This window comes from Hyperoodon ampullatus, assembly GCF_949752795.1.
Source record: "Hyperoodon ampullatus genome assembly, chromosome: 11".
In the NCBI taxonomy this organism is placed as follows: domain Eukaryota; kingdom Metazoa; phylum Chordata; class Mammalia; order Artiodactyla; family Ziphiidae; genus Hyperoodon; species Hyperoodon ampullatus.
Window position 1 is genome coordinate 98,840,422 of NC_136924.1, and position 121,896 is coordinate 98,962,317.

The 121,896-nt window shown below is 51.6% G+C and overlaps 1 protein-coding gene across 1 annotated transcript; it reads left to right on the forward strand.

The window, feature by feature from the left end:
• Nucleotides 1-34,650: 34,650 nt before the first annotated feature.
• Nucleotides 34,651-104,956, forward strand: CRACR2A (calcium release activated channel regulator 2A; the record flags this gene model as incomplete). The annotated part of the gene is made up of 17 exons (XM_079714645.1): nucleotides 34,651-34,866; nucleotides 44,253-44,364; nucleotides 45,436-45,619; nucleotides 49,508-49,654; nucleotides 64,725-64,815; nucleotides 68,951-69,046; nucleotides 70,496-70,683; nucleotides 75,973-76,044; nucleotides 79,729-79,774; nucleotides 81,876-81,982; nucleotides 85,869-86,187; nucleotides 89,645-89,777; nucleotides 94,642-94,723; nucleotides 94,829-94,943; nucleotides 101,934-102,035; nucleotides 103,396-103,472; nucleotides 104,872-104,956. 17 exons carry the CDS (start codon nucleotides 34,651-34,653, stop codon nucleotides 104,954-104,956), a joined length of 2,172 nt encoding a protein of 723 aa, XP_079570771.1.
• Between the last annotated feature and the right edge of the window lie 16,940 nt (nucleotides 104,957-121,896).

The window sequence follows — 121,896 nt, forward strand, 5'->3', positions numbered from 1 at the left end:
GGAAGTGGGGCGGCACTTCCTCCCTGGCCCCGCTTGAGCTGTGGTCTGGCTGCGTGACTCAGCCAGCCTTGCTGACTCTGGCCGAGGTGTGTGTGTGCATGTGTGTGTACGTGGGTGCGTGCACGGGAAAGCCCTCTGACTACATACGTCTGTCCACATACACACAGTGGCCTTGCTGGGAGTCTGCCCTGGGTTTGGTATCTGAAGAGGATACCAAGGACCCCAGATGACTTAGTTCTGAGTGGCTCCAGACAGCAGGAAAGGCCCGGAGGGTGGGAGTCCCCGGAAGGGGGCGCGGATCAGAGTCCAGGAGAAGAGCCTAACTCATGAGGCAGTGAGTTCCCTGTCACTGGAAGAAACCAACATGTACCAGAGAATCTTTTTATCAAGGCTGTGGGCCTAGGAATATGAAACTTGCTAGGGCAGAGTACTCCGTATAGAATTGGAATTATTTTATCTTGAGGGCCCAGGGTTCGTGTCCTTTTTTGGCTGACATTACCATGCATGGCCATATTGGGTAGTGTTTGCCCATCAGAGCTGCTCTGTGCACAGTTTGGGGGATAAATAAGAGGCCTGTGTCTGCCCTCTGAGGTCCGCTCGCCTCTCAGTACTGACTGGAAGGGGTGATGAATGACGTGAGTCTAGGGTGAGTTTGCAGGAGGGGGTCGTCACCTCTGCAAGGAGTGGGTCAGGTGGCCCTCTGGAGGTGGCGCTTCGGCTGGGCCTTGAGGAGGAGGCTGGGTCAGGGCGTTTGGGGGCAGGGACGTCTCAGCAGAGTCGGGGAGGTGGCAATGTCTGGGGACCAGGGAAAACACAGTGGACAGTGTGGTGCAGAATGTTGGCTGGGACGAGGTCGGGGAAGGCCTGGTGCATCAGGCCAGGAACCTTGCACTTCTTATTCGGCCTGGGCATTTTTGGATGGGTTCTGAGAAGGGCAGTGAGGTCACTGGGGTTCCGAAGAACTTGTCATTTGGCAGCGATATTTGGGAAGCAAAGGATGCTGTGGGAGGAGAACCCGGGAAGGAGAGGAGGCTGAGCAGGGCTGCAGGGCATGCGGAGAAGGGCAGGGCCAGGGATGCTGCTAAAAGGGGCCAGGGTAGGAGGAGAAACCGTCTGTTATAGGCCAGCACCCGTGGTAGGGCATTTCCACCCAGGATCCCATTTAGTCCTCCCCACAACCTTACGAAGAGATTGTTACTACTGTCTCCACTCTGTAAAGGAGGAAACTGAGACTCAGAGAGGTCAACAACTTGTCCAAGGTCACACAGCACATGAGTGGTGGGGCAGGGACTGAACCAGAGAAAGCTGGAATAGATCCAATCTGGCAGCTACATAAATGTCAGAGGCCTGAGCAGAGGAAGAGACCATGGTGATGGAGACTGGGGTTCCAGGGCTGGACAGGGAAGCCCAGGTTTGGAGCAGGGTCGGGTTTGGTGGTGATTGGAGACGTGTGAGCCTGTGATGGTCCCAAGCACTGGGGTCGGGGCTGCAGTAGCTATGGCTCTGCAGCCCTGCCTCGAGGCTCTCTGTCATGGATTTGCTGAGCCCACAGGCAGCTGGGGGGTGGCCGGGCTGAGGGAGTTTGGTGGGGGATCCCCCAGGGATCTGGTAAGTCAGTCGCTGAGTTCACGCCCACACGGAACATGCGTGCGTGCTGTGCCCGTGCTCAGGGCCCTCAGGCATTTGCCATTACTCCTTGGGCGAGAATTCATTCAGGTTGTCACACTGTCCCAGGCCTTGGTTCCTTCCTGTGTTTCACCCATGAAAAGGGCTGGACAGACCCTGAAGATGTGTTTGCAGAATATTGTGGAATTCCACAAGTGCCTTTTCAGGATCCTAAGAACAGGGCCAGGCCTCTTACAGTGTCAGAGCATCTGGGTGACCTAGGGCCAACTGTGCTCAGTTTTACAGATGGGGAAACTGAGGCTTCAGAAATCACGGTCCTTCACCAGTGGTGAGTGAGTGGCAGAGAGGGTGCCGACCCCTGAGCTCCTGGCCCTCTCCACTGCCATGCGGGGGGCAGCCTCCAGCCTCTCCCTTTATAAAACCGCCCTGGGGAGTGGTTTTCACAGACAGACCCCCGCATCGGATGGACCCTTTCCAACTATTATTCTCTTTTTCCCCGTTAAACAATACACACTCACACCCATACACAAAATGGAAAATGATTTCCATTCACCCGTCTGGTGGTCAAGTCATGTTTGACGTCTCAGAGGGTTTCCATTTCTCTAAGGGAAATGTGGTGAGACCTACCTAGTCTAGTCAGTGAGCCAGAAAGCACCCCATCCCCGTGTGCAGAGCCAGAGGAGTCCCCACTACAGTCGGCATGTAAATAAGGTGGCACCCCTAGGGGAGCAGCGGAGAGAACAGGCGGGAGACCGGGAGACAAAGGGAAGAGAAAAGGAGGAAAGGCAAACTGAGCAAGTTTCCGGCACGGGGCAGAGCTACCTTTGGGGACACACCCTCTGGGGACCTGGTTGTCCGATCCTCAGACAGTGTGGAGCAGGGAGTTAACCAGGGGGACCTAAAAAAAGACGAGAGCTCCTCAGCCTGACCATCCATCCTGCAACCCGTTCACGTTCACGTTTGAGAGTGAAAGGCAGAGTGTTGGCAGTGATGCTGGGACAATGGGCAGAAGCTAGGCTGTCCTGGGCGAACTGTCGTCCTGATGACAGCACACGTCGAGCGCCAGACGTGGATCTGCTGTTTAAGCCTCACGAGGACCCAATGGCGTAGGCGCTGCTCTCATTCCCGCTTTATAGGAAGAGTACAGGAGGAACAGGGAGGCAGAGAGCCACGCCCAGGGTCACACAGCCAGTAACTGGCAGAGGCAGGGTTTGCAGCAGGCAGTTTGGCTGCCCCAGAGCCGGGGCCCACAGCTTCACACCTCACTGGCCCTGGAGGTTTGGACGCACCAACAGCTTTGGCACAGACAAGACTCCCTGTCCCTTTCCACGACTCAGCTCGTGACCTTTTGGTTCTTGTCATCCCTTCCCTGCTGTTCTCAAAGCCCGATTTAGCCTGACTTCATCTGTGGTTGAGCCCGAGGTGATGCGGGGGAAGTGCCCTGCAGGTCCTGTCCTCTGTGGCCCCTGCACCTGCTTCAGGCTGGTCTCTCCCTTCTTGCCTTGTAACCGCTCTGCCGTTCAGACAAGGTCACGGGGACGGACGGACTGGGTCAGACACGGGAAGACTCTCTTGAAGGCCAGTGTGGGGAGTGGGTTGTCTGCCTGAGGGGACTCTCAGGGGCCACCGTCTGGGGGACTAAGTGACATTCAGGGGCCTCTCCCAGCTTGAGGAATATGAGCTTTTCGTTTGCGACAGATTCTTCCGAGACGTTGCATTCCCTTTGTCAGTTTGTTTTGGCTCCCAGCCCTGGTTTCTCAGAACGTCAGCGCTACTTTCTCCCCTGCCCGTTTGTTGACACATCCTGGTCGGGCAGCAGAGCCTGACTCTGGTGACACTCCAGCGAGCAGACAGGTGTCCCAGGAGGCTCAGATTACAAGGGCCTCTGAACCCACTGAGCCTGTGCTGAAGGCTCTTTATTTGCATAGTAGAGCAGCCCTGTGGCTGGTTGGCTTGGCCCCGGTCCTCTGCTCCCGGTACCCCTGGGTCTGTGCAGCTCCCTGTCCTGCTGGGCCGAGAGGAAAGGCGAGAAGGGCAAGACATAGTGCACACGCTGTGGGTGTGCTGAGACCTGCCGCATCCAGGATCCAGCGGTGTGGACGCCCGCCTCCCAGACCTGCATTGCATCTCTGGCCAGGCAGCTTCCTGAACTCCCTTTTTAACTAAGGGGAATAGGAGGCTGGCTCCAATGGCTGAATTATCGGGGCAGACAAGAGGAAAATCTCCTATTACTGGGCGATTGGCTTATTTTCACTTTATTTACTTTAGAGATCGCTCCGCGTTGAGCTCCGGGATTTGGTGAATGGATGGAGCTTTGCCACATTGAAGCTGTGTAAACACAAACCCTTGCCCGCTGGTTTGGAAGGTTGCACTGGTGCTGAGGTGGGGGAAGGAGACCAGCTTCCCGCAGCGCTACCCTGATCCAACACAGAATGTCAGGAACCCCCTTCTCTCCTGTGCCTTGAGGCTGGATGCACAGAAATGCACCAAGCATGGCTAAGAGCTTGGCTCCAGTGGAGTCACTGGTCCTTACGACAGCCTTGCAAAATAAGTGACTATTATTATTATTCTCCTCATGTTATGGATGAGAAAACCAAGGCTGCGAGAGCTGGAGTAACTTGCTTGAGGTCATATGGCTCCTAAGAGGCTGAGCTGGGATTTGAACCCAGGCAACCTGGCCCCAGGGTCACGGGCTCAACCCAGCCTGCCCCTCGGGATGCTGAGCGCCGGGAACAGTTCTGACTCTAACCAGCCATGTGTCCTCGGGATTCACTTTTCTGGCCGGCAGGGGCTGGGTCACCACATCAGCTCTTGTTCTTGATTGTGATCAGTTCTGCTTTTCTGTCCCCTCTTTGTGTCTTGCTGTCGCCTGATCCTGCATCTGCTCAGGGCAAGGTACTTTATTTCTGGGGTGTGGTTGTCCTGCTACAAATGTGGCTACGTGTGTTTCCTAGTTCTCCAGCAGTCATTCTTTCTAGCATTTTTATCTTCTGCGCTGTGTCTCTCTGGCACATTTCTTTTGTTGGGGGGAGGGGTTCAGCAAGGCATTTAATTAATTAATTAATTAATTAACTTTTAATATTTTAATTCTATTGGAGTAAGTTGATGTACAATGTTGTGTTAGTTTCAGGTGTACAGCAAAGTGATTCAGTTATATGTATATATGTATATATTTATATATGTATATTCATTCTTTTTTAGATTCTTTTCTTGTATAGGTTATCACAGAACATTGAGTAGAGTTCCCTGTGCTATGCAGTAGGCTCTTATATATAGTAGTGTGTATATGTTAATCCCAAGCTCCTGATTTATCCCTCCCACCATGTTTCCCCTTTGGTAACCATGAGTTTGTTTTCGATATCTGTAATTCTGTTTCTGTTTTGTAAATAAGTTCATTTCTATCTTTATTTTTTAATTAGAATCCACATATGAGTGATATCATATGATATTTGTCTTTCTCTGTCTGACTTACTTCACATCGTATGATGATCTCTAGGTCCATCCATGTTGCTGCAAATGGCATTATCTCACCCTTTTTTATGGCTGAGTAGTATTCCATTGTATATACACACCACATCTTCTTTATCCATTCATCTGTCATTGGACATTTAGGTTGTTTCTATATCTTGGCTATTGTGAATAGTGCTGCTATGAATATCGGGGTACATGTATCTTTTCAGATTATAGTTTTCTCCAGATATATGCCTAGCTGTCTGGCACGTTTCTTGTTGCTTGTCATTACCCTCTCCATGAACTATACTAGCCCCTGCTGTGTTGTCCTATACTCAGGTTTTGGGGGTTCATCTTTGCTCTGGGCTCGGGGTTCTGGCTTCAGTAGGTGTGGTATAATTCTGGGGATGAAGGCAGATGGAGAAGCAGCAAGGCCCCCAACAGACTCCCACAGGGACCCCTGCAAATAAGAGAATGTATTGAGTGCCTGCCATGTGCCAGGCACTTTTTCTCATCTAGGACTTAGCATCCCCATTTTACAGATGAGAAAACCGAGGCTCAGAGAGGTAAATCGGTCATCTGAGTTCACACACCTAGTTCTGGTATAGACACCTCCCTCAGGGACACCCCACCATGCTGCTTCTCCCTGCGCCCCACGCTGGCTGCCTGCAAAGAGCTGCCCTGGTGAGTGGAGGGCTCTGCTTGATACCAGAGCTCTGTTAACACACCTGTAAGATCCCCTGACTCCACACCAGGTGAGCTGCCCCAGGCACAGCCCAGTCAGAAATACAGGGGTGGGGAGGGCCAGTTAAAAAGTCTGCTCTGGAACTTCTTTTTAAGGAATGCAATTTTAATACATTGAACCACGGCTCAAATCAGAAACAAAGACACAGAAAGGAACTGCTAAGGGAAATGAATGTTAATGAAAAAAAAAATGACTAGGCCTCCATTATGTAATCACACATTCCAAACTAAAAATATTTTTTTAAACGCACAAGCCCTATTTATTGGAATTAGAAATAGAATCAAAAGCTCTAATTTGTACTGAATAGTGATCGTGTTATTCCACACACACCACATCTGAATTTCCTGACAGTGGAGGGGCTAAATCAATGAGGTTTTATTAAATGTTAATGCACTCCCCCCCCAATAAAAACCCTCCAGAACAAAAGCAAAAGGGTTGAACACCTACTGTGTGCAGTGCATTGTACTGGGAGAAAGAACAAAGCCCACAGTACTTCTTCTGACAGCATAGGAGCCTCTTGCCGAGCGAGCGGGACAGACTGTATGTTCTCTAGAGGGACATGGACTTTGGAGCGGCTTAACTAGTTAGGCGAGAGCAGAGCGGGGCCTGCAGGGATGGTGGAATTCAGCAGATGGGGGTGGTGGGGTCCTGGAAGAGTGTTGCGTGGGGGCTCTTCAGTCCATCTTAGTAGACAGCGTCTGAGGACCAGTCTGCATGGAAATGAAACCGATGAATTTCTGCCCAGGCTGTAAGATGTGCCTTGACCCTCCCCGTATTTCTAAGGGTCACCTCCTCCTCTGGCTGGCCTCCACTGACTCAGTTTATCATCTAAAAGCGATGAGGACCCAGGATGCGGCCCTGGACCCTCTGAACCTTCCTGTTTCCTGTGGATAGAGGCTGTCGTATAGAATGAAGCACAGCTGGCCCTGCCTGGCACACGAGTGTCTGCTCTGGAGGGGGCATCTCTAGAATCTGCATGGGTGTGGGGGTGTGTTACATGGACCACGCTCCGTTAGGAAGGAGATGGTGATCGGAACCCCACAGAAGGTGCTGTGGGGCTGAGGGGGAAACAGGTAGGCCCACCCTCAGAGACTGACTCCCTTCGTACAAACGTATCCACCAGGAAAGCCAAACAAAACAGACGGCAAGGAGAAGCCTGGTGATACCCTTTTAACAAGAGGCCACTGTTGATTTCTTTCCTGTCTGCTGCCTTGTCAGCCCTGGTTGGTTATAGGGCCAAAGGCAGCTTTTCACAGTTGGCCCCGCCCGAGGTCTGGTCACAGTGGTTGATGGAGACCTCTGTGCCCCTGCCTGCCCGGGTCTGTGGTGTGTCCCTCACCGGGCAGCAGTGCCGTGCTCCGTCTGCAGCCGGCGGAGTCTCTGGGCTAGGCTGTCCAGAGTCACTTTAGAAAGAGATGCTGAGTTTCCCTGGTGGCGCAGTGGTTGAGAGTCCGCCTGCCGATGCAGGGGACACGGGTTCGTGCCCCGGTCCGGGAGGATCCCACATGCTGCGGAGTGGCTGGGCCCGTGAGCCATGGCCGCTGAGCCTGCGCGTCCGGAGCCTGTGCTCCGCAACGGGAGAGGCCACAACAGTGAGAGGCCCGCGTACCGCAAAAAAAAAAAAAAAAAAAAGAAAGAGATGCTGACTAGCTGACTAGCACAGAGATGGTCCTGGCTGACCATCTCGCTGTCACCCAGGGGACACGCGTACCCACCCCACTGCCGATGGCAGTGAGCTCTGCCTCCAGGCCAGCTGAGCATGTGTTTTCTTTCCTGGGACTAAGACACAAGCTGAACGACCAGCTCCCGTCCTCTGGCCCTGCCCCATCTGATGGGGTCCTGATGCGGCCCTGCTGGGATGCAGTTCTAGAACTCAGCGCCGGGGGGCCAGAGCCGGCAGATGGGTGAGCAGCTGTGCTTGGTGGCAGGTTCGCGTCGGGAGGAACTTCTCCGCGTGCCACTTGCGGGCCCCGGCCGCCTCACTGATGAAATAGCTGTCCTTCCCATCTCTTAGGCAGGTCATGACCGTGGGATGAAGCAGTGACAAGGTGAAAGTGCTTTGAAGTGGGGCTGCTTATATTTTTTGCAGCCCAGTGGTTTCCATCCATTCATCAAGTTGGGCTTAATTAACCATTTTCTTCGTAGGTCATCTAACGGGTCCACGTGGTGTCGGCTCAGGTCTGGGTGCCTTTTAATAGGGTGGCTGCACCGTCCAGTTAGGGGACTGAGGCTTAGCCGGTGACCTGTATTCCAGAACTCTCTGGCCCGCCGAAGCAAGACCCTCAGCTGGCAGTGGGAAGCGTCGGGCTGCCTGGGACCTCAGGGAGCCTGCACTCTGCTTCCATCCACAGCAGCCTGGAGACACCCACAAATCTAGAGAGAACCTGAAGGCTGGTCGTCTTCAAGAAACCGTCCACAGTGGGTCCTGCTGTTCAGAGCTCCTGCCCTCCCTTTGCAAATATTTGCCCTGGCGTGGGGAGAGTGGATGTAACCACGGATAAGAAAGGATGAAGGATGCTGGGAGTCAGGCAGTGCGGATGTGTGTGGTCAGACACCCGTGGGCTTAACTTGGTGTCGATACAGTCAGTTCTCATTCCCGGAGAGCCTCCCATGTACTCAGGAGCCCTAAGCTGTGAGATGGGGCTAATGTTACCATCCTTCACTTAGAAGTGAGGAACTGAGAAGCTAAGCAACTCACTCAAGGTCACATAGCCGGTCAGCATAGAATCAATCCAAGCACGGGCACTTGGACAGCAGAGCCCCCGCTGTTAAGAGGGTCAGTCATGTGACACTGGTGATGATCCTTCATTCGGATGGAGCTCTTTGCCGTGTACACAGCCGTCCACGCAATGCTTTTAAATCTTTACAGCAGTGAGGTGAGCATTAGGCTGGGTATTATAGACCTGACGGTGCATAGTAAATGAAATTGTGACTGAGGAAACAGTTGGGAAATTGTAAAATGCTCTACAGTTATGGAATAATTGTTGACTCCAACTTACAGGTGAGGAAAAGAAAGTCAGAGAGGTTAACTGGCTTGCCTGGGGACACATAGGTGACAAAGGGCAGAGTGGAGATGCCAGCCCGGGTCCTAGGACCTCCTAACTGGTGCTATTTGTTTCCTTGACATCATCAGGGAAGGACTGGCTCTGAGTTTATCTGTCTCTTCTCCACCCCCGTCTCCCCTCCCTGCCCGCCACCACCAAATTGGTGCCATATGAAAATTAGGCAGAGAATCTAAAGGAGACTAAGCTCGCTTTCCTTAGCTTGGCTTCCTTGTCCTAAATGAAAAGGAGAGTGAAGTTAGGGGTGGAGCTGGGGAGGGTATCTGTCAGCATGGGGGCGGGGCGGGGGCATCCTCTGTGTGCTGCTGCCTCCTACTTGGCGGAAGAGCCCTGGGAAGGGGTGGGCAGGACAGGCCATTTTGCCCCCGTGGATGGGCCAGCACGTATTTTATGATCTCATGAAACTGTGAACACAAATTTATTTTAAAATTGTGAGTTAAGCTGGAATCCAGGGTCTGTCCCCGGGGCTTGTGTGTTCACATGCAGTATTTATAAAACAAAGAAATCATAAATATTTTGTCTGAAAGATCTTAGGCTTGCTACTGAAAAGATGAAAAGAAAACCTCTAAAGCATCAGCTCTGCAGTGCAGCCTTTTACGACGTGGGAAAGTGCTAGAGTTCTATCTCACACTTGAAGCAGAGGGAGGGATTCCTTTTGCTAACAATGTCTTATTTACTTGCTTGTTTATTAATTTTTGAAAAGATAAGAAATGAACATTTATTTCACACCTTCTAAATGCAGAATCTATGTTCTGAGCATTTGTATGTGGTGGCTCATTTATTCCTCACAAAGACCTTGCTTATGTTTTTTTTTTTTTTTTTTTGCGGTACGCGGGCCTCTCACTGCTGTGGCCTCTCCTGTTGCGGAGCACAGGCTCCGGACACGCAGGCTCAGCGGCCATGGCTCACGCGCCCAGCCGCTCCGCGGCATGTGGGATCTTCCCGGACCGGGGCACAAACCCGCGTCCCCTGCATCGGCAGGCGGACTCCCAACCACTGCGCCACCAGGGATAGCCCAACTTACGTATTTTTAAAATGAGGCTATCAAGATTCTGAGAGATTAACTTGATTCAAACTTCCCAGATAGTAAGAAATGACAGCAAGATGCGAGATAAATATGTCTGACTTCCAATTGATGTTATTTCCTCAACAACAGACTGAGAAAATCTATTTTCATTTTCTTTGTTTTTCATTCCTTCTTTAATCTCAGATCTTCCATCTAGAATCCTTCCTCCCATCTGAAATACCGCTTTAACAAATGTCATTTAATGAGGGTCTGTGACAAACTAGAGTTTTATTTATTGGAGAATGTCTTCATTTCTCTTTTTCTTAAAGGACATATTCTTTAAGGCTAGAATTCTCAGATGACAGTTACTTTGGTTTAGCGTGTGGAAGGTATTCTACGTTGTAACCATTGAAAGGGAACGCTTTCTCTTTGGCTGCTTTTAAGAATATGTTAGCCTCTATCATGTCTCTTAAGCTCCCATATTTTTCTGAGTCTTTGTCTTTTGGGGCTGCATTTGGTTAATTTATTCTGACCTAGCTTCTAGTTCACGGCTTCTTTCTCAGGCTGTATCTACTATGCTATTAAGTCTGTCCACAGTTGGTGATTTCAGTTATTTAATTTTTATTTCTAAAAATTCTCTTGGGTCCATTTTTCTTCAAATCTTCTTGATTATTTCTCATGTGTTTTTTTTTTTGTTTTTGGTTGTTGTTCCCTGTTCATATTTACCAGCTCATCTTTAATTTCTTTAATTACATTATAGTCATAATTATAGTCAGAACCCGAATATCCCATTATCTGAAGACATGCCTGGCCAGTGAGTTCCTTCCTTTCTTGCCAGCTCATCAATGCTTTTAGAAATATTGTTTTTTATCATTTATACAAGATTTTCAGTGGGAGGTTCAGTCTAAGTACTTAGCCTGCCGTAATGTGGGAAATAGCAGTCCAGCATATTTATTTAGTATTGACAAAATTAGGAGAGGGAAAAGCAATCCAATGGAGGTCGGCCTTCTGGACCTAGAAGCCCACCCTGTACTGAAAGGCTTCTGTGAGTGCCCCAAACAGCTCATGAGATACCTCGGTGAGGAGCGGTCATGGCGTGGCTCACCCAGTGGAGACTTGTTCTGTTCAGCACCCACCCACCAAGGACGTGATGCCAGAAGGAGCACTGACCAAACAAGAGGAGGAGATTTTCAGGAGTCATTTTATCTCTGAGAGTTTCCAGGATGGATGTAGAGAGGACCACTGAGTCCAAGGCAGCCTCCACCTCTCCTCTGCCTTTGCCGCATCGAACCCCTCCATCCTCTTGATCCCGCTTCTAAATAGCCTAGCATCCATCCACCTGTACCTCCTCATCTGCCTCCGCCCTGGTCAGGACACATCAGCGTTTGTCTGGACTGTAATATTCCCCTAACGGGTCTCAGTGTATCCACTCCCCCTCCTCCCCCTCCTAAATTCATTCCCACAAGGAGCCCAAGTCACCTTTTAAAAATGCACGTCAGATCCTGTCTCTTGCAGCCTTTAGGTGTAGCTTCAGTGATTTCTCACGGCCGTGCGGATGGAGTCCCAGGTCAGCATTAAAGCCAGAGATCTCATCCCAGAGAACAAAGCTTAATCCTGCCACTTCCCTGATACCAGAGGAAGGTGGGCCTGCATCTCCCTTAGGGACCAGTAAAACATTTCCAGGGTCCCTCCCACGAAGCCCCTCTCCTGTCTCAGTGACCAGCAGGGGGTCAGGAGTCCACCCCCACCACCTTCCAGCAAGGGCCTGCACTTGCTTTGACTGGATGGGGCCCTGAGCTGAGCAGAAGGTCGCTTATTGCCCTGAGTGATGAACAAAATTGGAATCTTTTTGGAAAGGAGGAAGGGAAAAATGAGTGATGTTAGGCAGGCAGCCAGGGTCTGCTGCCAAACCTGACCCAGACCACAGCTGGCAGTTGATTTCAGAAGTCCCAGGAGGAAAATTAAGAGACTTTCAGGGCGCTCTCTATCCTGAGATCTATAATGAGTTACTTGAAGCCAAACTGAGGACACCTTCTGTCTGTGTGTTCTGCCGGCAGGTCCCGCCCTGACCACAGCTGCCCTTCAGGAGACTGGCCTGGAGCCACGGTCGGGCCACTGGGCTGCTTCTCAAGGGTGGGGCAGTGGCGACTTGCCACCTTGCCTCGTCAGCCCGGCCTGGGCCTCCACCTGGCACTCGGCACGGCCACGGAGAGAGCTCCAGGAGGACCCCGGAGACCGGGATCCAGAAGAAACCGCAGGAGAGACCAGTCAAGGTGAGCTGTCCCCACCCCTGCCCACCCCGGGTGTGTAGCTGGACACGAGGCTTCTTATGGTGAGAATCAGAGGTTCCTAGAGGCAGGTATGGTGCGAGCAGCAACCTGCAGGAAGGCTGGGCTGAGCGAGCAGAGGTTCTGAATGATGCCACAGGAAATAGTATCTCTCATCTTCTGTAGCCCCTCTTAAAAAGTGTTGGTCAGCTTACCCAAGTGGACTCCCAGACCATGTGGCCCTTGTGTTTTCTGCGTGCCGGGTTTGTGGAGGGCTGCAGGAAAGGCTCACTGTCCCTCCAGGGCCTGCCTCTCTGAACAGAAAAAGCAAGTGCGTGAGAAACCAACATGAGAGCCTTCGATCAAGGGTGGTAGATGAATGTCACGGGCAATAGTGGGCCTCCGCGGTGGGCGAGAAGTTTGAGTTCCAGGCCAGGCGCAGGGGTGACAGCTTCTAGAAGTTGTCTGCGAGCCTGACATTCTAGTTCCCCCAGTTCTTCAGCCAAAAGGAAATACAGTAGAAGATGGAGTCCAGATGGCAGCACAGTGGGGTTTAGTTACGGGTGACCTATGTAGCGTCCGCTGGGGGCTGAAGTCACGCTTATTTGGCCACCGTGATGTGTGTTGTTACGTCTTATGTGTCTGTCTTAAACCTTCAGATTGTCGACTTCTTGAGGGCAGTCACACAATACTCTACTTCTCTTATATTCTTCGCGAGGTCGCTACTCAGTAATTGCATACTGTTTGATTGTTCGCTGTATACCTATGCGATAAAACGTGATCAGTCAGGGCCTAGAATTCTCATTCATTGGGCAGAGTCGCCATCAGCATCTCCTGAGCGCCTCCTGGGGTGGGAGAATGTCAGATGGCTTTGCCACTAGAGCTGGCCTGAGTGTATTCATTCCTTAGGGCTGCCCTATGAGTGCAGCATGCTGGGTGATTTAAAACAACAGAAATGTGTTGTCTCACGGTTCTGGAGGATGGAAGTCCAAAGTCAAGGTGTCGGCAGGGCCCTCCTCCCTCTCCGACCTGCAGGGGAAACCCTTCCTGGCTTCCTCCTTGTTCTGGCTGTTGGTCGGCAATCTTTAGCGTTTCTCGGCTTGCAGCTGCATAATCCACGCTCTGCCAGCGTTGTCACGTGGTTTATCCCTGTGTGTCTCTGTCTTCACGTGACTGTCTTCTTCTGAGGACACCGGTCATATTGGGGTAGCTTCTGAGGTCTTGGGATTTAGGACTTCACTGTGCCTTTTCTTGGAGATCGTAGTTCAACCTGGAACACTAAGTGAGCTCTTTTCAGTGACAAGACCAGGACGTACACGGGGCCGGCGTGAATAGTTACTGTGTCCCTTCGTGCAGGTGGAAGGAACAGGGAGATGAATCAGTGGGCCGTGTCCTCTGTTCTCTTGGCATCCTCCAGGGAACGTGGCTGGGCCCAGTGGAACACACATGACGCTCTGGCCAGTGATGGGATGCCATGCTCCTATCACTGCACCTTTTTTTTTTTTTTTTTTTTTTTTTGCGGTACTCAGGCCTCTCACTGTTGTGGCCTCTCCCGTTGCGGAGCACAGGCTCCGGACGCACAGGCCCAGCGGCCATGGCTCACGGGCCCAGCCGCTCCACGGCATGTGGGCTCTTCCCGGACCGGGGCACGAACCCGCGTCCCCTGCATCGGCAGGCGGACTCTCAACCACTGCGCCACCAGGGAAGCCCTGCTGCACCTTTTTTATAGGACAAGTCAGGGAGAGGCCTCAACAGAAGGGAGCAAACAGACCATCTGGGCTCCGGTCAGCCTTCACTTGGGAGGAAGGTGGAGAAACCCAAGCTCAGAAGGGGGTGGAGAGTGGCACCCCCTTCTCCTGGGAGAACAGGAGCTCCTGGGCCCAACCAGCTCATTGCCAGGCAACCCAGAGGGTGTTCCAGATGCCAGATTTGAACAACCTGCTGGTCTTCAAACCCAACACAACTTGGACCCCTTGCTACCAACTTTCTGCCTCCCGGTCGGGACCCCTTAGTGCAGAGGTTGTAAAGCTGAGGCCAACAGGCCATGTGTAGCCTGTAGATGTGTGTTGTTCACACTGGCTGGTGTTCACATTGTTTTTATATTATTTTTGGAGTAAATGCTGTATTCACATAGCTCAAAAGTCAAATCATTATAGAAAGATACCCAGTGACCTCTTATACCAACCTCCACCTGCCCATCCTGCCCCCTCCCAGTAACCATTTTTATTTGTTTCTTATTGCAAAGAAGAAGCAGTACAAATATACATTCTCCCTCCATCCCATTCTTTCTTACATAATTATAGTATACATACTACACACGCTGTTTTACCTCGCTTTTTTCGCTTCATTGATCTTGGCGATCTTTCCCTATCAGTGAACCAGGAGCTTTCTCCTTCTTTTTCACAGGGGTGTAGTATTCCGTTATATGTATTGCTATGAACTTCCCTCTGAGAACTGCTGCATCCCATAGATGCAGCAGTTTCTTGTATGGTTGTGAGTGTTCTGTTGTATGGATGCACCGTCATTTATTCAACCAATCCCTGCTGATGGACACAAGCTGTTTATAGCTGTTTGGTGTTTATTACAAGTAACGTTGCAGTGAATAAAACTGTATTTCGTCCTGTACCTGAACATGTACAACATTTTAAAATTCGGAAATATCTTTGAATGACCAAAAGGGCTGGAAACACTGGGTTCTGATGAGTGTATGTTGACAGCCGGGTGGATCGAGTGGCAGCTAAGGGTCCCTAACTGGGGACCAGCCTGCCCACATCCAACGTTTTCTCCACCCCCTCTCTGGCTCTTCCACTAAGGCTAAGTGCTGACTCTCACTGAGCACGCGAGGATGCTGCTTTTCTCATAGTAGATTAAGAAGGAAGGGAAATTGCTGTCATCCTAATGTCTCTTCAAAATGGAAAATGAAAGTCAGGGAGGCTGTGTTTTTCCAGAAGCAAGGGAAGGGCAGACATCTACGTGGATGTGATTCTGCTTCATTTGCACCTGATGGGTCGGCCCCTGTGTGTTATCGCCTGAGCGCTTGAGCGCACCCCTGCCTTGCTAGGCCCCTGCCTTCTTCTCATCTCAGAGTAGGAGGGAAGGAACTCTGCTCGCTGGTTGCTTTTGCTCTGCTTGGAGAACTTCAGCTGCTCAGAGACCAGCAGTAAAAACGAACAAGAGAGTCAAGAGTACTGTTCGATGACATATATCATCTCACCAGAACCCCACGAGGACATGGTATTCCTACGCCTGTTTTATAGACAAGAAAACAGTAACGGAGTGAAGTCGCTTGGCCAAGGTTCCTAACTTGTACATGGCAGACCTAGGATCTGACCCAAGAATTTCAGGCTCTAGAACCTGTTGTTTTAGCCGATATATTATGCTGCCTCCAAAGTCTTAAAAAAGAGGTGTGGTTTACGGTTACACCTTTGTGACTGTTGTCAGTGGTGGCATGGTGAGGACGGTCACGACAAAGAGAACATCTCTGAAAATGGGTGAGATGGCGACGTGCCCCAGAGGAGGCACATAAAGAGGATGCCATTTTGTTCTCCTAACAAAGGTGATGGCTCATCCTTTGTGGTCTGTCACATTGTATAGAGAGGAATTGGCTTCATTGCCCCTGAGGGGCTTTTATACCCAAACATCTAGGGAGCGCCTTCTGCATGCCAGGCCCTGTGCCTGGCGTGAGAGATGAGACGAAAGAGCCACATCCTGGTCGGAGGGGCCGAGTGAAGACATGTGGACTGAAAGCTGCAGTGCCACCTGGTACACGGATGTGTCAGGCTGGGTCCTGAATTTCTTGACAAAAGAAACAAATTCACTGTGGAGTAAGGAGGTGGGTGGTTTCCTGTCTTGGGTCCACCGTTGCCTGATGAAGGAAGGAAGCGGGGCCCGGAAGCGGAGGCTGTGAGTTAAGGTGTTGAGCCATCTTTCTGCCCGCAGCCTGGGGGGAGGCTGATGGTCCTGCTCTCCGGAGGCCATGGGCTCCTTGAGATGGCCTCGGCTGGGGTCGAGAGGCGGCCGGAAGGAAGCCTCCTTTCCCCTCGCTGTCCCCCAGCTCAGCTTTTCTCGTTCCTGGTCATTTGTTGAGCAGCTGAGCTGGGCTTACCTCCCTGTGAGGCACTTACTCTCTTCCCCAGTGAAGGACCAGCCTGGCCAGCCTGGGGGCGGGGATGGGGCCGGGAGGGCACAGTTCACACCCCAGCAGAAGGATCTGCAGACTGGGGCTTCTTGTCACTGGGACACGCCTTTCTTGGTTTTTTATTGTCACTGTTTATCTTTCATCTCCCCCAAGTTTGCAGCATCTGTCATCTCTGTGGTTATCTTAGAACAACGGGGTGGGGGGTTGCTTTCTATTTATTCTTTCTTGAGTGTGACGCTAACCACAAGGGCCTACAGGCAGGGGGATGGGGAGGGAGCCAGTGCCTCTTCAAACCCTGTGGTCCTCCGTGCAGCTGGGGCTGGTGGTGAAACTGACAAGACCAAGGTGGTAGATGAGCCCCAGTGACCGTGAGGGCTGGGGGGATATGGCCTGTGCTTTTGTGGATGAGCAAAGGGAGCGAGTTGCTTTCTGGGTACAAAGGAGAATTTGGAGTCCGGAGGGAATACAGACAACAGGCATTTCTAGGGCCACAGCTGTGTGGGCTTCTCCGTGCTGGCAGCTGGGTGGACATTCAAGAGAAGAATCCTGTGTCCTTCTTGTCCTCAAGGAACTTAGTGACAAGGAGAGGAGATAAATAACAAGGATTTACTGTAGAGCCCGTGGAACTATATTCAATATCTTGTAATGGAAAAGAATCGAAGAAAAAAGAACATAGATACATACATATATATGTGTATATGTATAACTGAATCCCTTTGCTATATACCTGAAACTAACACAATATTGTAAATCAAGTATACTCCAATTAGAAAAAAAAAAGAGGAGCAAAATGTACAGCTGAGCTGCGCTCTTGGGCCTGTTTTCTCATTGGAGAAATGAATGAGGTTGAACTTGCTGAGGATTCCTAACGGGGTCGGTGGAGTAGTGCCTTGCTGTGTTTGTGAGTGGATCAATCACCTGGGGGTCTCCTTATAAAAGGAACATTCTGATGCGGTAGGTCTAGTCCAAGGCTGAAGATCCTGCATTTCCAACAGACTCCCAGGTGCTACTGCTGGTCCAAGGACCACAGTGCTTTGAGTGTTGAAGCCCCATAGGGCATTCTGGAAATCTGTGGGGTGGCTTTGAACTGCCATGTGACTAAGAGATGCCCTTGGCATTGACTGGGTGCGGGTTAGGGTACGGTTTAGGGTTAGGGTATGGGTTAGGGTATGGGTTAGGGTACAGGTTAGGGTATGGGTTAGGGTACGGGTTAGGGTACGGGTTAGGGTTGGGGTATGAGTTAGGGTACGGGTTAGGGTTAGGGTATGGGTTAGGGTATAGGTTAGGGTACGGGTTAGGGTATGGGTTAGGGTACGGGTTAGGGCTAGGGTATGGGTTAGGGTATAGGTTAGGGTACAGGTTAGGGTATGGCTTGGGGTATGGGTTAGGGTACGGGTTGGGGTATGGGTTAGGGTATGGGTTAGGGTGCAGGTTAGGGTACGGGTATGGGTACGGGTTAGGGTATGGGTTAGGGTTAGGGTTAGGGTTAGGGTTAGGGATACTCCTTGTGGTTCCACGTGCAAATCAACCCCATCAGTGAAGAATTGTCACCTGCCCTGGCAAACTCAATCCAACACAAAGAGAAATCAGTTAGTACCTTTGACATAGTAGTGTGAAACATTTTCAAAGAAGTTATGCCCAAAGCCCAGTGATTTAGGAGCTGGTTGTTTTGGGACAAGAAGCCTGAATGGAATAAAGGCAGAGTCCTGAGGTGATTGGATAATTTCCCCACTCCACGCGTTCTGTCTAGTTTAGAGCATTTCCAAACATACATTTAACTGAAAAGGGTTTCAGTGCAGTGTGGAGTTACTGCAAAGGCAAGGAAACCTTTGTAACAGGAGATTCGAGACTCCATCTAACAGGCATAGACTTAGGGCAGCACATATTGAATTAGCAGGTGCCTGAGGTGCCAGCATCTCAGGGAACTTCTGTATAGACGCTGTTTTAGAAATAGTTTATAGTCTACTGTATGTATATGTATAATCTAATCTATCTATCTGTATACATATATATAGGGAGTTCAGTGATAAGAAACCTCTTGCAAAATTTATATATGACAATGATTTTCTTTGGGGTTGCCTGTGAACTCTGATGTTCTCATTAGAGATCTACCAAACAACTTTTTCCAATCCATCTTCCTCTCCCCTCTCCCTAAAGGAAAAGGATAATGTTTCCAAGGCTTTTTTAATGCTAAAGACTGAATATTGGGATTGACATATATACACGAATATGTATAAGATGGATAACTAATAAGAACCTGCTGTATAAGAAAATAAATAAAATAAAATTCAAAAAAAAAGCCTGAATATGTGTGCCTACCCCCCTCCATGGGTGGAGTTTCCAGGTTATAGACTTGTTTTCCATGATACCTTGTTCCCTGTCTCAGCACGCTAAAGTATATTACATCATACTTGTATATAAGGCTTCGCTCATTCACAAGAATACTTTACTTCTTTGTTTTCTCTATTTCCACACTTGTAATTTAATTTCACAGTGAGGTGATTTCCTTCCTGTTATTAGATGCAGACAGGTAAACGGGTTTGTTGTTTCTCATCCTAACATGTTGTATTCTGCTGTCCTCTGCTCGTTTATTTCCTTGTGCTCCTTATGTGGGTGGTTTAGCCTAACCTTACCCCTCACGAGTAGGTATAAGCATTGTCTGCCTCATTCTGGGTTCCAGAGCAGTCACGCATGAGTACTTCCTTACTGAAGAAGTTATTATTTTGTTATAAATGGCATTCCCTTTTCTCCTTCAGATTACAATTAGAGCTCAATGATGCATATGGGTCAACTGATTTATCTAGGAGTTTTATTTCCGGCGGCGAAGGGGGAGTTTCCAAATATTTGTTATAAAAAGGGGGTGTTGATTGGAGAGGGCGGGGCACCACAGACAAAATGATCTCGGAGGTCTCTGACCTTTTTTGTGCAACATAGAAAAAGCAATAGATGACAGGCAGTGTGATTTGTGAGTAAACTGAAAATCATCCTATCAGGGAAAGTTGGTGTCACCCATGATGTCTGCTTGGATGAGAGGCTGTGAGTCCTCGAGCCTGGGAAACTCTAAGAAACCAAACAACAAAACCTTGTTCCCCTCCCCGACCCCGCTCCTCACACTTTGACCCCACTCAAGATCATGTGAAACTGAATCTCTCGAGTGAGGCCCAGGCATCTGGAGTCTAAAACTGTCCCCAGATGATTCTAATGTGCTGAGAGGTTCCTGTTGTCCCAACTACCAGAACCTATGAAGGTGAGCCTATCAGAAAAAGGTTTTTGCAGATGTCATTCAGCTACAGATCTCCGGGTGAGACCATCCTGATTATCCAGGTGGGCCCTAAATTCAATGACAGGTGTCCTTATAAGAGGCACGCAGAGTAGAGACCCAGAGAGGACAAGGCCATGTGAAGACAGAGGCAGAGCCTCTAGTGATGGAACCACAAGCCAAGGGACACCGGGAGGCGCCAGAAGCCAGAAGTAAGGAAAGGACTCTCCCTAGAGCTTTCAGAGGGAGCACGGCCCTGTGGACACCTTGATTTAGGACTTCTGGCTTCTAGAACTATGAGAGAATCCATTTCTGTTGTTTTAAGATACCTAGTTGTTTCTTTTTTTCTTTTTTAACATCTTTATTGGAGTATAATTGCTTTACAGTTGTTAGTTTCTGCTTTATAACAAAGTGAATCCGTTATACATATACATATACATATGTCCCCGTATCTCCTCCCTCTTGCATCTCCCTTCCACCCTCCCTATCCCACCCCTCTAGGTGGTCACAAAGCACCGATCTGATCTCCCTGTGCTATGCGGCTCCTTCCCACTAGCTATCTATTTTACATTTGGTAGTGTATATATGATACCCAGTTTTTTTTTTTTGTTGTTGTTGTTGTTTTTTGCGGTATGTGGGCCTCTCACTGTTGTGGCCTCTCCCGTTGCGGAGCACAGGCTCCGGACGCGCAGGCTCAGCGGCCATGGCTCACGGGCCCAGCCGCTCCGCAGCATGTGGGATCTTCCCAGACCGGGGCATGAACCCGTGTCCCCTGCATCGGCAGGCGGACTCTCAACCACTGCACCACCAGGGAAGCCCAGATACCCAGTTTTTGATCATTTGTTTCGGCAGCCCCAGCAAATGAATGCTCTGCCTATAGGGTGGATAAAATTTGGTGAGATGGGGACTTCCCTGGTGGCACAGTGGTTAAGAATCCTCCTGTCAATGCAGGGGACATGGGTTCAATCTCTGGTCCGGGAAGATCCCACATGCTGTGGAGCAACTAAGCCCGTGCGCCACAACTACTGAGCCCACACGGTACAACTACTGAAGCCCGCGTGCCTAGAGCCCATGCTCTGCAACAAGAGAAGCCACCGCAATGAGAAGCCCACACGCTGCAACGAAGACCCAACGCAGCCAAAATTAAAGTAAATTAAATAAATAAATTTTTTTAAAAAAGGACCATTTAAAAAAATTTTGGTGAGATGGAAGGAGTAAAGGAGTTTTTCAGAAATGGAAGCAAAATGAATGAAATTGAGAAGGCACGGCTAGAGGTAGAATAGAGGCAGAGTGGCTACCACAGAGGGCTGTTCCTAAGACGAGTGGGAACTCCTTCTGTACAGAGCCCCTCCAGAGCACCCCAGAAGTTGGCGATGCCTTTCCTCTCCGTCTCTCCTGGCATATTTCAGGGAATTGGCTTTGCCACACCTCCTTAGAGCACAAAAGGCCCAGGAACCCGGGAAGTGAGTTTGAACTTCCTTCCACAAGCATGGGGGCTACTGGGGGATGCTGAGGAGGGAACTATGTGGCGAAGTTTGGAGGCCTGCCTGCCTGGCCTGGCGTTGCACGTCTCAACACTGGGTCCCTTCTGCTCTCTGCCCCTCCCTGCATTGGGGGTGGGGGGGACATCTTTCCATGGCGGCTTCATGAGTTTGAGTGAAGCATTTGTTTCCCAGCCCGGGAGGTCTGGATGACTTCACCAACATCAGCGCGTGGATCTGCCGACGTCTTAGAAGCTGATTCCTTCTGCAGACCCCTAACTAGAGCTCCATCACTTCTGAGGAACCCCGGAGGGACCGTCCTCAGCCCACCACATTGGAATGAGGGCAGCCAGCTTCCAAGCGTGCACAATGCCAACTGTACTTTGTTAATAACCAGGCAGTGATCTTTCGGAGGCATCTCGTGGGCACTGCGTTGAAACCCAGACCCAAACCCTACTTTCTGCCAACACAAGCAAGGGAAGCGTTCTTTATGGAGCCTGGGAAACCAGAGTCCTCCCTGACTCTTCGGCCAGCCCAGCGGGAGCTGACGGGTGAGAGTGTTTGTACTGGAACTCACTAATCACGTGACTGGATCGCATGTGTGCATTTCCCAGGCATTGTTTTGAATAGCAGACTCAGAAAGGACCAGTAGCACGGGAGCAGAGAGGTCACCCTAAGAATTATTGCCTTGGGGGTGGAGAAGCGATTACATGCTGCCTGGCAGGAGCTGTCTAGGGACTACAGTGCCCTGAACTGCAGGTGGGTAAGAGGGCCTGGACGGGCTGCAGAGAGAAACAGGAACAAGGGGGCAGCCACCCATCAGCCACGTTGGAGATGTAACGTCACCCGGCGTCCCGGATATGAAGGAAGGACACAGGAACACCTTCTTTTCATTTCATGGGGATGAACGTCTTTACAGAAAGCAGGTCGGGCTTCCCTGGTGGCGCAGTGGTTGAGAGTCCGCCTGCCGATGCAGGGGACACGGGTTCGTGCCCCGGTCCGGGAGGATCCCACATGCCGCAGAGCGGCTGGGCCCGTGAGCCATGGCCGCTGAGCCTGCGCGTCCGGAGCCTGTGCTCCGCAACAGGAGAGGCCACAACAGTGAGAGGCCCGCATACCACAAAAAGAAAGAAAAAGAAAGCAGGTCACTTCCTCCATGGACACCCCCCTTTGACACTGTGAGGTCAGTGGCTTCTGTTTTAATGTCAAGGTCGAGGCTGCAGAATGCTGGGTGCAGGTCGGAAGGCAGCTGCTGACCTCAAGGTGCAGTGTTGGGGTTCCCTGGATAGGATGCTCTGGTAGAGGTCATTCTGGGCATCCTCCCGCTTCCAGGAACCCCTGCCCATTATAGGTTGTGAAAAAGAAGGGCATCTTCAAGTGAGCGTGATGCTGAAGCCAGGGACGGAGGACCACTGCTGCCGCTAAGCCTCCCCGGGTGCTGAGCTGCCCCCTCTCGAGCCTTCCTCTCACTCTGATCCTCAGAGAGGGCACCAGTGAAGATGTTTCCAGCCAAGCAGCAGAGTGTTCTGAACGCAGACATACAGCCTGTTTCAAAACCTCCACCTCCGATGTCGTCCTATTGGCAAGAAAACCAGAGGGATTTTCCCGGCGTGGGTGGAAGACACCCACCGATCTGACACTAACTGGCCCCCTGAACTGTGGGGAGAAACTGGACCCCAGGGAGTCATGCCTCCCGGAGAATCCTTGCTGTGATGGGACCTCTAGGGCTGGCTGCCTTCCCACAGGTGGGGACAACCCGGAGAAGGGCAGCCCCAAGACCAGCCACAGGTCCATTCAGTGGACAGACACGGGGTGCGGCCTCGCGCTCAGCACTCAGGACAGGACCGAGGATGCTGCTGGGAACAGGCCAAGCTGCCCTCGGGAGCTTAGGTCCAGCAGGAGAGGCAGAGGTCAACTGATGCTGCGTTGTTACGATGGGCATACATGCTAGAGAGGGGTCGAGGTCCCTGAGAACCTACAACAGTAAACCTAGTCCGAGGGTCTTAAAGGGCATCTGCCCCTTTAAGATCTGCCCTATTTACAAATGGACCCTCCCCATGACAGATGAGGAAACTGGCTCCCAGTTCTGTCTCCATCTCGGCCGGGGGGCAGTTCACGTCTGCTGTGGTCGGGGCCAGTTTGACGGACATTGTCGGGACAGTGTCGAGGTCCAGGAAGTCGTAAAGCCCTCGGTGGATGGGGGGGTGGCAGGGGTGCCCACAGCCTGGGCTGGCAAGGGGCTCTTTCCACGGGCCCTATTTCTGAGAGGCGGGAGCTCTTCCAAGGGATGGGTGAGTCCCTGTGGAGCTGTTTGTCCCTGAGTTGACATCAGAAATAACGAGCATGCTTGGGAAGCAGCCGTGGCAGGGTCCGTGCTCAGGTGTCGGCCCTGCCTTCAGGCTGCCCTCCAGCCTTTCCCTCCTCTGCCCTCCCCTCCCCACTCTGAGCCTCTGGGCCAGCCCAGGTCACCACAGCCCCTCGCTGCTCTAGTCTCCTTGTTTCTACGAGGTTTCTGTTTTCCGTCCTCCACGCTGTCTTCAAACTGTCCTGGTTCTCTTACCCTTGGCTGTATGACCTCAGGCAGGTGACTTGACCTTTCTGAGCCTCGTGTGTAAACGAGGGCGGTCGACATCATACACGGTTGTAAGTAGGATCAGTTAGGACAATGTCCTTGCACCCAGCACAGCGCCTGGCATGTATTAGCTGCCTTAAGTGCGTAAGTTTCTGCAACCCATGATAAGTCCTTATCACCGACGAAATAAAGAATGACCCCCTTAGCATTCAGCTCATCCAAGAAGCGTCTATGGACTCCTGTTCTGTGCTAGTCATTGTGCTAGTGCTATGGTTACAGGATGAGTGAGCCAGGATCCCTGACCTCCAGGAGCTAAAAATTTAGTGGGGGGATAGATTTGAATAGAACCAACTGTAACACAGTGTGATGAGTGATGTTTTAACAGAAAACACCAAGGGCGATAGGAGCACAGAATAATCAACTGAGTCCGTTTGGCCTGGCCTCCCAGGCTCCCAGGCCCCCAGTCCTACCTCTCTCGACGTGAATGCCCAGGCATAGTCTGTCAGACATCAGCACTCAGTCTTGGGAAAGAGCTTGTTCTGTTGGGAAGAAAGCAGGCACATTTTTAATGTTGATCAATTTTGCAGCAGTGTCTTTAATATATACCAGCCACCTTGAAATACATCTGATTAACCACCAGATCTCACGCTGAGCCTGTGTTTGGCTTTGATGTACTCATCTGCAAGGAAATATTGGAAAGTTAATCATCATAGGACTTAGCTCTTATAAAACGCCTTTTATCTTCAAAGTGGTTTACAACCACTAATTATGAGACGAATTAGTGTGAACAGCAACCGTGTCACAGAGACCCCCAAACCATTATCAAGGCCTTTAACGTGTCTTATAATATAGCAAGAGAAGTGTGAATGGTGCTGCTGAATATTAGTTGCCCAGACTTGGAAGAGTTATTTTATAGCGGTAGAGACAGCTGTTCCCTGTCTCCCTTGAGGCCAGACAAGGAAATTGGACCTAATTCAAGGAAAAAGGAGGCAGAACATAGCGGTTGCATAAGCCACAGCAGGCAGAGTGGTGAGTTGCCCTCTCAAAGGTGCTTCTGTACAGCTGCCCCTTTAAATGGGCTGGTGGGGCATGTGGCCTTCCTGGTGGCCTGTGGTGGGTGACATCACACCATGAGGTCCCCTCCCACTGGGCCATCAAAGGTAGATCATATGTCTTCATGTAGTGTTTTTTTGTCGTTGTGTTGCTTTTTTGTTTATGAGTTTCTTTTGTTAGAACTGTATCTGGGGTGGAGGAGGCCAGTTTGGGTTCCATAATGGGAAGAATGATAACAGTAGTTAACACTCGTAAGGTACTACCCTTGCCTTCATTGTACAGGTGAGGAAAGTGGGGCTCAGAGAGGTTGAGTAACCTGTTTGTGGCCACACAGCCAGGGGCTCGGGGGCTCTGGACTTGGACCTGATGTTCTAACCCACCACAGTAAGAGGCCTATCAGAGAAGGGGTGGGACTGTCCGAAGCCCTTTGAAGTAAAGAACAATCTGATACACAACAGGGAAAGACTCCTTTCCAGACTGGCCTGCCTCCTGTGCTTAATAGTTTAATCTTGAGCAGTGGTTGGTGAAGAAGCAGCATCTTTGTTCATCTGTCTCCCTGTCCTGGTCCCACCAGAGGGTCTTCCCAGGGCTGTGGGGTGTCGGAGGCCACAGGCATGAATGTCAGGCAGGCCACCTGTGAGACCCTGAATCTTGGGAAAAGCACATTTTCCCAGGTACTCAGATGGATTTAAAATGGGCCCCGAGCTGTAATTCTAGGGTGGGGAATACAGTTTAAAGAGGCATCTTCACCTGTGCAGACCATGCTGGGGATTCAGAGATCACCCTCTCGGGAGACCCTGGGCAGAAACATTAGCCTCACAATTTCTTTCGTGGTGAGAGCTGACGGTCGGTAGCTTGACAGTGGCCACGGTGGGAATATTGACACCACAGAAATAGGCAGAAGCTGCAAATCAGGGTTCTTCCCCACCCTCCCAGGGGGCCTGATGGTTAAATATTGCGGTGTCTTTTTTTCTAACACCATTTCTGACACCAAATGTGTGTCCTAGGATACAATTCAATTCTAACACTAACACAGACCCCACAGGGTAAAGGCTCAGTCCCACAAGACTGTCCCCATTCAGATGCCAGCTGCACATCCCAAGTTGTTACCCTGTTGTACTCCACCCCACAGACATGTAAGCCCTGTACTCAGCCAGCCTCAAAACCGAAAAAAGAGCCTGGAGGCGGCAACAGAGACATGAGTGGTTTATTGAATAGGGGATTTTACATGTCGGAAGCAAAAGCGCCCTGGAGTGACATCCCGCCATGCACGGCAGACGGCAGGCAGGACCTGGCAGCAGTGTTGACTCCCAGGGGAAGAGGGAGGTTACCAGTTATAGAGGGGATTGCCATAGGTTGGCCCATCAGTTGGTTACCAGGAAAACCAGCAGAGGACACACCCCTCACCACCCCTTTGATCCACTATCATAGTGGAGACGTTCTGATCTAAAGATGAGACCAGTCACTAGCTGGGGCTGGGGGCAAGTACTAGGCACTTATTGATTAGACTGTATGGTTAAGAGGGAAGGTCAGTCATGTGGGTAGGCGTGGGTGCAGCAGGGACTGGTCGAGCAGGGGATGTGCAGAGAGCAAGGGAGCAGCCACCTTGGGGGGCCTCATCATACACCCCCATACGTCTGACCGACTAGCTGTAAATTCTGAGTTTCCCACAACCGCTCCTCAGGTTCAAAAACTCTCTAGCACACAGAACTCAGGAAGGTGCCTTACTTATTATTACCAATTGTTATAAAGGATACAACTGGGGAACAGCCAGAAGGAAGAAAGCCCAAGGCAAGGGAAGGTAGGGTATGGCATGGGTGTGGCACCCCCTAGATCTTCCATGGGTTCACCAACCCGGAAGCTCCCCAAGCCCCATCCTTTGGGGCTTCTTTTTTTTTTTTTTTTGCGGTACGCGGGCCTCTCACTGCTGTGGCCTCTCCCACTGCGGAGCACAGGTTCCGGACGCGCAGGCTCAGCGGCCATGGCTCACGGGCCCAGCTGCTCCGCGGCATGTGGGATCTTCCCGGACCGGGGCACGAACCCGTGTCCCCTGCATCGGCAGGCGGACTCTCAACCACTGCGCCACCAGGGAAGCCCTGAGGCTTCTTATGTAGGCAGAATTGATTAAATCATTGGCCATGGGTGATTAACTCAAGCTCCGGCCTCTCTCTCCTTCCTGGAGGTTGGCGGTGGGGCTGAAAGTTCTAACCTACTGCGGACAAAAAATGTCACCATTTCAGTAAACAACAATGTTGAGACCATCAAGCTATCGGTCACTGAAGCCACCCCCAGCCGTGCACCCTGAGGTGATGCAGGATGGAGAAAAATAAGATACCGGCCCTACATATTTACGATGCATATGAAAGGAATAATTTCAATGAGCCCAGACCCTTGCATCTTCCCATACATAGAAAAGTCCTAAAATCATTAACTTGAGATGTCTGTTTTTTGTGATTAGCAGTAATCTTTTTTTTTTTTTTTTTGTGGTACGTGGGCATCTCACTGTTGTGGCCTCTCCCGTTGCGGAGCACAGGCTCCGGACGCACAGGCTCAGCGGCTATGGCTCATGGGCCCAGCCACTCCGCGGCATGTGGGATCTTCCCAGACCAGGGCACGAACCCGTGTCCCCTGCATCGGCAGGCGGACTCTCAACCACTGCGCCACCACGGAAACCCAGCAGTAATCTTTTGATCTTCGACTACAAGTTTTATTTTTTAGCAAAAACTCCTATGTATTCTGGCTCCTTCCTTACCTCTTGGGAACGGAGCGATCTGAGAGGCTGCCTTCCAGTGCTAGGGTCCTCAAGAGTGTCCTCAAACAAAACATAATTCTCAACTTTTAGGCTGTGCATTCTTTTCAGTCGCCACTTCTAATCACACGGTTGGTTCCTCTGGCCACCAGCTCCCATTCCTGAAACCGAGCCAGAGTCACTCCTTAGCATGAACTCAGGTGTAGTTGAAAAGGGGCTCATTGTAAATAACAAAAGACCCTTCTTTCGTTCAGGAAATTCTGAGGGTTTTAGGAGTTCTGCACCAGGAACTGGCACAAAGACCAGATAGATATTTTTCCTTGTACCACCAATACGTTCCCTTCTCAGCCCTCACTCTCAGTGGCCAGTTAGGAAGCCAGCACACACTTACTGAGCACCTGTTCTATGCAAAGTACCAGGCTGGGAATTTGTTCATTTAAATGATCAAATATCCATTTCACACTTACTAAGATTTCTTGATAGGGCTTCTGCTTTTGCAGAAGAAATAAGACATATCACGTGCACTTGAAAATCTAGCCGACTGGATCAAGCCGGGTGTTCTAATGCATGAAGCATGAAAGAGTAAGTACTCAGAGGGACAGAGGCCAAAGCAGTCCAGACCAGGGAGTCAGGGAAGACTTCTTGGAGGAGGCGGACTTAGAGCTGGGCCCTGAAGGCACATACAAGGCTGAGAGTTGATGCAGACTGTGGAGCGTTCTTACAGGGAGGGAGGGCGAACTGAAAACTTCCCTTCATTGAGTCCTAGAAAACAAACGCAGCCCCTGTATGCCTCTGGTTTTCTCACTTACTCTCAGGGGTGGTAAGTTCGAGTCCCAGCTCTTCCTGATGACCCTGGACGGGTCACGTAACCTCTCGGAGACTGAGATGTTCATTACTAAAAGAGGGAAAAGACAGCCAGTCCAGACAGCGTCACAGGATCGCTATGGAAATGGGATGATACAAGTGAAAGTTCTTTTTAAACTGTGAAATATAATTAGCATCATTATGAGTTTATATGTCTTTCATTATTTTATCACCTCCCAAGGAGTCATCTCACTATCAGAATTTCAAACGAAAAAGAATAATGCTGAAAATGCCCTAGAAATTACTGTAAGAGCTCACACTTACCAACCGCTTACTGTGTGCCAGGCATCGTTTCCAAGTGTTTTACCTGTTTTTATGTTGCCCGGTCCTCACAGGAAGTAGGTACTGTCACCTGCTTTTTTATAGATGGGGCAATTGAAGGTTAGGGCCTGTGTGGATGGCATGTGGGTGGCCCAGAGCCTCTCCTTCCCCCACGTCCTATGTACCAGATGCTTTTGGTGGCCTGCCCTCATCACAGTGGGAGGACTGACCATTTCCTTGTCCTGTGGCCGCTTCCAGCTGCTGGCCTCTGTCCCTTTGCCTGGGGGCTTTCTCCAAAGCCATCACCCGTGGCCCACTGGAGCGCTGGGGGTTAACACCCTCAGGGGCAGCCTCCCCATGACTCAGGGGTTGACCTACAAGTAGCCTGACCCTTTCCCCTGGGGTTGGACCCCTGAGACCTGTGATCTACCCTCGAGTTCCTGGGAGGCCCCAAGCCCCAGCAGCTGCTCGCCCGTTGTTGGCTGGAGAAGGTGCCTCTCGCAGGCTGCTTCCCTCCCCACTCCCTGGACAGTGTTTCCAAACAAGCCACTTTCACCCAAATCCCTGTCTCAGGGTCTTCTAAGACACCACCGATCAGAAGTTGAATTGTGTCCCTGAAAGGTACATTGAAGCCTTAACCCCAGGACCTCAGAATGTGACCTGATTTGGAAGTAGGGTGATTATGAATGTAATTAGTCAAGTTGAGATGAGGTCATTGAGCAGGCCCTTAATCAATAGGACTGGTGATAAGACAGGAAGAGCATGGGGGCAGACACGGGAGGGGAGAGGCCACGTGATGAAGAAGGCAGAGCTCACAGGAGAGATGCAGCCGAAAGCCAAGGACTCCAGGGTGGCCGCCACCTCCAGACGCTGGGAAGAGGCAAAGAAGGATCCTACCTGGAGTCTCAGGGCGCACAGCCTGCTCTGAGACATCTGGAGTTTGGGCTTCTAGCCCCAGAACTGTGAGAGAGTACGTTTCTGTTGTTTAAGCCACCCAGTGTTTGGTCCTCTGTTGTAGTGGCCCTAGGAAACTAACACACCTCCTGTCTGAGGACTTGATTCTTCCTTAACTTGCTCCCTCCCAGGGGTCCGGTAAGACCTGTGAGCATCTCACGTCCTTTGCTGGTGCAGCTCCCTTTCAGATCCTTTGCTCAGCGACCCTCCTGTGTCCTCACAGCTTGACACGACTGGCCCGTCTGCCTCTCTTTGACACGGCCAACGCGGAGTTAGTGGTGGACATGTGGGGCATTGCCACATATAGAATATTCCTCCATTGGAGCCTGGGTAATTAATGGGATTTGAATGGATCCTGAAGATGCTTTGGAGCTCTTGACTTCCTAACTGTCTGCTGCAGGAGAGTCAAGGGAGATCAGGGTGACTTTCAAGTCAGTCTCCGGTGTGGTGTGCCGCAAGGTATCAGCCATTCTCCAGCTCCGTGGAGCCCAGAGTGAGGGGGAAGGGAGCTTAGGGCCTTCCGAAGGGATATGGGCTTGGTCCGTGAACGTTCTGATTACAGCAGTTACTAAGCTGTGAATTACTTTGGAAATCTGGGAAATGTTCCTGGAAATATTTGAGGGCTGGATAATTTCCATCTGTGTATAAAAGCTTTCATGGAACCATTCTGGAGGGAGAATGGCAGTCTGCCGGCTCTGATAGAGACGGGCAGATAAAAATGGGCTCTTTTTTCCCTTTGTGATGGTGATGGCCTTTGCCCTTTGCCTCTGGAACGCATCACACCCTTTTCCCTTTTATGGGTGTACTGTCTGGTGGCCAAAAAAATCTTGGAGACAGAAAGCTGTGTCCAGCCGGGGCCCAGGGCATCACAGGGCTTCACCCAAGTGTGAGGCAGCCAAGCCCATCACAGAGCTTCCATTTTATTTTGAAATGAAAATAGAAGCACTTCTGTTGTTTTGTCTTCCCTTCTACTTGGAAACCCCACAGACGCTGTGGGAAGATCGCAGGTCAAAGCCAGAGGAGAAAGGAGGCGAACTCATAAAGGGAAATTGTCTGCAGGAGGGGCTCTGCCCTGCGCCCTTACTTTCCAAGTTCATTTAGCTCCCTACACTAAGGGACTGAGCATTTTCACAGGGCAATGACTTAATTTTCAGCCATTTCCGGCTTGCCAGAGTTGAAAGTAAGAGGAAGAAACTGGATCCTGGGAATAAACACAGTAGGCAGGCCTAGATTTGCAAGTCCCGGGGAATATGAGAAGGGTCTGGCTGACCTATTCTTTTTTTAAAAAAATAGATCTAGTCAACTATTGACATACAATAAACCACATGTATTTAAAATGTATAATTTGATGTTTTGATATATATTTGTATCTACGTGTATGTATGTTTGCGTATGTCTGTCTGTCTGTATGTATATGTATATCTCCATGAAACCATCACCACAATTAAGATTTCAAACATATCTACACCCCCAAAAGTTTGCTCTTGCCCATTTGTCATTCCTCCTTTTCACCCTTCCCTACCCTCCCTTATCTCTTTCCTGTCACTATAGGTGAGTCTTCATTTTTTATAATTTTATATAAGTAGAATCAAATAGGATGCACTCTTTTTGTCCAGCTTCTTTCACTCACATGATTATTTTGAGATTCATACAGTTTGTTGCTTGGATCAACTGTCCCTTCCTTTCAAAGCTGAATAGCATCCCTTTGTGTGTTTATACCACAATCTTACCAGTTCACCTGCTGATGAATATTTGGGCTGTTTTTGGCTACTACAAATAAAGCTTCTGTGAACCTTCATGGACAAGTCTTTGTATGGACGTATGCTTTTATTCTCTTGGGTAAGTAATATTGAGGAGTGTCATGGCTGGATCAGATGGTAGAAGTTTGTTTGACTTTTCTAGGAGACCACAAAGTGTTTTCCGAAGGGATTGTACGTTTGTGTACATTCCCACCAGCGACATGAGTGTTCCATCCTGTCACCCCACATCCTTGGCAAGACTTGGTCAATCTTTTTCTTTTCAGACATTCTAACAAGTGTGTAGTGGCATTTCATTTTGGTTTTAAATTTCATTTCCCTTATGACTAATAATGATGAACATTTTCATGTGGTTATTTGATATCCACATATCTTATTTTGTGAAGCGCCTGTTCAAATGTCTGTCCATTTAAAAACAACTGAGTTGTTGATTTTCTTTTAAAAATTTTAAAATAAATATAGTGTTGTTCGGGCTATCTATTTCTTCTTGAGTGAGCTTTGATATTTAGTGTGATATTTCAAGGAATTTGTCCATCTCATCTAAATTGTCAAATTTATTGGCATAAAGTAGTTCATAATATTCCCTTATTATCCTTTTAATGTCTGTAGAATTTGTAATGATGTCATCTTAAATTCCTTATACTATAATATGTATCTTCTCTCTTTATTGATCTTCTTAAAGGCCTAGCTTTTAGTTTTGTTGATTTTCTCCATTGTTTTTCTCTATGGTTTTCTATTTCATTGATTTCTGTTCTGATTGTTATTATTTCTTCTCCTTACTTTGGGTTTAATTTACTCTTCTTTTTCTAGTTTCTAGAGGTAGAAGATGAGGCCATTGGCCTGAGACCTTTCTTCCTTTCTAATATATTTGTTTAGGGCTATAAATTTTTTCCTGAGTACTGCTTTAGCAATATACTACAAAATTTGAAATATTGTACTTCTATTTTCATTTCATTCAAATTATTCTTAAATTCCATTTTCATTTCTCCTTTGAGCCATGGGTTTCTAGAAGTATGTTACATAGTTTCCACATTTGGAGATTTTCCAGAGGTCTTTCTGTTATTGGTTCTAACATAATTGCATTGTGATCAGAGTACATACTTTGTATGACTGAATCCTTTTAAATTTATTGGAACTTGTTTTGTGGACCAGAATATGGACTGTCTTGGTAAATGTTCCATGTGCACTTGAAAGTGTGTTCAGGTTTTGTTGGGTGGATTGTTCTATAAATGTCAAGTAGGTCAAAATAGTTGATAGTTTTATTCAAGTCTTCTGTATCCTTACTGATTTCTGTCTTCTTGTTTTATTAATTATTGATAGAGGGATAATGAAATCTGAATGCGATTGTGGATTTGTCTAGTTCTCCTTGAAGTTCTATCAGTTTTTGTTTTATGCATTTGCTTTTTGCACCTGTTGTTAGGTGCATATGTGTTTAGATTGTTTTATCCTATTGATGAATCGCCCCCTTTATCATTATGAAATGACTTTATCTCCATTAATATTCTTTGTTCTATAGAATCTATTTTGCCTGATATTAATATGCAGCTTTCCCTTGACTAGTGTGAACATGCTATATATTTTTCAGTCTTTTACTTTTAACCTATTTGTGTCTTTTTTTAAATAAAAATGTATTTATTTATTTATTTATTTATTTATTTACTTTGGCTGTGTTGGGTCTTCGTTGCTGCGCATGGGCTTTCTCTAGTTGCAGCGAGTGGGGGCTGCTCTTTGTTGTGGTTCACGGGCTTCTCATTTCAGTGGCTTCTCTTGTTGCGGAGCACGGGCTCTAGGTGCACAGGCTTGTGGCTCACGGGCTCTAGGGTACAGGCTCAATAGTTGTGGTGCACGGGCTTAGTTGTTCCGCAGCATGAGGGGTCTTCCCAGACCAGGGCTCGAACCCGTGTCCCCTGCATAAGCAAGCGGATTCCTAACCACTGCGCCATCAGGGAAGTCCCCTATTTGTGTCTTTATGCTAAGGTACATTTCTTTTAGGCAGCATATAGTTGGGTTTCCTCAATTTAGGGTGTCTGTCAGGCTCCACCTGGGTTTCCCCTTCCTGTGCCATGAACTGAAAACTCTTTAGGCAATAATGGGGCATATTTCATTTGTTTCCCATCTCTCAGGAACAAGGCTTAGACTAGAGGGAGGCAAGTGTGGGCCCTTTGGGAGCAAAATTTAAAAAGCTAGTCACTCTCAGATACACAGCTTCGAGAGTGGAATCCTCTCCTTGCACCTTAAGAAGACACTCTCAAGAGTGGGAGTACAGGGTTAGGACCTGAGACTCAACGCCTCTTAATCTGATACTTTAGGGGCCTCCCTCCACTCACCCTAGTCCCAGCCCTGCTGGTCACTATCCTTCATTGCCTGATATCCAGTGTCTGGAAAACCATTTAAAAAAAATATATATATATATATATGTATATATATATAATCTGGATTTGGGGTTATTTCAACTGGGAGGGTAAATCCAGTCCCTGTTATTCCATCTTTTCTGGAAACAGAAGTCTGGACTTATTCTTTATGTGATGAAAATCCCATATAAAGAGCTTCCTGACTGAAACACAAATGCCTTCAGGCATCCCTGCAAAGCATTTATGAGAGAGCCGTCTTCCTTCATTCAACAGAGAATCAATGAGCACTTACGTTATACCATCTTTGGGCTGATACCTGGGGTTAAAATCAAATAAGAGGTGGTGCCTCTCTTCTAGTGCCCATAGCCGACCTCTTTAGAACTGTGAGATTGCCTCTTTTATGCCATGCATCACCTGTGACATGGGCCAGGGAAGCTGGGAGCCAGAAAAAGTCAGACCTAGAACGGAGAGATCAGGTTTACTAATTCCCAGGCCCAGAGTGGCTTTGGGGCTCTCTTACGCTCACCCAGCTGGTCAGTAGTAGTGGATTGCTATGCACTCTATTTTGAGGGCTATAGAGGAGGAACCCAACCCCAAAGACCTTCCTCCACTGCCGGTCACTATGACTGAAATCCACCATTAGAGGGCGAGGAAATGGGAAAATGTATAGAGAGACCACGGTGTGGTGCCTGCCTCCAAGTAAACGCTCCAGAAATGGAAGCTGATCTATCAGCATCTGTGTTCTTGCCGTTGATTTAGGTCGGGAGAAATCCTCTGGCCTCCTCCTTTCAAGCTGGAAATGTCTGTTTTTCTTTCCCCCTTCTTCTCTGCTCTCTCTGATGGGCTGGCTGATCTGTTAATGATCAGGGCACATGTCCCCTTGTTCCGAGCTTGTGCTGATGAAGAGAGAAACAGGCACTGGTGAGCGGTCCTCTGCTTCCCTCCCATCCCCTCTCATCCTCTTCCAGCCTTCCTCCATCCCTACCACGCTCACTCCTCTCTCTCATCTTCCACCTTCAGGTTCTGAAAAGACTCGAAGAAATTGACAGATCTGGATGGCCACGCCCGACAGGAGAGTGGTCTCCAGACCCCGGGGACCTGGCTGGGGGCACCAGGGGAGCGGGGCCTGCCTGGGCTCCCTGGACAACCTGCCGTGTGAGGGGACCCAGGAGCTGGCACCGGCACAGCTGGCCATGCTGAGGAAGGCACAGGAGTTCTTCCAGACCTGTGATGCCGAGGGCAAGGGCTTCATCACCAGGAAGGATATGCAGGTAAGAGGGTCCCGGGTTGCACCTGCCCACCTGGAATGCCACCTGGAATGCATGGGTCTCCCTTTCTTGGGCTGGGGCCTGCCCCATGGGAGGTGACGTCTTTAACAGAAAAGATGCCGTCAACTCTGTCCTGGAAGGAGGCATCGGCCTAAACTCTCCTGGGAGCTAGATCTCCTGGGTTCATTCTTTTTCTGGCCTTCACTTGGTGTCAGACTCGGGGGCTATTTTCTCTGAGTCAGTAACTCCCAAGAATTGTGGAAAATGGTGGCAGCAATATAAGAAACTTAAGTGAGACACGGAGAAGAACCTTCTGGAACAAAGGTGGAAAGGCACTGACTTGTTACTTTACAACACAGCTCCGAGCTGTGCCCAAGCCACTCCCATGAGGTGCCATGACTCTCAGTCAGCTCGGTCACAGTGTTACTGAACCAAACTTGGATCTGTTCGCCCATGCACAGTAAAGCCGATCTACTGACTCCAGATTGTGGTGAAAGAAAGGGCAGCGTTTATTGCAGGCGCCAAGCAAGGAGTCCGGGGCAGCTAGTGCTCAAAACACCTGAACTCCTTCAGACTTCCCTGGTGGTTCAGTGGTTAAGACTTCACCTTCCAATGCAGGGGGTGCAGGTTTGATCCCTGGTCAGGGAGCTAAGATCCCACATGCCTCAGGGCCAAGAAACCAAAACATAAAGCAGAAGCGGTATTGTAACAAATTCAATAAAGACTTCAAAAATGGTCCACAGTAAAAAAAAAACAAAAACAAACAAACAAAAATAACACCTGAACTCCTCAATGGTTTTCAGCAAATCATTTTTAAAGGCCAGGTGAGAGACGGGAGTCCCGGGGTATATGATCAGCTCGTGCACGGTTCTCTGGTTGGTGGTGGTATCAGGGCGGTGTCACAGGGCTTCACATGATCAGTCCTTAGGCTCCAGGAGGCCTGGGGGCTGTGTGCTCGTGGTCATCAAGTAGTTAATGTCTTCTGTTTGGTGGTGGTTTTAGCATCTGTAAAACAACTCAGGAAATGTGCATCAGATACTATTATCTAGGCCCTCCAGAGAGGACCTAAAGTAGAGGGTATGGGGAGGCGTCTGTCCCGCGAAGGCCCCGTAAGGTCCTGCTTGGTTACAGCAGCACTAGCAGCCACAGGCAGTGTGGAAACAGCAGAGTGTGACCTGTTCCCAAACAACTTTATTTACCTACACTGAAATGTACGTTGCATGTCATTTTCATGTGTCACCAAACATTATTCTTCTTTTGGTACTGTTTTCAATCATTTAAAAATGTAAAAGCGATTCTTAGCTCTCTGGCTGTACAAAAACAGGCACTGGGTCCCATTTACAGGGCGGGGCGTGGTTTGCCTACCCCTGGTCTGGTGCCTTCCCAGTGTCTTCCTTAAGTCTCTCATGCTGCAGTCATGATTTCACCCCGAGAATAAAGGAAGCACGGGCTGCACTGGAGCTCTGACAGCATCTGTCCACACCGCCCTCCCATCACTCGTACGTCAGGGGCATTTTGGGGAGGGACACACAGCTGCACTAATGGGAAGAAGACCCGTGATGGGCAGGTTTTCATTTTTAAGGCTGTTTTCTCAGAGTACACTGAAGTTGGGCCATGAAATGCAGACCCTCGTTTGTATCCGTCCCACCTCCCCTCGCTGTGTGAGCCTCGCGGCCTGGAGGCTTGTGATCTGGATGGAGCACCGCAGGCCTTTCTCCCACCAGCCCCACGGGGTGGAATATTCTGGCTTCTCCCACACTCTCCCCCGTCCAGTAGATGCTTCAGGATTTGAGGGGAAAGACCTGGGAACAGTGGTACCTTAGCCCACGAGAGCCTGGGCCTCTCTAGTTTTCAGCAATTGACACCTGGTAAATTTCTGCCACTGATACTCATCCCCAAAGCCTCACCCCACCAAGAAGTCCAGCCTACGTGTGTTTTGAGAAAACCTTGACAACCCCAGCCTGGGAATTCATAGTTGTCCTTCACAGGCCTGTGGCCATGGTGCTTGCAGGAGTGGTTTTAATGGCATGTTTCATTTGTGCTTCTCCTTCTAGAAAGAAAGAAAAGGGAATTTTCTTTTATTGAGGGTCAACCGTGGGTCATATGCACAGTGCAACTCAGCACTCTCACTGAATATACCCCCCATTAACCTGCACCAAAGCCCACTCTTTAATGAAGCCCGGGAGAGGCACGGAGAGTTTAAACTGTGAGGTATCAATTGTTCAAGAAATCATTTGCGTTGGGCTCGGAATGAAGTCAGAAGCATCAGATCCCAGAGACACCACAGCAGCCTTGTTCCCTCCGGCCTCAGCCCTGGTCCAGACAGCAGAAGGAGGGCGGGGCATCCCACCAGCGAGTCTGCTGGGTCTGTGGCATTCAGCTCTGCCGGGCTGCAGTTTCCTGAACTTTCTGCGTGCCTGTGTACGGCGAAGCATTTGAAAAGTTCAGCTCTTCTAGCTGAGAGAATGATATCACGAGAGAACAAAACGTGTCATCGAAGCGCCGCCTCTCTGCCGCTTTCACGGTCACGTCTGGAGGAGGATGGGCTGGAAGGAGATTTGGGAAGAAAGTCACCCTCTTGCTGTCCACCCTGGGTTCCCTGTGAGGCCCACGCGCCCCGGTTGGTTCTCCTGGCAGGACTGAGGACATCTGCCTGCTGCTGTCACCCCTGCACGTACCGCGGCGGCCGGTGGCTGGCCCCTGGGTCCTGGTCACCACCCCCTTTCTCACCCTCGGCTCCCAGCACGGCCTCTCGGGACCTAGAGAAGAGCTCACAGCATGCACGCACACCCAGATCCAGATGCCGGGAAAGGCCTGTTAAGGCGGAGAGTGGCTGGGTCGGGGTGGGGCGCCTGGGCAGGAGGGGCCGGCGGGGGAGGGGAGCTGGCCCAAAACCGCACACAGTTGCCATCCTTTGAGGGAGGGGGAGGGGCAAGGCAGCTCCCCTGGTGCTTCCATTCTTCTTGCTCCTGAGTAACGGAAGAAATCCACCTGCAGGGGGTGAGACAGGCTCCCAGCCACCCGAGAGGTGGGGAAACCCAGGCATCCGAGAGGTGATCGGACAGCAGCAGCCGTGAGCTGCTGACACCCTGACAGAGCAGGACCACAGACGGAAAGGACCAGGTCCCCAGGGCCGAGGCCAGGATGCAAGCCGCCCTGAGCTCCCGCTACGGGACGTGGGATGGATGATATTGACCTGTGAGCGCAGAGTTTAGGCAGGGGGTGGAGGGTCTTCAGCTCCACCCGTGGTCCCCCAGACCTCACTGCCTCCTCCACAATGAACCCCTCTGTGTGTCCCATGGAGATCATTCCAGGCAGAACTGGGGTGAAGATTGCTTTGCAGGGAGGGGTCCCCTAGAGAACCAGAGTCGTGAGCCGGAGGGTCCCTAGTGAGAGGCAGAGGGACACGGGAGGACCAGGCTGGAGAGGGCGTGAAGGGACCCCCCCAGCTGGGAGAGGGAGGCGGGGACAGGTCGGGCAGGAGATCTCTGAAGACACCAGCAGCCTCATAAACCCTGGTTCCCTGATTTCTTAGAGGAGTGTAATGGTTATGACCAATGCCAAGTACCCACCCTGCAGCACTGCGTGGAATTCCTGGATTAGCCAAACTGTAAAGAAGCATCTAGGACTTGGCCAGCCAGCCGAACCTGGCTCTCTCGCTGTTCCTGTGAGTGCCGTGAAATTGGAGCACAGCCGGGCTCTCTCCTTCTCACACCACCCGCGGCAGATTCCAAGTTACAACACGGACTTGAGAAGCTGCGACAAAGGCCTGCAAAACCTCAAATACGCATGATCTGGCCTTTATAGGGGACGCTGGTTGACTCCTGATCTAGGTTAACAAAGAGACTCTTAAAGAATTTTGTGGTACGTTTTGCCCTGAGTTTTAATCCTGAATCTGCCACTTACTAGCAATGGGAATTTGTGTAAGTCGCTTAAGCCCTCTAAGCTGTAGCCCCTCATCTGTGAATTATTTATAACTAACTCCCAGCGTTAGAAGAGAATCAGGCGTGTGTGTACATGGAGAGCACTTAGCCCTGAGCTGGGACCTGGAAATCTCTCCATAAATGCTCACTGTGTGTGTGTGTGTGTGTGTGTGCCATTGGGGGTGGGGGGACTTATACCCCGAGTCTTAACACAATTCCTAGTGTCCTCCACTCTAAATTGTGTTTCTAAATTGTGGTAAAATACACGTAACAAAATTCCCCATCTGAACCATTTTTAAGTGATATTTCAGTGCTTTTCAATACATTCACATTGTTGTGTAACCCTCACCAGAACTCTCCTTATTTTGCAAAATAGAAACTCTCTCCCCATTAAACACTAACTCCCCACCCCCCAGGACCACCATCCTACTTTCTGTCTCTATGGATATGGCTCCTCTGGGGACCTCGTATAAGTAGAATCATACAGTATCCGTCCTTTGGTGACTGCCTTATTTCACTTAGCAAAATGTCTTCAAGATTCCACATGGTGGCACGTGTCAGAATTTCCTCTTTTTTTAGGGCTGGATAAGATTCCATTTTATCTATTTACCACATTTTGTTTATCCATTTGGCCGTTGATGGGCACTTGGGTTGCCCCAAGTGCCCATCACGTTGCTATGGAGAGGAACGTACAAATGCTCTTTGAGTCCCTGCTTTCAGTTCTTTGGGGTATATACCCCAAAGTGGGATTGCTGGATCATATGGCAATTCTATTTTTAATATGTTGAGGGATCCCACACTGTTTCCGCAGTGGCTGCACTGTCATCCTGGGAGGTCAAGTGCAAGTCATCTGTCTGCCTCAGAGATCAAGAAGGGGCTTTTCTGCTGGAGAGGGTCCCTTCCATTCGTCTCTAGCTGGTGCTGCTCTTGGTTGTGTCCAGTCTATGTGAACGAGGGCAGTTTGGCTTCTTAGAGGACATTTGGCAATGTCTAGGGACATTCTTGATTGGAATGACTGGAGAGGAAGAGGCTACGGGCATCTACTAAGTAATGACCGGAGATGCTGCTAAATGTCCCATAAAGCATGGGAGAGCTCCTCCCCCACCTCCCTCTCCAACAAAGAATTCTTCATCCCGAGATGTCAATAGCACAGAGGTTGAGACTCCCGTCTGCACCCAGCCGTCAGCCTGAACCAAGCACATCAAGGCACCAGGCGGAATCAAGGTAGATCCCACCTCTGGACCTCACAGTCCCAGCCTGAAGATGTCTGGTGCGTCTGGGCTCTACCGCAGGGAAGAGAGTGGTTGGTGCTGGGAGAAGGGTCTGAACAGGAGGCTTTGGGAGCCTGGAAAGAGGGAGAGATTAATCTGGCTGTAAAGGTGGATCTCCTGGTTTTCTCTTTAATGAGCATTTCCCTTAGATGCATTTGAAGCTGTGCAACCCTTGGTTTTAAGCTGCACGAGGCATGTTGCGGGCTGGTGACCAGGAAGGTAGAGGGTCCGGCTGGGGTGTAGCAGGAGACAGCGTTTTCCCCTGGCTCTGGGAGCCTGCGCCCTCAGCATGGCTCCTGCAGGACTGTTTCCTGTTCCACGCCCCAGTTTATAAGATCTCGCTGAGCACCCCTGGGTGGGGGACGGGGGCTGGTCAGGATCTAGAGTGGATGGGGTCTAGACCAGTGCTCCGTGGACAGGAGTTCAGGACCGCCTGCTAGCACTCGTAGTCACTCGTTTACTGATTCACTTGTTCAACAAGTATCTAAATACCGCCTGGTTGTCAGCATTGGGCTAGATCCTGGGGCCATGACAGTGAACAAAAATGAACGGGGTCCCTCTTCCCAGAGCTTCCAGGCCACTGAAGGAGCAGACATTCATCCACTAATCACATCCATCAGTATGTAAAGTACAAAGTGAGGTGAGACTTATGAACGAAAGAAATGTGTCTGGGGGGGGGTCTGGATCGCTGGTCTAAGCCGGGGGCTGCAGAGGCTTCCTGAGGAAGTGATGCAGGAATTCAGAGTTCAGAGGAAGCAGGAATTTAGAGTGAACTGGAAGGCGGTGGAGGGAGGCCACGGTTGGAGGGAGTGTGGAATCGTAAAGAGCCACTGGTTGGGCCGTGGGCAAAGTGAGGAGGGCAAGCCGGCCTTCTCCCCGACTCCCCCCAACCCCAACCTGCTCTTCCAGGTGGGAGTGGGAGACAGGATCCACCCGTGAAGTGGGATTCTGGAAGGCTGGCACGGCTGGTGCTGGCTGGGCAGACTTTTGGTGGCAGGGGTGGGATAGCAATGAGAGAAAGGAATTAAGGATGCATGGATGCACGGAGAACCCTTAGCTGACAGCGGAAGCCCTGAAGGGGAAATTGCTTCTTTATCCCAGCCTGACTTCCACTGTGACTTCAGGGAAATCTCAGAGCTTTGTGGGTTATCAGCACCGTGGAATGAATCATCGCGTCCCTCTCCACCTGGCTTGGCTCCTTTAGTTAAAAATGTAGACAGTGCTAGGTACCCAGGGGACAAGAGCAGAATAAGTTGGTTTTACATGGCTCTGCAGGGCCAGAGAAGAACGATAAATAAGAGGTAATTATGGTTATTAAAACTAAAGGATTTTTCAGGTAGGGCCAATAAAGGGAGGTTGAGGCATCAGGCGTGTGCAGTTTGCAGAGAAGGCTGCAGAAGCCCTCGGTACTACTTTGGCAGGACGTGAGGAGGGAGGATGACTTGGAGAATGTCACATTGCCCTCCCCAGCTTCAGTGACAGCAAGAGGAGGAAGCCGGTTTGAGACAGAGACAAGGAGTAGGATTAGAGCATGAGAAGGACTCGGGGTCAGAAGTGTCGTTGGATTCAGGGATGGCACCTGAGGCGGGTTGTGACCTAGCTTTTCCTGGGTGATGCTAACAAGAGTAAGGGTGCCCACGTGTGGGTATTTTGGGCAAGAGGCAAGTTGAGGGTCCCACTGACTCTGCAATTCCTTTCAGCCCCTTTCTGGGTCCAGCACAGTGTGAGAGACCACATTTTAGAGATCACATTCAGGCGGAGGGTAGGGAAGGGGGCAGGATTATCCCAAGGAAAGGACTGGAATCTTGGGTTTTCACCCTACCTCCAATGTGATGCCTTTAGCTTCAAATGGAGCTAATGAACTTCCTGCTTGCAAACTTGACTCCATCCTCGCCCTGCATTCTCTGCCTTTGGCTTTGAGACAGCTGGTTTATGGATTGTTGATAAGACAGAGATTCTGCTGTTTGCTCAGCAGATGCACTTCTGGAATCCTTGCACACACTCTCTCTTACCTTCCTTTTTAAAATCCTCATTCCTGTGTAATTCAGTGATTCTAAACGCCTCCCACATCATCCTGTCTCCCCACGTTGTAATGCATCATCGTCTCTCTCTTTTTTTTTTTTTTTTTTTTTTTTTGCGGTACGCGGGCCTCTCACTGTTGTGGCCTCTCCCGTTGCGGAGCACAGGCTCCGGATGCGCAGGCTCAGCGGCCATGGCTCACGGGCCCAGCCTCTCCGCAGCATGTGGGATCCTCCCGGACTGGGGCACGAACCCGCGTCCCCTGCATCGGCAGGCGGACTCTCAACCACTGCGCCACCAGGGAAGCCCCATCATCTCTCTTAATGCAAGTACCTGCCAAATTAATTGTTATGGCTTATCAGCTAGAAGGGTGCCTGAGGGTCAAACCGAGTGTCTTGCAAGTTACGTTATGGGCTTTCACACCTGCCAGCTCTTTTTTGACTGTTCAGATAGGCGTGTACCTTCCTTCCTGTGGCCCCGTGGTCCTTGTCTTCAGCCGTCAGTCACTTCCACAGCGGCAGTTTTGTGCAGTCATCCCTCGGGGAACTGTGAGGATGGGGGAGGGTCAGCTGGGCTGTAATGAACTCCCTTGGGGAGTCTTCATTGGGAGGTTTTGATTATTAGAGTAGAAGAGGGCACTTGCTTCAACGATGCAAGTTAACGTTGGCCTGGGGCCGCCGGTGCGTCAGGCAGAGGCCAGAGGGAAGCATCCGCAGCTCAGGCGCTTTGCTCCTCAGCCATCCGTGTCTGCCCTCCTCTCCCTGCGTGGTCTGGGGCCACCCAGGACTCAGGTCCAGTGACCTCACATCCCATCTTGGCCAGTTCCCTTTTACAACACAAATACTCTTTTTTTTTAAAGGGTATTTTTTTTATGTGGACCTTTTAAAAAGTCTTTATTGAATTTTTTACAATATTGCTTCTTTTTTATGTTTTGGTATTTTTGGCTGCGAGGCATGTGGGATCTTAGCTCCCCAACCAGGGATTGAACCTGCACCCCGTGTATTGGAAGGCAAAGTCTTAACCACTGAACCGCCAGGGAGGTCCAACACAAATACTCTTATCCATACCTTAAGCCAGTGGCAGTTCATGTCTTTTCAGGAAGTAGTTGAGAGCCAGCAGGGAGTAGGAGTGGGGGGCAGGCTGGTATGATGGGTGCGTGTCACCCAGTGGCCTTGTCCAGCTTCCCTTCAGAGCTAAAGGACCATAGTGTGTGTCCACAGAAACTGCAGCCCTGGGACATGAGTGGCCTCCATCAGGGAAGGCTTCTGAGAGTGTGACCCACACCTGCATGGCAACAGGGGGACAGGAGGAGGGGCTTGGGCAGAGTAGGTGAAACCAGAGGGAAACCTGGCTGTGCCGTTCACTCACTGAGTGACCTTGGGGGGTCGGTGGCCTTGGCGGGGACCTTCTGCTCCCCCCTTTCTTTCTCTACCTCCCTCATACTTTTTTTTTTTTTTTTTTTTTTGCGGTGCGCGGACCTCTCACTGTTGTGGCCTCTCCCGTTGCGGAGCACAGGCTCCGGACGCTCAGGCTCAGCGGCCATGGCTCATGGGCCCAGCCGCTCCGCGACATGTGGGATCTTCCCGGACCGGGGCAGGAGCCCGTGTCCCCTGCATCGGCAGGCGGACTCTCAACCACTGCGCCACCAGGGAAGCCCTGTGCAATATTCTTTACATTCATTATCCCATTGACCTTGACCGCATCGTGTCGTGCAGGTATTATCCTAAACGGGATTCAGTCCCATGCAGTTCTGGTCCTTTACAGCTGTGAAAGTGCCAGCTTTGAAGTCAGACCTGGATTTGATCCTGGCCATGTCACTTACTGGCATGGACAGGTCATTTAACATCATGCTTCATCTATAAAAGGGGGATAGTAATGCCCACTTCAAAGAACTGTCATGAGAATTAAATGCAAACATATATATAATAAATTATATATAAATATAGTAATAAATGTACACATATTTACTTATAAATCATCCTGCAAGCTGCCTACCACATGAGTAGGCAACTAAGAGATGGTGGATGTCCTAATATTCAGAGGAGGAGAAGGGTGGTGAAGCTTCAGAATCTGGCTTCTGGCTTTTGTCGGGGGGTGGGGCGGCGGAAGGCGCTGCCCCCCTCAGCAGCCGTCCGCGATGAGCAGTGTTAACCAGCGGGGTCTGGATTGTTTTCAGAGGCTGCATAAGGAGATGCCCCTCAGCCTGGAGGACCTGGAGGATGTGTTTGATGCCCTGGATGCTGACGGCAATGGCTTTCTGACCCCAGCGGAGTTCACCACTGGATTTAGTAAGTTCTGGTGGATGCTGGGGCCCCAGGGTATGGGTTGGCCTAAAGCCATGTAAGGGGCATCCCTGCCCCACCAGCTCTGAGGGTCCATGAAGCACAAGCTTTCTTGCCTCCTGAAGTTTCCAGGCTGTGGGTCATTTGGTCTCTTTTCACGTGTCCACCTCCGCTGCTCACACCACTGCCCCCTCAGTGCCCACCACGCTGTCACCGCCAGGTCCCCTCCTACTGGAAAATGGCAGGGAACGAGCAGAGAAGCTCTGGCAGAAAGCTCAGTTTAAGAGAGGGGGCTGAGATGGGATTTCCAGCCTGTCCGTTTCTGCCGAGATACCAGTGGACAACAGAGTGGGAGGCTTGTACGGCTCATTTCAACCTGAGTGTGGCTGAGTCCTCCAGGTTGAGAGGCAACAGCTTTCAGAGGAATTTGTAAAGGGTTTGAATAGACCAGTCGTTCTCAAGGTGACCAGGAGGAAAAACAACTGAGATGCATGAACAAGATTATAAAAAGAAAAACAGATACACCATCAGATCCAATACTGATCAGATATTGATTAGAACAAATATGGGTCAGATAAATCACCATACATCTGCCTCCTTCAAGGTGCCAGGTATTCATTTGGAAGTATCTGATGCCTTTCTTGACCTTCAGGAATCTATAATTGACTTGTAAATGTGAAGCGCAGTGATGCTGGTGGCCAGGATGACTAGGTGATAACACAGAGCATAGGTAGGCAGGCTGCTCGAGTGCGATGGGAGAAAGGTCTTATTTAGAGAAGAAATCAATGAAGAGATGATGCTAAGCCAGCCTTTAAAAGATTAAGAACCACAAAGGTGCCGTAGTACCTGCCATGCGCTCTGCCTTTCCCAGATTCTAGCATCTCTGGCAGAATCTCATCCAAGTAGGAAAGACATAAAATCCAGAGCATGGCATCCAAGGATCTTTGCTACAGGGAGTCTGGCCTCCCCTTTTCTCCTCTCAGCTGGACCTCAATCGATTCCTGGCAACTGAGGAAGCAAAGGTCTTCCTGGGCGAGTGTTGCCTAATCCAGATCCTTGTGCCCATGCATCCCCCAGGTCACTTCTTCTTCAGCCAGAATAAGCCAAGTGAGGAAGATACTGGTGAGCACCCGGCCCAGCTCCAGGAAGAGAAGGTGTATCAGACCAGAGGGGATGAGGATCTGGGTGACATGAACGAAGATGAGGAAGCCCAGTTCCAGATGCTGATGGACAGGCTTGGAGCCCAAAAGGTTTTGGAAGAGTAAGTGGCGACTCTGATCTGGGGGATGGAGCCCAGCCTGGGGGCAACCTCCCATCTGTTCTGTCCAAACTTAATGCCTATTAAGCCCTCAGCCAAGCCCTGGGTCCCTGCTTCCAGCTAGGCCACTGGCTCCATGCAGCCTGCCCTTGGCCATGACCTGTCTGCGTCAGGGTTTAGGGCTCTGCCTCTGCTTTTACATTATTTTCACGGGAAACACTCCTATCCCCTGATCTCCCACACTCCTTCCTCACACCCCTGCTGTCCACAATCAGTACAGTCCTTGGCTTGGCCTTGCTCCCTGAGGGCGGCCCGCCCATCAGAGGGCTGTGCAAGGATTGAAACCCTTGAGGGTTTCAGTGCGTCCCGCCTAAGGCTTCCTGTCACCATCAGCTCACCAGCATCTCCACCGCCGCTGGGTCTCTGGGGCTGCAGTGCGTCCCACGTGCTGTGCTCCTGCCAAAGCCACTTTACATGGAAGCGTTTGTGCGTCAGATCCCTGAGCGAACCAAACCTGTTCTGGAAGCCAAGGTGGGAGGTGAACCTGTTTTTACCAGCTCATCACTTGGGTGATCAGTAACTCAGCTGAAAATTTTAGGTGGCTGCAACTTCAAACCAAACGTAATACCCCCATTTTTTTTTCTTTTTTGCAAAAAGTATTTTGTAAGAAAGAGACGCACAGATGTAAACCCAGACCTTTGCCATGAAATGAAATGAAATCAAGTGATGTTGTAGCTAGTGGAAACCAGAGGGTCGCCCGAAAAACATGGAATAAGTTCTGCCCCTTTGCCATCACCTTTTGCCTTTTTGTGTTGGGGTCTCCAGGTTTTGGGTTGGATGTGTGTTTCATGAGTGAGGCGGGAATGGCCTGATGGTTGGAGCTGATGTGTCTGGAGCTTGGGAAGAAGAAGACTGAGGAGGAAAATGATAAAGGGGAAGCAAGAGAGAGGGGCCTTCACACAACATGCAGGCCAAGAAAGTATGTGTAGCTCCCAGCATCTTTTAGGTTGTGGCAGAGTTGAGACAGGCTGGCAGAAGCCTGGGCAAGCCAGAGGAGACACTAGCTCCACTTCTCCAAGGACAAGAGGCCAGAGCCCAGTGACCATGCCCACGACCCCGTGAAGCCTCGTCCTGAAGGAGGGGGCAGGAGAGGGCAGCGTGGGCGAGTCAAGGGACTGTCATGAAAGAGAGGCATCTCTCTGCCCACCCATCACTTCTAGGCTGCCACCTTCCTGCAGGGCTCTCAAATCAGAGCTCACCAGGGGTTTCCTGAGGACGTCAGACAAAGGCCTGCGCAGGGCCGAGCCAACACAAGAGCTCCTGGAGAAAAGAAGGCTCTGGGGAAGGTTCCAAGAGTGGTCGATAAAAACCGACACACAGAAGATGGTGCCCAGCCATTGTCATCTTCCTTGAAGTTAAACAAGAAGGAAGTGGGCTTTTGTTACAGCGTGAGGGAAAACGGTCCAGACTGTAGGACCCCAGATGAGGAGACAGAGGAGGCTGGAAAACTTCAGAGGTCTTTAAAGGTCTCACCGACCAAGATGGTTTGTGTACTGTTCTGGAAGCAGGGAGATGGATGGACTGACCACCCAGAACCCTTTCTAAACCTGCACCCCTGTATCCTTCCAAGAGAGCGGCCTTGGCTTTGTCCAGAAGTGGTAGACAGAACACCTGGGCTCCCGGCTTTTCTCGGTGCTTCGACTGGCTGAGTGATTTGGCAGCTAATCGGCCTTGGTTTATTTTTCATCCAGCGTTGAGAGACTTATCCCTTCTCCAGAAGTCTGGTGGGAGGTGATGTGGCCACGACTAGGATGTTCAGGTAGCTTTGGAAGAGCATCAGGTCGGTCTGCAAATCTCACTGGAGGCTCTCACCCTAATAGTTCTCTGTCAGGCTCCAGCAGGAACCCAGGGGATGGGAGCAGACAGACCTCGGCCAGCAAGATGCATCTCGATTTTATAATGCATTTACCTTATGAGGGGCAACCTGCCACAGTGATGGGAAGTCATCGTGGTATCTCCCAGAGACCCTTTATCTCTGAACCCTTTGTGCAATCCCCATTGTATCTACAGCCCAATAGAGCGACAGCCACAGCATGTTCTGTATGGGGGAAAATGGAAATTATTCTGGGAAACAGGAGGCTCCTTACCTCCCCTTCTCTCGTTTCCTAGATCTCTCATGTCATCCAGATCAGTGCTAGGTTTTCAACAAATAATAAATACTTGTTGGGTGGATGGATGGGAGGATGGATGGATGGATGGGAGGATGGATGGTGGATGGATGGATGGATGGATGGATGGATGGATGGTTGGTTGGATGGATGGGAGGGTGGATCGGTGGATGAATGGATGGATGGTTGGATGGATGGGAGGATGGATGGATGGTTGAGTGGGTGGATGGATGGATGGATGGATGGTGGATGGATGGATGGTTGAGTGGGTGGATGGATGGATGGGTGGATGGATTGACGGATGGATGGGTGGATGGATGGATGGATGGTTGGATGGATGAGAGGGTGGATGGGTGGGTGGGTGGGTGGATGAATGGATGGATGGTTGGATGGGTGGTGGATGGATGGATGGTTGGGTGGGTGGGTGGATGGATGGTTGGATGGATGGATGGATGGTTGGATGGATGGGAGGATGGATGGTGGATGGATGGATGGTCTAGATGAGTTGGTGGATGCTTGGATGGAATGGAGCAAGGGAAGGAAAGAGGGAAGGAGGGATGATTGGATAGATGATCAGATAACTGAACAGAAGCAGGTTCATTTCTCGGTGGGCCTCTTCTCTGCTGGGCGCAGAGAGTAACATTTACACCCCAGGCACATTACTAACATGGCACTATCAAGTATCACTTTTGAGTGAAATTTCTCAGATATAGTGCTTGTTACACAGCACAAGGGATTTTATTCTTTATCCTGAGGGTCCCTAGTTGTAGCTACCTTCAGATCAAAGTGGTTTTAGAATTTAATGAAATCAGATCACCCTCTGGCTGTCTGTTTGATCACTGGCTGTAGACTGTTGAGTTTCTCCAGAGGCAGAGCAGGTCCATGGGTGTGCCACCTCCCGCCGCCCCCACCCCGTCACCTTGACCGTGACCCGTGTGTCTCCTCTGCTGACCGCCAGCGTGCCTGTTGGGGAGGGAGCGGTTCTCGGCACGCCACTCTGTGTCTGTGCCTCTCTGCCGGCCTCCGGCCCCCCGCCTCTCCTCCCGTCTCTCCACGTGTGCACGCACATCTCTCAGGCTGGCTCCTTCCCTTACTCTCTCCTGTCATCACGCCCGCTGCCTCCAGGCCCCAGTGGGCTGCTGCATCTTCCCTTCCACTCCCCGCGGTGACAACTGCTTCCTGCCATCCATCAGATGCCACGTCCTTCGCTCTCAGCTGTGAGGCGCATCCTTCCTGGGGCGACAGGTTTGCTGCTTCAACTCCACGGTGCCTGTCCTCACACACGCTGGGCTCCTGTCCTCCCACTGCCTCCTGGCATTTGGAGGTGCTCCTGGCCCACGGGTCTGTGTGCTCAGCACCGCCAGCTCATCGCGGGAGACAGAAAGCAAAGCTGTTGAGTGTGGCCATTAGGAAGCCAGCATGACTCCTGGCTTCATCACTTCCCAGCTGAGTGATCTGAGACCGCTCACCTCACCCCTCTTCGTCCGTCCCCTCCCCCGTAAACGGGGGTGTTAGCAGCACCTGCCTCACTGGAAGGTCAAGTGAGCAAACGTGCATAAAGCAGCCAGCCTGCGGCAAGCACTCAATAAATGTCAGCCACTGCTGTTCCTGTACTGACGATGCTAATGATGTTCTAGCCATTGGTGTCACACCTGGGACCTCCGTGTGTCCCGTGAAGCCTCATATCCACGCTCCCACCCTAATGCTCCTTTTTCTCTCACAGTGAAAATGACGTCAAGCAACTCTGGCTGCAGCTGAAGAAGGATGAGCCTCACTTACTGTCCAACTTTGAGGATTTTCTGACCAGAATCTTCTCGCAGCTCCTAGAAGCCCACGAGGAGAAGAATGAGCTGGAGTGCGCCCTGAAAAAGTGGGTACCAGTCTCAGCCGCCCTCTGTACAGACGCGTGCAAACCAGACACACCTCTTCTGTCTTATATTCGGTGATGCCGCCTTATGGCCATCCGCCAGAGCGGGGGGCCGGGCCTGTGGCTGTCCCTGGATATCTATTTCTAAGCCCTTGCTCACATTTATTAGGCCCTCACCATGTCCTAGGCACTATCCTAAATTCCTACACAGCCCATATGGATATTTATCATTAGCCACAATTTACCGATGGGGAAATCGAGGCACTGAAAGGGTAAGTACCACGCCCCCAGAACACACAGTGTGTACGCGGCAGAGCCACGACTCAGAGCAAGATGGTCTGGTGCCCGAGACCCATTAGAAACCACTGTGTCCGCCTCGGGGCAGTAAGGGCCCGGCCTATGGGACCTACCCCCGTCTCTGGACCAGCCCCCGGCCCTCCTGCCCTCTCACTCCCGTCATGGTCTTAAGTTTCTCCTGCTGCCCTCTTGGCCCCGGGGTCTCTCCAGATACTTAGTGCTTTCTAGAACTCCTCCTGTACTGGAGGACGCCGCCCCAGGCAACGTGCTTGGGACCTGAAGAAGCTGCTTGGGGAACCAAGCCCGAGCTGGCCAGGCCCCGGGCGCCGCAGGTGCGGGCCCGCCAGGTGGGGGTCCCTTGGCCTGTGGGGACGAGTGTGCCAGCGGGGCGCTGTGTTTGTCCACACTCATCAACGAACATTACAGCGAGGAGTTCGATTGTGTGACCCACAGGGTAACTCAGGACAGCTTACCGTCCTGAAGCCTCGGCCAGAACGCAGGCTGGGTGGGGGGCGAGCTCGGGAGCACCCTGGGGAGGTCCTCCCCTGGCCCCTTGTCCCACCCGGAGATTTGCTCGTGTTCCACAGGAATCCTCAGCAATTCCAACAGAGACCACAAGAAAGCACACAAGCCCCTAATTTAGAGAGAGAGCACCACGTGTGCGGACAGCTGTCCACGCACCACCCTGAGCTCCCTTTCATCTCATGCCTTCTCCCCAGCAACTCTAAAATAACTTGCTGAGGCCCACTGGGTATACACAGGTCTGGAAGAGGACCTTTAGGACCCTGAATTCTGAGAAATCGTGGCCATGTGGCTTAGAAATAGATATCCAGGGACAGCCACAGGCCCGGCCCCCCGCTCTGGTGGATGGCTGGAGGGAACGCGGTCGGGCTAGAGGAGTGTTCAGAGCATCCTGGGCTGAGGCTCCCAGTTGAGGGTATATGCTATAGAGCCTTTAGCTGAATAAGCTGTGAGTCAGAGCTGAGTCCGAATCTTGGTTCTGCTGCTTACTAGCTGTGTGAGTTAGGCCAAGTTACTTAACCTCTCTGAGTTGCAGCTTCCTTATGTGTAAGATAGGGATGGTAATACTCGTCTCACAGACCTGTGAGGATTACATGTCAGCATTTAGAACAGTGTGGGCACTTAGTAAGTGTTTGATGAACGTTAAAATAATAACATTTATTACTATTTTAAATAAGTATGTCTGTGAGTCTTGGAGGATTTGCCTGGCTGAAGTGGAGAGTTGGAGGTGACGTATAAAGATCCCTTTATCCGGGCTTCCCTGGCGGTGCAGTGGTTGAGAGTCCGCCTGACGATGCAGGGGACGCGGGTTCGTGCCCCAGTCCGGGAAGATCCCACATGCCACGGAGCGGCTGGGCCCCGTGAGCCATGGCCGCTGAGCCTGCGCGTCCGGAGCCTGTGCTCCGCAACGGGGGAGGCCCCAACAGTGAGAGGCCCGCGTACCACAAAATAAAAAAGATCCCTTTATCCTTCTAGACAACACAGTGTAGAGCTTTGCTGTCGAAGTCTAGTCTATGGACCAGCAGCTTCGGAATCACCTGGAAGCTTCTCGGGAATGCAGAGCCTCAGGCCTCGCCCCAGGCCTACCGACTCTGCGTTTTCACAAGATGTCCAGGTGCCTCTTGCGTGGACGTGAGAAGCAGGCCCAGGGAATCAGGGGCTCCGGGTCAGAGTGGTGTGTGGCTCTCCAACCAGCTGGCTCTGTGGCCTTGCTCTGGTCTCCTGGCCTCTCTGAGCCTCGATTTTCCCACGTGTAAAGTGAGGCTTATTGTCTGCCCCTCACCACCCCCCTCTCTGAGTCCAGCACTGGTCACCCCAAGGAGCCACAGGGAAAGTCAGGGGCACCCCCAGAGGGGACGGCTCCCTTGTTTCATAAGGAGACGAGGGCCGCAATGGCTGCAGTGACCCAGCTCGGGGCCCAGAATCTTACCTTCAGGGGGCCCTTCTGCTGGCCTGCACCTCTGCAGGGAGAGACTTACTGCAGAGCCTCTTGGGCCATACATCCATCTCTAAGTGGCCTCCATTCGTGTTTTTGTTCCAATTTAATGATGGTTAAAAAGTTCTTGAGCTGAAAGTCAAGGTCTCTCTCAGCTGCATGGTCGAAACTAGCTCAACCAGGAGTTCCAGCCTTCTGTGCCCATCCTCCGTTCATATGCCTGCCAGCTACCCCTGCCCCAGGTCAGCTGATGGAGTCCACTCCAGCCGGGGGGCTCGGTGGGCGGAATCGGGGGTCACTGAGCTCTCTGGCAGTCCTTTTCCTAGAGACCTGTAGCGAGCAGAGCATGGCAACAGGAGACAGGAGCAGCCTGAGGTCCTGCCCAGGCACTGCCACGGACCAGCTGTGTGACCTCAGGCAATGTGCTTTACCTCTCTGTGCATCTGTTTCCTTACCGGCAACATTCGAGAACGGGATTGGTGTTGTTCAAACTTTCTGATTGTGACTGGCCAGAAGACACGCGCTTGACTTTGCAGCTCCCACACACTTGTGTGTGTGAATAACTGAGACAAAAGTTTCATGAAATGTGTTCATCCTCGTGATATGTGACGGGCTCTGAGGTTTTCTCTTAGAGTCTCTTGTGTTCTCTTCTCTTCTGTTAAAGAAAGAAAAAGGGCGTTCACATCTTGTTTCCGGGTTCTTCCTGGACCAGGGCATCCCTGAAGGTCCTTGCAGCTTAGAAGTCAAAGAAAAAACTGAAACCCCAATGGGATACAGAATAGTTAGATAGGAGGTTTTACAAATGGCTCGGCATGAGACTAAGTGATTCTGGGACATCTAGGAGGCGAGTTTGGGGGTTTGGGCTTGTTTGCAGGAGGGGCACACTCTGGCTGGTGAAGGGAGAGAGAGGAAGGTCTGGGGAATCGTTGGACTCGGGCTGCGGTCTGGGGAACCCTGACTGTCAAAGCATCCCCCAGGCTCCGCCACGAGCAGGCTGTTCAGTCCAGGGGCTGACACGTCACTCCATCTGGGAAATGAGCGCTTGTCCCAGAGAGGGTGACGAAACTTGACTGCTGTGCGCAGCCGAGGGCTGGGCACCAGGGTACAGTCGCGTGTGACTAGTAGCTGGCATGTAACGGGCACTTATTCTGTGCCAGGCTGAGCTGAGCCAACGGAACACAGCGTCCCCGTCTTTGAGGAGTTTACGATCACACCAGTGAGGCATAGCTGTAAAAATTCTGCCGCACAGCCGACCAGGAAACCCCCGTGCAGTTGAAACACCTGACAGCGTGGCCATTGGCAGCAGTGGCCTCAGCTGCCTCCCCCTTTTCCGAACCACACACCTCGTTTCTGTGTCCCACGGGGCCCAGAGACTTGCGACCGACCTGGGGGGAGTCCTGGTCCCAGGTCCCCAGCCTAGCCGTGTCCCTCAGGGTTACAGTTTCACTGCAGTGAGTGAGAAAGGCCCCCCTACAGCATCCTCCAGGGTCACCTCCAGCCTCTGGGAGGGAGGAGGATGCAGCGGGGGCAGTGCTTGGGCTTGACATCTTGAAGCTGATGTCCAGAGGCCCAGGCTCTAGGGCAGTGTCAGAAGCAACTCCAGGCCTTTCCTCCCGGCCCTGGATTTTATTTTGTGACCCTGCATGTCGGGAGCAGGGGAAAGAAGCAAGCCTGGGGGCCTTCAACCTCCCACCCTCTTGCCTTTGGGGCAGAAGTTGAGAAAACCTCAGATCTGAGTTAGACTCTGGGTTCAGTGTTTGACGCTGGTGCGTGTCCACCGAGAAGCAGCCACGGCCCGGCGGGGTGAGGTGGGGGCCAGGTGGAATGCAGGACCTTGGGCTGGTGCCCAGCTTGTCTGCGGCACCTCCAGAGTGGATTGCATTCCCTCCACTTCCCTCGGAGGATGAGGGAGTCAGATTGCAACCGAGCCACTTTTCTCTGTGTGCACCATGCAGAGGCTTGGCGAACCTTACATTTTACCATAGGAGACGTGGTTTGACATGAGGAGGAACTTCTGGCCATCAGAGCTACGAATTCCTTTGCCACTGAAAGCACACTGCCCAATTATGTTGATCTGGAAAAAAAAATCTTGAGCTCTCCAGATGTAGAACTGATGCTGCCTGGAGGCAGCAGGAACTTCAGACCCTTCACCAGTAGGGGATGCTGGGGCCCTACTCCAGGAGGGCCCCGTTGCCTTGGTCTGGGGTGAGGACCCCACGTCTGCACGTATGAAATATCCCGAGGGATTCTGACCTTGGACCCGAGTTGGAATCTGCCAGAGGAGTTGCCCTGGTTGAGTTCCTTACCAAGATCTAACCCGGAGGATGGGGGTAAGAATGGATTCGGCTGTGTCTGGGGAGTGCTTTGAGCTCTTTGAAGAAAGTGCTTTCGAGATCCAAGGCAGCCCTCTCTCAGTCTTCGGCGGCTCAGTAGCCTGTTCTGCATCCACGGTGGACCACCCTTGGCCTTGACACGTTTTGCGACGCTCCCCACACCCTCACTGGCATCAGTCACTCCTCTGCACTGTCTTTCCTCGTCCAAATGATTCAGGCCTCGGGCAGTGTCTCGGGAGCGTGGGTGGGGTGGGGCTCTGGGAGGGCTTCCCTTGCAGCTCCCACCCGGCCACTCTCCCGCTGCTTTCTGTCTAGACCCATTTTCCTCGGCTCGGCAAGGACGTCCAGACCAGGAGGGAATGTGTCTCACAACCTGACAGGCAGCCCAACCGTGATCCCGGCACCTGACACAAGCCTGAGAACTGGTGTTCTGTGATGTGTGTGTGGGGGGGCGGGGAGGTCATCATTTCCTTGGCCTTGCTTCCAGGTAGGGCAGCAATTAAAGCATCGTACGTATGGCAGGTGGCCCTTACGTACCGCTAGTGACGAGCCTTAGCTGTGTGGTTCTTGAATGTTAGCTTGTTTCAGAATGACCAGGGACTCTCGATTAAAGAGTACATTTCCAGGTCCCTCCTCCAGGGGGTCTAAATCAGTGTGTTTTGGGGGCAGGGGACCCAGCAATGTGCATCTTGGCACACGTTCCCCAGGGGTTCTGATGTTGGCAGACCCCAGACCCCACTGAGAAATGCTGCTCTAGCCTGTTTTTCCAGAAGGTACCAGCCTGCAAAAGGCACGCCCAGGAGCCCTTCCAGTCTATAATTCCACTCCTGTTCTCAGAGCGGAGGGAAGTTCTTGGGGAGGGCTCTAGGCCATGAGGCCACAGCTTAGTCATGCACGTGTCTTTTTATTGGTATATTATTATCGGAGGCAGAAGCACATTGTTAACTTGGCCCTGAGAGCCGATGGAAAGGTGAGGTCGATTTGTGCTCTGTGTGCACCGCGGGCATGATCTGTAAACCTGACTGATGAGAAATGGTTTGCTTTATCGGATGGGATAAAGCTTCAGAGTTGGTTTATACAAGGCAGCAGAATCTAATTAGGGAGAAACCATCCATCTTGAAAATCCAGTTGGCAGTTTTACAGCCTTTGCAGAATTTTCTACAAACTCTTATGTTTGCCATTCATTCACCTCTACCCTAATCGTGTGGGGCTGTGTGCATGTGAGAGAGGGACAGACAGAGACAGAGAGGCATTAGAGAGACTGAGAGAGACTGATTTCACTGAGAGAGAATGATTTCAGGGGAACAAGGGAACCCTAAGTGGGTTTTTCTAGTAAGAGCCTCCCTTTGCAGCCGGAGACCGCAGTTGCGTGGGGAAGGCGGCAGGGGGCAGTGGTGAGTCTGAGTCCCTCACGACTGTTCTCATCCCTACGGCAAAGCTGGCGGAGGCTGAACTTGCTTCCATTTTCTTCTCCGGCAAACAGCAGACTCATTGAGATGTTTCTGGCCCAGGGTCTTCACTCCGCGATCAGAGCCTGAGGGGCCGGGGGTGTGTGGGAGACCCGGGAAAGGGGGCAACCTCCAGACATTCGGCCCCATTCCTCACCCCAGGGCGTGCTCACTCCACAATTGACAGACCCCAGATGGAATTTGGATGCTGACAATCCTAAATGCAGAGGTTTGGAGTTGTCAGGTTTTGTTTTTTTTTTTTCTTTCCTTCTTTTTCTTTTTTAAAAATTTTTATCGGAGTATAGCTGATTTACAATGTTGTGTTAGTTTCAGGTGTACAGCAGAGCGAATCAGTTATACATATACATAGATCCCCTCTTTTTTAGATTCTTTTCCCATAGAGGTCATTACACAGTATTGAGCGGAGTTCCCTGTGCTATCCAGTAGGTCCTTATTAGTTATCCATTTTATATATCGTAGTGTGTATACGTCAATCCCAGTCTCCCAATTTATCCCCCTGCCTTTCTCCCCCTGGAAACCATAAGTTTGTTTTCTACATCTGTGACTCTGTTTCTGTTTTGTAAATAAGTTCTTTTGTATCTTTGTTTTTTTTTTTAGATTCCACCTATAAGCAATATCGTATGATATTTGTCTTAAAACTGAGGGTGGTGAGAGGGCAGTGTGGTACTGTAGATGCACATGGGGTGCGAGTCGAGGCCTGGATTCTTCCCCCACTCTGGCCCAGGGAAACAGATGACCACACACTGGCCACTTGCACTGCCCCGACCCTCACTTCCTTCACATGGGATACAGGACACTTGTCTGTGATGGGAGGGGAACTCTTCCTCTCTCTGCATCTGCCTTTCCCCAGGCTTTGCAAACCAGAGTCCTATGGATCAGACCACTGTCGGTCCACACGGAAACACATGAGATCAGAGCGACTGCTCTCCGAGGCCAGTGGCCATTTCTGAAGCTCCGCTTTGAGTTCAAGCTTCTGAAATTTATCCCAACGGTAGAAGAATGCCATTTGCTCTGTTCAGGGTCAAGACTATCCTTTCATTTAGGGAAGGAAGATGCTACTTTTCTTCCTGGAATGATTTCAGCCCACCCTGCCTGGAACCTAGAGGCGGGACCAGATGACTTTCTGAGACCCTTTGTTCCTCAGTGAAGGCAAAGGAGAGAGGGAACAGGAAAAAAATGTGTTGACCAAGTAATATTCTATAGCAGAAAGGCTTGGCCTGTGTGCCATTAGCTGGAACCCCGGTGGAACTGAGTATTAATGCTCTGTTCTAGCCTGGTACCTTGACTCTCGGTGTGCAATGCACTTTGTGAAGCTTAATTAATTTCCACAGTACCTGTGGGAGGCTGGCAGGGAAAGTCCTTGCCCGCTGCAAATCCTCTCTGAAGGCCCCTTTGAACCTAAGCCTTGTATTGACATGAGCATCACTATTCCCAGCCCATTTTGTTTCCCACGTGTCCCATCCTTAGATCTCCAGTACCCCTGATACCATGCACGTGCACCCTACACACCCACACACACATACACACACACACAGAGAGTCATCCTTCTGAGAGGGGGCATCCACCACAGTCAGACGTCCTGGGTGGCATTGCATCCACGAGGTCAGGCCTGGGCCTTTCACCCTGCCTTTCAGTAGGTTCCATCGTTTTCAGATCCATCACCACCCTTGCAGCATCCTCAGTATATAATAGTTCTCCATCCCCCCACTGTTGAAAATCTTCCTTTTCTGGACTCAGCCTTTCTTAACTTTTCCCCTGATAACTCTATACCTGTGCCACTGCCGGAGCAGGTAGTTTCCTCCACTTAACTCAGCCAAGGCTGTGTGGTCGCAGAATTATGTCAGGTGGAGCTCAGGAAGGCACCATGGGGTGGGGTTGGCACCGTGGGGTGGTGTGTGGCCTCTTCTTCCTGCTCCTTTCCTCCACGCCACTTACGCGTGGACTTGGAGTTCATAAATGCTGAATTCCTGGTGGGCAGAGACCATTTGGTAAGTCTAAATTATGTTACCCAGAATGTTGTTTTATGAAGTAGTCAATCAATACTTGTTAGTGCTGGTGGTGACGTAATGGGTCTGCTAGACATTTCCACATGCATGATCTTACTAAGTCCACATGATTTCTTTCTTTTTAAAAAATTTTTATTGGAGTCTAGTTGATTTACAATGTTGTGTTAGTTTCAGGTGTACAGCAAAGTGAATCAGTTATACATATACATAGATCAACTCTTTTTTTAGATTCTTTCCCCATATAGGCCATTACAGAGTATTGAGTAGAGCTCCCTGTGCTATGCAGTAGGTCCTTATTAGTTACCTATTTTATATATGTGGCGTGTATATGTCAATCCCAATCTCCCAATGTATCCCTTCCTGCCTTAGCCCCTGGTAACCATAAGTTTGTTTTCTCCACCTGTAACTCTATTTCTGTTTTGTAGATAAGTTCATGTGTACCCTTTTTTTTTTTTTTTCGCGGCACGCGGGCCTCTCACTGTTGTGGCCTCTCCCGTTGAGGAGCACAGGCTCCGGACGCGCGGGCTCAGCGGCCATGGCTCACAGGCCCAGCCGCTCCGCGGCATGTGGGATCTTCCTGGACCGGGGTACGAACCCGTGTCCTCTGCATCGGCAGGCGGACTCTCAACCACTGCGCCACCAGGGAAACCCCCATGTGTACCCATTTTTTACACATGACTTCTTTCTAATACAGGTATTACCATCTGGTTTTCCAGATACAGAAAACCTCGAGCTCATTGAGGTAATGTGGCTCGTCCAAGGCCAGAAAGCTTATACATGTCAAAAGCAGGATTTGAACCGAGGCCTTCTCACTCTGGGTCTAATGAACTCTGGGCCAACTGTAGGTGTCAGCAGGGGGTTACACAAGAGAGGCTCCCCAGCTACCACAGTGAGACAGAAAGGAGAGGATAAATACTTAGGGCTCATGACTCTTACTCACTCTCCCTGGCTCCTTCACACATGTCCCCCGCCCCCGAGAACTCGCGCATCTCTCTCCCTCCCTTCTCTTATCTCTCTCTTCTCTGTCTCCTCCTCCCTCTGTTGTTCAAAATAACTAGGCATTGATATCATAGAATGAAATCATTAGACACTGCCCTGGGGGAAGGGAGTGTTTTCAGAGTGGTTAATAGAAGACAGGTTGCATATTTATGCTCACATGTAATTAATTGAGAGCTCAGAGAGCTCTATTACAGGCTGTTCTTCTTGTCGTGTTCAACATGTTTACCAATGGCATGAATTAAGGGAGATATGGAGGAATATTTTGTAGTAATAAAAAAAAAAGGTCCATCCATAGAGAAGATACAACAAATATAAACCTGTATGTGCCAAACAACATAGCAAAACACAAAAAGCAGAAACTTAGAAAAACAAAGAAAATTTGATAAAAACAAGACTTTAAAAGAGTTCTAGAAGACTTCAACAAACTTATCTCAAATTTGACATATCAGTCAAGCAAAAAGCACATCAAATATACAAAGTATTTGAAACCATCAACCAGCAAGCTTGATTTAAGAAATGAATGTGGAGTTGTGTGCCTTGCAGTAGAATACACATTCTTGTTATAGAACTTACGTAAAAATTGACAATATGGGGATACAAAGGAAAGGCTAATAGATTCCAAAAAGTAATCCCTTACCAATAAATTTTCTTACTATAATACAATAAAACTAGAAACCAACAGTTTATATATTTTTTAAAATGCTCTTCCTTTTTTTCTTTTTAAAAATATATTTATTTATTTTATTTATTTGGCTTCACAGGATCTTCGTCATGGCACACGGGAACTTTAGTTGTGGCATGTGGACTCCTTAGTTGCAGCATGGGGGCTTTTTAGTTGCAGCATGCGGGATCTAGTTCCCTGACAAGGGATCAAACCCAGGCCCCCTGCACTGGGAGCTCAGAGTCTTAACCACTGGACCACCAGAGAAGTCCCTAAAATGCTCTTCTAAGTAAATCTCAGATAAATTAAATAATCAAAACCAACATTATAGGTTAGTTAGATTACACGATGATTGAAAACTTAAAATATCAACAAAATTTGGGAGGTCATTGAATACACTGAGCCACCAGTTGGGATCCATTAAGATAGTGACAGTTGAGAAAGATGGACTGGATCTAACAAGCATAAAATCTAACAGAATTACATTTGAGATCTTGCCAAAATCCAAAACGCCAATGGCAAAAGCACAAGGTGGGAGAGATATAATTCAGTCACACCACCTTTTTCTTTGTTTTTTAAATTAATTAATTTATTTATTTTTGGCTGCTTTGGGTCTTCGTTGCTACACATGGGCTTTCTTTAGTTGCAACAAGTGGGCTTCTCATTGTGGTGGCTTGTCTTTGCTGTGGAGCACAAGCTCTAGGTGCACGGGCTTCAGTAGTTGTGGCACATGGGCTCAGTAGTTGTGGCTCATGGGCTAAGTTGCTCCATGGCATATGGGATCTTCCAGGACCAGGGATCGAGCCCATGTCCCCTGCATTAGCAGGCGGATTCTTAACCACTGTGCCACCAGGGAAGTCCTTCAGTCACACCATCTTTAAAACAAAAACCATCACTCTGCCATCAAGTGTAGGGGCTTTAGTCGACACATGGGTTCAGCATTCATCAGCTATGTGATGTGACTGCCCAGAAAAGTGAATGTGCTCTTAGGCTGCATGAATAGGTAGGCAGCAACTAGAGCAAGAGAGATCTAATCTGCACCGATCAGACCTCATACACTGGGCATTCAGTTTGCGACTCTATGGCCTGAGAAAGCTCAATTACAGCCCATTCAGAAAAGAGTAAAGGGGATGGTGAAGGGACTTCCACAAGAAAAAAATCCATGTGAGACATGGCTGGAGGAAATGAAGAGGCATGACCGCAACCCAAGGCTACTCCTTGAAGTCTTAATGTTGTTCAAAAATATATGAAGTGTTATTACACAAAGGCAGGTTAAGGTCACAGAAAGACACATGTCTATGAGCCAGAATAGTCCATAGATGAAAGAGCTGCTTAGAGATCCAGCATTCCCTCTCACTGGAGGTGTTCTAACCCAGTCTGGGTAAATACTTGGTAGAGATATTGTGGCGAGGATTTTAACACTGGAAAAATAGGTGGTTGGATCAGACAAGCCTTCCAACCCCGAAATTCTTCAGTTCCCCTGGAATCTGGTATTTCCCGCCATGTGGTCCACCCATGGACTTCTGAGTCTGGTATCCAAACTCTTAAATTTATTTCTTACAGATTTTCAGCATTAACATTTTGAGCACAGGTCCTGTGGGTGACATCAATGTCTGAGTGTCCATAACCTAGTGAAGACAGCATAAACCCAAAGGAAAGAGGAGTTCAGGGCTTTGAAATGTTCAGATAAAGACATATGGTGCCCTCCGAGGTCAGTCAGTGCGTTGGAACAGACAGGGAAATACTCATGGAGAAGACTTCAAAGTCTGTGTTTGTGTGCGTCAGGCAATCTGAGTGGTTTTAGAAAGAGTGGCAGCAACAAAGGGGTGTATAATAAGCAAACATAATCAGTTGCCTTTTTCCTCTGATGGCAGAACGTGGTAAGCCCGGCTGGAGCACCATACGCCATATGCCCAGATCTTTTGAGAGTGTCTCTAGCCATTGTTCCTCCCAGAAAAATAATTTGTCTGCAGCCCCTGCTCACACACAGCCTGCATCTCTAATGGATCGCTCCGACAGGAGGTTTTATTGACTAAGCTTTCTGTTCTTCATCTTCCTGATTGCTTCTGACCCTTTCTGAACCTAGCAACCCTTTTATTCTTGAAACAAAGACCCTCCTCCCCTTGGGGAGCATTAGCCCTTGCCCCCCGCAGCCCATGATAATAATTACGATAATAAATAATCCCTTACATCCATTTAGGACTTTGCAGTTCCAAATACCTTGCACACCTGCTCTCTCTCTTTTTTTTACACTTTTATTGGAGTATAATTGCTTTACAGTGGTGTGTTAGTTTCTGCTTTATAACAAAGTGAATCAGCTATACGTATACATTTATCCCCATATCCCCTCCCTCTTGCGTCTCCCTCCCTCCCTCCCTATCCCACCCCTCTAGGTGGTCACTAAGCACCGAGCTGATCTCCCTGTGCTTTGTGGCTGCTTCCCACTAGCTATCTATTTTACGTTTGTTAGTGTATATATGTCCATGCCTCTCTCTCACTTTGTCACAGCTTACCCTTCCCCCTCCCCATATCCTCAAGTCCATTCTTTAGTAGCTCTGTGTCTTTATTCCTTACCCCTAGGTTCTTCATGACATTTTTTTTTCTTAGATTCCATATATATGTGTTAGCATATGGTATTTGTCTTTCTCTTTGTGACTTACTTCACTCTGTATGACAGACTCTAGGTCCATCCACCTCACTACAAATAACTAAATTTCGTTTCTTTTTTATGGCTGAGTAAATATTCCATTGTAACACCTGCTCTCTTGTTTGGTCATCGAGATGATGCTGGGAGGAGCCGGGGGTACAGGTGCTACTTTGGGGTCGGAGGAGGTCTTCTGCCCTCTGAGCTGGTTTGGTGATGGGAGTGGTGTGCACAGCACCTTAATCATCTCATTCCCGGGGCTCGGGTGTCCGGCCCTGGGTCAGGGCTCATCCTCTGAAGTCATTCAGGCCTTGGCAGCCTCCCAGGATGCTGGCCGGTTTTGTTCAAGAGCGTTTGCAAAGAATGAGCTCCATGTCTGATCCAGTGTGGGCCCAGGGTCGCTGATGCCCGCCTGCATCCCAGGACTTCTTTCTGGTGGGCGCATCCTTTGTGTTGAGGGCTGGGCGTAGGTGCCATTCAGAGGCTACATCTCTCTTCCCCCCATTTGTTTGTTTGTTTGCTTGTAGCAATTTGCAAAATTACTTACTTACAACTAACAGACTGACATGTGAGCACGAGAAGCATAGAGTTTATTAATTTAATCCAATAAACCTTCAAGTTAATATAACACATTTAATGATAGTGTAGAATTAATGCTCTGCATGGTTATTAGGCCTAAATGGTACACAGCTTATATGCCTGACTGTAATTAGTATTGCTTTAGCAGTGTCAAATCCATTTTTAAGTTTTTCTCATATCACTTTATTAGTTCCCTGGTACTTATATAGTTGGAATCACCGTCTCTAAAGTTTTCCGGATACCGTTTACCATGTAGCATTGGAATTTCTTCCAGCACAGGAAGGTAATTCCAGGCTCCAGGGAAAGACGATCTTTGTTTCTGAAATTTCCTTTCCACTGTATCATTTCTGTCCCCGAGGTGTCCCTATGCAACAGCAGGTGCCTCGGCTCCTTATTTCTTGCCAAGATTTTCTTGTAATTGTTATGGGGTAGCTAAGAACCGAAGTAACAATCCAAACATTTGTCATTTACCAAGAAGAGAGTTCTCACTCTTCACCAGAAAGACATTTGTTACTCCTGGGATGGGAAGCCCAGTGATGAACACAGAGCCTTGGCTTGGAGGAGTCTTGGAGAGCTGTGCCCTCCTGCTGAGCACACCCTGGGCCAGTGCCATACTCACTCAGAGTCGGGTTTGTGGTCTTGGGGATACAACCAAGAAAGGGAACTCAGACAGGTGAGTGACCTTGACCATGCAGATCCACACCGGTTTCCTCGTCTGGGTCAGTTGTGTGGTTTCTGTAGAACTGGAAGGATGCCAGTCAAAATGGCAGCCTGTGCATGTGGTGCCAGGTTCCCCCTCAGGTAGCGCGTGAGGAAGGGGCCGCCTATGGGCTGTGGTGCAGCCTCGGGCGGTGGGGGAGGCCTGGTGCTGGACTGGAGTCCCAGGGGGACTTAGGGATACAGGGAGGTGGGAGTTTGAATGACGGAAGGCTCAGGGGAATGAATGCTTTCCTATCCTTGATGTTTTCTTCCGAAATCTCTCTGGTACCTCTTAGAACCGAGAACCAGGGCTGTTTGTTCAATTATAAAAGCCTCCTTTGTTGAATAGAGAACAAGGGAGTGCCAGCATTTGAGTTTAGAACGGCAGGTGCCAAAATTGGCAGTAGGTGTGTCTATTACAGGTTGAAAACAGACCTGGAGAGCTATGACATAAGCCTGCTTGCTGGAGCCTAGAGTTTCCTTAACAGGAAAGAGGGCAGGGAGCAAGGGGCAGAGAGGGCCTTCCGTGCCCGGCCAGAGAAGAGGTATAGAGGTGCAGTCCCCTGGGAATGTCACATGTGATCATCTCCAGTCTTGGTTCAAATGCTAATACCTGGTCCTTCCCGTTTGAACTTGGGGGAGTACTTGAAGGAGGATCTATTACTGGGAGAGAAGGAGGAGACATCCCGGGGTGACCCACAAACCTTGTCCCCAGAGCCGCATCTGTCTTCATCTCCACGTAGGAGCAGAGAGGCCAGCTACGTACTTCCTGTCCTGCGGGGCTCTTCGGGGTAGGAGGGGGCGCTGAGAACCCAGCGTGTCACTATTGCCATCAGCATTTACCCAGCCTCACCCTTCCCGTGGCCCTGTGCCGATGGGTGAGCCCTTGGACAGGTGTGGCCCGCTTCCCTTCTAGGGGTGTCGTGAGGGTGGTGGCGGTCATCACCATGGAACCTTTTGAGATCCTATGAGAAAAGAGGGTCACGCAAAGTTCAGCACATAGTTTCCAGGAGAGAACAGTTCAGATGGTGCTGATGGAACCAGGCAGAGAGGAAGCGCCCAAAGTGGGAAACAGATACACCAAGAAACCAAGCAGAACAGAAGCCCACACCACATACCTTTATGCTGTCAACAAGCATATAGGGATCCGTGGGCAATAGGATGGTGAGTGTCACAGAGGCTGGGTGGATTGGTGCTGAGATAAGGCAGAGGACAGGAAGGTGGAGCCGGGGATGCTCCCCAGGGGAGCGTGTGGATCGCCTGGGAGGGACAGCTGGGAGACAGGAGCATGAGAGGGCCCTGCTGGGCCTCAGTGGTCAGCTGACCCTGCAGCCTTGGCTGACCCGACCGCCATGGCCGCCCACCCCACCCAGAGCTCCACTGGGGGATAAAGGCATCTCATCACGCTCTCTTTTTGTCACCTGTGCAGGAAAATTGCTGCCTATGATGAAGAAATCCAGCACCTCTACGAGGAGATGGAACAGCAAATCAAAAGTGAGAAAGAGCAGTTTCTCCTGAAGGCAAGAGTCCATTCCCGGGGCTTGGCTCTGCGGGCCAGGCTGAAATACCACCTGCTCTGACCATGCCCTCTCCCCAGCCCCGGATCTAAGATTGCAGTGCCCCATGGCACTATTGATTTCCTGTTTCCCTGCTTTGTTTATTTTTTTCAAGGCCGTTGTCACCTTCAAATATGGCATATGATTTACAGGTTTATTTTTATTGATTGTGGTCTGTCTCGTCCTACTAAGACGTAAGCCCCAAAGAGCAGGGATCTTTACCTTTTACGTGCTAATGTACCCTCAGCACTTCCACCGTGCTTGGAGCACAGCAGGCAGGCGTTCAACAAATAGTTGTTGAATCAGTGAATGAGTGAACAAGGAATAAATGCAGAGAAGGATGGAGGGGCTTTACCAGTTAAAGCAGCCTGAAGACTGGCTTGATGTTGGCTGCTCCCGAGACCTCCACGGCAAACCTGCACGAACGCGACAGCCCGTGCCACTCCACGCCCAGCAGCTCCCCTAAGGGGACCCTCGTTAGAGCCGATGCTTCCCATCCTTTCCCCTTGGAAACCTAGCAATTTTAATTCCCAAGACAACTCAAGTTCCACGCTTCTCGAATTCCACGGGGGAAAATGTAAAACTCACATTCCTGCTCCTAGTCTGGCACTTAGCCTTCCACCAAGCCCTGCTGTTTGTCCTGGGAGCTCAGAACTGGTGAAATCCCTTCCTGTTCCAGGCTAAGCAGGATCCTTTAGGGGAACATATTCATCAGACAGAGCTACAGGAAACTCCCTCTTATCCATTTTCGGATTATCCATTTGTTGGGTTCTCGGCAGAAAAGTCTTGGATCTTGAAAGGTGGCCTCCTGTCTTAGTTCGGGCCATTACAAAAATATAATAACCTGGGTGGCTTATAAACAACAAACATTCATTTCTCATGGCTTTGGAGGCTGGAAGTCCAAGATCAGGGTGCCAGTGTGGTCAGGTTCAAGTAACAGCCCTGTTCCGGGTTGCAGGCTGCCAACTTCTCTGTGTCCTCACGTGGTCAAGCAGGCTCTCTGGGGTATCAGACAAGGGCACTAATCCCACTCTGGTGGGCTCTGCCCTCGTGACCTAATCACCTCCCAAAGGAGCCCACCTCCTTGGGGCCATCTCCTTGGGGGTTAAGTTTCAACGTATGAATTTTTTTTTAAGGTTTTTTTTCTTTTTTTTATTAATTTATTTTATTTATTTTTACGGTGTTGGGTCTTCGTTTCTGTGCGAGGGCTTTCTCTAGTTGTGGCAAGCGGGGGCCACTCTTCATCGCGGTGCGCGGGCCTCTCTTGTTGCGGAGCACCGGCTCCAGATGCGCAGGCTCAGTAGTTGTGGCCCAGTTGCTCCACAGCATGTGGGATCCTCCCAGACCAGGGCTCGAACCCGTGCCCCCTGCATTAGCAGGCAGATTCTCAACCACTGCGCCACCAGGGAAGCCCTCAATGTATGAATTTTGAACATAGAGACCCCATCACCGGCTGCCTCTCGACGCGGAACCTGAGCTGCTGTCACGTCCCTTCCCCAATCCTTAAGGCAGGTTGGTCTAAACCAGCGTTTCACTTTATGCTGCCGATATCCACACCACGGCCCCATTTCTTATCACAGATGCCCTTCCAGCTGAGAGGGCGTCAGAATGCTTTCCAGAAAAAGCCGGGTGTGTTCTCCACCCAGAGCCCTCTGGAGGCTGGGCAGTATTTCCAGACCTTCCTCTCGCCTTCCTTTTTAGAGCGCTAGGCATCCTGGCTGACCCCGCCCTCCCCCGACTTCCAGCCTCAGTGAAGGCCAACAGGCAGAGAGAACTCGCAGCTCCTCACGGAGCAGACCCTACGGAGGGGTTTCCGAGAGCTTCAGCCTTACCCCCGCTGCACCCCCTGCAATAGTAGACCCGCTCCCTTTACCCCAGTGGCTTTGTGCACAGAGGGGCCGAGTTCTGGGGCGGGGGGAGGGGGCGGCATTCGGCCCCTCCCCCCCACCATGACTACAGGTCAAAGGTCAGAGCTAAGGAAAGATGCTGCTTCCAGAAGCAAAAGGTGGGTCCACGCCTGGGGACTGGGAGCGGAAAGAGGTCAGGGGGAAAAAATTCCAGGGCAAATCTGCACCAGGTGGGGGGGTCTGACCCCGCTGCCACACACCCCCCACCCCCCAGCTCCGGCTCCAACCTTCTCAAGGCCTCTGAGCCCCAAACGCCTTTCAGGCTCAGCGCTGGGTTGTATGCTGTTTGCATACGCGGGGGAGCCGTGAACACGTGTTTGGCCGTGCTGTTAAGCCTTCGGACGCCGCAGGCTTGGCCTGGCCACCGTGTGAGGTTGGTTGGCTACAGTTCATGACAGCTTGAGAGGCCACACCGTCTGGCCAGGGCTTGGAGCTCAGCATGTCACTGGCCGTGACCCCCTCAGCACTCTGTGCCGGGCAGGGGCGGTAAGACACTCCCTCTGGCCTTTGTGGGGCTGCCGGCATCAGCTGGGGATCCTGGAGCTGCTCGCCCCACCCCCAGCCAGCGGGGTGGAGAAGATTCCCTGCAGCAAACGTTGGGAGGAGGGGCTGCCTGGTCATACCTTGCCTCCACCGTCAGGTGTGGCCGACACGAGGACGGTCATGGGCTCCCCGCGAGGCCCGCTGACCTGTCCAAAATGGGCAGAGAGGGCTTCTCTGGTGGCGCAGTGGTTGAGAGTCCACCTGCCGATGCAGGGGACACGGGTTCGTGCCCCGGTCCGGGAGGATCCCACATGCCGCGGAGCAGCTGGGCCCATGAGCCGTGGCCGCTGAGCCTGCGCGTCTGGAGCCTGTGCTCCGCAACGGGAGAGGCCACGACAGTGAGAGGCCCGCGTACGTACCGAAAAAAAAAAAAATGGGCAGAGGAACGAGGTGGCATCCCCAGATGAGGAGCTGAGGAAGAGCCCTGGGCTTTGACGGGGGCCACTGTCCCCTCACCCTGCTGCTCCCAGACAGGGCTGCCCCCTAGGGCTGCATCTCACCACTGTCCTCCTTGGGGAGGTGTCCTTCCACGTCACGGAAAGCCTGTGGGGCTCCTGTGGTGAGTTACACGGAGGCCATGATGCTTTTTTCTCTTCCTACCTGGCCTGCGCCGCAGCCATGCCTCGGACAAGCAGGGAGCTGCAGGTGGTACAGGTAGTTTTGTTTCCCAAGAAACAGCGACGTGGAAGAAAAAAGCAGGGAAGGGCTTCTCTGGTGGTGCAGTGGTTGAGAGTCCGCCTGCCAATGCAGGGGACACGGGTTCGTGCCCCGGTCCGGGAAGATCCCACATGCCGCGGAGCAGCTAGGCCCGTGAGCCATGGCCGCTGAGCCTGTGCGTCCGGAGCCTGTGCTCCGCAACGGGAGAGGCCACAACAGTGAGAGGCCCGTGTACCGCAAAAAAAAAAAAAAAAAAAAAAAAAAGCAGGGAAGCTGGGCAAGGCGAGGGCTAGACCCCAAGTCTCCCGCTGCCCACTCAGGGCCCTTACACCAGATGCGGCTCTGGTGAGAGTGTCAGGCATCCTGCCAGCCACACACTTTCCTCTTTGTCCCACGACCAGGCCCCTTCCCACTTGCATCACTGGGGTCTCCGCATCCCTGAGTGGGGAAGGCCGGTTCTAGGGCAGGAGGGAGGGGCTGTGGAGCTCAGGGCAGAGACCACCCCCCGGGGCTTGGGAGCCCTCTGTGCCAGCGGGAATACAGCGAGGGCCTAGACCTGCCTGAAGGAGGAAGAAGTGGAGCCCCTGTGTTTTCAGAGGGAGGGCAGCTTAAAGGATTGAATGACTGCGCCCAACATGGACAGAATATCCGAGCCGGAAGGACATTCCATCTTCCAATGGACAGACAGGAGCCTGAGGCCTGAGATTCCAGCTCAGCCCCTGTTCAGTTCCCCGTTCGGTACCCACCCACTAACCGATGCTGCCTCTCTTGTGGGAGGCGGTCATCAGACATGGTCATACGTGGTGAGGGCTGGCATTGTGCACACTCTCCATCCGCCAGGGCAGGCGGGTGACCAAAGCCCTGGGATGTTGTGGGAAGACCCCAAAGGATGGGCGGGCCCCTCCCTGCTGTTGAGCAGGTTCAAGGTGGGGGAAAAAAATCTCCATCCCGGTGCATCTGGGTCTCACGTGTCCTTCTTCCTGGCTTGGCAGGACACGGAGAGGTTCCAGTCCTGCAGTCAGGAGCTGCAACAGAAGCTGTTCTCCAAGGAGCAGGAACTGGAGCGGCTCATCCAGAAGCAGAAGCGGGTATGTTCTTGTCCGTGTCCTCAGAGCACCTGCTCTGCACTCTATACTCTCCTCTGGCGCTTGCCCACTTTCCCTACCATTCACTTAAGGACTTTGTTTTCTTAAATCTGAGAAGAACCATTTAGTTGTACAAAAGAGAGCATTTGAAATCACAGTTGATCCCAAGATAAAGCCTTTACTCTCCACTGCCTGGTGTTTAACTTGGAAAAATTGCCAAGAATTCTCCCAAGTATCCTCCGCAGATATCGTGGTATAATTATGCCCAGGAGCCACCAGAATGCCAAAACGTTACTTTGGTTCCTGAATCCTGTATGAGAGATAAGGAGGATGCCGCGGTACAGGGGTCACAGACACTGATATCTGGGGGGAGGCTGCAGACTGTGATGTCTTCCTGCCAGGACGGCCAGGGATGCCTCCAGCTGGAAGAGCAGGTTGACCAGGACAAAGGTCAATTTGTCCATCCCCTGTCTCCCCGTGTGCCCGTACAAGGTGCGTCAGCCTCCTTTCGGACAGTTCCCGTCACCCCGCAGGGTGGATGCAGACACCAGACGCTCCCCTGAGGCACTTGAGTCCCCAGAGACAGGCTGGGTGGTGTCCCAGGGTCCATCCACTGTGGCTGGGAGCGCGTGGCTCAGGACCCCAGGGAGATGGGTCACCTAGGCGAACCTCGCGCTTGCAGCCTCCTCTCCAAAGCGAGGGGCTCGTAGGAGAGAGAGGCCCGGATGCCACTTGGCCTCCTGTTTTGTTTTGTCTGGTGCTGGAAGGCATCCAGCCCTGGACAGACCCAGACACATTGGTTGCATTCGAATAGAAAGGGATATTTTTAGCAGCACATTAAAATACACTTGAAGACACCCCCGTGCTAAGGCTGGAGACGGTTCCACTCCTCTGAGTATCCAACCTGTAGATTTCGGTTTCTCTCGTGCAGCAAGACGCTCTCACGGCCAGCTGCCTCCCCTCCCCCACCCCACCCCCCCAGCCCCTCCCCCACCCCACCCCCCCAACCCCTCCCCCACCCCACCCCCCCAACCTGCAGAGTCGTACCTGGCTTCTCCTCCTCTCCCTCCTCCTCACTATTATGCATTAAGTTCTTACCAATTAGATTTTTCCCTCCAATGAATGACTGCCACTCGACTTAATCACTGCATGCTTGCCTGATGACTCAGGGGCGTCTTGAGAATCACACAAAATTCCTTGTTGTTGCTTCCTTCTTCTCTTACTGGCCACATTCATTAAACTGAATTTATTCTTCCTGCCTCCAGGAATGTGTATGTGTGCCTTCAGGGGGCAGGACAGAGCTGACTGAGCCTTGAGGGCAGTGAGGGGCATAGCGTGGGTTCCCGCCCACCACGTGGAGGAAGCAGGCGCGGCTGGGAAAGGCCGGCCTGATGGGGGGCGGGGGTGCTTGCTCATCGCTCCCCTCTGCACAACGCCCCCGTTCCGTTCCAGCTGGAAGGCCAGTGCACCGCCCTGCACAGTGACAAGCAGGAAACCAAGGCTGAGAACACCAAGCTGAAACTCACCAACCAGGAGCTGGCCGGGGAGTTGGAGCGGACGTCCTGGGAGCTGCAGGATGCCCAGCAGCAGCTGGAAAGCCTCCAGCAAGAGGCCCGAAAACTCCACCAGGAGAAGGAGATGTGAGTGTCACCCTTGTGCCCTCCAGATCCGTCCCCTGCTGTGAGCGTGTTAGCCCGCCCACCCCCCCAGACCCTTCTCCTTGCTCATAACATGAGGATGGGGCTCCTTGGTCCCTGGGACCTCTTCTAACCTTCTAGGATTCTGAGACGATGAAGCAGACCAGTTCTGTGCCAAGCACTACCTAGGATTGACAAGAAACGTACAGCCTCATTCTCAGAAAATTTATTATGTGATTAGAAAGACGTTACCCAACCAACAAATAGGAGGCAGTCTGGGGGAAAATCCTGAGTGGAAAGACCAGACATTGACTGTCATGGTTCGGAGACCTGGGAGCACAGGGGGGGCCAGGAACACTGCCGAGGTCAGCATGTAGTTCGACAGGGCGTGTGACAGTGCCTGGACACTTCACCCCAGCTCTGCCCACTTTTTTCCTTCCTCTTTTTCCTTCCTTTTTCAGCCTCCCTCTGTGTGGGCAGCCCCACATCTTTAGGGACTGGTTTGCTGATAAACTACTTTAGGTGTCCAGCCATTGGGTTTGGCTTGCTGGATGGAGGTGCCCCTGGGAACAGTCCAAGGCTGGGTCTGCACCTGAGCCAGAGAAGTCACTGAGGAATCGGTCTCAGGAGTGTTAGGCTTTGAGAACAAGGGCTCTCTGAGGCCCTGGAATCTCACTTGCTTATCTGTTCATCCATGTACCAGTGCATTCACTGGCGGATTCACATCAGCAACATTTGTTGAAAGCTACTCAGTGCTTTCAACACTGTCTTGGGCACTCAGCGTACCTCACTTACGTCGAAAATCTGACATTATCTCATTTGACCTTCTTAGCATCCTGATGTGCCAGGTACTGCTGTTATCAACTCTAATTTATGAATGAGGAAACTGAGGTCCAGAGGTGTTAAGTACCTGTCCTGAGATGCTAAGTGCTGGACACACGCTGCTGACTCCCCACAGTGGCAAATGAGTCAGCCGGAAAATCTGTGCCCAGGACTAGGACTGGCCACCCTTCACTCACTCGTTTGTTCAAGGACTCATGTAGTCATTCTGCAAAACCTGGGTGCCTGGTCCTGGGTGAGGTAATGTATAAAGTCTGATTTCAAAAAAAGGGCAGTCTTACCAATGCTTGATGTTTTACATGTGTTAACTCTCTTTGTTCAAAAGCCCTGACTCTGTCTGACCGCTGGCAAATCGTCGGTGCATCAGCCTAAATCAAATTGTTCTGCTGGGGCTTCCCTGGTGGCACAGTGGTTGAGAGTCCACCTGCCGATGCAGGGGACGCGGGTTCGTGCCCCGGTCCGGGAAGATCCCACATGCCACGGAGCGGCTGGGCCCGTGAGCCATGGCCGCTGAGCCTGCGCGTCCGGAGCCTGTGCTCCGCAACGGGAGAGGCCACAACAGTGAGAAGCCCGCGTACCGCAAGAAGAAAAAAAAATTGTTCTGCTGTCTGCCTCATGTGTGGTGTCCTGTACTGTTTGGGAATGATCTAGAGTGAGAGGGAGGGGATGTGTTTGGATTTGGAGTTTTACCCTAGGAAGACATCTCAGGTTGAAAAAGATATGTCTTCCCAAGCAGCTGACTTAAAGTAAAATCAACCCCTCCATTCCAAGGCTTGGGTGCCTGGTGGAAGGACAGTATATTTCATTGTCAACAAGCAAAATCGGTTCCTCCCCATTGAGATCAGGTCAGCCAGGTGCTTAACTTTATAAACAGAATTAAGGAGTCAGGCTCTAAAAATTCAATCAAGTCCTGAAAGCGACAAACATCTGAAAGGCACAGGCATGAGAAAGGCAAATGGAAATGAGCACCGGAGCCGGGGTAACGAATCACAGCGTGAGGATTAAAATCTTTCTGAAGCCTTATCTTAATTAAGCAAGGCAGAGACACAGTCTCTGGAGGCTGGGAATAGAATAAGAGGGAAGGAGGGTTAGGAGGGAGAGAGAAATGAGTCCAGAACCTTCGCGACTTTTTTTCAATAAGAAGCTTGCAGCAGCGTGTGCAGCCTGGGAACCGGCTGGAGCCCAGGAGAGCGTGTCTCGTCCAGAGAGGCCCGGAGAGAAGGGCAGGGAGAGGCTTAGCTCCGGAGAGCAGGATCCCAGACCAGCCTAGCTGACAGGACCTTTGGGCTGGGACCCACCTCTCCATTTCACAGATGAAAAACTGAAGCTCAGAGAGGGGTAGTGAGCAACCCGCAGCCACCCAGCTAGTTAGTGTCAGAAAACAAGGTCACAGCCTCGTCCTCCTGATACCCTGTGCTTCCCTGATGATGTCCAGCTGCCGGATGCTGCTGGGAGGGGGGAGAGTGGGCCTCTAGATCAACAGACCCCGTCCTGTATCAGCTGGAGTTCTGACTGGACAAAATGAATTTTCCTGTTCTCTGAAGATGCCCAAGGAAGGAGAAGTAGATTTTAAAATCAGATAAAGAAGGAGCAATCAAGCAGGGGAGACAATATAAAGATGAAGGTCGGCTGGAAGGCAGCACCTCTATTTTGTTAATTAACTTGTGTCTGGGGGAGAGGTGGTTTATGACAAGGCATGAAATGTGGCTGAAAGAGGGTTGCCCCCCACCCGCTGACTCCCAGCCTCCTGTCACCCAGAAGGCACCAGTCTTGGCTCCTTGTGGGTCCTTCCAGAGTGTTCTGTACATGTGTGCATGCACACACACACACGCACACACAGACGCAGACACGCACACACACACAGACACACAGACACAGGCACACACAGACACTCAGACACACACAGACACACAGACACCCACGCACACACAGAGACACACACAGACACAGACACACACGCTCACACACACAGACATACACACGCAGACACACACAGAGACACATTAACACACACACAGACACACACACACTTCAGTTACAAAGCGACAGCACACTGTTCTACATTTGCCTGCGTTTTTCCCTTGATGGACCCTTTGGAGAACGCTCCGTATTTCTTTCTTTCTCATAAAAACACAGCCAACAACCCTTCCTTCCCAGCAGCCATAAACCTCTCACCAGTTAGTACCGCAAAATGGCAAGTTCTGTTCCTTTCACTTCACCTGTTAGCCAGACATAAACTTGTAGAACATCTAGGTTAGAAGGACTTTCAAGGTCATTTTAGTCAAATATCCAAGTGTCTTTTTTTTTTTGCAGAAATGCTTTTCTATTAACACAAAAAATCTATCTGAATATACATATGTGTGCATGTTTAGACAGATGTGTGTCCGCTAGACAAACAGACGTAGGTTTGCACCAATACATACCACGTATGTGTGTGTATATGTGTGTGTGTGCATGGTGCCAAGGTCCCTGGTGCCTTGTAAGCAGGGCCAGAGGAGGCTTGGAGTGAGGTCCTCTTTGTTGTGGAGGAATTGGCCCCTTGGTCAGACACTGTGAGAACCCGTTAGGTTAGGTCTCCGGTGTGAGTGACTGTCCTCAGCGGGGAAAGCCCTCTGATTCCGGCTGCCCCAGGAAGAAGCAGGACCCGGGATGGGGGTGGTGGAGCCCCAAAGCCGGACGCAGGCAACCTGAGCTCCCAGGGCGCCAGGCTGCGAGCAGACAGCTGTGCTCACCAGGCGTCCCAGACGGCGTTTAAGGACCCAGGTTGGATAATAGGGAAGACATTCTTTTCCCTCCAGTTGACATTAAATATAATTGGTAATAAAATGTTGGGAGTTTGCTGCTCTGCAGGAGCCAGAGAAGTTCTGTTACTTAATAAGCATTTTCTGAAGTGAACTTGGAATTTGAGACAGTCTGTTACTATCGCAAATTGACTTTATAATTCTGCTATAAAGGGGAAAACCCCACAGATACCGCTCAAGGAATAAGGCGATTGCAAGTCCTGTGGCCCCAGCAAGCTCGTGGTGATGTGGATGGGCTTGCCAGGGAACCGTCCTTACGCAGCTCAGCCTGTGCACAGTCCAGGCAGCCCTGACAGCCCGTGGCAGTGACGCACTTACTAGGCTGTGGCTTGGAAATATGGGACCCTTTGCAGTAAGCGTGGGGGAGATTTAAAATCTCTGAGCTGTGGTGCAGGGCACAGAGGGAAGGATGGAAGCAGAACTGTGCAGTTAAGCAAGGTTTATTTTCCAACATCACCCCATTCTGCTTTACTTTTTTCCTTTCTTCTCTGAGTGGTGCTGGATTCCTCCCTAACCCCCCTCCCCGCTTCCAGCTCTCTTCCTCCCTCCATCCCTGCCATCTGCCCTCCCCGCCCCTCCTTTAGCCCTCTCTCTTTTTTCTCTTCCCACTGCTCTTTGTTGACGGCACCTCCAAGCCAGCCACTGTGTGGAGGATACAGATGTACACAAAGCACACAAAGCCCCCTGCCTCGCAGCCTGAGTTGCCCTCCAGCCACCCTGTGTATGTCTCAGCTTCTCTCTCCCCTTCCTCAAAACTCTTATGATTGACACGCTCACACTGTGATGTAAATGACGGATTATGATTGATACATTAAATCTCTGCTTTGTAGCTAGAGATAAGAAATTTTAGTCAAAGAAATGAATGTGCAACAGTGGAAATTCCAGATCTCCGGGAACAGATTGGAGACTGTTGGGGGAAAGTGGGGAAGGAAAGATAGGTCTTCAGTAGCTCCTGCAGACAAAGTAAACCAGCATGGGGGGGACGGGGGAGGGAGAAACACCAGCTCTGCTCTCACCCTCCGAGGCTGGGCTGGAGAAGAGTATTGATTCTGATTCCCTGACCTCTGGTGGGGGCGGGGCAGGACCACCGGGAGCCTGAGAAAACAGTGCAGTCATCATCAAGCTGTATCCTTGGGACAGGGAGTCGGGGGTCTAGATTAGGACCCTGGCTCAGTCCTGGGTTGCCAGGGAGAGTTATCAAACCTACTTGACTATCTGTGTCTATAAAATAGGGATCGGGCTTCCCTGGTGGCGCAGTGGTTGAGAGTCCGCCTGCCAATGCGGGGGACACGGGTTCGTGTCCCGGTCTGGGAAGATCCCACATGCTGCGGAGTGGCTGGGCCCGTGAGCCATGGCCGCTGAGCCTGCGCATCCGGAGCCTGTGCTCCGCAGCGAGAGAGGCCACAACAGTGAGAGGCCCGCGTACAAAAAAAAAAAAAAAAAAAAAAAACAGGGATCATTTCACCTCCCAAATAGGGTGTCTGAGACGACTTGGTGAGACCTGGCCATAAGCCCTGCACGAGGCCGTGCTCTCCAGTGGAAGGCCAGCCCGGGCACCACCTTCCAGGTCCAACTTCGTCACCGCCTCGTGCCCTGGTAGCACCCCCTCCCCACCATGTCACTCATCACTGCCCTCTTGCATCCCCTGCAGGGAAGTCTTCCGCGTCACGGAGATTCTGCAGCGGGAGAAGTCAGAGCTCCTGAAACAGCTGGATTTCCTAAGGTGCGTCCGCATCCCAGAGCCTTGGGTGGGAAGGGGCACCCCCAGAGTCTTCCCTGCCTGCTGAGGGAGCACCCACATTTCCCTGGTCCCCAACATACTGTTCGACAACTGAGCACCACCTCTCCATTATGTTTGGTCCATTGACACAGGTGCCCACCCCCCTGTCCAGTTGGTACCTCTGCAGGCAGGCGCTGCCGCCTCCTGCTTGGTACCTGGCACGGTACTTGCTCAGGTGGGAGGAGAACTGAATTTATGGAGCATCTCGTCCATGCCAGAGGTAGTACCTCCTTCATCTTCCACAAAACCTGGGAAGCAGGGCAACTGTTAATACAGGGGTTTAGCCATCAAGGAAGCTGATATCAGAGAGATGGAGTCATTTACCAGAGTTACCCAGACGCTCGCTGCCAGAGCCGGAACGGAGTCCACAGCTGGCGGATGGTCTTTATTCTGCCGTATTCTGTTCATGTTCGTTGAATGAGTAAACGAATCACCAACAGAGCAGCAGGAAGGGCGTTAGGAGTGTCCTCAGCCTGTTAAGCTACCTGTGAATTCAAAGCTCATGGGTTTGGTTTGGATTATCCCCCCCAAAAAACAACCAAACCCAAACGGGTGTGGGGAAAGATGGAATGTTCAGTTTTGCCTCTGAGCTTTCTCAGTTACTATACTTGCTGCCTGTCAAACACCTCCTGGGGAATAGTGATGAAATTTGGGTCCTGCTTTTAAAGTGCAGGTGGGTTTGAATTGGGTACCTTTTGAAGGTTTTGAGGTTTGGGGTTGTTTTTTTTTTTTAATTTGAAAGCAAGGTAAGATCACTGCCTCTGGTATCTTTGATGCCACCAGATAGAAAAGTTCTTCAAACTGAATGCATTTCAGATTTGTTTCCCTCAAGATGTGATTCCAAAGGCCAGGGAGATGGAATTGGTTCTTAGGGGCCAAGTTCTAATCCCTGTGAGAGAAGGTCTGGATTCTCAGGAAGACTTTAGTGAAGGCAGAGAATAAGATGTACAAGAACGAGTTTGGTTGGGTTTTTTCCCTTTTTTCTATTGTACTCAGAAAAAAATACAGGGGTAGATTCAGTGTGAAGGCTCAGGGGAGGATGACAAGGCAGCACCCTGCCAACACTTGTGGGTCTTTTTCATGGAGACCAGCGTCTGTGCAGAATCCCAGCCTGAACCTTGACTGTGCTGTCGCCTGGTCCCCGAGCCAGCTGGGGAGAGCCCGGATGTGGCGGGAGAGCCCACGGCAGACTCTTCCTCCACAGTGAGATCTCTGGGTAGAGACAGAGAGCCAGGGGAAACGGGCATCAGGGAGAGAGAGAGAGAGCTGGGAGCAGATGGGGTGGGAGGACAGCAGGAACTGGAGGGGGGATCAGGACCACAGCTGGGGTGTGACCCCGTGGCGAGGGGCTGCCGTCCTAAGGGAAATGGGGGCACATGGAAGCACTTTCAGGGCGCTTGGTAGGAACGTGCACTTTGGAGGTGGATCTGGTTCCAGACTCATCCCTGCCCCTCATCCCCTGTGCAACCTTGAGCAGTTGTCAACCACCTGGACATGCCTGTGTCGCAGGCTTCCGGGGAGAATTGGGTGACTTGTGCACGGCCGTCGCTACAGGGCGGTGCCATGAAGGACAGAGGACACACGTACAGAGCAGAACATTCCCTTGCCTGTCGGAGCCTCTGCATGGAGATGCTCCAGGAGACAAGAGACGAAGGCGTCTCTTCCAAGTCCGGGGATCCCCAAGTCCTCACCCAGGTGCAAGGCTGCTGACGCCACTGCCCGCAGAGGGAGGGTCCTTGTGGCAGGAGGAGCTCCCTTCACTCAGGGTTTATAAGATACCCTCCCCGCACCCCGCGACTGCCCCCACGAGCTTGTCCTGAGGCCCTGGCTGTGTGCCTGCCTGCCCATCAAATGTGTAACTGGTCCAAAACAACCCCACACACGATCCTGCTGTTTCCTGCAGGACCGGGGGACCGAGGCCATTATTCCAGCCCGCCTCTGGTCTAACACGCAGGGTGCAGGCAGCACACGTAGCCAAGTGCCTGCACACAGTAGGCGCCAGAGCACGGCCACATTGCCATGACAAGGGCCAGACTGCCGCCGTGCCCTCTCTTCCCCTTCAAAAGTGCTGATGGTTCTGAGGCCACTGGCCGGGAGAGTCAGAGGGTCAGAGAGTCACAAAACCGGAAAGCACCCCGAGGCCACCTGGCCATCCCCTAAACCTCACGCTTTGGTAGATAAAGTTCCCACCGTAACCTCGAGTGCATTCTGTGGTTGCACCACGTCCCCAGGTCCACTCGGTCCCCCGCTGAAGCCCTAACGCCTCCTCTCCATCCTCACGGCAGCCAGCACCATCCTGAGACCTTCCCCCTGTGCTCCGCCCCCCACCTCTGCCTTCACTGCCAGCCAAGGCCAGCCCCCAGCTCGTGCTCTGGAACTAGATCCCACCTTCCTCAAGGACTAATCCCGTCTTTCTTCTCTCTCTCCTCTACTGTCAGTTTTTTCTCTTTGGGAGAGACGGACAAACGTGCTAGAATATTTCTTGTCTAATATCTCTTGTCTCCACCGGCCCATCCAGCTACTTCCCATTTCTTTCATCACTTTCAACAGAACTTCCAAAGAGTTGTTTCCATTTACACTTGGCCGTCTCCATTTCCCAGCCTCACATTCTCAGCCCTCCACCAGGCTTTTTCTCCCCCTATTCCAACGAACGTGGAACCAATGACCTCCATGTTGCTTAAACTATGGGCCAGTTCTCAGGGCCCCATCCTTGTCCCCAGCACATCACTCTTAGCACAGCGTTTCTAGGACTCCTTTTAAAACTTGAGTCAGGTCAGGACACTCCTCGGCCAAAGCCCACCCCCCATGGCTTCATATCTCATTGGGATAAATTCAGAGTTTTGACAATGGCCCACAGGCAGGGGATGGCAGAGCCCCACCTCCCCCATCTTTCCTCTGACCTCACTCTGAGCATCCGCTCCCTCGTTTCCGTTCCCCTGGATGCGCACCACGCGTCTCCCGGCCCCAGGCCCTGCCCTTGCCGTTCCCTCTGCCTGTGACGCTCTCCCCCATCCCTGCTGGGCTCTCCCCTCTGCACCCTTTAAGCCTCTGCTCAGTTGCCACCTCCTCAGCGAGGTGCTCTTTGACCACCCTCCATCTCTGGCCCTCTTTATACCACTTCTTCCCCACTTTACTTTTCTCAATAGCAATGAAATACAAATGCCCTGGGGGCAGGAACTTTTTCTTCCATTCCTTGGTGGAGCCCTGACAGCTGGAGCCGTGCCCGGCACACAGTGCGGGCTCAGGGAGACACGTGTAGCATGCAGGCACACATGCACTCATGAATGAAAGGTTTAGAGGAGGGGGGGCCACAGCAAGTTCAAGGCAGAGCTGGAACACCTGGTCCGCTCTGTGGAAGGCTCCCTTAGTGATCAGATGAACCAGTGCAGGGTCCTGAAGGGCCCTGGGTGTCACAAGGCCATTCTGTCTATCCCCCTACCTCTGACCTGACTTATACACAATTACCCTCTGCCCTTAGCCACAGTCCCTAAGGAAAGTGGTTCCACGCCCTCCCCGGGCCTTCCATGCCCGGCCTTCCTCTGTACCCATCTGACCGTCAAACCAATGCTATTGGATCTGTTGACTGCAAGCCCCATGTCTGAATAGATTCCCCTTTTCCATCCACAGGGAAAGGAACAAGCATCTTCGGGATGAACGGGACATACGTTTTCAGGTAATTGGCCAGTGCCCCCTCCCCTGGGGGAAGACAAAGACTGGGGCCCAGGGGCAGCCAGACCTGTGCTGGGACTGGCCCAAGAAGATCCTGAGGCTTGGAATCTGGTCACTCCTTTGTGTGGGCAGGACAGTGGCATAAGATTTTTTGAAAATAGTAAAAACTCAGGTTGACCTATAGGGTCATAGTGTGTTAATTTTCCGTGAAGTGACACACTTTCCTCTTGGCACCACGAGACTGGAATACTCGGGACGGTCCCACGTTTCTTGGATGTAGAAATGATGGTTCCATCCACGGGACGGTGCAGTTGAAATGGCACCATCACTTTTAAACCAAAATGCTCAGTTTTTTTCTTCATTAACATTTGGATCGCTTGATGAAAATTTTTCATTTTTACACTGTCGTAGAAAGAATTAAAAATGTATATTTACATAGTTGATTTTATGTAGAAGTTTTTTACCCCGTGGGGACCGATGCTTCTCTGAACCTGAGTGCCACACTTACATACTTTCCCAAATAGCACGAATATCCTGTATTTATTTAAAGAATTTCACTTCCGGCTGCGTTAAACAGAATCTAGGATTTCTCATTCCCCTAACATCCTCCCCTTTAGACTGTAGCTGTGGAAGCTCTGAAGGGAGGAAAAAGGCGGGCAGGATGGATTGATGTGACATTCTGATTATCAGGATTATAATATTTTTATTATATTAAAATTATATATTAAATATATAAATATATTTAATATTATTATTATAATATATATTAAATATATATTATATTAAAATTATAATATTATTATTATTATTCACACCATGAATTTCACGTGTGTCCTCGGGCAAATCATTAGCCTCCTTGGACCATGACCCCAGTTATCACATGAGGAAAGAGAATCTCTATCCTTTTTTCCATATTGTAGGGATTTTTGTGTGTGTGAAAAACTCTTGGAAAGGAAGGTCTTGCGCTGGACCCTCAGCTGTTCAGTGCCCTAAATGTGGTCAGTACACGGCAGCTAGTTTGCCCCGGATTCGGTGCAACCTAGTTTATAAGTGCAAATCCTTTAGGGACCTTGTACGTCACAGTGTCTTTTCTACCGCTGGCTGTCAGCAACATGTCTCTGCCGCCCACCTCTGTGTACTATCAGAGCAAGGCTTAAGCCTACGCATGTTTGTTTGATGGTGGTAATGGTTATAATTGTTAAGAAGTAACACTGAATTTAGTTTAAAACTTCCTAACAAATGTCACCTTAATCCCTTGACCTCGCTTCCCTGCACCTGCCAAACTCGTTCTGCTTTGAGAAGGGAATGGCATTAAGGGAATAAGAACCCTTGCGGGGAATAGAAGAAAGAGGGATAAAATCATGTTCATGCCGCGTCACAATTAAAGATTAATTTGGGATCACAGCCATACCTTCAGGGGCCCTGGGAGCACTGCAACCCCTCCTTCTTTCAGGAAGGATCCCTAGGAACCACGGGGCTGGCTGGTTAATGAGAGATTCTTCCTGTGATCTAACCACCCCTTATCTGGAAAACATCTGTCAGGGGAGCCCTGGCGAGGCAGGTTAAGCCCCCCACTCCACCCGGTCTCTCCATTGCAGATATGTGAGCAGTTTACCTACAGCCAGCCTACTTCCGCAAAAGACCTGAAATACCCTGTCCTAGCTTCGTAGCTGTGGACAAGGCACTGGGTTCCTTGATCCTCCTGTCTGGGGGTTTGGAAATAAAGAGGGATTGAAACCCCACTGAAGAGTGTGTGTGATTTAAAGATGCACAGAGTTTTTTCTGCCCATAAATATTTTTCCTATGCATCCCACATTTAGCTTGTCCTCTTGCAAATTATCACTACTCCTGGGAAGGGTAACCTGGCAGACCCCAGGCTCGAAACTTTGATTAGCTTATTAGACAGGAGATGGAGGAATTATGGTGAGAGATGACAGCAAAAGGAAAGAGTGGGTGAGGGCTAGCACGAGCCCAGGCCATCGCTTGCTTCCTTTAGAGTTTTATTTCAAGCCTGAACTATGAGGTGGGGAAATTGAGCCCTTTTCTGCTCCAACGTTGGGACAAATCAGTAGGCGTGGATCTGAGGCCATTTTGTGTTTCTACAGAAAGACAAGGCAGCCAAGGCAAACACAGCTGCTTCCAAGGCAAGCCAGAAGCAGCGATCTGGCTCTGTGATCGGCAAATACGTGGATGGCGGAGGGATGCTCAGAAGGTAAGGCATCCCTGCTCCGCTCATTCATTACCTGTTCCTTGGTCTTGCCAGGTTGGGAGCAGGCTCTGAGCCCAAGCTGAGTGCAGATTGGCCCTGGCGGGAAGCCTGGGGTCAGCCACTGTCGCTCCCCTTGAGTCTTGGAGGACGCGTGCCTTCCTGTTCTGACATCTAGGTGCAGGGCGAGCACTTAGGACAGGCCGTTCCTGCCAGGGGGCGCTGAAGAGGGGCTGCAGATCAGGGGAGGGACAGAGGGGGTCGGAGGACGAAGGGTCAGAGAGAGGGAGGGACTGGGTGCTGGGCCGGGCTCTGCTGTCTGTTGAGCAGAATGGATGCTCTTGGTTTTCCAGGGACAGGACTGCGTGAGTCTGAAGGGTAATTAGAGTGTAGTACGGAATCTCCAATCGTTGAAGTCCTTTACAGATGAGAATGGGGCCTGTACTTGACAGACTCCTTTCAATAAGTCATATTTAATTAACTCAGGGATAACATGCTTGGTTGTTGTTGGACAGCACACGATTGCATCTAAGTCCCCAGAGGGGTGGCCCGTTGCTCCCCGAAGGAGGCACACCAGCCTCCCGCCCCTACCCCTGCCCTGTCTTCTCTGGGGCACGTGCTTCATCCCATGGATGGCCACAGAGGGGTGGAGGCTGCCAGATCCCCAAGTATCAAACCCGGGACAAAGTGTGTGCCCTTGCTCGTCCCGGAGACCCTGAGGACAGCAAGCACGAAATAGATAAATCTGCCAAGTGGAGGTGACCTGGGCATGTCAGTCCCTGATGGCTCAAGACCTTGACCCTGATCACCGTGAATTCCTCTTCTAAATAGCTGAACCAGGAGACACAACATGGGAGCCAAATTCCCACAGCAGCAGTTCACCTGTTGGTTCCTCGGAACGGAATACGTGCTTCCAACAAGCAGAGACCGATTGCCTACTCTGTACCTGACATTCTCTGAGTCCTGTGAAGACTCCAAAGATCAATTAGACATGAGTCCTCTCCTTCATATCCATTACTGAGTGCCTGCTGTGTGCAAGACTCAGTGCCGTGTGCTGGGGATACGGAGTGAACCAAATAGCCCCCATCTCTGCTTTCATGGAGCTGCTAACTGAGTGGAGGAAACAGGCAATAATTGATGAGTAATCGATAAATTGCAAACCCCGAATTCCCACGCAGACTTTGTCAGAGGTGACTGCTGTCTGCTGCTGGTACATATAGCATTTGGTGGCAAAACCGAAAAGGAGCTTAGTCATGCTAAGCTGAAGGTATTCCAGAATGTAATAGTGCTTGAGAGTTTCCCAAGTAAGAAGCTTTTGCCAAGAAACGCTTCATTGAGGGTCATTTCAGTGTCTGTTTCTTTTCTAGTTGCAAGGCCTTTGAAAAGCCATGCTCTGCATCTGTGCGTGTGCATACTTGCTCACAACACGTGCTCACACATGTGCACTCGTGTGTGTGAGCAGAGTGAAAGCAGATGGGAACGCTAATTGTGTGCTGAAGTGGCTAGGCACTTAGTAGGCGCGTCAGAATGTAGAAGAGATTTGTTGGAAAGATGGTAGTCAGTTTCTGGAAAAAGCTGATTTTATAAATAAGTGTAAGAGTCCTGGAATTGCTACAAATCCTTTCTTTTATATCAAGGGATCCAAACTAAGTCAGCACTTTTGTGAGCAAGCGTTATACCTTAATTTATCTTTCAGAAGTGTCCAGAGTTCAGAACAGCGATACATGCATTTTTTTCTTTTTTTTTCTGTTTTTGGTCCTTAGGGGCCAGAAATGCTAGAAGCTGGGGGGGCGGGAGTTGGGGCAAAGTGAAGGGGCTTTCCCTGTTCTGCATATTCTGTGTCCGTCGCCCACTTTCGCCTCGCCACCGCATCCTGCTCTATTTTCTAGTTCTCGAGTGTGTGTGTGTGTGTGTGTGTGTGTGTGTGTGTTTCGATTCTGGACTCAAGTTCCATCCTATAAAACAGTCCTCAGCTTGACTTGTTCATAAAGGCCTGAGAGGGGGCCGCACCATGAGGGCCCGTGGGGCCTTTGCTCGCAAACCTTGGGGACACAGCCCGTGCCCTGGACCCACGTCTGGGGCCCGACTGCTGCACACCCCCTGCTGCTTCTCCTTGTTCTGGATGCTCAGGTGCTTCTGGAAGCAAACGTGCACTCAGGCCTCTGAGGCCACTCACTCCTGCTCCTAAGGAGAAAGGAAGGAGAGGCGGGTGGAGGGCTTCCTTCCCACCCTGAGCTGGTGGTGGACGCTTGCCGTGCCGGGGTCCCTCCCAGAGCAGTGGTCCCCTCGCCTGCATCCCCGAGGGCTGCTTCCCTAACAGGTCTGGTTTATGCACTGGCTTACTGGGGAGGTGGGCAGGGCGGAAGGGTGAGGAAACAGGCCTGGAGAGTCGGCGTCTTACCTGGGGACACACAGCTGGTAAGGGCTGGCATGGGACCAGGGCAAAGGCCACCGACTGTTAACCCAGGATGCTTTGTTTCCACATCTGTTATGCTCCTTTCTTCACACCTTTACTTCTCCTTTGTGGCACTTCCCACAATCTGGAACAGTGTAGTGAGTGTGTCATGACTGCTCTAGCCCTGCTAAGCCAAGCACTCCGTGAGGACGGGGGCTGTGTGCATCTGTTGCTGACTGTTATTAGCTTAATACCTGGGAGCCAGCATCACCTTCATCACCTTCACCTTCACCACCTTCGCCTTCATCATCACCTTCACCTTCATCACCTTCACCTTCACCACCTTCGCCTTCATCATCATCCCCTTCACCTTCATCATCCCCTTCACCACCTTTGCCTTCATCACCTTCACCACCTTTGCCTTCATCACCTTCACCTTCACCACCTTCGCCTTCATCATCACCTTCACCTTCATCACCTTCACCTTCATCATCACCTTCACCTTCATCATCACCTTCACCTTCATCACCTTCACCTTCACCTTCATCACCTTCACCTTCACCTTTACCACCTTCATCACCTTCACCTTCATCACCTTCACCTTTACCACCTTCACCTTCATCATCACCTTCACCTTTACCACCTTCACCTTCATCACCTTCACCTTCATCACCTTCACCTTTACCACCTTCACCTTCATCATCACCTTCACCTTTACCACCTTCACCTTCATCATCACCTTCACCTTCATCATCACCTTCACCTTCATCACCTTCACCTTCACCACCTTCACCTTCATCATCACCTTCACCTTCACCTTCATCACCTTCACCTTCACCACCTTCACCTTCACCACCTTCACCTTCATCATCACCTTCACCTTCACCTTCACCACCTTCGCCTTCATCACCTTCATCACCTTTGCCTTCATCATCACCACCTTCATCACCTTCACCTTCACCTTTACCACCTTCACCTTCATCATCACCTTCACCTTCACCTTCATCACCTTCACCATCATCACCTTCACCTTCACCACCTTTGCCTTCATCACCTTTGCCTTCATCACCTTCACCACCTTCGCCTTCATCACCTTCACCACCTTTGCCTCCATCATCACCACCTTCATCACCTTCACCTTCACCTTTACCACCTTCACCTTCATCATCACCTTCACCTTTATCATCACCTTCACCTTCATCACCTTCACCTTCATCACCTTCACCTTCACCACCTTCACCTTCACCACCTTTGCCTTCATCATCTTCACCTTCATCATCATCCCCTTCACCTTCATCATCACCTTCACCTTCCTCTCACCTTCATCATAAGGACATTGAACGAATGAGCTAAACGATGCTGGGTCTGGTTTTCCCTTTCTTGGTCCCTCTCTGCCCCCGCAAAAGTGTGCTCCTCAGCTGTTTGTCACAGACCCCCAGCTTCCATTCAGATACATTTTACAATATTCCCCCCACTCTTCATTCTTCTCCAAAACAGCCAGTCAGAGGAGGAAGAAGATGTGTTTGGCGTCCCGAGGAGGAGAAGCTCCCTGGGCCTGAGTGGGCCCCCCCTTGCAGAAGAGGGGCCGGGGACCGGGGGTCTGCTCCCCCGGCCGCTCCACAGAATCATCTCCATTGAAGAGGACCCGCTGCCCCAGCTGCTGGGGGGCGGCTCTGAGCAGCCACTGGGCAAATGCCCGGAAGAAGGGGAGGCCTCCGACCAGGGGCTGGAGGGACAAACCGGGCCGTCCCGACCTCTGGGCCTCACACCTGCGTCTCCCCGAGAGCAGCCCGTCGGAAAAGAAACCCCGTCTGAGGTAAGAGTGCATCCCACACTGGCTTGTAGGTCACCCTGTGCCTTGTCCCTCGAGTGTGAGCCCAAGAGCCCCAAGGCCACTCAGGAAGCCAGACTCAGCAGGCCTGGTGATGCACCAAATTCGTGTCCCTCGGGTACCACCCTTCTCTGCTCTGCCGAGTGTCATGATGGAGACGCGGGGGTCTGGGGACACTCTCCTAACACCTTCTGTTCTTGGCCCCTATGTGTTTTTTTCTGATTCAGATTCTGCATTTATAGAGTAGGACTGAGCCTCTGCTGGGCAATTAGCGTCAGCTATCACATGCTTTAAAAATGGTACCCCTTCTGGTCCGTTCTGTAACCGCCCCTGCTGGGGAAGTCTGCGCACCATCGCTTTTCCCTCGGTTCCTAATCAGCTCGCCCCCTCCCGGCAGTGTGACCCTCCACTCCCACCCTCCATCCCCGCGCCCCCCACCAGCTCTCCCTGCTGCGTTCTCCGGGAGCGGGGGGCCACGTGGACCGTCCTCCTCTGGATCACTGATGATGCTCCTCACCTTGTTTGTGACCCAGGCCTTGGAACCGGCCCCTCAGCCCTCCCTCTGCCCGCCGCTGGACCCTCTAGAACAGTTCCCTCACCCTGTGGCGGCCTTCAGAGCTGAGCGGTCCAAGTGAGGCGTTGGCATGTGTGCCAGCGAGCCCTCTCCAGCCCCTGCACAGGGACTTCTTGGCCTCCGTTATAATTCTTGGGCCCGGATTAAGATTCATGCCTACAAACCACTCCTCTGAAGGGCCCTGGGCCAAGGGAGGTGGGGGGAACTTGGTGGGTGGGACCCTTGGTGGGTGGGGCATCCCTCCTACACCCCCTTCTACATCCCCAAAAGTGCACAGACTACACTTGCTGGCAGTGGGCACAAATGGGGCTTTAAATACCCCACAATAGCCCCCCAAATGTGAAAGAAGTGTTAAGAGGGCCCCGGGAGACGGGGTGAAGGAGGAGGCTGAGCGTGCGTGTCAGCCGTGGCATCTGATCCTTGCGGTTGTTGGATGAGGGGCATCAGAGATCGGTTCTCCCCTTAGGCAGGTGGGGAAGTAGAGCATGGAGCGAGCAGGCCCACCCAGCCCGCAGTGATGGGAGCCCAGCCTTCGCACCCACCGCTCCGCATCCCCACCGGCTGCACCGGGATGCGCTGCTGTTTAGCTGGGACGCAAACTGCAGCAGAGAGGAAATGTGTCTGCTGGAAGTCAGCCACACAGCAGCCTCAACAGAAGGTCCCTTGCAAGGCCGCTGAGCCATCAATTGGTACCAGCTTTCGGGAAAGTAGTTTGATAATAGGAATCAACAACTTTAAAAGTCCACCTCCTTTGAACCAGCCCTCTTACTTCTAGCGACCTTTCCTAAGGAAATAACCAAAATCAGACAAAAACTTAATTCAAGAATGTAAGTACATAAGAGCAAATAATTGAAAAAACAACAATAGGGACATAAATTAGACTATATTAATTTAATAGAACATTATAGTGCTATTAAAAATCACATTTTGGGAAAACTTCAGTGACTCAGAAATATTTATATATAATTCAATAACATAGGAACAAATAGAAAACTACACATAAATTTATATATAATAATATAAATAAAGTATACATAGTATCTCAAATTTCTCTCTAAAAATATATATTGATTCATCTATATAAAAAAAAGAAGCCTGGAAGAAATGCATGCAAATAGGAATAGTGACCATTTCAGGGTTGGGGGGTAAATTATGAATAGTTATTAATTTCCTCTCTGCTAAGTTTCCTACTTTTAGAAATTAGTGTATATTACTTTCATTTTTTAAAGCTTTAAAAAAATAAAAACAGTGGTGGGAAGGAGAATGAGAACAGATCCCCTGACTTGCCAGTGGAGGGAGCCTTTCTCCAGCCCCGCCCCACAATTTTGTTGTCTCACTGTCGTTCGCGGGCAGGTGGATTGTCCCCCAGGTTAAGGGCAAGAACTGGAATAGCTTCGCTGCTCCTGTGAGGTGGGTCCTTCCCCAAACTGAACCATCACCAGGTTGATCGTATCCTGTCTGCGGAATAAGTGTCCTGCCGGAGGCGGGGGCCAGGGTGAAGGGAGCACAGAGCAAGGTCAGCCACCGCCTCTGCAGCCAAGACCATCTCCTCCCACCGTCCCCGGGCCTGGGGTGGACCCATGGCTGCACTGAGCTTTAGTCTCAAACAAAGGACAAATGGAGCACAAGCCTGGCAGAGAGTGATGCTTGTGCAATGCAGGAATAAAGAAACTGGGGCCAGTCAGTGTTTCTGAGTGTGGGTTTCTCTTTTTTTTTTTTTTTTTTAAGTTGGGTTTAAATTCCTATAATTGACCTTGAATTCCCTCCTAAGTACAGCATGGAATTGATTTCTCCCCAAAAGGCTGTTAATGGCTTTTCTCTGAAATTCAAGTACTGCTAATATCTGCTGCTACTCCACTATAGTATTTGCTCAGTGAGAGGTGCTAATTCCCCCCAAATCCACTTCCAAATAGATTCTAAAAAGCCTCCTCATCTGGCCTAGTAGTGCTGGGCTGGGCCTGAAGGCAGGATCTGGGGGAGCACGTGGCTTTCTGGACTTAGTGACCATTCGGAGAAAGGGCCCTGTGCTGGCCCTCACTCTGACTCTCACTCACCCAGCATCCTGGAGCAGGTCCACTTCCCGCTGGGCCGTAGCACGCCAGAATAACAGGCAGGCCAGTTCCCAGTCTCTCCCGCTGCCGGGTGGAGAAGGAGCACCCGTGACTGTGTTCTGGAAAGTTCTTCCCGTAGCCTGGCATCTTGGGGTTTCCCAAGCTACTGAGTGGAGACTGTCTTGCCTTACTTCCAGGGCAGGCAGGGACCCTAGATGGAAGGTGAGCTGGGACAGAGGGCAGCATGCAGGGGGGCGAGCGTGTCCTCCATCCGGTCCAGGCTTTCAGTGACGGAGCAGAAACGAGAGGCCCGACCCCAGCCTGGGATGCCTCTGCCCCCGAGTTATAGTTAAGCCTTCTATATCTTCTATATCTCCCCTTCCCCTGCAAACACCCACCTTGTCCTCCCCACCCACCCCCTGCAGAGAATCTCTGCTTCCTCCTGAAGCCCCAGCCCAGAGCCCCCCACCCCGCACCCCGAGACCCTTGATTCCTGGTCCGTGCTCTGGGCACTCGGAGCATCGTGCCGTGACTGTGTGTACACGTGGCTGCCTTCCCTGCACCACACACCCAGCCCAGCACAGGGCCTGCGGCACAGCACATGGGCAGCAGTGGTGGTAGAATGAAAGCCTCTCTTCCCGCTGCTGAAGCTGGAAGGAGCCTCGGTGCGCTGAGCCCAAAGCTCCCTGCATCCAAGGCCCGAGCAGCCTCCCTGGTGCTGGTTGCGGGTCCCTCCCTGGACACCGCAGGGACAGGTCAGGGTCAGGGGTGGCAGGCGGATGTCCCAACATTTGACCCTGCTGTCTGTCTTCCACAGGAAGAAGGCTCTGTGTCCACCCCAGACCGGCTCTTCAAGATCGTGTTTGTGGGCAATTCCTCCGTGGGGAAGACGTCCTTCCTGAGCCGGTTCTACGACGGCAAGTTCTCCCCGGGTTCAGCGGCCACCGTGGGTGAGTTCTCGGCCCTGGGCCGGACCCCAGCCCACCTCTGGGAAGGGGCGGCTGTGAGAAGGGTGCCCAGGGAGGGGCTTGGAGCCCCGTAGGAGGGGCTGAGGGCTGGGCTGGTAGGCGAGGCCCCCCTCTGCCTGGTGCTCCACGGGGATGAGACCACGAACAGTTCCTATGCCCAAGATGAGGGGCTCTGAGGTTGGCAAAGATGGACTTCCGGCCCTTTGTCCCCTCTCTGAGCCTGTCTGTCTTCAATCATCCCTTCCCCACTTTGTGTGTGTGTGTGTGCGTGTGCGTGCATGCACACTTGTATAGACGGGCAGGATGGAGGACAGTGCTCTGGGGGCTTCTTTTACCCATCACATTTCCTCATCCTGCATCCCGGGCCTGCTGGGTAAGAGCTGGAGTCCACTGTAGACGCTCGTTAAGCTCAGCTACTAGTAGCTGATCAGGGCTTCATGCACCTCCATTATTATCTCGGGTAATTCTGTATTTAGATAGGAGCCTTTGCCCCATCACCCAGAGGTGCTCCTTGCATTGGAGTATGTGGTAAGACCCAAGGGCATATTGACCTTTTAGTTTCTACCAAGGTGAATCACTCGAGCAAAAAAAAAAAGAATCCTTTGGGTGCCTTCTATGTGCCATTTAACCACGCTAAGTCAACTATATTAAAAATACATTGATATGATCTGAATATTTACCATGGGTTTTGATATTTATCATTTCCATCTGTCTTCCCAACAACCCTGAAAGGCAAGCATTGCTATCAGCCCAATGGACAGACCAAGACACTGAGGCCCAGAGAGGTCCAGAGGCGGGTCCTCATTCCCACCCGCTGGTTGGTGCTGATACTGGTCCCCACCCAACCCCACATGCACCTCTGCTGTCCCAGCCCACTGTCTCCCCAACAATACTGCGCTGTGCGTGCTCAGAGCCCAATTTCTGCCACAGGAGGCTGGCACAGGCAGGGGAGGCCGCTAAGGTCCAATGGGGCATCGGAAGTCCCGGACCTTCATCTCAGCTCTGCCACTGACCAGCTGTGTGACCTCGGGAGGAGGTGTTTCCTTTTCGGCTTCAGTCTTTCCTCACCTGAAAAAAATGAGAGATTTGAACCGGGCCAGCCAAGACTGCTTCCAAGCCCAGGGCTCTGTCCAGACCACCTCTGAGCCCTGGAGGTCTCACAAGCTGGCCCCCCAGGACAATCCGAGACAAACTTTCCTGCCCCAGAGCCTGCCTGGGGAGAGTCTGGTCTCTTCCTCCAGGATAACCTGAACGGGCCGTTCCTTCCAACTCTCTTCCTACAGATGGGTCTCTTCCCACGACTGTAGGCGCCCTGTTCTTACTGCTGAGCCTTTGCAGTTTCCAAAGCCGGAGCCCCCTCCTGCCCCACCCCCCGCCCCATTCTACCCAGAAACTGGGCGCATCCCAAGGTGAAGAATCGGGACTCTGATGGGAAGACGGCCCAGAAGAGCCTGGCCTCGTGCGGCTGGGAGGGCTGGCTAGGAGTGACCCCCGTGTGCCGAGTGTGGTGACACAGGAAACAGCGGCTGCAGAGCTGGACTGGCCCTCCCTGGAGCGTTCCATGGGGAGGCCACAGAACCTGAGGTCCCAGCTCGGGCATAGGCTGTGGGAGCAGGGGAAGGATGCTGCACCCCCCAGGGGCGGCCCTCCGGCGGTGCACATGGCGCCTCTCCTGTTGGTAAAATCAGGGAATCGGGGTCTGCTTACACCTCCAACTGGTGCCCCCGAGATGGAAAGCTCTGAAAAAGAGAAAATCAGACTAATTTGCACTCCCCGGGAGGCCAATTATGGAAACACCTACAATTTAGGAAGGGGAAAAATATCAAAGTTTCCAAATCTGGGATGCCCTTGATCGAGCTGTGCAAAACGAGCCAGAGCAGCAGCTGGAATTAGCCTCCCCGGCACACGTGTCAGGGCGCTGATGTCACACCAGTCGCCTGGAAGATCCTCCCTTTAAAGACACAGATGAGCCACCGAGTCCTGGGCTCCCGGGGCTCAAGCAGGCCAACCCCTGTCAAGCACAGCAGCCCTGGACCCTCAGCACAGCACCAACAGGGGCGCGTTGGTGCCTTAAAGCTCTCCTCCATCACCGAAGGGACTTCCTGATCGCCCAGCCCCTCATGAGCACGTGACCTGTCCTCGACCTTCGGCTTGTGCGTGATGTGGCTTCCGTGATGCAACAGTCTGTCTTGGGGCGCCCCTGCCTTCCCCACCTTAGCACCAGCGGATCCCTTGTAAAGCAGGTGTGCGGGCCCTGCGGGTGTCCTGGAGACGTCAGACGATGGTCCTTGCAGAACGTTGGAGCTCATTTTGTCAATGAGAAGACTGGCTGTTAGAGGCTAAGCCTCTAGAACCCAGGACTCTGAGTCCAGAGCTCTTCCCGAGGCCCCGCCTTGGTTCATGGCCCTGCTTTCAACCGGGGCCCATGGCACCAGTCCGTTTCCATCCCTCTCCTCAACTCCACAGAGAAATCCCGAGAGCTTCCCCTCCGGGACATCTCGCTGGCACTCCCCGCTCCCAAGCCCTCTTGCCTGGAATGACCTGTCCTGTCCAGAAAGGTGAACACCGCCCTTCCTGGGGTCCATCACCCACAGCTCGGACCCACACATCCCACACACAGCACACTCCACGGTGATGGGGCCCCCGAGGTCCAGTCCTCATTCAGGAACCACTGAGGTCGCACGTCGGGGGTCCCCTCCACGTGTTTGCCGAATGCTACAGCTGGACATAAAATCATGGACACCCAACTTCCCTCCAGCACCCCCCGTCATACCTCAGTTTACAGATGGGGAAAGCAAAGCCCCCCAGATGGGGTGAAGTCACGTCGTCAAGGTCACACAGCTGGTCAGAGGCAGGACTGAGGCAGGAGCATGAGGTCTGGGCTCCCGGACCGTTGGAACAGGTGCGGGGTGGGGGGGTCTCAGGAATCCCTCTGGTCCCTCGTCACTCTGTGCAGCCTCTTCTGCTGGACGCTGACTCCCCGTGTCCTCCCAAACCCCACTCATCCCTTGGGCTTGTTCGTCTGCTTCCAGGCCTGTGGGTCTGAGGCTGCAGGGAGGGGTACCTCGTGGACCAGCGGGGACTCGCCGAGCTCCTTGTCCACCAGCAGAGCGATTACCAGTGAAGCCGAGGGACCCAGCCGTCCCTCCATCACCTGCCTTTCCATCAGAGAGAGGGCTCATCCTCGGGGGCTTCAGATCAGGCCCTGAAGGTGTGATGACTGCGGCTGGCTTTCCCCTGGGTTGTTATCAGGCTGTGGGCAGCCCCCCGGCCTCCCAGAGCACAGATGGGGGAAGCCCTACCGCTTTAGCTAAGAAAACACCCTTGGGTTTGGTTTCCATCTATTCTGATGGGAGCATTTAGCCTTGGACTTTCTAGGTGAAACGAAGCTGCCAGGGGCCCTGTGCCCAGGGTACTGCTGTGAAGAGAGGAATGAGCCTCAGAACTGGGTTTGCAACTCACTGAGACTGCTGACCAGCTTGGGCAAGGCTGGACTCCTGCTTCTTTATCCTTCTATGGTCTGGGAAGAGAAGGGAGGTGCACGTGTCTGCGCGTGTGAGTACGGGTACGTGTGCGTGTGTGCAGATAACAACCCGCACATGGATGTCCCAGGGAGCGCGGTGAAGCGGGAGAGATGGCACATGGAAACTGGGGATACCGAGCATTCTACCAATGGGACACGGCCCTCTTTTCCTTACCCAGACACGCGCGTCCTCTCTCTGACGCTCTTCTGTGAGCCCAGGGCCTCTGCAGTCCTGCTGACGTTCTAGGAGCGGAAGACCCTCCTATCTCTCCTCCCCTGCCCGGCCCCTCACACACTCTCCTTTGCCTGGAGACCGAGGCAGGGATGCCCTTTTCCATCAACTGCCTCTCGGTTGTCTGTCTGTCAGTCTGTCTGTCTGTCCCTATCTGGCCAGGCTGCCGTTGCCTGTCCCTACCTGAGCCCTCCAGAGTAAGGACCCCGGAGGCTGGGCCTTTTAGAGGTTGGGAGGGGATGCCCTCTGGTTCCAAGATCTGATGCCTTAAGGGGGAAAAGCGTTTTACACCTGGTTGAGCATCTGCGAACATTCTCACCGGGTGTAGGAGGGAGGAATGTTTGTTATCAAAGCACCTGCATTCAGGTCGTCTGTCTGAGGGCTGCTGTGGGATCTCCCTGCCTTGCACCCTCTCTCTGGGATCCATGACGCCAGGTAGGGTCGCAGCCTCAGAGGGAGGATTGCAAGTGGCTTGATGGCTGGGGTTAGGAGCTCTGATTCCATCTCTAAGGGGCATTTGCCTCTGATTCCCTCCCCCACCGCTTTGCTTCTCTTCTCTCCCTCCCTCCACCCGCCAAGCCCTCCCCTCCTGACCCTCCTCCCCCACCCACCTTTGCATCACCACAGTGGGAGTCTGGAAGTGTGACCCATCCCCCAGGGATATGCGGAGTTTACTATGGGAACTTTGAAAAGCGTTTTAGGGAGAAAGAAGAAAAGGGAGGGAGGGAGGAATCTGAGGACAGTCTTTCTGTCGCTTCATCTTCCCAAGGAGGGAGTAAATGATAATTCTTTGCGTTGGTAGATTGCTTTTCCATATGTGATCTCATTCGATCCCTAAAGAGGGTCTGGATGACACTGCAGTGAGCAGCCTGCGGTTCAGAGAGGTCCCGTGACTGGATCAAGGTCCCACAGCCGGTCAGTGGCAGAGACAGGACCAGAACCCAGGTCCCGGGCCTCCCGGTCCCATGCTCGGTCCCGGCCCACACCGCCTGTCAGGAGCTGCAGGGGGAGGGCCGCGCCCTCGGGCTGATGGGATTCCAGGCTGGGGCGTGGGTTCCGGACTTGGACATGATGCTCGGCTCCCCCCGCAGGCATCGATTACCACGTGAAGACCGTGCGCGTGGACGACTCGCGGGTGGCCCTGCAGCTGTGGGACACGGCGGGGCAGGAGAGGTGAGGAGCACCCCCCCCCCCCCAGTAAGCCCGCCTCTCCTCTCCCCGCGGGGGCGGGCGGTGGCGGCAGAGGAGGCCGCGCACCTGACCCGGCCCTTTGCGCAGGTATCGCTGCATCACCCAGCAGTTCTTCCGCAAGGCCGACGGCGTCGTGGTCATGTACGACCTCACAGCCAGGCAGTCCTTCCTGGCCGTGCGGCAGTGGCTGAGCAGCGTGGAGGTGAGCTGGGGGCCTCCGGGCGGCCCCTCTTCCTGGGCCCGCTGCCCTCTCTGGACACCTGACTCACACCTCACCTTCTCCGGGAAAAAACCGGTTCAGGCGTCCATGCATCAGTCCACCCAAGTGCCCGGCACCAGGCTGGTTACTGGGGACCCAAAGGTGAACACGAGAGGTGCGGTCCCTGCCCTCATGGGGGGAGGGGGCTGGGGGAAGGACACAGGACAAATACCGATTAAGCCAATAATGGTGTCATTAAGATTGTGAAAAGTGGGGTAGGATTAGGGGAAGGAGTGTCAAGTGTCAAGGACAGATGGTTCCCAAGGTGTTTAAACTGAGTCACCACCGCCTCTCCTGCATTTTTCTAGCTTCAGGGGGTCCTGCTGTGACCAGCTCAGGACCGTCATGCTCACGGTTTGGGGGCCTGGGTCACAACCCTTCGCACGAAGGGAGGCTGATCTGCAATGTGCGGGACCCAGGCTCACCCCAGAGTCACCTCAGGCCGGGCCCTCGAGACAGGGGGCTCTTCCTTGAATCCTGGATTCTCTGTAAGACTCTGCTTTCTTGCTGTTATCCTTGCAATATGCTGCTTTGTAAGTGCTTTTTGCTTCCTGACCACCTGCATGTCCTCCTCTGCCACTGAATGCAGACGTCTCAAGGCCAAGGGCAGTGTGCCGAGCCACTTTTTATTTTTTACAGGCCCCCTCCCGCCCGATTCTTTCACACACAGTCAAATAGTCCCAGCTCCTTCCATCGGCAGGACCCGTGCTTTGTTCGTTTATTTGTTCTAAACGCTGCCAGGCATTGTTCTGGGCTCTGGGCATTCCAGCACCAGAGAAGAGAGACAGTGTCCCTCTCCCCCTGGAGCTTATTATGTTCAATCCTCTGCTCAAGCCCATAGGACTTGCCCAGCCCCTTCCCTCCTCATCAGTCAGGCTGCCACGCTGCTATCCAGGACGCAGCTGCCAGCCCGGGCCCCTGCTGCCCTCTGCACGTCTTTGTCATCGTGACCGGTACTTGGGTCCCACAGTGCTGGGCAGACATTGGACGTGTGCATGGATGCCGTGTCACCGTGCAGGCGGGATACTGGGGTTGTTCATTTCATTTGTTTCAACCCTCAGATCTATGCTTCCTTGCACCAAAATCTGTTTCTCTTGAAGTTTGGGTTGGATGGGCCGCTCCTTTCTCTCCTGTTAATCTACATCCTTGTCATTACCAAGAAAAATGAGGAGCAAGAATGGAAGCCAGATGCAAGCATTTCTCAGAAATTTGCTCGCTACAAATTATTTTCCAAAACTATTGCGTCTAAAACACAATAGAGAAAATGTACGTTTTGAAATGTAGTGAATGGCTCTATACCGAGCTAACAGTGGAGACAGATGGCGGGGTGATCCGGAAGTGAACCCTCTTTAAACTTTGTAATTTAGGACATGATTTTTTTTCTTTTTCTTTTTTTTTTTTTTTTTTTTTTTTTTGCGGTACGCGGGCCTCTCACTGTTGTGGCCTCTCCCGTTGCGGAGCACAGGCTCCGGACGCGCAGGCTCAGCGGCCATGGCTCACGGGCCCAGCCGCTCCGCGGCATGTGGGATTTTCCCGGACCGGGGCACGAACCCGTGTCCCCTGCATCGGCAGGCGGACTCTCAACCACTGCGCCACCAGGGAAGTCCCTGACCCTCCCCAGCCCCACTGCTGGAGGCACATTAAAGCGAGCCTCACGTGCCTGCTCCAGGGAACGGCCCGGCCCCTCCCCATGTACCACAGGCCCACTTGCCCTTCCCCTGCATCTCACTGAATCTTGGATTCCTGGCCGTGGTCCCTGGCTTTGATATCTGCTGCTGCTGCTGCCTCGGACTTGGCAACTCATCACATTCCCCTTGTAGCTTTTTGTGCCTCAGGTTTTCTCGTTCACCCTGTGCTCTGTTCCTGCCTGCCTTTCTAACAAGTTCTAACAAGCCAGTGCTGCTGGTCCAGGGACCACACTTTGAGAAGCAAGATTCTAAATCCTTTTCAAAGATGTTTGTGTTCCTTCAGCAAGAATTTGTGGGGCACGACCCATGTGCCCAGCCCACGCCATGCGCTCTGGAGGACTCAGTGTGATGCACCGGTGCAGCGGCCCCAGGGTTCTGCGAGCAGGTGCTGGAGGCTGTGTCAGGTGGGGTTGTGTGTTGAGGATATGGACCCTTGGCAACATAAATGCAGTTGTTCTCAAGATTCTTGAAAAGCTAAGTCGTTCCGCCTTGGCAACCAGCCATCAGAGATGTCAGGTGATAGATTAAAACTTGACACCTAATTGGATCGGAGGGGAACTGAAAATAATCAGCCCTTGATGTTTGTGGCGCACCTTGAATTTCCATAGCACTCCCAGCGCTTCGCCAGCCCCGTGCCAGGAGAAGGGAGGGTGGAGGGGGCGCTTTAATAACAGGCTTTGGGTTTAGAAGCCTTATTATTAAGTGAACGGTGGCCAGCTGTTCCCAGCACCCCTTCCCCCATCAACCTGAAAAGCCGTACCCAAGGAAAGGGCTGACATTGCCACGGATTATACATGGCAAAGACTGACTCTTAGGTTGCGTGGGGCAGGAACAGCTGCTGGGGAGGCGTGGAGTTCCCTGCAAAGGACATTCTCATCGTCCCAGCCCAGCCACCGCCTGGCCGTGAAACGTGGGCCAGTCACTCCATGAAGGGGTGGACCAGAGGGTCTGGAAGGTTCCTCCTGGCCCCCGCGTTCTATAGGGGCTGGCACTTGACTCTCTGGGGGGACGGGATGGAGCAGGTGTGTGGGTGGATGAGAGAACCCTGCCAGCCCAGAGGGAACCAAATGCCTTGGGCACAAGAGAAGGGGCGACTGCTCTGCTTTATGAGGTGTCCTGCCCCACACCCCCTCCTCTCCCGCCTCAGCACCTTTACCTGGCCCGCAGGTGTCCTGCAGAAAAGGCCCAAGCGGGGCCCAGACACACTCTGTGCTGATTCTCCGGCCATTTAGCTTTCCTGTGCACTTCCAGGAAATCAAAGCAGTTAGACCTTCCTACCAACTCAGCATCCCCCACCCTCCTGACCACCAAATCTCTGCTGCGTGGTACTGGTTTAACCAGTCCAATCTAGAGGAGAAACTGGTCAGGCTCTAAGGGCCCCATGTTTAGACTGTGAGGCACCCTGGACATCTGAAGACTTTGAAGGGGCCTGTATCAGGTAGAGAAGATAGGATATGGTACAAGCCCGATGGGCTGGTATTTCTCCCGAATCCAGATTTTTGGTCCGCAATGTCTGCAGTCCTGGCGTGTTAACTTCTCGTTTGGATCTTTCTGTCATCCCAAGAGCACTGTCCTGTTAGGCCTATACATCAAGGAGGTGGCATCTGACCCAAGTCATCAACCGGCAAGGCCAATGCCTCTGAGCCAGAAAAAAAACATGGAGATTAATCTCACATAGCCTCTTGTTTTATAGTTCTGCAGCTTTCCTCTCCCTTCCCGGACGGCTGACTGGCTCTCACTCTGTGATCTTTGTCACCGGTGACAATATACAGCACACGGCAAAAAATAGCAGTTTGATTTTTTTTTCCCCACGTTCCAAGTTGAGCTCAAAGTGCTGGCAGTTGAGAACGAACTACGCAAATAAATCTTGTTTTGACTCATCGTCCAGGGGGGCGGATAAATATGGAAACCCCCAATATATAATTTTGCAGTCATTTTCTTCTGAGCATAAATGCATGCTTTAATGTGCTGAGAAATTTTTGTGTTCTGCCTCTGGAGAAATAGCAGCACTTGCCTGGCTAAGTGCTTCTTCTTGCCTCCCAGCAAATAGATATTAACACACACACACACACGCACACGCACACACAGAGCAACCAACCAAATGCAACAGCTGCACGTCCTGAGCTGAAAGCCAACGCTTGCTCTGAGTTGACAGCTTCTGTAAGTGAAAGTCAGAGGCGGGGAATCTTTTGAATTTCAGCAAGTCTGTTTTCCAGGAAGTTCAAGTTCAGAGAAAGGTCACTGAAATGGTGGAAGGTGGAGAGGCTTGCTTTTGTGTCAGACCAGCTCTGGAGCCCACCTCACAGCTCAGGGAAGAGAGAGGGAAGAGAGGAGGGATCCGGGTGGGTCCCACAGAGAGACGTGGCAGAGCCAGACAGAGCCTGGGCCTCCTGCACAGAGCCTGTGCCCAGCCCGGGAGCTGCCCTCAGACCAGTGCCTCTGACCTGGTGTGCCCATGGGACTTTAGCAACATCTATAAAAATGTCTACAGGGCTTTCCTGGTGGCGCAGTGGTTGAGAGTCCGCCTGCCGATGCAGGGGACACGGGTTCGTGTCCCGGTCCTGGAAGATCCCACGTGCCGCGGAGCGGCTGGGCCCGTGAGCCATGGCCGCTGAGCCTGCGCGTCCGGAGCCTGTGCTCCGCAACGGGAGAGGCCACAACAGTGAGAGGCCCGCGTACCGCAAAAAAAAAAAAAAAAAAAAAAAAAAAAAAGTAAGTGTGGCTTCATCTGGTGGATAATTATGAGCCTCTTTGTCCAAGCAGCGGACAGGCCAACACCCTTGTTAAGTAGGTGAATGATGTAAAGTGTAGGCAAAAAGCTCAAGTCTCGAGGTTCAAGTCAGAGAGGACCATGAAACCCCCAGCCCAGCCCCAGTGCCTCCTGCGTCGAAGAGTGACCTGGGGCCGGGGTGAGGGTGCCTGGCTGCCTGCAATGGGTAGCACACGCCCTGGCCTTATGTGTGTTCTCACTTATTTTTGCCATGTCTTTGGAGATTGGCCTAAGTCTCCTACATCAGCACAGGCCAGGGCCCTGGGAGGGGGAACGAGGGGTCCAGAGGGTTTGTATAAGAGGGGAACACTGCAAAGAGCAGAAAACCGCTGCCCCAGCTGGGGCCTGGGCTTTTTCTTCCTGCTCCTTCTAAGCTCTTTTATTTTTATTTTTTTAGCCAGGAATCACTTTAGGAAGGGAGACTGCCTCTCCTTTTCCAAGAGGCAGCCCTGCTGCTCATGGTGCAGGGCCCAGATGCTGGGCTGACTGTTCCTACCTCATCCTATTTGGTGGCTCAGGACCTGGCATCCCCTTTACAAGGGAGGAACAAGCCATCGCCCATAACAAGTAATACCAGATTCCGGGCTAGAATCCCACCCTGGGATTTCAAGTCTGATGCTCTTATTCTCAGAGCGTTTCCATGTCAAGAAATCCCACCAGCCTTAGTCATTCCTCACACATCCATCTACAAATATCTCTCGTGCGCGTGTGCTCCAAATAGCAAGTCTTCTGGCCCATATTCCTGCTTCTTCCTCTTTTCTTCCTTTTCTGTGAAAAACGCTTCACGCAAGCTTCTGCGGCACGGCACAGCACATGTGGGGGACAGGGTATTCCCAGTACCCGCAGTCACGGTCCACGCACGTAGCCATCAGTGGGTTCCTTACTTGCAGATAACTGGAATATGGCGATGTCTACCCAACACATCCACCACCCTGGGCATAAGTCAGTCTACTTCTGATGGGTCTGATGGGTTGCGAATGTTCATTACCATCTCACCACGAATATGTGGAAATACTGCCTTTAGAGAGTTCTGGTTAATGAGACACTAAATAGCAGAGAGGTCATTGGAAATAAGAATTCAGAGCCAAGGATTAGAGAAAGGTGGCCCCATACACTAAAGGGTGGGTCCCCATAACGCTAACTTTGTTGGATGTTCTTTTGGATTCTCTGAGCTTTAACATTCTCATTTAGTACACGAGAGTTTTTTCACTACTGAACTACAATAAAAATGAATGGGTAGACGGAGGAACCACGGAGGCTTCATTCCGAATGTGATGCTATTTAAACCCAAAACAGGCGACCTGTCAGCTGGACCATGGACATTTATTTGACGGGGTCTAGGGTAAAGCAGCCGGACTGTTGGCGAAACTAGCCACCGGCAGTCTTCTGGTGTCCCACGGCCTTCTCTACTTAGTGAAACAGAGCTGCAGTGAATAACTGTTTATTACCGAATTATGATTAAAAGCCCCTAATTAAATATCTCACAAAGCAAAAATAACAACCTGCGTAAATGTGAACATTACCATATTGACTCACTCAGTAGCTATGCGTCCTGGGCCCTTGGGGTGCAAAGACCCTGGGGTGCAGGGACCCTGGTGTGTAGGGACCCTGGTGTGTAGGGACCCTGGGTTGCAAAGACCCTAAGGTTCAGGGACCCTGGGATGTAGGGTGCAGGGACTCTGGGGTATAGGGACCCTGGGGTGCAAAGACCCTAGGGCTCAGGGACCCTGGGTGCAGGGACCCTGGGGTGCAGGCCCCTGGCTGATATGACACAGGACACAGCCCCTGGAGGAATAAGTAGGGTTGAGCCCTGGAATAAACCTGTTCTTCTGGCCCATGAAGTACGACTGCTGTGGCTCCCGTTCTTCCAGATCAGGGCTCCTTCAGAGCCAGGGCACCCAGAACAGGGGTCCCCATGGGGTGACCTCCAGGGAGGCACATGACAGTCATGTATCACACACTGTGGACCCAAAACCGTGACTCGGATGTGGACCCAACCCTCGGGGAGCTACCTGCCCAGTTCAAGGCCGCCAGAGGTACACTGCTGACCGTGCAGCCCCCTGGGCCTCCTCAAAAGCCCATTGAGCAACTCCATTCTGGTCGCATCGATCAAGTCTGATCACGTGGGGACGCCCTCGGGGGCTCCGTACGGACACCTATTGTATCAGCGCCAGCTGTGCCCTATCCTGCTCCCAGTGCCAGGCCACGGGGAGCGGGGTAAAGGGGGGGTCCCTGCACTGAGAGGGCTTGGAGGCACCCAGAGGCAGCCTTGAGCACCTTGCAGAAGCCTGGCAAACTGGGGCTCTGGGAGATGGTGGTCCCCTCTGTGCTTTGGGGTGACTCTGTTATCACCAGCCTTTGTGGCAGCAGTAGGTTCACGAGCTAGTTTGTGTCTTTGCAGCCAGTGTTTCCACCTGCCCTTCCCGGTTCTCCTTAAGGATGCTTCTCTCAGTTGGGGGATTATCTGTTCCGCAGGAAGCTGTGGGAGACCGCATTCCCGTTCTTCTGCTGGGCAACAAAGTCGACAACGAAAAAGAGCGGGAAGTGCCACGGGGCCTGGGAGAGCAGCTGGCCAAGGTGAGGGGCGAGCATCCCCGTCTCTCTGGACAGGGAGGGACCCCAAGGGGAGATGGGCATGTACCCAAGAGCCGGGGTGGGAACCTTCTCTGGGAGCCCCCTGTGAAGTCAGCAAGTGGGCTGGATGGTGTCCTGGCATCGTGGGGCTGGTCCAGCTGCCGCACGTGGAACTTTCCACAGAGAACTTGACTCAGGTGTGGGAAATTTCCCAGATTCTCTTCCTGGGAACTCAGAACTATGAATCCTCAGATAGTAGGAGGTTACTTATTTCAGTCCCCCAGCTGATTCTTGAATCCCATCATCTGTGTTTCCCTACTTGGTTGCCTTCAGGGATGAAACACTCACTACCTGTCAGGCAGCGTGCTCTTCCTTGGGCAGCTCTGTTAGAGCATCCATCCTTCCTACCAAGACTGAGCGTCCAAGCTGCAAACTCCAAATAAATTCAGGGCAGGCACTGCAAAGCCAACCATTAAAATAAGCATCAGCCCTCTTGCCCAAGCAGGGAACTGCCACGGTGTGATGGAAATCAGGCAGCAACACAAGCCATGCTCGCTCCTTGGCTTCCTCTACTGCCTCAGAGTGGTTTTCGGGGAACTGTGTGTCTGGGGAGATAGGGCTTCCCAGCCCCAGGATTCCATAATTCTCAAGTGTGCTTGCTCCAGACAGGGACTCAGGACCTCAGAGGCTAGGGAGGCAGGCACAGGTGGTGAAACTCAAGGGAAAAAGGAGGAAGAAAGTCCAGCAGCTGCATGTCCACGGGCTGCATCCACAATTCCCAGCCCAAGGAGCTCTGAGCACAAAGGTTTTTGCATTGCGTTTGGCAGAAAAAACCTGACCGGAACTGATGTGAGGCTATTTATGGGTTTTGTTTACCTCACTTTGAATAAACATTCAAATATTTCACTGAAGAATTATTAATATATTTGATTATAGCCTGCTATCCAAGATCCACAGAGGCTATTATATAATATGTATTATAGACAAGTATTCGCTTTCTAAAACTCAAAAATTCTGGATTCCAAAATACATCTGGATCCAAGGTTTTTGATTAAGGAGTGAAAAGAAAGGAGCCCATACATCCCGGACAGCAATTCCAGAAAGTGTAAATCACGAAGGCAGCAGTGTAGGTCCTATTGTTTTATAGTTGTTACGACTCCCCTGAGAGATAGTTCCAGAGCCTGCATCAGTCAGGGAGCACGAGGGACAGAAATCAACCTGGTACAGAGAGGGGAGGGGACGACGCACGGAAGTGAGGGTGTGGTAAGTGCAGAGGGGCATTCTCCCACGCCCCCCATGGCTCCCTCCAGCCCCCCCCTCCCCGCCATATTCTCCTTCATGCCCTCTGTTCTCTTGATTCCAGGAGCACAACCTGATCTTCTACGAATGCAGTGCCTATTCCGGTCACAACACCCAAGAGTCCGTGCTCCATCTGGCCAGGTAAAGAGACACCACTCAGCCGGTCCCTCTGTCCATCTGAGCCGTCTGGGTAGAGCGGCTGGAGGCCTAGGCCTTTGTGTGGGACCCCAGGGGTGAGGGACAGCCCTCCGAAACACAGGGACAAAAAGGAAGCCTCCTTGCCTGTCACCCCGCCCGCCCCCCAACTGCAGTCTTCTTCTTAGCCTTAAAGGCTGCCTTTTTCCCAGGGATCCTCTTTTCAAATGCAAATGCTCCTGGGAAAGGTCAGATCAGAGGCCCCTCAATGTTGGCTAATATTTTAGCAGGGATTAGTTGGCAGCCAGCTGGGTTATACTATGGGCTCCTGGGGGAGCAGGAGGGGGACCCAAGGAGAGGGGCTGCGATGGGAGACACAGAGGAGCCCAAGAGGATAGCACTCAAAAGACCGGTCCCGTAAGCCTCTGCCTACACTGCGAGTAAGGAAACAGAACCACACAAGCCCCATTTCAATCCTTGGGCAATTCACTCATTCATCCATCTAGGCATCCATCCACGCCTCCATCCGTCTGTCCATCCATCCCTCCCTCCATCCATCCCTCCATCCATCTATCCAGCCAGCCAGCCAGCAAATACTGACTAGTGCTCAGTTCGTGCTCAGCCTTCATCTTGGGGCATCTAAAATATATTTTTATTTGAGTAACTAATAGCCCAGGACAACTTCTTCAATGCACTGGAGAGGTGCTGGAGTCATGGAAGACCTAGGGAGTTATGGGGAAAATTCTAGGGTTTTCTCTGCCACTGATTCCCGGGGCAAGTCACCCTGCCTTTCTGAGCTTTGCCCCCAGCATAGGAACACCCATCGTATTTTCCCTTCCCACTCAAAGGTTGTTGTAAAAATCAGAAGACATGCTTCAGATGAAAGCTCTTGGAAAGTATAAAGCAGGGATAAGATACTTAATGCTAGTTTTAATCCTTCACCTCTTATAGTTAATCTGGAGCTGTGCTCATGCGGGAAGCCCCACCATAAAGTTAATAACCAATAAATATAATTTTTGAGCCTCTGCTGTGTGCTGGGTACTGTGATAGGCTGCAGAGACAAAAGATACAGTCTCTGCTGTCAGCACCTCACCCTCTGCTGAGGGAGCCAGCACAGAAGCAGTGCATTACACCCAGTGTTGGGGCTATAACGGAGAAAGGATCCACGTGCTCTCAGAGCATCAGGAGAGACTTCCTGGAGGAGGTGTTATGAAGGATGCATATTGACTACACTCTGGCTTTACAAATTATAGTCGTGCACCTGTGCTCGCCGGGGGAGACTTGGAGGACTCTCTCTCTCTGATGCTCTGGGGAGGCTGGGTCCCTCCTCATGACCCAGATGGCCTGTACCCTGAGGTGCCTCGCAGCTTCTCTGCTGCTGACACTCTACTTTCCCCTCTCCCAGGATCCTCAAGGAACAAGAAGACACAGTGAGGGAAGACACCATTCAGATTGACCGCCCCGCCAAGAAGAAAGCCTGCTGCGGCTGATACAGGTCCCCTAGGACTTCCACCCAGGCCTGAGGCCACAGGGCCTACCCTGCCTCCTGCACAGATGCCCTCACCAAGGCCCACCCAGACCTTGATCCTTGTCAGCGATGTCCCCCACCCCAAAGGAAGGAAAACACATCCCGTCAGGAAAGCTGCTCTTGGAGCATCTTGGGGTCTTTCTCCCCCTTCTCTGTCTAGATCCAGTTGCCTATCCCTTTCTTTTTTCTCCCCCCGGCTTGGTTTCCTGGGGCAACAACAGATGGGCTTTTCCAGAAAAGCCACCATGTGCCTTTCCCACCTCCCTTCTCGCCCCCTGCCCTTAGGAGCCTCGGCACTGAGGTTGCCATGGCAACTGAGCAAGGCAGACTTGCTGCTTCCTGTAGGCCAAAGACACAGCACTGGGGCAGCTGGTCTGGCCTTGGAGCCTGTTCTCTGGATGGCAGTGGGATACCCTTGGCATGTGCTTCGTGGACGTTGAGATGCCCGTGGGTGTTGAGAAGAGCACACTGGGGTACCTGCATCCTGTCCCACCCTCTCCCCCTCACTGGTGCTGCTCCTTCCCAAGCTTCTGGGCCCCTCCTCTCTCAGCAGCCACCATGCCTCCAGTATTTGACCCCTTGGGTTCTCTGGAGCCATGCCTTCCAAAAACCACAGCCTTTGCTCCCCGCCGCCCACCCAGACCCCTGACGCCAAGGTGGAGAGTGGGCGATGAATGTACGCCTGGGGTCAGGGAGTGGGCTTACTAACTGCTTAACTTTGACTAGGAGATGAAAAGAAGACCAGGGCAACAAAACCATCTGTTGCTAAACAGAGAGGCCATGTCTGAGGGTATAAATAAGTATATATAGCTATGTAAAAGCCATTTTCTAAATGTTTCTCAAAATAGCTCTTCAAAATTTGTGCATGATGATTAACAGGGTAGATTGACAGGCAGGCAGGGACGCCCAATACCAGGTCCGTAGTTACTGATTTCACTTTATGTTACTTTTTTCTAGAAGGCTCTATTTTTTTTTAAAGTGTGGCTGTGATGTTGACATTTTGCTGGGGTCTGAGCGTGAACAGAGGGTAGCTGTCAGCCTTGGCACCCCTGTGAGGGCCCCGGCACAGGGCACTTGGAAGGAGGGGACTGATCTGGGCCTGTGTGTGGGCCCGTCCGCTAGGTGGTGAGGTCCCAAACCCTGGCAGCGCCCCAGCGTCACTGGCTGGTGTCCAGGGGGTTGGCGAGGGCACTCTTGCCCTGGCTGGGAGCTTGGATGCAATGATCATAAATATCACTGCCTATGACCATTCTAGGGCTAGACCCAGGCCCCCTGTAGGAAATTGGGTGACGTCCATGTGCGGTGGGGCATGCAGGAAGGAAGGAAGCAGAAAGTATCCACGGGCCTCCAAGAAGGTGATTCAAGACACCTGCACACAGCCAGCCGGACCGCGGGGCGGGAGGGAAAGCCACCGGCCAGAGCTCCCAAGGGTATTCCTGTGGCCTCTTTCCCAAACCAGCCTCAGGGTCAGAGCCCATGGGCCACAAGCAAGCACCAGCCGCCATGTGCAGACTTTCTCTCTCGTCCAGCCTTTGTCGGCCCCTGGGAGCCCACAGGGGTGGGCGACAAAAGCCAGCACTGAGCACCTGGAGGTGCCCAGGATCTTGGGCAAGCCTGCTCCCTCCCGGGCCCCCGTTGCATCAGTAAAATAAGGGGTGGGCAGTTTGATGCTTCAGGTTCTTCCTGCTCAGAGCGCTTGTGTTCACTGTCTAACTTATGCTGGCCCCCAGTCCAGGTGTGAAGGGACCCACAGGAAGCTCCTTTCCCTAAGAGAGGGCGCTGCTGATGGTCTCACTCGTGGGATGGGTCACCCAGAAGTGGCCCTGCAATGTCTGTGTGTGTGCACGTGGAGGGCAGGTAGAAGAGAGGGGACAGCATGGAGAAAGTGAACAAGCTCTCCCGCTTCTGACAAAAAACAGAGATGTCAACGGGACTCATGGGGCCAGCAGGCTGTAGCCGGGCCTCCCCAAGCCCACAGATGCCTTCATCCCCAGACACTAGTCCCTGGCTTGGGTTTCGAGCAGAGTGGGATGACCCTAGTGCCTGGCCTTCCAGCATGTTGGGTAAATCCCCACGAACCCTCAAAGATCCAGGCAGAAAGAGGGCCAGGAAGGGTCCTTAGGCCTCTGCTGCTTCCTTCTCCAGCCCCACCTGAAAAAAAAATGGCAGAGAGCGACCTCAGAGAGACTCTCAGAAGTTCTGTGTCCCTGGGTCTCAGGTGCCCCTTCCCTCCCTATTCCTTTGAAGCAACCCCAGTGGCCACCAGCCCGGCCCAGAGCCTAGCACAGTGGGTCAGAAAAGCCTCCTAGCTCCACCCCCTTGCTGCTGGAATGACCCTGAGCAAGTCACTTAAGCAGGTTTCCTGTCTGTCTGTAGACGGGAGGTTTCCACGTCTACCTCACAGGGATGTTTAGGTATCACGGGAGGCAGTGCATGTGAAGTGCCCAGAACACATAGGTGCTGACAAGTAGGGGCTATGGTCATGGTCAAGGTCGAGTTTCTGCCCAGACCCCTTGCCTTGCCTCAGTTTCAGGTTTAGCAGCAGCTAACACTAAGCGTCCTCCCGTAACTGGGAACTGCACGGACACCACCTCGTTTGTGTGCCTGCTTGTCCAGCCCATTCCCCCAGCTCCTGAGCTTGCGTCCGGCATTGCCTCTTGGCCCTGCCCGTCTTTGTCCTGCGGGTTTCCTGGTTTTCCAGTCGGGCCCACCTCCCACCACTCTCCCTCCCTGCCGTGGTTCTCCTGGACTCAGCCCGTTCCCGGTGCTTACCCAGGGATGCCCTGTGCTCGTCGGCATCCCTGGCCCCATGCTCGCTCCCCGATTCCGATTCCTTGGGCTTCTCCCGGGTCTGCAGCTGCCTTCACCCTGAGTGGCCACCACGAGCTCCATCACCAAACCAACAGCCCTGTTGCTTTGCTCCTCGTCCCTCACTTATTTCCCCTCACAGCCCCTCTGGGGTCTTTTCTGCTCCTCTGTGATACCCTGACTTTCTCCCACCTCTCCCCGCCCTGTACTCTTTCCCCAGTGTTCATACCTCTGCCCAATCTTGGAGTCCCCTCCCCACTTCTCTCCCCCAGGCCCACAGGCGGCGTCTGCAGCCTCCATCCTAAATGGCTCAACCCTTTGTCTCTGTCATGAGTGGTCACTGCTCCAAAGGGTCTTAAACCAATTTCAGCCAAGGTGTTAATGTCAGTGGTGTTCAGGGCCATATTTATACTTTAACAAAGAACTCTAAAGGAGACAAAACTTTAACTCAAAGGAATAAATCCTTAGTGCTAGACTATTAAGCACCATAGTGAGTCATGGGGGTCAAATATTTAGGACAGAGCTGCTTCTCCTGTGCTCCTCTTAAAGATCTCAGTTTGCTTCATGTACTCGGGGCTCTATTTCTAAGTTCTTATATATTTAAAAAAATTTTTTATTGGAGTCGAGTTGATTTAAAATGTTGTGTTAGTTTCTGTTATACAGCAAAGTGAATCAGTTATACATATACATATATTCACTCTTTTTTAGGTTATTTTTCCATATAGGTCTTTACAGAGTACTGAGTGAGTTCCTTGTGCTATACAGTAGGTCCTTAGTAGTTTATCTATTTTATATATAGTAGTGTGTATATGTCAATCCCAGTCTCCTGATTTATCCCTCCCTTGGTAACCATAAGTTTGTTTTCTATATCTGTGACTCCTTGGTAACCATAAGTTTGTTTTCTACATCTGTGACTCCTTGGTAACCATAAGCTTGTGTTCTACATCCGTGACCTCTATTTCTGTTTTGGAAGTAAGTTCATTTGTACTCTTTTTTTTCAGAATCCACATATAAGCGATAGTATATGATATTTGTCCTTCTCTGTCTGACTTACTTCACTCACTTGTATGTTTATAATTGTTATCTCTTCTTGATGAATTGACCCTTTATCATCATAAAGTGTGCTTCTTTGTCTTTAGTCACAATTTTGTCTTAAAGTCTATTTTGTCTGATGTTAGTACAGCCACTCCAGCTCTTTTGGTTGATACATCTTCCTCATGATATGTCTTCTCTACCCTTTTACCTTCAACCTATTTGTGCCTTTGAATCTAAAGTGGTTCTCTTGTAGACAGCATGTAGTTGGATCATGTTTTTAAATCTTTTCTTCCAGTCTCTGCTTTTTAATTGGAAAGTTTAATCTGTTTATATTTAATGTGATGGGTAAAGTATGATTTGTGTCAGCCACTTTGCTATTTCTTTTCTGTATTTCATATGTCCTTTTTGTTTCTCTATTCCTCCACTACTGCCTTCTTTTGTTGTTTGCATTAGTTATTTTCTACTGTACAACTGTAATTCTCTTGTAATTTTATTTACTATGTATAATTTATTTGTTTTCTTGGTGGTTGCCCTGGGGGGTCACCATTAATATCTCAATTTACAACAGTTTGGATTTATAATGACTTAATTCCAATAGTATAAAAAATTTGTTCCTGTATAATTTCCATTCCCCCTTCCCCTGTTATTATTATAAATTACATCTTTATACATTTTATGCCCATCAACATAGATTTGTATTTATTGCTTTATGCAGTTGTCTTTTAAGTCAGTAGAAAGGAGTTACAAACAAAAAATACATTTATATCATCCTAATTTATTTATGTAATTACTTTTACCAGTGCTCTTTATTTTTTTCATGTTGATTGAAGTTGCTATTTAGTGTCCTGTTATTTCAGTAGTATTTCTTGTAGGGCAGGTCTGCCAGAGACAAACTCTCTCAATTTTGTTTATCTGGAAATGTCTTAATTTATCCTTTAGTTTTGAAAGATAGTTTTACCAGATATAGAATTTTTGACTGACAGGGTTTCTTCCCCCCGCCCCGCCCCCCGTCAGTACTTTGACTTTACCATCCCACTGTTTCTGGCCTCCATGGTTTCTAATGAGAAATCATCTGTTCATCTTATTGAGGATCCTTTGTATGCGATGAGTTGCTTCTTTCTTGCTGCTTTCAAAGTTCTTTGTCTTTGTCGTTCAATGGTTTGATTTTTATGTGTCTAACAATAGATCCCTTTGAGTTTATCCTACTTGCAGTTCACTGAGCTTCTTGGGTGTAGAAATTAATGGCTTTCATCAGATTTGGGGGGGGGTTGGTTATTATTTCTTTAAATATTATTTTTGTTTCTCTCTCCCTTTCCCTTCCTTATAGAACCTGATTGTGCATATGTTGGAATGCTTGATGGTGTCCCACAGGTTTCTGAGGCTCTGTTCATTTTTCTTTCTTTCTTTCTTTTTTATTTGTGTTCCTCAGACTGGATAATCTCAATTGCCATGTCTTCAAGCTCACTAATTCTTTCTTCTGCCTGCTCAGATATGCTGTTGGGACCCTCTAGTGAATTTTTCATTGTACTTCTAGTGAATTTTATTATTGTACTTATCAACTCCACAATTTCTGTTTGATTCTTTTGGATAATTTCTCTCTCTTTATTGATATTCTCTATTTGGTGAGACATTGTTCTCACACTTTCCTTTAGTTATTTAGACATGGTTTCCTTTAGGTCTTTGAACATATTTTAAATAGCTGGATTTAAAGTTTCAAAGACCTCACACTGGTAGCCATCTGCCCTGTGCACAAATCAAGCTCTGCTTGCCATCCCTGCTTTCTTTCTCCCACTTCACACAATGTAGCCAGGACTCTGGTCTCATTCCTTAGCCCCATCCCAAACCTCCTCCCCAAAGTCTTTCTTCTCTTCTAGATTGGAGGAGGGACCTTAAAATCAGAAGTTGTTTAGATCTGAGAAACCCTCCCCTCCACCTTGAGCTTTTGGCTGCCCTGCTGGAGATGAGCTGCTCAAGGAGGTGTCCAGTTCCCTGGGGAAGTGAAGGGAGGCCAGAAATCCTCAGGCAGTGTTCCCCGTCCTGCCAGGAATCCAGACATTCCACAAAGCTTCACTCACAAGGGATAGGTGTGGGAAGACTGCAAATCAGAAGCTTATTTAAAAAGCAGTTTAATTACTTCAAAATAATGAAATCACAGTATATAAGCATACAAAAACCAAGACTTAGCTGTCCTGTTGCTGACTGGCCCTAGGTTTCCTGCTATTTCTCCTCCTACCATTCTGGGGAACAGAAAGTGGCTCTACAAATTCCAACCAATTCAGTCAAAATCCGTAGTCATTAGTTATTCCCTCCCTCCTTATCCTGGGGTGTGTGTTGGTGGGGTGAGGATGATGATGGTTGGCAGGATACAGGAGCTTTCTAAACCTCCCCACTTCCTAACTATTAATGTTTCTATTAATAGACACGCTAATTAGCAGCAGCAGCAGTAACAAAGAACATCATAACTCTACCCTTCACACAAATAGGGCACATAATCGAAGTGCCCTGTTTAGGAAGGACCCTGCTAGAAATGATGGGGGTTGGGAAGCCAAATGGTGCTTGGCAGAGGACCTGAGATCAATGTGGAAACTGAGGAGCACTCGTGAGGCTGGGCCATTTATCATCCTTGGGCAGGACTGGGTCAGGTCCAGGGACTGATCCCCTCCAAGGGCTGGGGCTTTATCAGGGCCTGGGCTCTGATCCAGAAGTGGTCAATGCAGGCCCTTGTCACAGCACTGGGAGATTCCACTCCCCAAAAATAAGGACTCCTAGGTCCAGTGAGGCCTGTGCTATCATAACGATTATGACTGCACACATCTGACCTATAAAAATAAATACTACACATAAAAACACTGCACTACTAAGCAAAAATGCCCAAAGAACATGGAGAGAGAGGATGGAATCTTTTTTGACTCAAAAAGAAGAATTAAAACGTGTGGTGCTCAAGGGGCATAAGAATGAGTTTGGGTCATGTGACTGTGGAAGTGGGGTTCAATGAGCAGGTCACGGGCAGAGGGTTGGGGTGATCCAACATCCAGTCCATGGGTTGCCGGGCCGTTCTGTAAAGTTTGGGTGTGGGGTTTATCTATACACAGTGTCCACGGACAGCTCCCCTGAGGGCATGAACATTCACCTCTGTCACCTCTTTTTGGGCACAGTGTCTAGACAGCAGTGTTTGCCTAAAGGTCCAGTTAAGAGCAGAGCATCTTGTGTCGAGAACAAGGCCCACCACTTGGTGGGTCACTCCGCTGGACACCTGGACCCCTGTGGCCTAGTAGACCCATGGGGTTTTCCCGCTGCCTCCAATGAGGAGCTGCTTCCGGCTTTAACACAAAGTGCTGAGGGTCGTTCCAGCTGCTGTGGTTTGATTGCCTTTCAGACAGTGTGAGGCCCATCAAAGCCTCTGTCTCATCACCCTAAAGCCGCCCCAGCTCCTGCTGGCAGCTCGACAGCTCAATCTGACCTGGGCTCCGTGCCTCTGAGCATTAAAAGATACTTCCCTGCCCGGCCCTCTTTCCTGGTGTGGAACCAGCCACCTTCACCCAGGCGGTGCCTCTGCCAAAGGCTTTCTCTAGCCCCTAAAGACCTGTGCAGAGTGAGAACTACATCTTGATGCTCTGAGCCCCAGCTTCCCAGGCTGTAAAAGAGTTCTCTCTGCCCGACTACCCTCACCAGGCGTGTGTAGGTCAAATGAGAACCCTGGGGGCAGGGCTTGGTCAACTGAAAAGCTCTAGGCAGACTAGTTATCACATCTGTCTCCCGTGAAGAGACCAGAGCAAAACACAATAGGCAAGAGAGAAAATCCCTCAAGTCTTGGTACTGGGAGAAGCTGGGGTCTCACACAAGACCATTTCCCATTTCCCTAGGCTAATAAAACAAGGAAAACCTGCATTCCTCCAAGCTAGACACTTGGTCTAAGAACGCTCTGTATCTTCCCCCTCTGCGTTGAAGGTGGACAGGGGGCCCGGCATCCAGGCTCCAGGCTCCCCCTGGCAGGGTTCAGGTCTGATTCACTTTTGTAGGTACTAGGGCCTGGCACGTAACAGACACCGGAAGGGTGGATGGGCGGATTTAAGACTTTAGCTACCACACTCCTAATCGAACCATCTTTACCCTCATGGTTTAGGAAACACTTTCACTTTGTGATGAGGCACAAGTTCTGGCCTTGGAGGGCAGTGAGTGAGGGCTGCACACACTGCTGTGAATGTACTTAATGCCTCTGAATTGTACATTTTTAAATGGTTAAAATTGTAAATGTAGGCTATGTCCATTTTCCCACAATACATTTTCTGAACAACCTCTTTCACAAACGTTTATGTTCCATGAATGAGTGAAGGATGGATCCTCTTCAGTGCCTCCACCGAGGCTCTAAAACACCCGATGTTTGTCTTGGGCTGTGTCAGCAGATGAGGGAGCAGGAAAGGAAGACCGGCTTGCTGACAGCCCTTGAGCTTCAGGGCACTGAGGGGAGGAAACACCTGGAAACCCACAACTAAAAAACACCGTGACAACGACCCCAGGGTCCTCTCCCTGCAGGGCCCCAAGGGAACTCCCCCAGCCCCGTCTGCCGGCCTTGCTGCCCCCGCCCACCTGGGCACACCCGTCTCTTTAGGAGTTGGGCGCCTCTCCCTGGAGACAAGCTCCTGGGGATGAGGGGACCTCCATACACCGAAGGCCAACGGTAAGCATAGCCTGACCCCAGAGTAGGGGCCAGAGTGGGCTGAATGACAACAAAATTGAATGACAGAGTCTTGTCGTTCCTGGAGTTTTGTTGCATTGGAAAACATGCATTCCTACAACAGGAAATATGTTCATTGAGCACCCAGAAATATTTTGGTTTTGCAGAGATGTATGGGGTAAGTTTATGGGAAGGAGACTAGGCACCGGTACAGAAGCACTGGGCTGGGGGAGGGATCTGAGTACTGTCTTCAGGGGGTAAGGGGCTGACTCTGGCATCATGCCAAGAGGACAAGCGTAGAACTAGTCAACGCAGAGGACGGGGCTTTCGCGTCATCCCAGGGACGTTTACCCAGTGACTGCTGTCCAGCAAAGGAGCAGGCTGCCTCGTGAGGTACTGAGCTCTCCGACACTAGAGGCATTCAAGCAGGTGTTGAGGTTCTGCTTTAAGGAATGCAGGTGAGAAACTAGATACTGATGAGTTGCTAAGCCCTCACCTCCAGCCCACTGACCCCGAGAGTCTAGGATTCTTCTGAGCTGAGATCGAAGAGTGTGTAGTATAAGTGTGTGACAGGGAGTCAGGATGGGTTAAACCAGGAGGCTCCCCTGGCCCAGGAGAATGTTGGGCCAGTTCACATCTCGAGTTGAGTTTCCCACTACCCCTCTCCCCTCCCCCCCAGCCTGTGTCGCCCTCCCCCAGTCAGCGGGGAAAGCACCTGCCTAAAAGCGCCACAGAGAGCCGCGCTCCTACAGCGTCCCTGGCGCGGGGAGAGGTGCTGGATCCTCGCCAGCGTCCTGCCAGCTCCTCCACCGTGGCAAGTGAAATTACCAGCTTCATACTGCAGATCTATTTAAATCAGCCTTTCACGTCTGCTGGATTTAAAAATATGCTAGAAGTCAGCATCTTGAACACAAGAAACACAACAAGCAGATGAGGCTGCGTTTTCCTTCCTCTGCGCCAGCCCCGCCCTCTTTCCTTCCTCCCCCCTCTCCTGCGCCCTCCCAGAGCAGTTTTCATTCATGAGGCCCATTTCCCCGCTCCCCACCCCTTCCCTTCTCTCAATGGCACGGAAGTCTTCAGCCTGAGCGGTGGCTCGGCGCCCCTGGGGTCTGGATTCCCTCCTCAGCTCATAGGAGACAAGGGAGACCACCCCACGAGCATGCGGGGCGGCCGCATGCCCAGCTCAATCCCTGCCTGGCCACGGGGTCACCTGCATTGGCCGTTGTGTGCAAATGCAGTGCCAGGCTGACCCGAGAGCTGGGCTCACCAAGCCCCCTCCTGTCCCAGATGAGGAGACTGCAGCCCACTTCCCTGGCGGTCACGGCCAGCCTTCCCAAATCTCCGCATTCTGTTTTCTAGGAAGGCTGTTTGCTCTCTCCAGAGCCCCACAGCTCCCGGTAAGCCACCTGTGAACACCTCACAGGCTGCTGTCACAGCAGGGGTCACAGTCTGTGCCCAGATATTCTGGAGCCTCGGCCCACTTTGGCTGATCTAACCCAATTTTCTCCTGCTGTAATTTAAGCCATGTTCCCTCTCATCTCTGAGCATCATCGCTTTGAGGCTTCATGAGCAGACCCCGCAGCACGTCCTCCATCTACAGGTAGGCGGCCAGGATTGCAGGGATTACAGTGGTAGGATCTGGAGAGCTGCTTTCCCAGAAACGACCCACCTACCGCTCCGCCCCAGTTGCACAGAGAAGGTGAGGCTTCCAACTTGAGGTTCTCAGCTTTGGATGCCCATTGAATCACCTGGGGAGTTTTTCTTTATTTTTACTATTTATTTATTTTTGTTTATTCTCCTTTTACTTGTTTTATTTATTTTGTTATTTTAAAAAGTAATTTTAAAATAATAATTTTTTTTTTTTTTTTTTTTTTGTGGTACGCAGGCCTCTCACTGTTGTGGCCTCTCCAGTTGTGGAGCACAGGCTCAGCGGCCATGGCTCACGGGCCCAGCCGCTCCACGGCATGTGGGATCTTCCCGGACCGGGGCACGAACCCATGTCCCCTGCATCGGCAGGCGGACTCTCAACCACTGCGCCACCAGGGAAGCCCTAAAATAATAATTTTTTAAAAATATAATGTTGTGTTTCTTTTGGGGGGGTATTGTTTGGTATCTGTTTAGTGTTTGAAAGTGTTCCTTTAATTTTATTATTTTACAGATAATACACTGGTGGATTATTTCTTTCAACACACTTGGTTGGTAACTACGAAGAAAAACAATAATACCAATCCTTGTATTATTGGACTCCCCCCACAAGAAATTCTTATTTAATTAGAAGTTAAAAGACCTTTTAAAAAATTGTTGAGGGCTTCCCTGGTGGCGCAGTGGTTGAGAGTCCGCCTGCCGATGCAGGGGACACAGGTTCATGCCCTGGTCTAGGAAGATCCCACATGCCGCGGAGCGGCTGGGCCCGTGAGCCGTGGCCACTGAGCCTGCGGGTCCGGAGCCTGTGCTCCGCAATGGGAGAGACCACAACAGTGAGAGGCCCGCGTACCGCAAAAAAAAAAAAAAATTGTTGACTGTTACCAATATTAACAATGGCATATGGAGTAATAGAAAGTGAAAAACCCACCTGTGTGTGAACGTGTCCTCAGATCTGCTCTCTCGTGCCTCTGTGTCTCCACCCACAATCTTCCCTCTGTCTGGATTCCTTAAAGAGCATTTCAAAGGTTTGTCTCTGTCCACACAGCTGGTCATGAGCGAAGCAGACGGTCTAACAGGGTTCTGAGACCTCCCCAGTACTGCAGACCCTCTAATTACCAGGCCTGGACAGTGGTCAGTGTAGGTGATCCCTACACGCAGGGGGAGAGTCGGGGCTCAGGGGCTGCAACCATCATCCTATGTCTGTTGGTTTATAGCACATACCCGAGCGCACGTGCACACACACACAAACACACAAATCCGCACACTCCACCTATTCCAATTTCATCCCTGACGCCCTTCCCAATCGTCCTACTATTACAGACCAACCCTTCTTGGCCTCCTTAATCAATCGAAATTGACCAGAGGCCAGACAGGAAATTCAGGCAAGGCTTTATTGGGGCCCCTGCTGGGAGAGTGCGAACAAACAACAGGTTCCCTTGCTTGCTCTCTCCCCGGTGGGGGGCAAGCCTGTTTCTTATATGGGATGAGGGCAGGGGTGTGTCCAGGGGTCAGGCCACAGGGGTGGCTTAGGTGTTTTGTCCACCCCTTAGGTGGTGGTGTGTGCAGGGGTCATGCGCAGTACCCTGCTTTTGCTCCCGGCTCTTCAAAAGTGGCAGTTGGGTTTTTTTGGTCTCTTTGTATCTTTTGGTCCGGAATTTGCCCAGCTGAGCATGCACTGGTTATTTTTAGTCCTGTACAGTTTCTTTGTATTTTGTTGCTTAAGGAGAGATATGTCCAGGTGCAAGCGTTGCAGCAAAGGGTACATGGTCCCAGCAAAGGGTCCCAGGTCCCAGCCTGTCTCGCTACCATGATGGTGTGTACAAGGAATGTCACCTGCCATCTCAGTGAACAAAGGCTGTTGCGGCCATAAAGCTATCAGCCACTACAGCCCAACTGAGGGGATCTCAGGATGGAGGAAAACAGGACACTGGCCTTGATAGTTAACTTACATGTCAAAGAAATGACTTCAGTGAGCCCACACTCTTGCATCTTCCCAGAGATAGAAAAGCACTAAATTCATTAACTTGAGATGCCTGGTTTTGTTTTTTCTGCTTTTTTTTTTTAGTTAGCAGTAATCTTTTGATGTTCCAGTACCTGGTTTGGGGGTTTGTTTTGCAAAAATTCTTATATATCCTAGCTTCTCCCTTACCTCTTTGGAGTGGTCCCTCAGAGCCATCTGAGAGGCTGTCTTCCAGGCTTCAGTCCTCAGTAAGTCTGCCGAATAAAACATAATTCTCAACTCTTAGGTTGTGCTTTTTTTTTTTTTTTTCAGTTGACAATGGCTTGAACTACTTTCCATGAAACTTTGCATACATGCCATCCTGCCAAGCAATACGCTACCCAGGGGCTCAGAGCCAGTGAAGGAGCTACTAGCAAAGAGAGGGCTGGAAGTGAGAGAGTCTGTGCAGACGCTGGCGGAGGGGAGAGGTGAGCAGGGTGAAGTTGCCCCTGGGCTTGCAGGGGGAGGATGGGTAGAGGCAGCCAGGTTTTTTTTTTTTTTTTTTTTTGCGGTAGGCGGGCCTCTCACTGTTGTGGCCTCTCCCCTTGCGGAGCACAGGCTCCGGAGCACAGGCTCAGTGGCCATGGCTCACGGGCCTAGCCGCTCTGCGGCATGTGGGATCTTCCCAGACCGGGGCACGAACCCGTGTCCCCTGCATCGGCAGGCGGACTCTCAACCACTGCGCCACCAGGGAAGCCCCGGCAGCCAGGTTTTAACACAGGATTTAATCAGGGTCTGAGGACTGAAGGATAAGGGGAAGCCCCGAGGCAAAGGTGGCAGGGGAACAGCCCAGCTGTCAGGAAGAGGAAGCCGTTTGGGGTCCAGCAGGGCTGGTGCAAGGCGCATGGGCTGAAGCAGAGCGAGGGAGGAGGGCTCTGGGGCGGGGGACGTAAGCAGAAGAGGCCGGAACTCAAGAGCCTCCCTGGACCAGAGACTTTTAAATATCACCCGCCGGTGACAAGGAGTCAGTGGAGGGTTTCAGCAGGGGAGTGGCGCTCAGATTTGCCACTGTGCTCGAAGAGGGTGGAGTGGAAGGATGAAGGCAAGACTGGAGGCCGGAAGACAAGTTAGCATCTGTCACCCTGGTCCCGGAACACGACAGTGAGAGAGGCCAGGTGTGGTGAGGAGAGGGAAGGAAGGAAAACCTCAGAACCAGCCAACCTCAGCTCTCGCCGTGGTCCACGTGTGTCCACTAGCCACCGTGCTGTCCGCCTTGGCCTTCCCAGGGTCCATGTGCATCCGGGCTCCCCAGTTCGTCCCCGCCCCATACTTTAAGTCATTAAATCTCCAACTTAGTTGAGTTTTTACTTGACGTTTCTCCAACTAAATCCAGAGAGCCTTAGCAAAGGGGATTTCTCAGAATGAAGTTGGGGCTTAGGGATTATACACTGCAGACCTCAAGCCAGAAAAATTAAATTGTGTATCATCCGCTGCTTGGAATTCCCCAGGCCATAGTTCCCTCCACGATCACGAGTAAGCAAACCTAGCTGTGGTCTGTGGACTGGAAGAGAATTACAGAAAACCCACAAGTACCTGGCAGTTTGGAGTTTACAAGTCTCTCCTGTGACACCCTCTGTGGACTATTTTGTCTCTGTAGAAGCATGAGGAACTCCTCCAGAGCACGGCTGGGACTCATCCAACCCAGGACCTTAAGTCCGGGGCCAGGTCGCTGTGATCGCATCTACTGGTCATCTCTCCCAGGCCTCCCCTGATCCCCGACGCCAGCCCAGCCCTACTTACCCCTCTGGTCCCCTCACCTTCTGCAGAAGCCCACCTCTCCAAAGGCCCACTCGTTAGGAACACGGTAGAAGTGATGCTCGAAGGGAATCTAATCAGAGATAATCAATAGGCAATATTAGCAGAGCTGAATTAACACCCCGCTGGATGAGCGTCACCCAGCCCTGGCCAGCTGGCAGCCATATCCTTAATTCCATTTCCGCTCAGTTATTAAAATGATTTTCCAAGAGACAGTCCCAGCTCAGCAGAGTCACAGACGCATAACGGAGCCGAGAGCCTGGAGGGACCTGGCAGCCTGGTCCCCACCGCCCCCTCTGCTGCACGTTGGCAAAGTCGTCGTGATGTGGTGCTGCAGTCCTGGCGGGAACTTGTTTCCCCCTCGAGCCTTTATTTCTCGCCCTGACCCCTGACGGCCCAGCAGCCGTTCTACTCTCCCCACTAAAACGTCTGGGGCAGGATCTCCTTGGAAAACTCAGAGTCCAGGGTCACAATATAAGAGGCATAGAGCCGCAGAAGCAGGAAATCACAGCTTCTTCAGCTGGGTGGAGGCCTGGAGATGGTTCTAAGCTAGCACCTTCCTTGCATAGGTGAGAACAAACACGGAGGCCTAGCAGGGATGGTGCTGACCTCAAGGCCACGTGGCAGGTAGGTTCCAAGAACAGGAGCAACAGGTGCTGGCAACGGACAGGAGCATCCTGGTCATAAGCCGTCATCGGCTCATTTGGCAAATATTCCCCAGCACCTAGAAGACCTATGATGGGCGGGGTCTGTGCTCGACACAACGCAAACACAAGTGAGATGCAAACCTGCCCTCCAGGAGATCACCATCGAGGGAGGCACAAAAACAGACGCTGACAGTACAGCAGGGTACCACGCCTGGGCACACATCCGCCCAGAGATGCAGGGAGCCAGGTGGGGCTCCGCGGGGCTGTGTGTCCCAGCCCTGGAGGGGCTCAACTGGACCCAGGTCAGAGCCACAGCTGCATCCACAGTCATGACAGCAAACCCCTCGTCCCGGGCACGGGTCCCACTTAGCTCCACCACCGTCCTCTGAGGAAGGTGACAGGTTACCGCCAGTGTGCAGGTAGAGAAAACTGGGGTGGAGAGGCTGCAGGTCACGCAGCCAGGAGGTTATGGGAGAATCAGGGTTTGAGTGCGGTCCTCCAGCCCAGAGCGCGCACTCCACTGTGCCTCAGGCTCCTCCCATGTGAGGGGACCGTGGGTCCTCCGTGACAACACTGCGGGAGCCTAACACCACAGGCAGGTGTGCACTCTGGCTCCAACTCTGCACCATGTGGCGGGTGGCGTGAGTCCCATTTAACAGCCTGAAGTCCCCCAAGCCTTGGCCCTGCTCTGACTTCCCACCCCATCTCTAATCCGGGCATCCTCAAGCTTCCTTCGGAATCGTTTCCAGGCAACGGCGGATCGTGTGCCTTGTCCCCTTGGCCCCAGGAAGCAAGCACTCTGACCCACTGTGGGCAGAGGCTTTGCCTGGAGGGGCTTCTCCCTCCCAGGGGCGCCTGCACATTCTTGCCTGGGACCCTCAGTTCTGAGAACAGGGAGCTACCGTCTCCCTGCGCAGGGTGCATTCCCGGCCATCGAGTCCTGTCTCATCTAACCCTCGCAACAGCCTGGGACAGAGGTTTGATCAAGATGCCATCTAAGAGGAAGTCTTCACACAGGAACGAGCAATTCCAGTACCTCGCTGCAGGGCTCAGCCATTAGCTGGAGGAGCCAGGCTACAGCCCCAGGTCTGTTTAGGCTGGCTGGAGTTCAAGGTGCCATCCATGACTGTGAAGCTGAGTGGGAGCCTGAGAAGCCTGTGTCTTTGGCTTCAAGCTCTATCCAACCGAGCTAACCAACTGTGGCTAGAAAGCAATTGTCATAACATCAGAAACCCATTATGACCCATGGAGACCCTGAAAGATGCTCAGGAATACGCTCTGTGAGTGGAAAGTGACACCAGCATCACGGTCCCCTGGAAACAGCCGCCTGGGGCTTGAAGACAGCAGAACCATCCCGGCACACACATCAGCCTGATGCGGACCCTACGCACCCTTCTGCCTCCCAGACAATTACATCCCCCGAGCCATCCTTGTGGGAAGAACAGTACAACCCGACACCAGAAAGGAAGAGGGAAACGATCTCAGAGCTGCACAGATTGCCCCTTTGCGCTTCCCTGTTGGGGAGAGGCAGTCCTACAAGGCAGCCATCTGAACTCCGGCCATTTTCCACCAGCATCCGGAGAAGCCTCCTCTCCATCCTCCACCCGGGGCTCCTAGGGGTTCTGCCGGCTGTACTTTGCATGTCCATTTTCTGTGGCTGATTTTCTGAAATAGGCAATAAGTTAAGTCTATTGCCATTTTCCAGGGGAAGCGACTGCCAAATTGAGTTCATTAGCTTGAGAACGTGTGTGGCCTGCAAACCTTGTCCTGTCACTTTCCTGATTAAAGCTCCAGTGTCTACTCAGGGACCGAGGAAAAAGTCTGCTTGACATGGCCACAGGCTCTCGACCGCAGACCCCGGCTGCATCCCAAGCTTCCCTTCTCCCCGTTCCCCCAGCCCCGGCCTTTTCCTTTTCTCTGCTCTTCTTTTCACACGTGCCTCCCTGTGTGGACTCCTTTGGGCAGGGCCTTTGCACCTGCCGTTTCCGCCTACGCATCCCCTACCTCTCTCTCCCTTCCTCTCCCTTCCTCTTCTGCTTTTTCAAGTTTCCGTTTAAAGTCTTATCTTCAGAGAGGCTCTCTTGATCCCCTAACAGTCCCCTAACAGTCGTAATATGTATCCCTCTTGTGGAGCATCTGTTCCTGGCGCCTGCTTTGTTCTCTTCTCTATTGCCAGTGCCCGGCATAGGGTCTGCTACCCAGGAGGGACCGTGACAAGTTTATGGAATGAGGAAATTGGAAGAGGCTTCTCACGTAGCTCTCCTGGGTCCAGCTGGGACCAGAACCGGAGCCACTGTGTTGAGGATGGCTCAGCACCCACGCTTAAGCTGGGAGCCACC